Source organism: Cryptomeria japonica, chromosome 11, assembly GCF_030272615.1.
Source record: "Cryptomeria japonica chromosome 11, Sugi_1.0, whole genome shotgun sequence".
NCBI classification, from domain to species: Eukaryota; Viridiplantae; Streptophyta; class Pinopsida; order Cupressales; family Cupressaceae; genus Cryptomeria; species Cryptomeria japonica.
In genome coordinates this window covers 606,601,144-606,745,322 of record NC_081415.1, presented here as the reverse complement: position 1 = coordinate 606,745,322, position 144,179 = coordinate 606,601,144, and the positions used below count along the sequence as shown (strand labels likewise).

At 37.6% G+C, this 144,179-nt stretch overlaps 1 protein-coding gene across 1 annotated transcript; it reads right to left on the bottom strand.

Moving 5' to 3' along the window:
* Positions 1–27,596: 27,596 nt before the first annotated feature.
* On the bottom strand, positions 27,597–138,907 carry LOC131068844 (uncharacterized). The gene is made up of 10 exons (XM_059214760.1): positions 138,752–138,907; positions 127,168–127,249; positions 126,938–127,034; positions 126,680–126,800; positions 94,784–95,122; positions 94,548–94,621; positions 80,730–80,832; positions 61,931–61,973; positions 28,249–28,311; positions 27,597–27,971 (listed from the first exon to the last, which is right to left on the bottom strand). Exons 3-10 carry the CDS (start codon positions 126,999–127,001, stop codon positions 27,597–27,599), a joined length of 1,182 nt encoding a protein of 393 aa, XP_059070743.1. The 5' UTR covers positions 127,002–127,034; positions 127,168–127,249; positions 138,752–138,907.
* Positions 138,908–144,179: the final 5,272 nt, after the last annotated feature.

Here is a 144,179-nt window from a genome sequence, read left to right as displayed (position 1 = left end):
TGTGCCATCCCTGATAAATTAGGTACATTGAATCTGGACATGCTGAGGTAGACCAATCCGACTAGAGGGAAAGTGACAGGGATGCCACCTTGTCTGACGCTTGTATCTTGGTTGATCCTCCTCTGTCCTTGATGTGATAAATGATGCACTCCTTGATTCTCTATGTGCTTGATGAGGCTTCTTCACTGTCAAGTTCTTCTTTCTCCGGTAGCATACCTCGCCTTGAAGTGTTGGTAAGGTCATTCTTCTCTGTCATCATGTGGGTCTTTTGTGTGGTAGAATGGAGTCTTTTGAGGATAGCCTGGAACTCCTCAAACACTTGTATCCTTCCAACGCTTTAGAAGCATCTTGAGCCCTCCTCCATGCCTTTGGAACGTCCTTGATGATGATGGGCTTAGAATAGGTCGTCCTTGTCCTGGCCTGATTTTCTTCCATCTGCAAAACAAACCAAAAGATGATTAAGCACACATGATATATTTATCCTGGTCATAGCACTTTTACCTTAAATCATTAACAAAAAGGGATCAAAATGGAATTTGCTTTAGGATCCTCCCCTAGGACAGGCCCTATAAGAATTTCGCTCAAGACCCTTTGGAAGGGTTAGGAGCAAAATTTGCTATTTTGCTCAATTTAGACCTCATTTCATCATTTCATAATCTTAGGCCAAGCCTTCAAACCTCTTCTCATTATAATCTCACAACTAGCCCTTTGCCTAGCTCAAACAAGGTGAAAAATAGGAGTTTCAAAGGATTTCGCCCTGGACCCTCTGGAAGGGTCAGGAGTGAAATTTGCATTTTAGGACAAAATCTTCACATTTTGTGACCATAACTTGCTCAAATGCATGCCTAAGGATGTTTATAATCTCAATCAATAATAGGCTTGATGCAAAATTGGGAGCAAAATAGAGGTTTTAAGAATTTCTCTTTGGACCCTTTGGAAGGGTCAGGAGCAAAATTCTTCCTTAGGCTCAAATTCTATCATTTCTCTACTCCAAAATGCCTCCCAAGGCAAGCATACACTAGTCTTCTCTCCACCAAGGCCTCAGAATCCATGTCTTGATCTCAATCATGAGCAAACTAGGAGATTTTGAGAATTTCGCTTTGAACCCTTTGGAAGGGTCAAGAGCGAAATTCAAGATTTGCTTGTTTTCCTTCACCTAGATTCATTCTTCATACCTTGCTTTCCTTTGACTTTCAACTTTTGATCCCTCTCTCATGAAAGCAACATTTGTTTGACCCCTAAGAAGGCCTGAAAGGAGAAATTCGCTCCAAATCATGGCCAAGGACAGGACCTTTAGAGAATTTCGCTCTGGAAGGGTCGAGCGAAATTCAAGTTTTAGCTCAATTCCTTCATATTTGATGGTCACAAGCTATTCAAAGGTATGCTTAAGGACATCTTCAATCTTAATTCACCCTGATCCACTCTTGGCTTGACACAAAATTGAGAGAAAAAGGAGATTTTGGGAATTTCGCTCTAGACCCTTTGGAAGGGTTAGGAGCGAAATTCATGTCTTGAGCTCATTTCTTCATTTTTTCAACTCCAATCCACCTCAAAAGGCAAGGGGACATCACTTCACTTCCATCCACATCATAAGAACCAAGGTCTTGACCTCATCTAAGGGGGAAATAGGTGTTTTCAAGAATTTCACTCTAGACCCTTTGGAAGGGTCAAGAGCGAACTTCATGATTTAGGACAAAATCCCTCACTCCTCCACTTCTAATCACTTCCTAAGGCAAAAACATGTCAATCCACTTCCAAATATGCCCAAAGAACTAAAATATTGGCCTAAACAAGGAAGAAAATGAGGTTTATGGAGAATTTTTCTCTAGACCCTTTGGAAGGGTCAGGAGCGAAATTCCCAATCTTGGACAAAATCCTCACTTTTCAATGCTTTCATTCTCTTCCTAAGGCAAGAACATGTCCATTTACCCCTACTATGTCCAAGGAACAAGGCTTTTAGTCTAAACAAGGAAGAAAATGAGGTTTATGGAGAATTTCGCTATAGACCCTTTGGAAGGGTCAGCAGCGAAATTTCCATTCTAGGTTGATTTTCACCATTTCATCGCCTCAAACCTCTTTTCAAAGGATAGAACACCTCAAGGTCACTCCAACCATGCCTTAAAAGTCCAAAACTTGGCAATGACAAGGAAGGAAATGAAGGTTATGTGAATTTCGCTCTAGACCCTTTGGAAGGGTCAGGAGCAAAATTCTTACTTTGGCTCATTTCTCACCTTTTTCCTCCCTTCTTTGGCTTGAATATAACTTCATAGGCCCCCTTCCATCATGATAGAGTGAATTTTCTCTTCAAGTTGGCATTTAGTTCAAGGTTTTGTGAAGAAAGAGGGTCATACAAGAATTTCACTCTGGACCCTTTGGAAGGATCAAGAGCGAAATTCACCCTTTGGCTCAAATCCTGACTTCATTTTCACATTTCTTCATCCAAACAAGTGAATTGCCTTCAATAATACCTGGGACATGGATTAGTTCATAGTTTTGATCAATGTAGAGTGTCCTATAGAGGAATTCGCTCTAGACCCTTTGGAAGGGTCAGGAGCGAAATTCCTATTCTAGACTCAATTCACCTTGGATTCGACTTGACTTTGCTTTAGACTCAACCCTTTGATGCATTTCCTTTCATAACTTTCCAAATTTGCTCAACCACTCACTGACTTTTCCTTATATCTTTCTTCTTTCTTATACTTTAAGTTATATTCCACATATATTGTCAGGATGTTTGAGAGTGGTTTTGGATCTCCAGGAGTTATAATGCAAAATCTAGTTTTTGGAGGATTCTTCAATTTTCCAGACAATCAAATTTCAGGATCTAGATGACATTCCAGACAGCCAAATTTCAAGACATTTGAAGATCAGGATGACATTCCAGACTTTTCAAGGCGAATTCGCTTTGTCCTTGATGTAAGGGATGGGACCTAGGAGGACATTGTGCATTCAACCAAGGTTTGATTTAGCAACTTGAAGTGCAACCGGATAGTACACAAAAAACACCTTAGGAATGATCTAAATAACCCCTAATAACTCAATTGACTTGACCTCTTGAGGAGATCCACCTACCTCAAGCAGAACCTGCTATCCTAATGAGCCCCCTGGCGACCCTTCAATGCAAAGACTAATAGCCAAGACCAGGCAACCAAGCAAACTAAACTAACCCTAGAAAGCAAAAAGTAGGGGTCCCCATTTGCAATGGGGCGATGTGTGAATATGTCACAACAGGTACCCAAAAAGAACAACCATCAAATGTAGAAACTACAACCTTCTTCTCTGCTTGATCTAATTGTGAGGATGAAGAATCCAAAGCCCTTTTGTTGGACATCATAGAAGCACTATTGCATTGAACCATGCATGCATCCATCTTAAACAAGGTGCCAATTTGAACATCCTTAGCAAGTACCATAGAGCCTCTTGTCAAATTCCATCCATTACTCGACAAAACAACCTCCACATTGTTGTGACCTATTTCACACATCACCCCATTGCAAATGGGGAACCCCTGTTGTTTGCTTTTTTGGGTTTTGTCTTAGCTCGGCAAGTTTCATAAGTCAATATTTTCAAGAGTTTAGAGTAGGAATTTTTTTTTGAGAAGTCACCCCGAGCCAAATTGATAATTCTTGCTCAAATCAGTGTCTAGACATTGTCAAAGTGCTTAGAAGGCCTGAAGGGCGAGGATCACAATTGCTTTGAGTCATTTCTGACAACATTCTATTTTTAGGAATTTTGCTTTTTTGCTTTTTTCTAAATTTAGAAAGTTTTGTTTTTGGCACTTTGGGCCCAATCTGGGGAGCAACTTTTTTTGGCTTTCTTTTTGCTTTTTGCTTTTTCTGCTTTTTTGAAAGTAGAATTAGGGTTTTGTTCCTCAAGTCATATGATCAATGCCCATGTTCTCAGAATAAAAAAAATTTGCCTCAAGTGTAAAAAGCAAGGTGAAACCCCTAATCTAGGGTTTTGTTCCAAATGATCTAGGTATGAACACAGCAAGTCAGAGATGGACACGACAAGTTGAATGAAGATGTTTGGAAGAGAAGTGGCATGAAGATGAAAATTTGTCCAAAGGAAGATCAAAGTCCGACCAGCCAAGCACATGGAAGAATGGAAGATAGAAGATCAAGTCCGCCCTATCTAGAAGTTTGTGAACATGGCATAAAGCATGAGCCAAGTTCACCCTTGGCTAATGGTCTTCAAAGTCCGCCATGGCATAAGAAAGGCCAAGTCCGCCTTGGAGCATTGAAAGATAGCAAGGAAGATGTAAGGTTGGAATGTCTAGACCAAAGTAAACTCCGCCCTTGCACATGCCAAACAAAGATCAAGTCCGCCCTTTGGAAAGTAGTTCCAAGCAATCTTAAACTCCGCCTAGCATGTGTTAGAATATGGCAAGCATAACTTGAAGTCTGCCCATGGTCAAGATAGAGAAGATGGCGCATGGAAGGTAAAGTCCGCCATGTCCTGTCCAAACATATGTGAACTCCGCCCTTCTCTTAACATGGCCAAACATAAGCAAAGTTCGCATGGCATAAAGCAAGGATAGCATAAAGCAAGGATGGCATAAAGCAAGGATGGCATAAAGTTCGCATGGCATAAAGCACTTGAAGTTCGCTAGGCACAAGGAGAAGGATAAAAGCAAGTAAAGCACAAAACAAAACACGTTCAATGACCTTCCAAGTCCGCCCATGCACAAACACAAGTTGGCAAACGAATGTCAAACTCTGATCTGCAGTTAAGAGGAATATCCTGAAGTTAAGCAAACTCCTACTTGTAGTTAAAGAAGAAATCCAAACATGAAGAGCAAAATCCTCTTAGGATGTGTTGGACGATGGCAAGGACAAAGCCAAGTCCGCCTTGGCATAAAGAAGAACGTCCAAAAGTTCATGAACTCCGCCATGCAAATAAAGCTCCAAGTCCGCCCTGCCTAGGAAAGGTTTGCCAAGACAAAATAATGTCCAAAACCCCTTGAAGTCTGCCTAGCTAAGAAAAGCATAAAGACATGCAATGAAAGAATAAGAAACACTTGGAAAAATAAAGATTAAAGCAAAGTTTGCCAAGACAAAGATGGAAAGCAAAGCACATTAAGATGTGACAAGCATACTTCCAACTCCACCTTACATTAGGAAAAGCATGGCAATAAACATTGTTTGAAGTCCGCCAAGACACATGTGAAGATGGCTAGACATTCCTAAAGTCCGCCTTGGCAAGGAAAATTACACAAGATTTGGAAGTTGGTCAATTATCTTTCGAATCCACCTAGGAAGTATGTGAAGATGGCAAGGGGAAAGAAAAGTTTGCTAGCCGGCTTAAGACATGAAAATAATAAAATTTGCCAACATAGATGGCACAAACAAACACAAGTTAGCAAGACACTAAGTAAGTTTGCCTAGGCATAAATGAAATATGTGAAGATGCCTAAACAAGATGAAAAATTCGACCAGGATTTGAAGATTAGACATGAAGATGATCAACTTGCCATGAAAAGGAAAGAAAAATGACGAGGAATAACAATTTTGACAAAATAGCACATGAGATCAAGGGTCAATCAAACGAACGGGTTGGAAAAATTAAACTTGACACAAAATATTTTAAAATATTGTCCAGCACTTAGAATTATTTTCGAAAGGAAAATGTTTTCAACACTTGGAATTATTTTTGAAAATTCAAGAAAATGGAATTTGAGAGAAAGATCAAGAAGATTCTTTGGCCACGAAAGAATCCTTGAAAGAAAAAAAAAGCTTTCCATTTTGGATAGATTTAAAACATTAAAACACACAAAAAAAAAAACACTTAAAGCTTCTAAAATCGAACCTCTCAAGCTCTATATATTTTCAACCAGTCACTTTCAAATTCATTATCAGGTTGGAAGATTGGAGTGCAATTACGAAGCAGTTCTCTCTCTCAGGTTTTGTGGAAAATTGATTTTCAAGAAAGAATTTTGAAGAATTAAAATTTTTCTAAGTGTTGGAAGGAAGAAAATAAGTGCTTTTTCTGAGTTTTAGACAGAATTTTCAGAATTTAAGGCAAATTTTCATCAAAATCAGTCAGAGAAAACTCCAAAGGTTCAAGAAATTCATATTCTTGACTGATTTCTTTTGTCCAAACCATTTATTTCTCAGAATTTACTAATTACTTGACCAATTTCATCCACTTTCAGTCTGTTTTTTCACAGATAATTATCTTTTTACCAAGCTTAAAGTGAAATTTTAAAGTAAAAAGGTCTAAAATCAGAGTTAAAATCTTCAAATTTTCTCCAAAATAAAATTAGGTTTTCATGTGTTTTGCAGGTTAAAGACCACCAAAGGAGTTCCTTCCAAGAAAACTCAAGAAGAAGTTCACCAACAAAGGATTGCAGTCGGAATCAAAGATCAAATCCAAGTGGAAGAATGTCACAGTTACTAACCTTGGGCATGTTGATTTCGAAGACTTCAAAAAGAGAATGTATGGCCATGATGGATACCTGCCAACACCTATGCTCGCCGGATGATGAGGAATGGCATCGTCCAAGTAGTTGGATTTCCACCAGCTAAAGAATGTGCTGAGCTGATGGTTGAATGTGCTATACAATATGATGCACAAGAAAGAGCGATCATTATACCTGATGGAAGGGTATTAGCTAATCTTTCAGAGTTAGCCATTCAGGAAGCATTCGGAATACCAAACTACAATAACACCTCATATAAAACTAAAGAAGATACCCAAAAGATCTATGATGACCAATCTGAACTCTGTGCGGCAAATATCAACAAGTCATGGTTGGAAAAGACAAGACCTTCCCAAAAGAAAATGCCAAAGAAGCTGATACGCCAATACTTCAAAGAGGAATATGGTGACATTATCCTACTGCTGAATAGAGTAATGGGCAACCCTCAAGGTGCGCCATTTGAAACATGGATGTACTACTTCATTGATGAATCACCTCGGGAGTCAAGATGTTCAATTGGTCCCACATAATCAGTAACAATCTTCATGAACAATTGACAAATTTAGAAAGGACAAAGTCATTTTACATGAGCTCTTACATTGTCTACCCGTTGGCCAAAAATTATAGATACTCCGGACTGATTTGTAGAGGCATAGTTGGGAATGGTGATAATGAATTCAAGTCTTATGACTATTACCCACAGTTGCAACTTAGTGAGAAGAGCTTGTTGTGAGGTATTCACACATCGCCCCATTGCAAATGAGGACCCCCACTTCTTCGCTTTCTAGGTTAGTTGTCTTAACTTAGTTGTTGGTAGTTGTCGAGTCTTTGCCATTAGCCTTTCATTTGTAAGACATGTAGTTGCTCAGAAGCTGGCCAAGTCTCTCTCTTTGAGATGAAGTGAGGTTCAACACTCCCTTTGCCCAGCCAAGGCATAATCCCTTCCACTTCCCCTAGTCCTGTCAGTGGGCACCCAAACCCGATCACTCCTATTTCCATTCCTCAAAGTCGCCACCACCATTTTCACTTCTCCTCGCTGCCTTCCATTTCACTCAATATCCTCTACCCACCTACCTTTCTATACTCCATCTATCCTTCCTTCCACCCATCCCCATATCCTAACCTACTTCACCTGCATGACCTACCTTATATTTCCTAATTTCCATCCGACATCCTTAACCTACACCTACCACTACCCCTTCCCCTTAAGCTTTACCTCCATCACCCCTTCCATCTCATTCACCTCCCTACCCTTCACCTACATTCACACCTACATCCTCTATCCTCCATCTCACACCCCCTTACCATTCTACTTCCCTTAGCCTACCCTTTCCCTTACCTACCACTTGACCTCCTACCTCTATCCTATCCTAACCCACCTTCCATTTAAAACAATGCGAGACACGCAATGGATTTCAAAGAATTGATGTATTAACAAAATGAGCAAGACGCTCATAAATAATGCAAGGATATTTACAAGAATAGCAAGTTTCTAATAAGAAACTGCTGAGAAGATCGAAGACGATCTAACTAAAATAGAATGTACACTATTGAGCATTAATATTAAAATAACATTATTTTAATATTCTATTACCCTCCCTTAATGCTCAATCTATTAACTACACCTATAGACCCCCTGAATTTTACAAATTTATCAGGACCAAGGGGCTTGGTGAAGATGTCTGTTGGCTGCTCCGAGGTAGGAACATATAGCAACTGGATGGATCCGTCTTCAACCAGCTGTCGAATATAGTGACAATGAGTTTCCACATGCTTGGTTCTTTCATGGAAGACTGGATTTTTGGCGAGTTTGAGCACTCCCTGATTATCACAGAACAAGGGAGTAGGACCTGCCTGGGAGACATGCATATCCACAAGCATTCGTCGAAGCCAAACCGCCTCACAAGATGCCTTAACTGCTCCCCGATACTCTACTTCTGTAGAGGAGAGAGCCACTGCCTGCTGCTTCTTACTAGTCCATGTGACAGCACCAGATCCCAAACTAAACACATACCCTGCTGTAGACTTACAGTCATCAACCGAACTTGCCCAGTCAGAATCTGTGTAACCACTGAGTATAGGATCAGAACTCCGAGTGTACAGAAGTCCATAATCAGGAGTGCCACTCACATAACGCAGCACACGCTTCGCTGCTATCCAATGATCAGCCTTGGGAGCTGTCATGAAGCGTGAAATGTAGCTCACTGCAAAACTGATGTCAGGTCTAGTGGCAGTAAGATAGATGAGGCTGCCCACTAGTTGCCTGAACAGAGATTCATCCAAAACTGGTGAAGATGACTGAGCTGAAAGTTTGAGCCCAGGTTCCATAGGAGTAGAGGCAGGTTTGCAATCCTGCATTCTGAACCTGTCCACAAGACTTCTGGCATACTTGGACTGGGAGAGAAAGATACTGTTCTCAGTCTGCCAGACTTCAAATCCTAAGCAGTAACATAGAAGTCCCAAATCTGTCATATCAAAGGTGCGGCACAAATCCTGTTTGATCCCAGTGATCAAATGTGCTAAACTGCCAGTGATGATTAAGTCATCCACATAGACAACCACAAACAGAATATCATTACTAGTATGCTTGATATACAGGTTTGCATCAGATGGACTCCGCTGAAAATCATGATCTGTCAGGTACTTATCATTTTCATGTACCAAGCCCGAGGAGCTTATTTCAGACCATAGAGTGCTTTGACTAGTCTACAGACCTTTTGTTCTTGACCAGCAACCTTGAATCCTGGGGGTTGCGTCATGTAGACTTCTTCCTGTAAGTCACCATTCAAAAAAGCACTCTTGACGTCCATCTGATGGACTTTCCAACTGAACTGGGCTGCCAAGGCAAGAACGAGCCGTATGGTACTCATTTTGGCTGTAGGAGCAAAAGTCTCCTCGTAGTCAATGCCTTCTTTCTGTGAGAACCCACGAGCAACAAGACGAGCCTTATACTTGTCCAGGGTTCCATCAGCTTTGTATTTTACTTTGTACACCCATTTGCAGCTAATGGGCTTCTTCCCTGAAGGAAGATCAGAAAGGGCCCAACTGTGATTCTTCTGAAGACTCTGAAACTCAACTTCCATAGCCTGTTCCCACTCAGGTATACCTTTAGCCTCTGAGTATGTCTGAGGCTCAAAAACACTGTGTATGTTAGCCATGAGAGCAAAATTGACTGTATGCTGCTGTTTGCTCTTATTACGGGAGGTTCTACCATCAATGAGCTCAGTATCCTTGAGATCACCAATGGTCTTGGCCCACCATTTAGGCCGGAGAGTAGAAGTGCGAACATCTGGAGGAGCTGGAAGAGGCTCAGGATCAAGAGCAGGAGGAGGATTGTTCTCCGGAAGAAACTCAGGTAGTGCATCATCGAAAATAGATTCTGCATCATCCCTCCCATCAGGCGAACCTAATGGAATAAGAACACTGTGAGGTTGATCCTCAGAACTCTGCTCAGAAGAAGGGGACTGAAAGAATCCTTTGTCTTCATCAAATACAACATCACGACTGAAGATAAGACGTTCAGTGTCTATATCGATAAGTCTGTAGGCCTTATGGTGATCACTATATCCTGTCATCATGAGTTTCTGACTTTTGGGATCCAACTTGGAGCGCTTAGCATCTGGAATCCAAACATAGGCAACAGAGCCAAAAACCTTCAGGTGGCTGATCGTAGGCTTCCGACCAGACCAAATCTCTTCTGGAGTCTTCCCCTTAACAGCCTGAGTAGGAGAACGGTTAAGTAGGTAGACAGCAGTAAACACTGCTCCAGCCCAATACTTATTCGGAACACTCCTGTGTTGTAACATAGAGCGAGTCATCTCAACAACCGTACGATTGCGACGCTCGACAACACTGTTTTGTTGAGGAGTGTAGGGTGTAGTCAATTGGCGTTTGATGCCATGGGTATCACAGAAGTTGGAGAATGCAAAAGAACAAAATTCCCCCTCGTTATCTGTCTTAAGAGTAATGATACTATGTCCAGACTCTTTTTCAACAAAGGACTTAAACTTCTGAAAGATACTAAATACATCTGATTTATGTTTAAGAAAGTACACCCACATCTTTCTACTAAAATCATCTACAATAAGCAAAAAGTATTTGCAACCAGTAACAGAAGATGTATTCATAGGACCAAAAATATCAGCATGAAGTAATTGAAGTACCTTAGATGCGCGCCAAGACTTTCCATGTGTGAATGAAGTCCGATGCTGTTTGCCAGCTTGACAGGCGCCACAAACTCCAAGATGTTGAGTCTGAATATCAGGTAACCCTTAAACAAGTCCCTACCAAGATAGCTGAGAGAGATATTGAATGTTGAGATGTCCATATCTCTGATGCCACAAAGTGCTGAGAGGAGAAACACGAGCTACCAGAGCCACTTCAGAAGAATCACCAGTGTCAAGAAGCCTATATAGGCCATGATCCTCTAGACCAACAGCAATAGTAAGATGAGTCTCCCGATCAATAATGGAACACTTGCGAGCACTGAACACCACATCTAGCTGAGGAGAATTCCTCATAATCTGACTGACAGAGAGCAGATTAAGTTCCATTCCAGGAACATAGTACACATTCAGAAAAAAAAGAGTCCTGCCACCAGACTGAATCTGAACAGTGCCTCTGCCAACAACTGTATACTCTTCACCTCCGCCAAATACAACAGAATCACTGAAAGGTGAGAAGTCTGTAAACCAGTCACGCCGATGAGAAAAGTGACGTGATGCACCAAAGTCGATGTACCAAGTAGAAGACCTGGCATGATCTGAAGACCTCTTAGCCATAAAGGCATAAAAGGCAGACTCCTTCTGCTCGGAATGTTCAGCAACATGCGCCTTCTGGTGTGACCCTCCCTGCTTCTTTTGTTCAGAAGCGAGCCTCTGACGGCAATCTTTCTTCATATGGCCGTACTTGTGACAGTAATTGCATTGCACATTCTTCTTCTTAGCTCCATCCTGTGTCTGAGAAGAGCCTTTCTGCTGAGAAGACTGAGAGGACTGAAATTTGCCTTTATCCTTGTGAAAGGATTGGGCTGTGAAGGCATTTTCCGAGGAGGCTGATGTAGTACCACTACCAAACTGTTGTTTCCAGCGATCTTGCTGTAGAAGTTTGGTGCACAATTCTGAAAACTTCAGATCAACATTAGTGGAGGTAATATTGAGGGTCTCAATGAAGTGTTCATACGATTTCGGAAGACTTTTCAGAGTGATTACTACCATGTCTTCTTCCTCCATAGTCTGACCAATAGCTTCGAGCTGATCTCGGATGTCCTTAATCCGTGTGAGGTGTTCTTGTAAGGACATACGTTCGTCCATCATAATGGAGAACAGTTGATTCTTTAGAAAGAATGCTCGGCTCTTGTCGGATGTCTCATGCAATTCCTTCAGATGCTTCCAGATGTCAGAAGCTGTCTTGCCGGAAGGAATCTGTGGTAACTGATCATCAGTCACTGAGAGTTTGAGAAGCATAACTGCCTCCCGATTGCGTTCATCAAACTTATCTTGATCTGCACCCGGTGTACCAGGACTAAGCTCTTTTCCCAAAACAAGTTGGTCAAGACGCCTATATTCAAAAATGGTCAACATACGTTGTTTCCAGATGTTGTAATTGTTGCCATTAAAGCGTTGACTGCCTTCTAACATCAGATTGGTGAGAGAAGCCATTTGCACGTTTCCCAAAAAACAATTCCCGGCTGACCCAAAAAAATCCAAAGACAACCCACAAATTCGTGCGAAAAACCCAGAAGGAATCTGCTGTCAAAATCTGGATCTGCGGGCTCGAAAATCGAGGCACCCAGAAAAAAACAGACAACTACCCAGATTAGGGTTCGAAAAACCCACCACGAATCTGCAAGCATAATTGATTTTCGATAAAAACTGAAAGGTTAACACCTTAATCGAAAAATGCAGAAGGTCGTGGGAGCCATGGATTTTCTCAAAAAAAATGGCGTCACCGAAGGTGCAGGTCGCGGGTTGCAGGTCGCGCGTTGCAGAGGATTGCAAGTCGCGACGCTTGGAGGTTGCAGGAGAATGGCGTCGCCGAAGGATGCAGGCGCACGGAGGTCGCGGACAGGCGGAGCACCACGACGACGCTGCAGATCGCGCACCAGCACGAACAACGCCTAACACAGGTTGCGACGGCTCTGCAGGTCGCGTACCACCATGATCACGGCCGAACACAAGTCGCAAAAAACGCGACTGTACAAACTTGAGATATTTCACAGGAGCTAGGCAACTGAAAAATCCTAGAAGGATTTTTAAACACCAAAAAAAATTTCGAAAATTTCCACTAATTGGAAATTAGACTTAAAAAATTTTCGAAAAAATTTCTCCTATAGCTCTGATACCATAAAACAATGTGAGACACGCAATGGATTTCAAAGAATTGATGTATTAACAGAATGAGCAAGACGCTCATAAATAATGCAAGTATATTTACAAGAATAGCAAGTTTCTAATAAGAAACTGCTGAGAAGATCGAAGACGATCTAACTAAAATAGAATGTACACTATTGAGCATTAATATTAAAATAACATTATTTTAATATTCTATTACCATTTCCTACCTTTTCCCTTAACTACCGTCATTTAGTCCATACCACTAGCCTCTTGTTGATTGTAAGTGTGCCTTGTGTGGTCAACTGGAATGATATGAGCTTAACTTCGAATCGTTCTATTTTCCATTGCTTATGCATTAACTTGAATGGTGATCAATGTTTGATGGTATTGATTCGAATATCTTTGAAATGTCCTTAGAAGATTGCACTGATCTTGTGTCAAATTGTTCAAATTGATGGTGAGACCTTGCCCAGTAGGATTCCGCCTAATCATTCATCCATCTTCTCACATTCTAGGCCTTATAATAGACTTTCTCAACCCTTCATCTTTTGTCATTTTTTCCAATTCGAGCTAGTCTAGGACAAAAAGCATCACCAAATTGAAATATCAGATAATCAAGTTCCAGCGATTCAAGCATTTGACAATTCAATGTAAGTCCCCTTGTGATACCAGCAATCACATCAACCAACTGTGCTTATCTACAAGTCGTGACCCGACATTTATAAACCTTGGAGTTGTCTCAAGTGATCCTTAAGCCAATCTTCAGCATTTGAGTAACTTTGTTCAAGAGAGGATAATATACTTTTGGATATTTTATTCTATGTTCGCATGTGCATAAAAAACAAATCAACATAGCCATTTCAAGCGAGTAAATGATGCATTCCTGATGTATATCACAAGGGCACTACAACGGGGAACTCATCAAAGGTTGTCTCCTGAAGCTAAGAGTTTAATCAACAAGTATGCATCCTAGTTTATCCAGTTTCCGAAATTCACATACAGAAGAGTTCAAGGTTTTACTAGTTGCCATTACCGACTTCCAATTTATCCTACCAACAAAATGCTCCTTCTAGAAGTCCTTAAACAGTTGGAGACATATCAAGGCTTCAAAAGAATAAGGCAGAAGGTGGCTATTTCCTTCCCAATCTTTATTGGAAATATGATGGAGTCTTGTCCAACAGCAAAAGCAGCTAAAAGTGTCAGGCTAGAAATGCAATGGTATCCCTTTACATTCTACCGATCTAGAGCTAACTATGATCCTCATGGCAATATTGGGACAGTAAATGTAGAGAGATACAAGCATAGAGTGAACTTAGAAGACTTTTGGGCAGATGCTGCAGATGAATTTGACATCAGGAAGAGACTATGGTCCAGACTACCCATAAGCTTGATCAAACTAACTGAACTTTTATGTGTGCCTGATCAGTTGGAAGATAATGCAAAATGCACTCAGCCACGCTTTGATGAGAATGCACCTCTTCCTCCTAAAAGATGGTCTAAACCGAAACATGCAGACTTGGCTACTTTGATGCGGCCAGTTGTGAAGTATTCTCGTTGGTGGATCGATGAGCAAATTCATGGACTAAGACGAAAGAATATAACCTGGACTTATGACCTGATGGGTGAAAGAAAAGAATGTTCTTCGAATGCAAAAGCATCTCAAAGCGCCAGACCGATTGAAAGTGCTAAAAAGAAAGGAGAAGTAGGAAGCTCTTCAAGAACAAAAGGGAAGACAGTTATAAATGAAGAACCTGCTCAGAAGAAGCAAAGAATAAAACCATCTTGTTCTGCCACATAAGGAAACATGATTGATACATTGGCTATTGATGAGTCATTGGCAGATATGGAGATTCCTTCCACAATTCATGGAGGAAATGTAGAGTCGGTCCATCAAGAAGTTGAAGTGCCCACGTCTCCTACAGGCACAAAAATATTGGAGTTAGATAATGAATTGGATATTTTGGGTGATGAATTTTAGGACCGTTGATCTTAGATTGATCTAGACCATTCATTCATTTTTAGAACTCTTTATAAACTCTCATTCTCTCGTTTCATTGTGTTGTGGAGAGATTTATGAAATTGTTGCTTAGAGCTACTTGAATAATAAAAGTTCATTTGCAAGTGTTTGGTTTGAAATCTTATTGTTATTAAGTGGTTGCATGGTTACATATATTTCTTCAACAATAGAATAGTTTTGCTTAGAGTAAAGTTGCTTTCAAAGTTTGTTAGATGAATGAAGGATTTGATAGTATAGATTGGTGAAATCTCACTCATACTTTCTTTGGATGGATGGTTTTCGTTCAATGTGTAAAGTTACCCTGAGCTTATAATGCGGATGCTTAACTTTTGCTTCGAGTAAATATCGTTTGATTGATGGTATGAAAATCTTGAGCACACTCTTGGAAGATTGCACTTGCTTTGCATAGTTATCCTAGTGTGGCAAAACAAAGTATTGTTATTGGTTTCACCTAGTCTTTAACATCTCTTGAGTTCATAGGAATAGCTTAGAAGTAGCATAGAACTTCTAAACCCTTATCCTTTTTATCCTTTTTTGAAGAAGTCCGAAATTCAAAAATCCAAAAACAAAAAAAAGAGAGTTGTCATTGATAAATCCATCTAAGTCCTAGCTTGTGAATGATTCTAGCTTGAGCATAAGTCCCCCTTGTATTTCAATACATCACCAAGGAAGCTATCCAACATAAAGTCGCTTGTTCGCACATATAGACCTTGGAGTCGCCTTGTGGTCTTTCTCGCAATCTTGGCACAAGTAGTGATTTTGTTTAGGAGAGGATAGAGTATCCTTGGATATTTTATTCTAATGTTCGGTATATGATAAAATGTACACCAACACACACCCATAGCACTTATCTCGCTAACTAAAAGTAGACTATAAGCCAAACCAAAGATATGCAAGACGCCATCAATCCCCTTCACTCTACCATCAGGGAATTGAATCTTTATTCTTTGATGGCCAACAACCTTCAAGTGAGAGTCATCACCCAAACACACCTTCCCACCATCAAACTCTTCGCACTTCAAAAACCAACCTCAATGAGAGGTCATGTGGAAAGAGGCACTTGAATCTATCAACCACACATCTTCTGATGCATATGTTGCCAATGTTGCAACAAAAGCAGGTACTTCATCTTGAGAGGATTTTTCACAATCAGTATTCGAGAAATCCATTTTACCTTTGTTTTTCTTCTCCTCCTTGCACTCTTTACAAAAATGACCAAATTTGCCAAAGTTCCAACATTTTGCCTTGGACTTTTTACCAGGAAACCTAAATCTCCCCAAAGATTTTGATTTACCCTTCTTGTCCTTTTCCTTGCCTTTCTCCATCATTCTACCACAAGCAACCAAGGCCTCCTTAGCCATCTTAGAAGATTTCCTCTGCATCTCTTTAGAATACAATAAAGTAACCACATCCTCCATATTGAAAGTGGTGGTTCTGCTTCCAATGGCCATAACAAGGAGATGCCACGATTTCGGCAAAGAACATAACAGAAGCATGCATTTCTCCTGTTCATCTATCTTGATAGTGATAGAACCCAGTTGGGCACCCAACATGTTTAATGCGTTCATATGATTTGCAACGAACCCTCCATCCTCCATCCTCAAAGAATGCAGCTTCTTTCTCAGAAAAAACTTATTTACCAAGAATGCAGTTTCTTTCTGAGGAAAAACATATATCTCGTGTTGTAGTTTGGGGTTTTGTCGAAGAAACTGCAGACCATAGATCTCTATCTACAAGCATGTCCTCCATTTTGAGTTTCCACAACTCAAAATTCCCACCATTATATGTCTCCATCTCTATCATACTCAAAATTGCAACAAAATTATGAAATCTTCCTTTGCAAACTCCCATCTCAAAATTACAACAAAATTATGAAATCTTCCTTTGCAAAATTCCCACTGAAACTAGATCAATACAAAAAACCCTTCTACCAAACAACAATAACAAAACAAGCCAGGCTCTAATACCAATTGAAACGAAGCAAAGTGTTGAACAACGCTTCCAAAAGCTAAATCTAATAGGAGAGTGAATGCAAAAATTTCTTACAAACCCTTTAACTATTACAGATTAGATAAACACATACAAATTCAAATTTTAAAAAACCAAAAAACATAACACCAAATTTACGTGGGGAAACCCTTTAGGAAAGAAACCCACACTCCAAAAGCCAAAGCTAAATTGTATTATCAGCAACAAGAGTTAAAATGCAATGCACAAAGCCAATGCTCTTAAAGAGTAATTAGAGCAACAAGGAACCCTAGAGAACTCCTGACAAATGACAGCTTCTTAGAAAATATTCAACCTCATCATACAAAATACACTAAGATGCCACACATTTATAGAGCTCAGCACATGATTGGAAAGTGCCCATTGTTTCCAAAACCAACTCATACGCTCAAAAGGTAAGTGCTGTCAAAAACAACAAGTTGGCATTTCCATGACACGTTGCACATAGCAACTTTCCAAAGCAGTAACTCATGACTCACCCATAATAGCCATCTTGCCTTATGCACTACACCTACAATGTAGAAACTGCCAAATGCATTTTAGGCACACTCCTTACCTCAGTTCACTTGTCAAAAGTGAACGCCACCATAAATACAAGGTACCAAAAAATAACAGTCCATAACTCTTCCACAGAACTAGTGACCGTCATGGTAAATAAAAGAAACTTCATAGTCCCAACATAGAAACCTATGACACCAGCCCCCTAAATTTTAGGACTTCCAAAGTGGGTGCAATAAACAATTAATAATCAACATGTTAGAACTCTGAGCTTGAGAAACCTTAATCCCAACAGCCCACTCTTAAGATGTGCTTGTTTGGTCTTCTGATCTAATGCTATTCTACATTTTATCCACCCTTTGGTGATTACCTATAATCATCTTGATCCTTTATAATTATTTTCTTGGGCTGATTATACTATAGTTTGCTTGGGCTCTTTTCTCTTTGGAAGTTTCTTGTGCTTGGGCAGCATTAGAGCATTCTCTAACCTCCATATTTCTACCAACAAAACCTAGGCCTGCATATTGTGGTATCTCCTCAACCTCAATAGGGCTTAAAATCCATTACCCATCCTTGCCAAGACTTTTGACATATTATCCCACATTCAACAATAACGTAGAACCAAATCCTTTATTATATTTATCAAGACTCACTTTGCAGCTCATTTGAAGAATCAACAATGGGTGCGATGGTTAACTTGCTTTCCTTCTCCATCAATGGAGGAATATACACAGATGTAGGCTGCTTTGGAATAGTGCATCCCTCTTTTCTTTGTCTGTTTTGGTACTTATTTAATCCGTTTTGCAACCAAATCTTGCTGATATTTCTTCACTTGTTGAAAATCCCTTGTCTCCATTTTTCCTTTCTCTTCAAAAATAGATTTTCCATATGCAAATAACTGGGTACAACACTTAATCGTCTCCATAATACCAATAAGAAAATGTGTGAAAATGCAATAACCTTGGAATTCTTATTTCCCCTCTCTGAAGTGTTCAACTTTCCTCTTAGTTCTTAGTTCTCAGTTCCTATCTTGTATTTGCAGATTGTAAGCTTCAAGTTTTTCTAGTCAGACACTTAAAAGTTAAAACACTTCTCCATTTCTAGTCTATGCAACCTTCTATAGTTCTGCAGTATTTTGTCAAAACAATTGGCATGTAACTGTTCTACTAAAAAAAAACCCAGTGTGCAAGTAAAACATTCTACAGACCACAAGGAACTATCTTCTCTAATTCCAAAATGATCTAAATGGTTGTGAGGACTTTGTTATACGAATTCAAATGAGAATCCATGTTAAATCAATAATTACTACTAAAATTTAACTTGAAGCTGAAATCAATACTAAATGATTAGCTTCCCCATACATCCAATGTGCATATCTAGATTGTCCGAACATGCAAACAGCTTCAACATACCTAATCAATTACATCACAGCCATTACTTCTAGTACAAAAGCTTAAGTTCTGTCTGATTCCAAGAAGCCATTCATTCCATGGCAATCACCATGATAACATAAGAATACTCACGATAGAAGAATTTACCCTGAAGAAATTCATTATAGGAATACTCCAGCATAGAAAAAGTTGCTTCATTGGCTTAATATTGTGCTCAATACAAATGCAAAGTAGATATGGCTCTAAAGGAGGCAAATATAAATGCAATACCGCTATAGAATCAAACCCTTCCTCTCCTACTTATGGAATGCAATTTTATCCTTGGATAATACTTTTATCCAGTACTTCCTCTCAGCTCTCATAAGCCTTGCCTTTATTCCTTCAACTTGATGACTGGGTATTCGAGTTCAACAAATTCCTGTTTCACTTCTTTTTGGTAGCCAAAGAGTCCCCCTTTAAAATTTAATGATGCTGTCCCCTTTTTCCTTTATATCTGTTATGTCCATTTGTGTTTTTCCAAACTATCCAAGATATTTTCCTGCTCAAAGTGCAAACAAAAAAAGGCATCTAGTTAGATGAGATTTGGAGCCAATGATTGATCAGAATCATTGAACATCATAAACCACATGGAGATGAACAAAATGATCAGATTGACTTAGTATATGTGTATTTGACTAAATAACCTGTTTTTTTTCGATAAGACATGGAAATACTCTTTCCTTGTCAAGCAATCTTGCAGTCAACAAAGTTTGCATGATCAACATCCATGTCTTGAGGAGTCTCATCATCTATTTCCATGCATGAGCCTTTTGACTTCCTGAATGCAACATCTTCCTCAAATGTGACGTCCCTACTAACATCTATTTGCTTCTGTCCAAGAATGTAAATACGGTGGGCTTTGGAGGTTTCACTATAGCCTACAAATATTCCTCTTTTGCCAGAGGGTTCCAACTTGGTTCTCTTGTCCTTGGGAATATGCACATATACAAGACAACCAAATATTCTCAAGTGGCTGATATCAGGCTTGATACCCAAGAAGGCTTCTTCAGGAGTCATATTTTGTAATATCCGATGGGGACATCTATTTTGAATATACATTGCTGTTCTAGAGGCTTCTGCCCATAGAAGAATCTAAAGGTCTTGATCATGAATCATAGCTTTTGCAGCTTCAATAATAGATATGTTCTTCCTTTCAGCAATCCCATTTTGTTGAGGGTTGTAAGGAACACAGAACTCCCTCTTGATCCCTGCCTCAATACAGAAATCACGAAAGCTACCCGAGGTGCATTCACCTCCATTATCAGCCCTTAAAATTTTAATTTTCTTTCAAGAGATATTTTCCACAAGAGCTTTAAACTCTTTAAACCTACCTAGGACTTCATCAGACTCTTTAGACCTTAAGAAATAAAAGTCTTCCTAGAGTAGTCATCTATCAAAATTACATAATACAAACATCCACTTAGGGATGGAATTGACATTGGACCACATAAATCTGAAAGTACAAGATCTAGTATTTCTTCAGACCTACTTTCACTGCTACGGAAAGGACTTTTAATATTTTTACCAATAGCACAACCTTTACAAGTACCATCATTTACATGAATGAGTTTAGGAATACCTTTTACCATCTTCTCCAAAGATGGAAGAGCCCTGAAGTGAAGATGTCCAAGTCTTTTGTGCCAGAGTTCGCTAGAACTTGCAGAATCATGAATAAGTGCTTGAACTGGGAGAGTGGAGAGTTTGTATAAACTCTCATGTCGATTTCCGATCACACGAGCAATCTTGATGCTAGAGTTCTTAGGCCAAGCAAGAACTCTTCCTTCAGAAAATGCAATTTGATATCCCTTATCCTCCAAGGCTGAAATGGATACTAGGTTCCTCTTCATCCCTGGTATGAACAATACATCACATAGGTGTAGAGAACCTCCTGATTGAAGCTTTAGAGATGTAGCACCAACTCCTCTTACAGGATAGCGTCCATCATCCCCAATGATGACTTGGAGATGTGACTCTTTCTCTACTAAATCAGGAAGGTGCTCCCGATGACCAGTGATATGTCGAGAGGCTCCACTATCAATTAACCATGTATCACTGTCCGTAGGAACATTGCTTGATAATGCTGATATGAAAAGAAAACCATTGGAGTTATCTTCAACCTCCTTCGGAGATGAGACTTCATTGATGTTTGCTCCTTGATGATTAGGTCTTGTTAAACAATCCTTTGCAAAGTGACCAAACTTATCACATCTGAAACACTGGATGCGAGAGAGATCTTTCTTCCTCTTCCTAGAATCAGGGGCAGAATCTGATTTGAAATCTCTATTCCTTTTGATGTTGCCCTTCTTCCAATACTTCTATTTCTTGGTAGATTGAGTGGCAAGAACATGTGTATCTTCATTTTGAGAACTCTTGACGATTCCTCTGGCAGTCAATCTTGATTCTTCTTGAATACAATCTGCACGAAGTCGATCAAACTTAGGTAATTTTGACCTTCCACTTATGCTTTGAATAAATGGCTCCCATGAATGAGGCAGACCATTCAAGGCTAGCATAACAAGGTCTTTATCTATCACTTGATCCCCAATTGCGCATAGTTGATCTCTCAATTATGAAATTTTCATGAAGTAGGTGATGACTAAATCTCCTTTTGCCATCTTCATCTGGTGCAGTTGTTGTCTCAAGGCAAAAGCCCTACTTACGTTGTTAATCTCGTATAAACCCTCCAAGGTCTTGAACATATCTCTTGCAGTTGTCATCTTGGAGATGAGAGGCACCAAGTGATCGCTTACAAAGTTGATTAATATCTTCTTTGCCTTGATTGCATTCTTCTTGAATTGCAGTTTCTCCTCATGCTCTTCAAGTTCGGATAAATCCTTCTCCTCTATGAATTGAAGAAGATCGTTTTCTTCAAGTGCAATAAGCACTCTGAACTTCCATGAGGTGAAGTTAGATGCACCTTCAAGCCTATCTTCGACTTTAAGACCATTCACCATTTTCGAGACTTAGAGGCACTGCTCGATGGAGAGAGAGGAGAGAATACTTAGAAGTTGTAGAGAATCTGATCCCGATCTTCTTTCACCGTGGCTCTGATACCATGTTAAGTTTTATGATCAGATTAGGTGACACAATAATGTACAGATATTACCCTGGGAAAACCTTCCTCTTAAAGGTGAAAAACCCAGCAATTAAATATGACTTTAATATTCCAAATGTGTCGAGATTTTACAAAGGATTTAATACAAATGCAAAAGCATATGGATTTCAAAGAATCGATGTTGTTCAATTAATCAAGGAGACAAAGCTTCTTTAAATAGAATTACAAAGACGATGTTTCTAAAAGAAACAATCGTTAACTAGAGGTGAAATTAGAAACAACTTAAATGACCATTAATAACACAAAGAGAAAGATATTATTCGAGTACCCTCCCTTAATGGTCATCGTTCTAATTATCAAGAGAAATAACAGAGAAGGTTGCCCCCTTCTTCTCAGAACACGCTGCAATAGAAGACAAGAGCCTGCCACTAACTCTACCAATTGAGATGAGTCTGCCACCAACCCTCCCAGAAACTGCAGAACTTCTGGAGATACCCAAAACAACACCAACCGTTCAACCTGATGTTGGAAAACTGTCCCTCCTTGTAACTAGAGACATACCAAGAACAGCTGTCATGATTTTGAGGAAAAAATCGGCAAACCCTCCAAACTATTGCAGATGAGCAAGATGCTCGAAAATAGACTGCAAATAAGAGACTAGTGCAGATGTTCGCACAACAACTCCAAGTGCGACGAAAAATAGACTACAGCAAAGTACAATTTTTGAGGAAAAAATCACAAACCCTCATGATTTTTTCTTTTTTTTTTACAAGGACAAAATATTTAAAAACCCACAGATAATTTTTTAGGACAATTATTAAAACCCACAAATTTTTTTCAAGGGGAAAAAAATATTAAAACCCATCAAAAATTTTTTAGGTAAAAAAATATTAAAAACCGAAACAAACATCGATGCCCATAAGCCATCTTCACGCTTTTCGAGGCACGAAAAACGAGGTACTGAGAAGATGCTAAGTGCACAAAACCTGACTGCCTTCCAACATCAAGTTGGTCAATGACGCCATCTTGCATGTTTCCCAATGCATGGAAAACAAAAAAATTGAGAAGAGGCACTGGCACAAAATTCAAAAATTTTGAATCCCACTGCAGAAACAGAGGCAGATGCAGTTACAGACTTCAAAAAATTAAGTACAGTTGGCACGAATTTCAAGAAAAAATTTCCGACTGACTCAGAAATCCTTGCGAAAAACCCAGAAGGAATCTGCTGTCGGAATCAAGATCCACTGACTCGAAAATTGAGGCACGAAAATCGTGGCACCCAAAAAATTCTAACGACCCAATTGAGATCTCGAAAAACCCACCACGAATCTGTGCTCAAAAAAAAATTTCGACTGAATCTGAAGGGTCAAAACCCTAGCCAAAAATGCAGATTTCCGTCCAAAAATGGCAGAAAAAAAATCTGCAGGTGGGAAAAAAACGCGTCGCGTGGTTGCGCGAAATGTAGGAGAGACAAGTCGCAGGAGAGGGCAGAAAATAGCAAGAAAACCCTAGTAGCTGCAGCCAAAACGAACTGCCAAAGTAGCAATTTCGAATAAACAAATAAATTTTTCAAAAAAAACTGAAAAAATTATTTTTGAAAATAACTTGGCTCTGATACCATAATACAAATGCAAAAGCATATGGATTTCAAAGAATTGATGTTGTTCAATTAATCAAGGAGACAAAGCTCCTTTAAATAGAGTTACAAAGACAATGTTTCTAAAAGAAACAATCATTAACTAGAGGTGAAATTAGAAACAACTTAAATGGCCATTAATAACACAAAGAGAAAGATATTATTCTAATAGGATTTGGCTTCACTCTTGAAGCTATATATATTAATAATATAATATGGGAAATATCTGATCTACAATAAGGAATAGGTATTCCTTTGTTGATCCTCAACTTGCTATAGATTGTCTTCTTCAATCATACACTATCAACGAACTATTATATATGTCTTCAATCTGCTATGCAATCTCCACGAGATGTATACTAAGTGATATACAATTTCCACGAACTATCTACTGCGAATAATTTGATAATCACCGACTATCTGCTTTCTATGCATTGGATAAGAATATGAACCTTCATAAATATACCAAATTAAGAGAGTCTTCAACCATCGCAACTCTTCAAATGTCAGTTTCCAATCACACGTTTTGCATTGGTTAAGTTTAATAACACGTCGGTTTATTAATCATGACTCCTGAAGGTTGACGGGATTTATGTGACTCGATATATTTAATGAATATGCAAATCGTGTTTTACTTTAATCATTTTATATTCAACTATTTAATTTGTCTAAGGCCGATAGGCCAATTAGGCAAATTAGTTATGTCATTTAGTTAAGAAGGATATCAACCGAAGCTATTTCATCAACAGCTCTCAGCTCTGAAAGAATTGTATTGCCTTGACATATTGTATTAAAAAAATCAATATATTACTTAGCAAAAGAAATAATGATATTAGGACCTCATATCATGCCCAAAGCTATCCCAACCCCAAAAAGACCATGGGTAAGAGGATACACCTAAAACAACCTTAAGAACTCTCACAAGATTCTATGAATTCTTGGAGATGCTGTTTGGCCCCACAAAACTCCTAAATTATAGGTTCTCGTATTCAAACCATTTCTAAGAACACTCATACTGATGTCCTTTGATACATCATCGTCTGTGACAAAAAATTAGGAAGAATGTCAAGTTTTGCAGGCTCTGGAAGATAACCAAATTTATGGTAGGAAATCTAAATACAATATTACAGCATACAAAGTATGATACATGGATTAATCATTAGATGATGTCCTAAGGAGTTAAAATGGACTTATAAACCCAAATAGTATATAAAAAATAATCAATCAGCTTGACCCAAAGAACATCAAGGGTCTTTTATTTTTCCTTTGGTTGATTTGTTATCACAGTCACTTTCCACAACAATGCCCACATTGCGGCACCTCTGACAATCTCTTGTTTGAAGAACCTCTAATGACCTTCTTTATGATCACATTTGCATGGTCCAATGTCACAACACAAAAGATGCAACAAATCAAAGGAGCTCTCCCATCTGCTGTAATCTGGGCCACATTAGATTTTCTTTAAAAATTTAATCTACAATGTGACTACTTGGTACAAGGGTGTTGGAGCTGTACTGATTGAAAAAGGTTGCCAACTAGCCTTTGAAAAAATTGAAAGGGACCAACCAATTTATAAAACAGAGATGTTGGCTATTCTTGATGTAGTCAAACAACATCGCCAATTTCATGGATCAGCACTTCAAGATGAAGAAAGAGAATGAAAACATCAAATATTTTCTAGTGCAGCCATTATCTGTGAAGGAACAAGAATTGGCTTTACAACAATGTCAAGGTCAAATTTTGAGATCATCTATAGAAAGTGAAAGGAGAATGTTCAAGCTGATGCACTTTTGAGGAGAGAGGAAGACACGGCCCCTTCTATAGGTAATTTCTAGCTTAAAGTCTGATTGGGGTGGAATGGCACTTCCTAAACATTAACAAGAACCTACCAGCCACCCACACATCCAGGACTTATAGGACCGAAGTGCTTCAAATAAGTTTGATTAATACATGACTTACCGTAATCTATTGACTGATTGTACATGTGTCGGATGTCACTACTAAAGAATTATTCTAATTGGAAATCCATGCTTCTCTGGTAGGAGGCCACCTAGGATTCCTCAAACCTTATCAGAAGCTAAAAAAAGATATTTTCAAAGAAGGATTGAAGAAAGACATACTCATGGTTGGATGAATAGTTTACTAATGGAATAGTGGAGAGATAAGTCTCTCAACCTGAGCTGGCCAATTCCTACAAGTGTTGGAAGTATCTACGAATTACATTTATTGTATCTGGAGGCAATCCCCTCAAAGTGGCTCTATCTTCTTACTCCAGTAATCCAGCATCCCAAAATTGTGTGTTTCAATCATCATTTCAGATATGTGCTAATCTAGTCTGTTTAACTATTTCTTGTGGATCATCTACTACCATGTTAAAGCCCTGTTCTTTCTCCTCTAAATTATTGAAACATCATATGATTCTTCTGATAAATATTAAACAAAGACACACCTAAAAGATTAATTTCATTAAAATATTCCCAAAAGGATTTAGAAAATGTTTCACATATCATTTTAGATGTAATTCATTAGTAAAAAGTAATACATCTGTAAAAAGTATAGGGTGCATTCCATTTAACAATAATAATTGCCCAATATGCACCTAAAAGCTTCATTTCAAAGACTTGTTCTTCCAAATGATGTTGAACACATTTCCCATCCCACTTTAAAAGTATATCGATATTGAGTAATAACTAATATCTAGTTGCATCTGTAATGTCCCCTTCTTAGGCAGTTCTATTTTTAGCAGGGTTGGCCAACAATCAGGTTTCCCGTAGGTCAGCACAGTGGATAGGGGACCCAACCGGGGTTTGTGGAGCCTTGCAGGGGGTTTATAAGCCATTTCAGATGTTCAAAGACATGCTCCTATTTTTTAAGAGGGTTCCTATTTTTTAGGGGGAGATTAGGAGTGGCCTGCTATTTATAGACTTCACCAGGAGACTACGTGCATTATCAATTTCAGTTAGAGAGGTGAGGTGGATGATTTCAGGAATAAAAAAATTAAAATATTAAATTATTAAAGTTAATGTTTTAATTAAATGAAATAAACTAAATTATTATAAAGTTACTTTATAATAATTTAATAAAGTAACTTAATAAAAGAGGGCCACCAAGGGGTACCCCCACCTAGTTGGCTTAATGTTGTTTTAAAAGCCAACAAAATGAAATACAAGGCCCATGAGGTTAATGCCAGCCTAAGAGAGAATAAATTAAAAGTTATTAAATTATGACAACCCTAATTTGGGTGTTAGGGTTTGAGGACAATAAAATAACTTTTGGGCTATTAATTGGGCATCTTTGGAATCAATTTTTACAGGTGAAAATTGGAATTTTCACAGCTCTAACATAAAGGGTGAGTTTGCAGGTTGTAAAGACGAAAACCTTTGCAATTCAAAGGGCCTACATGAGTGAAAGATCTCCCAAGGGTCTGAATTATTACTTCATTCAGAGAGATCAGCAAGAGGAATTCATTTCCAGGTTGCATCAGCATTATTGGCAGGGTATCATTGACCAAGGAGCAGATCTGAGTCATTTTAGACACCATTTATCAGCATCCTTCACATCTACAGCCAGTCATACACCTCCTGGGGCAAAATGCTGCAAATCAGATTGAGGGCATGAGGGTTTCAGGAGTTGCAAAGGGGCAGACCAGACCTGGTTCAGATCTGAAAAGGCAGATCAGACCCAAGAGTAGTCAGATCAAACCAAGAAGAATCAGATCAGACCAAGGGAAATCCATGGTGAAAAATCAGGTTTAATGTGTCAATTTTGGCATGTGACAAGCATAATTAGACCTATACCTGATTAGATCTGGTATGTAACTAGCAATTGGCTAAATAAAGTCCAAAAATTCGTCCACTATTGCATGTACTAGCTGTACTGTTCATTTCCAGCATCTATTTACTGTTATTTCCATTCAAATTGCATAAACCAAGCATAAACACAAAAAATCAGAAAACTAAAAAAACAAAAATAAACAAAAATTCCAAAACACAAAAAGCATCATTCCGGGGTGGAGCATTACAGCATCATTAACATGCATTGCTATGGAAAGCTGTAACTCGATCTTCAAGGTTAAACCTAATGCATCTAAATATGTTGCTTCAAATGCATCTAGTTGGAAAAAAGTTAAAACAAATAAAAATATATACAGTTTTCATGTAAAAACTTAAAATTAGTGCAAATATGACACAAATTACTTCAATTTGCTACATCTTTTAAAGCCTTTCCAATAAAATGCATTTCTTTACTCACATCTATTTTCATGGAAATTATGCAATGAAGCAAATCAGCATATAGGCCTTCCGCTAACAAGATGATAATAGATAGGATCATAGAAATATACCTGCTAGCAGACAAAAATTGAAGAAAACCATGAAAATAGGTGAGATCATTGTTTATCAGAACCCGTGAAGATGTCATTGAGAAGAAATTAATCCTGTTCATTAAACCGCCCTCCCCATTCAGAGTAGCACAAATTTCAGATAAATCAGCTGATGTGATTCTGCAATGAAAAAGTTCCACAGCTTCAAGTGTTTCCCTATTTTGTTTTAGAATTTGGTATGTGCCCTCAATCTGTAGAGGATAACACGATGAGAAAAAGGAAAAAACATAAATGAAGAGCAAATAACTAAGATTTGCAATGCAATCAGTCAAGGATAACTTGGTTAAAATGGAAAAACATTTAGGTGAAGAACAAGTAACTGCAATCAGCAATGCAATTTGTGCCACAAGAACCTAAATGCTTTTAAAATTACACAATACAAAACAGCAATTGCAATTTAAAACATTTAAGAACATGGATCTGCAGGTCTACATGTTTGCTTTTATTGCAGAAAACTATAGCACTCACATGTTTCTTACTCTTGATGCCATCTAACACAATACCTTTCAGTCTGCAACTCTTCAACACATCCTGATATTAATAAGGCACAAAATCAGTAGAAGACAATGTTCAAAAGAAAGAATCTATCCTATGACTAAAATTCACATCCTTACTTTTCAAAAATACTTCTTTATGTAAATATTGACAAGCTTATTGCATGAAATGAAATAAACAAGCAAATGCACATCTTATTCTAAATTTTTCATAGATAAAACCCTGCAGTCAAAAATTTCTATAGATATTGTCAATCTGGCTAGAATAATAAACAAACTCCAAATGCCTAGGCTTGACTATTTGTAAGCCATATGTGTAATATCCATCCATCGGTTTTTCAATGTACACGTAGAATGTGCTCCCTTTGTTGCTTTATGTTTATTTTTATCTGATCTGCAATGGATCAGGTTAAGTTAGTTGAGTTGGCTAACAACACTAATCAGTAGGCTTGAAGACTTGCCGGCTAAAAGACACTCCTCAGAATCAATGTTGAAATAAAACATATGAAACAGCATTACAAGACATACTGAAAGCGAAATGGAAATAGAAGTCTTCTTAATGGTTTGAACACTCTAGAGGCTCACGTCAGCATAAAGAACAGGCATCAGTGACAGTTTTGTACCCAGACAAAATAGTCATACCAGTTCAACAAGGGCCAAAATAGTCATTGTGCAGTTGGAGTTCTGAAGAGATTTCTGTCTGCAGATGAAACTTTGGATCTCATGTTCTATAGCTCTACTTTGTGGCAAGTCCTTAGAATCTTGAAAGAGCTCTCAAAACTGTTGTATCATCTGATCCATGGCCTTTTGTTCCTTGTTTGTATGCAGCCTATGGACTGATTTTGTTCAAGCGACCTTGTTTTCTTGTTTCCAGTGCAATAAAATTAGCCCAAAATTGCCACTAGCATTGATTATTCACTTACCTTGTGAAGCACTTACCATAGGAATTTTGGACTTGCCTACATATTAGTTGAGAACACATTTGGCACCATTTTTAACAAATACGTACATGTTTCTCTCTTCTATAATAACTAGCATCCCAGATATAAGGTATGCATTTCCCAAAGATGAGCCCACAAACATCCAACAGAAGATCATCTACAAACACCTCACCAACGAATTCCACACTAAGCCCATCTGAATTTACATACCGTCATGATTGAGATTTCCAATCCTTGTTTCAGTCATCACAATCAGTATGGATTTGGGTGATTCTCCAGCTTCAATCCAAGTTCATTCACTAGCTTTTTGGAAATACGATTTGCTGGAAAATATGTATCAAATATGAAATAAGCCATTTATCTTGCATCCTTTGAGTTGAAACTTAATATGGAAAAGCTAGGTCAATTTACCTTCCTCTCAACACCCACTACTATCAAAACATGTACCTTTTCTCACTATGATAAAATACAACCAATCATCTATGTCAGATCTGCAATAAATCTTCTTACCTTTTCTCACATACCAAGCATTTTTCGTCTTCTTATTGAAGGAGCCAACTCTAGATGAAGTTTCCAACAAATCCCTCCCATATGCCTATCCTTATCACAATGGTTGCAAAGGCACTTGACTTTGCCCTTTGAATTGACCATTGTTGTATTATTTTTTCTCCTTTCACTTTCCTTTCCCCTGCCCTTTGTCACCACCTTGCTGATGCATGTTACCTTGTTTCTTTTAACAAAACATTCATTTTTCTTCATGTCCATCTTCAAGTAATGAACCTATGAAGCCAAGTTCAGCAGACATGCCCTACAAATTGATTAGGTTCTATTCAAATCCACGTACAGGACCAAGATGAACCTAGGTTGACCCAAGCTCCAACCCAAGCACCCAGGGTTTTGTGATGTCCCCAAACAAAGACTTTGTCCAGTATGGTTAGCATTGACTCAGTTCTTTGGAGGACATATTATCGATGCACAATTAGGAGATAGAGAAGATCGATCATTAAGTGATCATTATATCTCGCCCAGCCTAGAATCAACATCATCAGAACTGTTGTCATTTTATGACACCCTTGGTCTATCAGTGAGAACCGATCAGAGATATGTTCCATGGACCAGCACGGCCCCAGATGATCAAGGAGGGAAGAATCATGGTTTGAAGTGTTGCCTTGTCCGAAGGAAGTTCCTCCCTTGGCCTTTTCTTCTTCCCCGAAGGTTCTGAAGTTCTTTGCCTTAGCCGCTTTCTTTCCTTCTCTGCAACCCCGAGGTTCCGAAGTTCCCTTCCTTCCCTTAGCTTTTCTCTAGTTCCCAGGAACTCTGGAACCTCGAGGTTCCGAAGTTCCTTCCCCTTTTTGCCTTCTCTCTCTAGTTCCTCCGGAACTTCGGAACCCCGAGGTTCCGGAGTTCTTCCCTTGTCTTCCTCACTTCGAGAGTCCGGGCTTCCCAAGTCTCTGAGCTTCCTCGACTGGCGACACTTCCAAATGGCATGATCGACACTCAAGGCTTTTAATGCTCCAACAGCTTGGTGACTTGTGCACTTTCTTTTGTGGAGCCACAAGGGTGCATTAAGTGTTTTTGGCAGGATTTCCATCAAGGAAGGTATGGGACCATGCTTGGTGACTTATGTCATGTCTGACTTGGAAGGTTAGTCAATCCATCTTCTCAAGATTGCCTTTTGGTGGTATGGCTAGGTTGTTTGCATGTACAAGTCAAGTGCATGCACTTCCCTACACTCCCAGACTGACATGCAGGGGTCATGACCAGCATTGTAACCCATTTTTCTATATAAGGTTGTTAAGCCTCATTGTAAAGGGTTCTCTCCTTGCTGGCTTGAGCTTTCTTATGCTCTTCTCTTCTCTTTAAGACTTGTAATTATTTTTTGCATTTTTGCAACTGTAAGATTGGCTTTTGGCCTTATGATTAATTGAAAATCACCATTATTGCCTCCTTCTAACCTATGTATGTTGTGTATGCTTTCTTACCTTCATTATAGGTGTATGTCTTGTGGCTTTTCTCTCCATCTATGTTGTGTTAACTTGTTTTCTGAGCGTGACTTGTGGGAATATCACCTATACACACATCAAAAATATCAAAATAATATATTTATATCTTACTATAATTCTATTATATATAAAATCATTTATATATAATATATTATTTTATATATTTTTAATATATATATATATATATGCATATTGGTGTTGACCCCGCTAGTGTTCTCCATACTCTACTGAACTTCTCTAGTTGCGCTGACTCTATAGGTAATCCGACTTGCAGCTATTGATCCGATCTACCGAAAATGGTGAACATCCATCCCATAGAGGATGGTATAGCCACGGATCCAATCCACACAGACGCATCATCCAGTCCTCCATGTGCGGATCAAAAGACAAATGATGAGCGTTCCTCACTGTATAGTCGTGATAAAACGCTCCTACCTCAATCAATGGCTTATCACTAAACACAATTTGCCTACTGATTGCAAATGAATCATACTCACCCCGCTCTACCCTTATGTTATCATCGTGGACATCCTCAAGTGATAGTGGAATTACTGGCATCACTGGATAATGTATCATCACTCTCAGATTCATTGGTCACAATATAATATGGTTCATCTTGTTCATCACATGAAAAGGCATTATCTATGACAGGAAATAACATTGAGATATTTATTTTAACCCTTCCTAATGCATGTCTGATGGACTCTAAGCTAGTTATCAAAACTCCATCCTGAGACCAGAGTTGTATAAGATACTCAATGAATGTGCCAATCCTATCAACTTGGCCCACGACTTGTGCTACCGCCTCCACTTCTGGGTACACATTTTCAAAAACTACAACAAGAGGTTCAATCTATTGAAGCTGATTTGCATTTCCTGTTAAAGTCTTAACCTCAATGCTGCAAGTTGTATCATTATGTGGTTTCTTCTCTCCCACAACTAATTTACCCTCAACACCATGCTCATCTATAACAACCTCATTACTGCTAACTGAATCTTAATGTATTGACTCACCCACCCGAAGTTCATCAACACTGAATCTTAATGTACTGACTCACCCACCCGAAGTTCATCAACTCCGGTTACCTGTTGGTCCACCTCACTTGTCAAATCTGAATGTTAAGCTGAAGAAGAATGTGACAAAGTTATTTTTTGCCAAAGCTCAAACACCTGATTTTCAGCTTCATAAAGTACCACTAAGGTAGCCTTCTAGGGTGTCCTTGGTATTCCCGAGCTCAAACGTAAGTGTGTCTACTTCTTCTTCCTTCTTCCTCAATGCCACTGAATAAATTTCTGCAAGATTTCGGACATGATCATGATCTGAGAGGAGATGTAGGTAATCTGATTTCATTGTTTTCAGCCCTTCTTGGATCAATAGCAAATGTGAGAATTCCTCTTTCAGGCCCTGTTGACCCTCCAATTGTTTCTTACAAAGGTGTTTTTCCATCATTCCACAGATTTCATGAAGACATGATAGAGCTGCAACAATTTTATCTTCAGCCACTTTCATTTGACTCTCCAAATTAGGTGAACTAGCAAGTGTATGATAGAAATCAGATACACATGAATTAGCAGAGTGCCCTTCATCACCCATATCAATGCTATGAATGACATCTTTCATGTCCAACGGTGTATAGGAAGTGAGAACATTACTAGTTCCAAGAAGAACTCGCACCAAAAGTAGAGACCAATTCATCTGATCCAACATAAGCTTCAAAACTAGCATATGTTGTGGAGTCATCATCATCATTGGCTGATTGGAAGACATTTTCATATGGCTTGTCAAACATAATCTCAACGTCGCCGACCAAGAGACTAGTATAACCTCTACTTGTTGCAGCATTGAATTCTTGGTCACGATCTCTAATTGTGTCATGTTGTTGTATTGACACAACATTTGATCCATCATCCTTGTTGTAGGCCAAAACATTCATAGAATCAATCTATGTAGTCAGCTGCACATTATGGTGTAGACTGCTAGTAGACTTCTCATCTAGGGATGCAGGTGCTTGACCTGTAATGTCCCCATTTTTCTAGTGATATCTCAAGAATCCTAGTTTTGCCAGTTAGCCACCTCCACAGGCAAATTAATTGGTTAGGAGGTGATATTTTCCATCTTTGGTGGCTTATACTCAGTCATTCATTTGACTTGGATGGATAAATACATGTACTTTATAATATTTTATTATAAAGTAATGATATAGTTACTTTTTCTTAAATTAGAAAAAATAAATTTATAAAGTAACTTTATAAAAGCACTTTATATTAAGTGTTTGCTTAAGTGAGCACTTGGTCCCACCTTGCACGACCCTCAAGAGGCATATAACATTTTAAAATGTTTTAAGAGTTCATAAAGTGCATATCCAAGGTTGGGCATGGCTTTTGGAAGAAGGGAAGATTCCTTTGGAATCATTAAAGATGCCTCCAAGTGGTACGATTAGGGCTTCGAATGATTAAAAAGATTTTGGGAAAGCAATTTGGCATTATTGTTATTGATTGTTTAAAGAAAAGAGCTGTTTCAGGTCTGCAACAATTTGCAGGTGTTTTGGAAGGAGAATTTGGGACGGAAACCTCAGAATTCTTCAAGATAGAACGAAATCCCTATCAAATTCTACCTACCGATTTGCTAGAATTGCTTATATCTTGCCAAAAAGAGTCAAATTCATTGTCTCTTCAGCTACAGCAGTCTGGATAGGGTCTGATATACAGATCTAGGCGGTTTATTTGGCAGAAAACAGTGATTTATTGCTTTTGGTGGCTGGTCGTACCTTCCCTAGCTGGGTCGTACCATTCCCCATGCTTGTGTGAGCAAATAAAATAAATGTGAGGGTTTGGCATTGAAGTTTATGCTCAGATTTCATTGTTAAGGATTAATAAAGGCAGATTTGTGGTTAATCCAGAGATTTCATAATGTGTGTGAGCTACACCAACATTTATATGAAGAAAATTGACCAATTTTAGAGGATTTGCCTGGCAACATTTGGAATTTCTATCTGGGTCTTCTTATTTCTGCTCTATTTGATTTTGGTAATTTATTTTAGAGTCAAATAAGACGTGTGGAGCTTCTACCTCAGTTATTGAGCATTACCACTAGCATTCTTCTAAATATAGTCAAATAAAGGAGGCGTCCTAGGCAAGCTTTGGACCCCTGCCTGGTAGGCCAATTTTGTCTTTGGATGTTATTTATAGTTATTTCTATTGATTTGTTGGTTGCTGATAATAAAATCTAGATGCTGGTTATTTATTTCAGTCAATTACTATATTTGCTTGCATTAGTTTTCTTCCATCATAGCAAAAATCTCAAGCAAAAACCATATTAAACATCAAAAACTGCAAAACATCTCTTCAAAACTTAAAACTTCAATCGCTGGCCAAAGAAAACAGACTTAGAAAACATATCAGTTGTGGGAAAATTTGGTTGGCATCTTTCATGACCATTAACAACAACTAGTTCCTCACACAACTGTGTCTCATGAGGAGCAACACAACCATCCTGAACAACTTCTTGAACCTATGCCTCTTCATTGTCCACCTTCTTATCCTTCATGGGCTCCTCAATCAAATAAGGTTTCCGCTTGTCTTCACACTGTTCAAAAACACTACACACCAAAACGTAAGCAGCTGGAGAAGTTAATTTCTCAGGCCTGTGTACTGCTAGAAGAAGTGTCATAATGGGCTGAGATATGCTATCAATGTTATCCACGATGGAGATCATGATATATCTCTTCTAGTCCTGTATACACCTGTCATGCCTTGAACAAATGGACTCTACAAAAAGCCTGAATATCTGCAACACAAGATCATGTTCATCATAATCAAGCATAGCGACACATGATCTAACTTGTGACAAGAGCTCCAAGACCTTAACCCTTCATGCATAGTTAGGACACCCAATGTCTCCAATCCCAGGCATACAATCAATGATTAGCTGAAAAACCTCTCTCATGGTGTTATCAGAATAAGGAACTAGAGGAACCATGATCCTCATGAACTGACTGTAGCATAGGGCACCAGCAAGCTTGATCTCACTATCATTATGCCGCTAGTACCTATGCTCACCCAACACTGTCACTGCAGGACCCATTACTATCTGAAGTATATCAACTCCTACTGATCCTACTAACTACCACTGATAATCAGCAAGGACTGCTACTCCTTTTCAATCTTATATTACTTTACATTGAATGAAAGTGAATCAAGGATGGGGGATATTACAAAAGTCGACCATATGCATTGGTTTCATAAAGTTGACTAATCTGCTATTGACTGTTTGCATATATTTCCTTAGGAATATCGCACCATTTACCAAGAAAGGAAGATCGCCTCCATAGAAGATCTTCTCCTAAATTATGCAGTGCTGCCTTTGTTTGCACTTACTTATATGTTCTTTGTAATCACTGACTTTTATGCTTTGATTGCTTTCTTGTAAAATGTGTATCAAAAACCTTAATAATTACTGCCTCTTATTTAATAGTCATTGTCTATTATAAAATTGTTGCACATTGATTGAACATAAATCTCCCCATTGATAACTGTTCATATATGATAGGACCAGTTGCCTTAGACTTGTTTAATCTTTATCTTTTATCTCTGCTCCATTCATATAAATAACTGCTTATAGATGGCTATTCTATTTCTTTTATATATCTCTGTCTTCACGCCAAACATAGCACTCGGCCAGCTACTAAAAAATCGTTGTTATACCTGAGATAATGTATCATGTTTTCTATCGTATTTCATCTTCTTCACCAATGAGAGGCTTGTCCAAGTCTGGCAAATTCACCATAATCTTCATTCTGTGAAGCACTATAACTGACTGTCATCCTTTGACATTAATGACCAAAACTACTTTATATATTTGACATCAATGACGGATCTTGTCCATACAAGAATGAATCCCTTTGACATCAATGACAATGCTTCCAACATTGGGTGCTTGGATAGAAAGTAGAGGAGGAAGTAGTTTCCTATAGGAAGATATTTCGTTAATTGCATACTTCATTCACCACAATTTTACCTTCTTTTATCCACCACACATGCACTTTTTCACCAAAGAGGGGTGACTATCACAAGGAGGTCAACCATATCTTTGAATACAACTAATTCCCAAACATGGCAAAAAATAAGACCAAGGCAAGGCAGGTTGAGCACTAGGCTGGGTCGCTGGGATACCCCTGAGTTAACAAAAAAAAAGCAATTGATTCCCAAAATCGCAAATACATACGCAAGGTCGACCTTTTATCATATAAACTCAACTTCTTTTACCTTCCTCAAGTTGGCAAAAACACTAGAAGGGTCGGCAATACAGAGTGATAATATATTGCCTTTAAACCAGCGGTGTCTTATTGGGGTCAGCCCCATAAAATGCTCATTATTTTATTAATTTTAAGTGCCTTGACGGGGTCAGCCTTACCGAGTGATAATTATTTAATTTCCCATTGATAATTACATATCAAGTCATATATTTTCTTCTTTGACAGCAACAATATGTTTATCTCTCCTTTACCATAAATTAGATTATAAATAGAGTGATGCCATAAATGAAGTTAGCCATCCTTTGCCATCCTTTGATGATCTTAATGCAGCGATTTGTGGCCTTTGGCCTTTGAGGATTTCCTTCTTCCTTTCTTCGACATCCATAACTTTCCTTTCACATCAATGACTCCTTTGACTTCAATCGTGACGGTAGTCTTCCTTTGACATCAATGATAACAATATTCCCAACACAAATTTCTTGAATACTTCAAAACAGCTAAAGATAGTGATATCCTGTTCACTAAATCTCAACTGCCAAGAGAGACGAGTTTGTGAAAGAGTTTGTTGCTATATTCAATTGTCTAGTCCTCAAAATCAATAGCACTCTAGATTTTTCTCCTAAGATTCTTTTAAGTTGCTTAATGTTGCACCCAATCCAAAACTCAGCGATTGTAGCATATGAAACCCATTTTTCATCATCAATTTATTGATCAATGGTGTGTTAAATCTAAATTAGTATTAAGTCATTCCCAATAAGTGATAATTGTATTGTGTCTTAGTCTAGTTTTTCAGACTAACAAGCTTTTGCATGTTGCTCATGGTTGCATATGTATTCAGATCGAGATGAATTAGATTTAGACAGTGGTTATTGTGATTTGGATCTGCAAGAGAACATATTGTAAGTAAAAGAAAAGAAAACAAGTCTAAGAACATCCTTTTTTAAGTGATAACAGCTCCAACAAGCATAAATTTAAGCTCATATTGTGGTAAGAGGGTAAATAGATGGCAATCCAATCAACATAAAGAATGATCCAAAAGAGAAGTGACGATTTCAAAAACTCTTGTGAATGACTGGCACTCCAATAGAAAGATATATGTACCTTGGAAATGAAAATCCAAGCAAAGGTGACAAGGAACTGAAGTTGTGATTTCATTGAGACAAATGGTGCGAATGAAAAAGAGTGAATAAAACAGCACTCGAGTTGTTTGTCATGATACGAGTTAAATGCCTGCATTCGGCAACAAAAAGACAAAGTAAACCAGCCAAGTCATCTAATCAAGTCGCAACCTAGTAAACTTAAGTGCACCCAAGAGAAAGGCTAGGGAAACATCTTTTTGTCATCTTCTTCTCTTAGTCAGCTGAAGGGCATAACCTGTTAATGCATTAGTAGCTTCTGCAAGATAAGATTTTCCTAACTCGTTAATCTCCTCCATTCTGTTTTGGTTTACTCATCTATGCTATTAGATTATCTGATTTATGCTTTCCAAACTGAATATGTTTATCAGACTGTAACTTTGATCTTGATTATGATATTGATATTGGATAAAGATGGTTTAGATCGATGACCTGCTTAACATAGTTAAGCATCGATCTAAATGCTATTAGTTATCGGGCTTGTTTGCTTTGACACCGATTCATTATCGGGTGTGTTTATATCGATCTGTTATCATTTGCTTTGACACCAATTCATTATCAGGTGTGTTTATATCGATCTGTTATCATTTACAACGGCACCGATTAAGTTATCATAAACATCGAGTGAATCGGTAGACAGTCACTACCAAGTGACATCTTGGTCGGACATGTCTAAAAGACATGTCTGATCAAGGTGCCACTTGATCGTGACTGCTTTACTATACATACATCATTCAAAAGAAAAGGAATGACGTTGAAATCGATACATGTTCATCCTCCTTACCTGCAGAAAAGAAGACGATAATATTATTGTCATAGCAATAATACCAAAATCTTAAATACACCATCTAGCATATAACTTGTTCATTAAATTGGAAATTGTAATAACATTTACATGGTATTAGAGCCAGGTTGATCGAATTTGAGGCTATTCAATTTTGTGAATAATTTAAGAACAAGGTTATATACTACATCACATTTCTCCAATGGCCAGCACTATCAGATTCGAAGATAGACTCGGAGGTGGCAATGATTTTTCAACCTAGAAGTTCAGAATCCAAATGATCTTAAAAGAGAACAAAGTAGATTCATTTGTTCAAACTAAAAATGACCAACCTGAAAATGAACCTGACAAAACAGCATGGATTGAGGGAAATGAAAAGGCCATAAAAATAATAGTTGATGGGGTGAGAAACAACATAATGCCCATCATAAGAAAACATCAGACAGCCTATAAAATGTTCAAAGCACTTGAAAGCACATTTGAGATATCAAATGCAAGTCGAACTCTGGCATTAAAACGAGAAATAAATCATATCACCATGAACAAGGGGGAGACAATCAACGCCTACTTTATGCGGATATCAATTCTAAGAGACGAACTAGCAACTCTGGATTACGAGATCCAAAGCAAAGAGTTAACACTCATTTCTCTAGATGGGTTGCCTAGTGGATGGAGTACATTCGTCCAAGGCATCAGTGCAAGGTCCAAGTATCCTAAATTTGAAAGATTAAGGGACGATTGTCTCCAAGAAGAATCAAGATTGAACAAGATGGGAATAAAACAAAAGAACATAGACGAAGACCTTCAAGTTCTAAACACTAACACAAATAAGACAACCAAGAAGAAGCAATTTAGGAAGAGGAAGGGTCATCAAGGCAAGAACACTTCAAAGAGAGACCTATCACATATTCAATGCTATAGGTGCGATAAGTTCGAACACTTTGTTGCAAAATGTCTAGAGAGAGCCAAACAAGCGACATTTGCCAGAGCAGGAAAATCTAAAAGAGAAGATGACTCCCAGAACTATGTCCTCTACTCAGCACTTACAAGCCATGCATCAAATAAATCTAACTCCTGGGTGATCGACAGTGGCTCATCCAGACACATTACAGGGTTTAGAGAAGTGCTAGACTCCGTGACAGAGGATAATGATGAGGAAGTAACCATCGGAAATGATTCCTTACATCCAGTTAGAGGAATTGGTTCCTGCACCATCAAACTGAAGACAGGCATATCATTGCAACTCGAAAGAGTACTATATGTCCTTGGCATCAAGAGAAATCTAGTCTCCATATCAGCCCTAGAAGATAACGGATACAAAGTAACCTTCATGGAGAACAAGGTGTTGGCTTGGCCAAGAAATTCTTCCATCAAGAAAGCTAAAGTCATTGGTCAAAGACAAGGCTATTTGTATGAGTTGTGCACAGAGCCCAACCTAGCCCTAATTCATGAAGCAACAAATGCAAATGAGGTCTGGCATAGAAGACTAGGCCACTTGAATTATAGAACTTTATCATCTATGGGAAGCCTTGTCACAGGTATACCTAAGTTGCAGCAATATCATTCAGAGGCATGCAAGGGATGTGCCCTAGGTAAAAATATGAAGGGTGCCTTCCATAATAGTACTCGGAAGACAAGCAAAGTTTTAGAGTTAGTTCATTCTAATGTATGTGGACCAATGTCTGTTCCCCCTCTAGGAGGATGTTTGTATTATGTAATATTTGTTGATGACTACTCTAGGAAAACTTGGATCTACTTTCTGAAGTGTAAAGAATCAAATGAAATCCTTAGTAGGTTTAAAGAGTTTAAATCACTGATGGAGAACCACTCAGGAAATAAAATTAAAATCCTAAGGACTAATAATGGGGGGGAATACACATCAGAATTATTTAAAGATTTTTGTAAAAACTCAGGGATTAAGAGGGAGCTAACAATATCTTATAATCCTCAACAAAATGGAGTAGCTGAGAGGAAAAATAGCACAATTGTAGAAGCTGCCAAAGCCATGATTCTTGATCAGAATCTAAATATCAATCTTTGGGCAGAAGCAACTAACACTACTGTGTATATACAAAACAGATGTCCTCACTCACATCTTGAAGATAAAACTCCTAAAGAAGTATTTACCAAACTAAAGCCGGATATCAACCACCTTAGGATATTTGGGTGTCCTATCTATATACATGTACCTAAAGAGAAAAGACTAAAACTAGAACCTTCTGGAAAAAGAGGAATACTTGTAGGATATAGTGAAACATCCAAGGCCTACAGAATATATATACATGGTCAGAGAAATATTGAACTTAGTAGGCATGTAATCTTTGAAGAAGATTTAGCTTTCAAAAGAGCCCTAAGTACAATAGAGCCTGAAAACTATATCCCCACTCCTAACATAGAAGAAGATCCTACTCCTGAGCTTCAAAGGGAGAATCTTGAGGAAACTATAGGTGAAACTCCAATCCTACCTAGAGAAAACCTCAAGAAAAGACCTTTATGGGCCACCAAGACTGTAGCAGAAGCTCAGATGTTTGTTGCTCCTTCAGGAACCTTCAGGGAAAGCAAAAGACCTAACAAATTCACTAGCTATGTTGCTCTTATGAATGATCTCTCTAAAGCTGAACCAAACAATGTATCAGATGCACTTAAACATCAAGTATGGAAGGATGCTATGTCTGAAGAGTATCAGTCCATTATGAAGAATGATGTTTGGGAGATCGTTCCTAGGCCTCCTAAGAAATCAGTTGTTTCATCAAAATGGTTGTTTAAAATCAAACATGTTGCAGATGGCAGTATTGAAAAGCACAAGGCCAGATTTGTAGCTAGAGGGTTCTCTCAAAGGGAAGGAATAGACTATGAAGAAACCTTTGCACCTATGGCCAGATATACCTCAGTAAGAACAGTACTAGCCATTGCAGCAGCAAAAGGGTGGAAGGTGCACCAGATGGATGTTAAAACAGCATTTCTTAATGGTGAGATCTCAAAAGAAGTCTACCTAGAGCAACCTGAAGGATTTGAAATTCAGGGTGCAAAGTCTCATGTGTGCAGACTCAAGAAAGCTCTATATGGGCTTAAACAGGCTCCCAGGGCCTGGTATGAAAGAATTGACACCTATCTCTCTAAACTAGGCTTCTCTAAAAATGATGCAGATCCAAATCTCTACTACAAACAAAATAAAGGTGATATGTTAATATTGATTCTATATGTTGATAAATTACTAATCACAGGAGAAGATCACCTCATAAATCAATGTAAGAAAGATTTATCTAAAGAATTTGATATGAAGGACTTGGGACTCCTTCATTACTTCCTAGGTTTGGAAATATGGCAAAATTCTAAAAATATTATACTAAACCAGGGAAAGTATACCTTGGACATTTTGAAGAGATTCGGAATGCATAACTGCAAACCTATGACCTCTCCCATGGAAACAAATTTACATAAACTTAAGAAAGCATCAGCAGAGTCACAATCCACTAACCCTACTCTCTACAAACAGATGATTGGGTCTCTCATGTATCTAGTGAATACAAGGCCAGATATCTGTTATGCAGTCAATGCCTTAAGTCATTTTATGTGTGAGCTTAAGGAAATCCACTTGATTGCCGTGAAACACATTATGAGATACTTACAAGGTACTCTAAACCTTGGTCTCAAATATGAGAAAGTCGATCTAGACCTACACGGATTTACAGACTCAGATTGGGCTAGGAGTGTGACTGACAGGAAAAGCACTTCAGGGTGTTGCTTCAATTTAGGATCAGCTATGATTTCTTGGATCAGCAAAAAACAGTCTTCTATAGCACAGAGTTCCACCGAGGCTGAGTACATTGCAGCTTCCATGGCTGCTCGAGAGGCAGTATGGCTTAGGAAGTTGCTTGTGGGACTATTTGGTGAACCCATGAAACCCACTGTCATTCACTCTGACAACCAAAGCTGCATAAAGATTTCTATAAATCCAGTATTTCATGACAGATCTAAGCATATTGAGATTCCATACCATTATGTACGAGACATGGTAGACAAAAATGTGATCAAATTGGAATATGTTAGTACAAGAGATCAGACTGCAGATATTCTGACCAAACCACTTTCCACAATGAAGGTTGATCACTTCAGAAAAGGTTTAGGTATGATAGAAAGGTAATCTGCTTTGTAAATAAGATGTTTAATGTGTAAACTTCTTTTGTCATGTTGAGACATTCTGAGTTTCACCCCCTGTGTTCATATCTAAGAGGTGACGATCTCTCAGATTATGAACACTTGTATGTAGACATCATAAGGTGACGATCTTATGATTCTCTAAACCAATTATCATGTTGGATCTCTGGTATGTCATGGATGTGCCATGATGGTGTTGTGATAAAACATTTGTATAAAATGTTTGTGCACATATCACAACCTGGATAAGATGAGAATCTAACCATCCTCATATGTTTATCCTTAGTATTGCGTGTTTAGGCAATACCGATATCACGTGTTTAGGTGATATCTTGTCATAATGAAATGATGAATCTTTTATATCACATGGTTAGGTGATACTCTATGTCACATGCTTAGAGTGATGTTTTATATTTGTATATTATGTCCTGATGATACTTCATATCATATGTATAGATGATATATATTCTTGGAGACTAACATTATGGAAAAAGAAATGTGATGCAAGTTACTTTATCTATCTTCCAAAGCTAAGAGGGAGTGTTAATGCATTAGTAGCTTCTGCAAGATAAGATTTTCCTAACTCGTTAATCTCCTCCATTCTGTTTTGGTTTACTCATCTATGCTATTAGATTATCTGATTTATGCTTTCCGAACTGAATATGTTTATCAGACTGTAACTTTGATCTTGATTATGATATTGATATTGGATAAAGAAGGTTTAGATCGACGACCTGCTTAACATAGTTAAGTGTCAATCTAAATGCTATTAGTTATCGGGATCTAAATGCTATTAGTTATCGGGCTTGTTTTCTTTGACACCGATTCATTATCGGGTGTGTTTATATCGATCTGTTATCATTTGCTTTGACACCGATTCATTATCAGGTGTGTTTATATCGATCTGTTATCATTTACAATGGCACCGATTAAGTTATCATGAACACAGAGTGAATCGGTAGACAGTCACGACCAAGTGACATCTTGGTCGGACATGTCTAAAAGACATGTCTGATCAAGGTGCCACTTGATCGTGACTGCTTTACTATATATACATCATTCAAAAGAAAAGGAATGACATTGAAATCAATACATGTTCATCCTCCTTACCTGCAGAAAAGAAAGACGATAATATTATTGTCATAGTAATAATACCAAAATCTTAAATACACCATCTAGCATATAACTTGTTCATTAAATTGGAAATTGCAATAACATTTACATAACCAACATTAATGAATCACTAGAAAGAATTAAGGAATTCATGTGCGATTATGAAATGTTTTGTCTTTCCTTTCTATTCCTAATGACAGGGAAATTTTTTATTAAGTATATCAGACCACAGTAAGGGACAAGAGATGTCCTAATCAACATCAATGAGTTAGCACACTTTTTAGCATGTTCGGTCATCTTCAAGAACATAAGTGATTCATGCCTAAGGAGAAGTTAGAAAGTCACCACACTTACTCAAATATTTAGTCATTTCCAAAGATTGAACAATGACCAATGGAAATCAAATCTAAAAGAAGGAAGAAACCTGGCACACTGAAATTGTCTTTTCCTAAGTGATGCCTACATTTGAATTTTCAGTCAAAATATAGAAGCCTTGGCCACCAACTTCAAAATATGGTGTTGACTATTCTCATGCAAATTTTGACACCTATTCTTAGTGTTTGAAAAGATAAAAAATAATGTGAGGGTAGTGCAATTTCAGGCTATTTGGCCAATTTGGAAGAAGTTTTAGCATTTTAATTTGCACCTTTCAATGTGACACAAAACGGAACAATGTGCAGTAAATTTGCTCTTCAAATTAAAAGGGATGCTCCCTATAAATTAAAAACTAACCCAAAACTAAACAATATGTACTTACAATTAACAATCTTACAATGATTTTTGTGGTAGTTAAAGTTTGTATCAAATAAAATGTAAGTACATATCTTTTTGGTTTTGCCTACAGTAAAATAATAAAATGCTCTTTAAACATTAGGCAAAGGATTTTATACATTTTGACTAAAAAGTAAAACCTACAACTAAACATTTACATAGTTTAATGGAAAATAGAGAATGAGTAGGGTAAGTACAAACAGAACTGAATAAGCTAACATATAAACACAAATGCTATAATAATTTTAAATGTAGGATTCAATACAAAGCCATGAGCTACACCATTGATCTAACAATCGAGAACACGAGATGCACCCAAGATTAACGTGGAAACCCTTGCCAGTGAAAACAAAATATTTTCTTATATTTGAATCTTCTTACAACTTCATAGGCACCAACCGGCAGGAGACACCAATCCCCTCCACTAAGCACCAACTCAGGAAAAGACACCAATCTCTTTGAATGAGAGGCACCCACTTCCAGATCTCGCAAATATAAGGCACGAACCTTTGTAATGCAAAATAATAATATATTTGGATCTGCTCTAGATCACCTTCAACAAAATCTGCCTCAAAACTTTGCTCTCAAATCTGCAATACATCTCCACTCACATCAGCAATATGATCTTCAATTATTGCTCTCAAATCTGAAATATATCTTGATGAAGATATGCACTATATCTGCTCCAAATCTTCACAACGTACACTTACAGATCTTGCATAATTTCACCACAGAATCTTCACAAACATGAGACTAATTTAGTCTCATAAATCTGCTCACATAAATAATATAGATATGCTGTAGTAGTCTCTTAACTCTGCCCTTCATACATCTGAAAATAGCTTAAATAATATTGTGTTTTGTCCACCAAAAGACTCTTCTGTTTATACCTCATATTATGCCTCTTCATCCAAAAGTCATGTCCTTCCAAAGACATCGGCAAGTAGCAAGATATTACTTAAATATTTTTAATATATAGAACTTCCTTGCCTAAGGATGGGTACTTCTCCCTAAGAGATTGTCCCTTTTGTACGAGGCACCAATAAATTAGTAAAGATTAATTTAAATGCAATTAAATGTGCATCGCTCCAAGGGGCTCATTCAAATTATTGTTGCCATGTTATTTAATTAATTTCACATTATCTAATCCTTCCTCATTGGCACTTTGGACGTTGGGTCAGCCCATGTAAATGGTCACTAATTTTTCTTTACCATTGGGATCGCAATAAAGGTGCCATAAATTTGGCACAAATCGAACCCTTCATACTTTATTTGGCATGGCCACTGACTGACCATTTGAGATCAATGACAATTAATCCAACCAAAACTCTCCATTCAACTTATTCTATGGTAACAAAAGACAATTTAATTGAATATTAGCTCTTGTTTAAACTATAGTATAGTGTGTGCGTGTTTGTGTGTGTGTGTTTGTGTATGCGTGTGCATGTGTGCGAGCGTGTGTGTCTATATATATATCTATATATATATAAGGCCTCATACATGAATTTGACAGGAAGGACTAAGATATGTCACTCTAATTGCAACCCACTTTTTTAGTCATTATATAAAGTTTAATGTTAGATTATTTTATTTGTTCTTTTTCTTTACCATAGCACCAAAATGGTTTTATCGTAGGTCTATGAGAGCATTCCAATATATATATATTAGGCCTCATACGTGAACTTCACAGGAAGGAATAAGATATGTCACTCTAATTGGAACCCACTTTTTTAATCATTATATAAAGTTTAAGGTCAGATTATATTATTTGTTCTTTTTCTTTACTGTTACCACAAAACCTTGCACCCTTGTTGAGCTATCAACTTAGCAACCTCATGAAACATGGAAACAACCCCGAAGTGTGGGACCTTGCGCAAGGGGGTTGAATCATCATAGAAGGTCGGCTTCCTTCTCAATCCAGGTGCAGGTGTTGAACCAACTCAACACTCCAAAAGTTACTCCTAAGCCTATCCTAACAAATTGCAAAGGTAAAGGGAAGAGAAAAATGCTTGAAATAAAAGGAGGTGATGCACCAAGAAGAGATTGTTCCTCTCCCTACCTGAAATGACATAAAAAAATCAACTGAAACACCCAGGAGATGCACAAACATCAGTTGTATGAGTGACCCCAATGCATGTATGAAGGTTAGAATTCATTGAATACCAAGAGGGGAGAAGGTTTCCCACAAGTCACACTCAGAAATAAATTTAACACAGCATATATGAGAGAAGAACCACAAAACATACATCTATGATGAAGGTAAGGAAACATACACAGCATACATAAGTTGAAAGTAGGCAAGAATGGTGATTTCAATTAATTATAAGGTCAATGGCCAAACTTCCAGTTGCACGAATGCAAGATAAATACAAGAGAAGTGGGAGAGCATGAAATAGCTCAAGCCAGAAGGGAGAGAACCCTTTACAATGAGACATAACAGTCTTTATATAGAAAATTGGTTACAAGAGTGATCATGACCCTTGTATGTCAGTTTGGGAGTGTAGGGAAGTGCATGCACTTGACTTCTGTACATGCAAGCAACCTAGCCATACCCTGAAAATGCAACCCTGAGAAAGGTGGATTGACTGACCTTCCAAAGTCAGAGCATGCAGACATGACATAAGTCACCACAACAAGCATGGCCCCGTACCTCCCTTGATGGAAATCTTACCAAAAACCTTAAATGCACCCATGTGGCTCCACAAAAGGTGATAAGTCACAAAAGTTGTCAGAGCATTTAAAGCCTTGACTGTCGATCACGCCATCCGGAAATGTTGCCAGCCGGAAAGAACTTTGGAAAATTTCAGAGACCTGTGTCACCGAAGTTGGGGAAACTTCGGAAACCTGGCTCACCGAAGTTGGGAAAACTTGGGAACCCGAGAACTTCGGGGTTCCAGAGTTCCGGGGTTGAGGAAGAGAAGACCAAGGAACTTCGGAGACCTAGGTCACCGTAGTTGGGGAAACTTTGCAGACCAAGGTCACCGTAGTTGGGGGAACTTCGAATACCTGGGTCACTAAAGTTGGGGAAACTTCAGAGACCTGGGTCACCGAAGTTGGGGAAACTTCAGAGACCTGGGTCACCGTAGTGTTGGTGTCTGTCTTATCATATACCAAACATTAGGATAGGATACCTGAAGGCATTCTATCCTCTCCTGAAAAATCACTACTGATTCCAAGGTCTATATGTGCGAACAAGCGACTTTAGTGGAATAGCTTCTTGGGTAGTGTATGCTGAAATTTCAAGGGGGACTTACGTTTGACAAGTATCTTGAACTGCTGGACTTAGATGGATTTAGCAATTTTAGGCTCTTCTTTTTTTTTTGTGGGGGGATTTTCTGGGATTTAGACTTTCAAAAGAAAGGGAAAAAGGGATAGGGTTTAGGAAGGCTAATCTAATCCTACGAACTCTGGAGACAGTATCAACTAGGTGCTCTCGAGAAACCAAACCTTGCTTCGCCACACTAGGGGCAACTACACAAGGCCGGTGCAATCTTCAATGGGTTGTGCTTATGATCGAGATGTTGGGATGCACAGGGGATGGGCTCAGACTAACTTTGCACGGTAAAATGGAAATCATCCATTTACCAAAAGTATGAGCGGAGATACACCGTCAATTGATACTTATCAAATCCTTCATTCAAATTAACAACAATGAAAGCAAATCTAGATTAATATTAACTAAGTGTTGAGGCAATTGAAACCATGCAAATCATTCAAATAATAGAGATTACAAAGCAGCGCACATGCAATATATTATCTGGAAATGACCTTAAGCAACAATACATCAAAAACCTCACACTCTCCAAATCAGAGGAGGTAGCCTTATATAGTTTTCAAGAATAAATGAACGGCCGAGATCAAACAGTGATCAAGGGCCCAGATTGAAAGCTATAAACCCTAATTAGAGTTTCCCAAAACTAACTACCCTCGACCAATTACATTTGGGACACTTGTCCTTCTTGCTAAATATGAACCATCAATGAAAATAGAAGGTTGTTGCATTGTGAAGTGTGCCCTTCTAGAAACTTCTCGATAAGTCATGTTCATCGAACCTGGACATGCTGACTTGGAGCGATCTGATTGGTTGGAAAATGACGAGGCGCCACCTCAACGAGTTCGATGTCTTCCTTGAATTCTCCAATTTGTGTCAAGAAATCATCTAAGTATGGAAATTTGATTCCTTCTTGTCACCATTTGATTCTGCTTGGGAGCTTGTCTTTTTAATTCCTTCAGGAGATGAAATCCTTCAAGAAGTTGGAAGTTTATTTAACTTTCCCATATTTTCACCAAGCCTGAGAACTTTTCTTTCTTGATGCCTTGAGATTCTTTCAAGTGCCTCAAATTTGGAGAAGAAATCTCTTCGTGAAGTATTTCTCATAGTTAGCCAAATTTTGTCCCTCTCTATGCTCGGACGAACCTTGCTCGTGGTCCCGTTTTCAATTCTGAAATTGGCTCGAAACTCCATTTGTGTTTTCTGTGATTATCCTGCCTTCAGTTGCCAATTTATGTTGCGTGGGAGGAGGGTTAAAAAGCTCTGGGTAACCCCTTGCAAATATGAAATGATGGGATCAAGCTATTCAGGCATTCACTGTGATCATGTCCTTCTTCTCGATACCCTGACATGCCTTCAACATTTCCCATACTTGGACAAATTTTGGCTATCCTCACGCCCAGATGAACCTTGCCTGTGAACTCCAACTGCGATCTCTATGATGATCTCGCTTCTATTTCCTCCCGTGACCCATAAAACCAAAGGAAAATAAGTTAGAAATCTATCTTGGATTAAAGAAAATCGAGGCTGCGAACGGCTAAGTGTTTGGAAAATTTCACTTCATTTTCATACTTAGCCATGAGAATGGGATTTTCACATGTAAATTCTCCAACCTTCAAGATAACTATGATCACAATCCAACACCAAGTGTTATAACTCCGAAAATTTCTTACACTTAGCCAAAAAAATTGATTTTCCTCCCTTAGAAATTCAAACAAATTTACTAAAAATCATTTCTCAAACTCTAGAAAAACTCAGAAAATACATAAATCTGCATCATGAATTTAATTTCACCTTCAAAAATACTCAAAAATTCAGGAGAGATTCAATAATTCGTCCTTATACTAGTTGTCTTTCTCCAAAAATTTGTGAAACTTTTGTCAAAAAAGTTTATCCATCTTCCAGCAATATCCAAAACTTTCTCTAGATGAACTCCAAACTGAAAGTATTTTACTATGCTCTCCTTAATATTTTCGAACTTCTTGGTGTAGAAATGTAGTTTACAACGAAGTATTTGTAAATAAAGTTAAATCCTCAATCAGAAACCTTAAAATCTTCCAAATCATGTTTCCAATTTTAACTTCATTCTTTTGGAAAGTGTTGTCATGTTTCCAAATTCAAAGAAAATATCTTCCAAAAGTTTCCAATTTGGCTATAAGTTCGAAATATTTATTAATCTTCCAATATTCTCTTTAAAAAAAAAAATTCCATTTTGGATTTAAGTTCGAAATCCTTATCAATCTTCCAATATTCTCCTTTTGAAAACTTTTTATTTTGGATTTAAGTTCGAAATCTTGAAGGATTTTCATGACATCACTTTGTATTTTCGTTGATTCTGTTTGACTTTTATGTGTAGGCGGACTTTTGGAGGCTTACCTTCATCTTCCTCAAACTTTGGCGGGCTTTCCTTACCTCTCGAAGGCATGGCGGGGTTTGAGAAGGCTCTTCAACATCATACTTAGCATCTACTTCCTTGGGCGGAGTTTTGAAGGGTCCCTTCAACATGGAGGGCGGACTTTGAGCAAAGCTCAATCAAGGCGAATTTTAGCTAAGGCATAGGGCGGACTTTGGAACACACCCCTTAGGCGGACTTCTAAGACATCTCCAACATGGGCGGACTTCTAGACCTTTGCATCATTTTGCTAGGGTAGGGCGAAGTTTTGATGGATCTCCAACATAGGGCGGACTTTGGACTTCACCCCTTGGGCACCCCACACACATGGTGGACTTTAGAGTGTTGGCCATCATGGCCTCTTCCAAACCATGGCGGACTTTGAAGGGTTGGCCACCAACATGGTAGGATAGGGCAGAGTTTCAAGGCCATTCACTCAGCAACACCTTGGGTAGAGTTTTGGTGAGTCCCCTTAGGCATGGCAAACTTTGGTGGCACCTCCTACATGGCTCTCGAACCTTTGGTGGACTTTAGACTTGGCTCCATCAAGGCGAAATTTTGGCTAAGGCATGGGGTGGACTTTGAAGGCCTCTCCTCATGGCTCTCTTTACCCTTGGCGGACTTTGGAGGTCTCTCCTATATGGCCTTGAAGACCTTGGGCGGACTTTAGCCTTTGCTCCTTCATTGCGAAATTTTGGCTAAGGCATGGGGCGAACTTTAGACATTGCTCCTTCATGGCCTCCATCAAGGTGTAAATTTGACTAAGGCATGGGGCGGACTTTGAAGTTAGCTCCCACATGACCTCTCTTCTTGGGTGGACTTTGGTGAGTGTTCCTTCATGGCCTCCATCAAGGTGTAAATTTAACTAAGGCATGGGGCGAACTTTGAAGGTCCCTCCTCATGACACGCCTAAGGCATGGTGGACTTTGAAGTTAGCTCCCACATGACCTCTCCTCTTGGGCGGACTTTGGACAAGGCTTCTCCATCACTTGGCATGCTTGGGCGGACTTTAAAGAGTGCTCCCACATGCTTCGGCGGACTTTGAGGCGCTTTCCACATGCTTGGGTGGACTTTGAAGAGTGCTCCCACATGCTTGGGCGGACTTCGAGGCGCTCTCCACCTTGGGCGGACTTTGAGGCGCTTTCCACCTTGGGCGGACTTTGAGGCGCTCTCCACATGCTTGGCCGGACTTTGAAGAGTGCTCCCACATGATCTCCCAATCCATGGCGGACTTTGAAGGTCTCTCAAGAAGGCGGACTATATATGAAATATAACATTTAAGTATAAGATAAACTTTAAGTTATATTTCATATATATTGTCAGGATGTTTGAGAGTGGTTTCGAGCCTCTAGGACTAATAATGCAAAATCTAGTTTTTGGAGGATTCTCCAATTTTCCAGACTTAGTCAAATTTCAGGATTAGGATGAAATTCCAGACTTAGCCAAATTTCAGGGCATTTGAGGATCAGGATGATTTTTCGAGCTGATTATCCTTTGAAGGTGCCATGACCCCCTAAAATATAGGAACTTAGCTTTTTGGGTCAAAACTTGAAAATTTTAAATCGCAGTCGAAGCAGGTCAATGGTACAAGTGTAAACCCTAGGTTTGCATCCCGAAAAAGCAAAAAGCCTAAAATCTAGGGATTTAGCTTTTTTAGGTCAAAACTTGGAATTTTCAAGTTTCGGTCGAAGCTGGTCAGTGGTGCAAGTGTAAACCCTAGGTTTGCATCCCGAAAAAGCAAAAAAGCCTAAAATCTAGGGATTTAGCTTTTTTAGATCAAAACTTGGAATTTTCGAGTTCAGGTCAAAGCAGGTCAGTGGTGCAAGTGTAAACCCTAGGTTCTCATTCCGAAAAAGCAAAAAGCAAACATCCCTAAAAATTAGGGAAAACTTTCTAAAAATAGCCATACCGAGGATTGGGCTAAAAAGGCCAAAAACGAAACTTCCTAAAAAATACCTCTCTAAGCACTCTGGTGGTGTTCGCATTTCGGAATCACATAACTTGCAAAAACTAACTTTCAATCGTCAGGCCTGAAATGCTCTGAACTGGACAAGGCTTTGTGAAACTGCAACAAAAGGTCATAGGACACTTAAAAAAAACCCTAGAAAGCAGGAAAAGAGAGGGTCCCCATTTGCAATGGGGCGATGTGTGAAAAAGGTCACAACACGTAGTTGGGGAAACTTCGAAGACCTAGGTCACCGAAGTTGGGGGAACTTCAGAGACCGGGGTCACCGTAGTTGGGGGACCTTCGAAAACCTGGGCACCGTAGTTGGGCGAACTTCGAAGACCTGGGTCACCGAAGTTGGGGAGACTTCGGAGACCTAGGTCACCGTAGTTGGGAGAACTTCAAAGACCTAGGTCGCCGAAGTTTGGAAAACTTGAGAACCTGGGAACTTCGGGGTTCCGGAGTTCCGGGGTTGAGGAAGAGAAGACCTAGGAACTTCAAAGACCTGGGTCACCGAAGTTGGGGAAACTTCAATGACCTGGGTCACCGAAGTTGGGGAAACTTCAATGACCTAGGTCACCGTAGTTGGGGGAACTTCTGAGACCTGGGTCACCGAAGTTGGGAAGACTTGGGAACCAGGGAACTTCGGGATTCCGGAGTTTCGGGGTTGAGGAAGAGAAGACCTAGGAACTTCGGAGACTTGGGTCACCGAAGTTGGGGAAACTTCGGAGACCTGGGTCACCGTAGTTGGGGAAACTTCGGAGACCTGGGTCACCATAGTTGGGAGACTTGCGAACCTGGCAACTTCGGGGTTCCAGAGTTTCGGGGCAAGAGAACAAGAGACCAAGGAAGGGAACTTTGGAACCTCAGGGTTTCGGAGTTCCAGGAAAGAGAGGAAGAGAAGACTTCGGAAAGGAACTTCCGACAAGACAATAATTCATACTTTATGATTCCATCGTCTTCTCTTGGATCAAACTGGGGCAGCACTGGTCCATGGAACATATCTCTAATTGGTTCTCACTAATGGACCAAGGGTGTCATAAAATGACAACATTTTTGGTGGCCTCTGCGGGATGCTTTCCTGCTAAGCATATAGATCAGTAGCCCATGTAATCCATCGGGCATTGAGTCGTAACTGCAAGAAAGAAGAAAACTCTCTCCTCTGTAACATGCAAAGGATCAAGATCAGCCATTCTGAAGGGGAACAGGCTGTGCTTGTGCATTTCTTGGAAAACAAGAAACCTAAGTAATATTTACATTGTTACAATAAGATGCAACTGATGTTTTTGCCTCTGTCAAAGAGGAACCTTTTAAAGGAGCTGGTCCCCCTCATACCATTGTTACATTCACCATCTAGCTGTAATGGTTGAAATTTCTTGTATGCATGCATTAGACACTTCACCGTTTACCTTGCCATCATATGGAAGCCATAGAAAATAGCCACCTAAGACATCTTGGGATGCATGAAGCATACACATAGTAGTATACCCAAGCTTCAAAGTTTCCAATTTGATGTGTCTAAAGAGCCCCCTTGTGCAGGCCAAGACAGAGATATGGTATACCTTTCATCACCATGTGAGTTTGGAGCCTTTTCCTTTGGTTTCAACTCACGACAAGAAGAGGTCGGCTATTGTTGCTCAACGTCATCAAACTTGGTATGTTGGTCCCAAGTGAAACATTCAAGCTCAACCACGTCATCCCTAATGCCAAAAGAAACATCTTCGCTTTGAATGAAGACCTCATATTCAACATCATCATTTTCAGGGACAGGGGAGAACCAACATACAGCATAATCACATGTGCTGATATCCAACTCATCAGCAGAAATCTCAAGTTTATGAGACACCTCAAAAGAAGAACTAAAACGTTTAGATTGTCTCTTTGTTTTTGTTTCCTCCTCCTGGCAACAGAATGCAACAACCTCAAGTTCATGGCATGATCCATCCGCCATGCAATCTGTAGTAAAAACATTACCCCTTGTGCCCTCCTCAAGACTAGCATGCTGCTCCAGAGCTACCACGGGGGGAGGTGTAGACATATCCTTCTCATGATCAATAAAGAAAGGAAGATTGTCAAATGAGAGGACAGTGTCCTCTTTACCTTCACACTCCTCATGTTCAATGACCTGTTGTTGCAACTGATTGTTCTCAATATCCTTCTGCAGCATTGTTGATTCCTCTTCCTTTAGAGCATATGAAGACTCCCCAATGGCTGATTGAACCCCTTCATCATGATGAGGATGGGAATCATCCATCCTCCATACAACAGGTCCGCCCTAAAAAAGGGAGATAGCATTAGGAAAGGGCCTAGGTGGTGGGTTGTTTTGCAAAAGGCACTAAGGAGAAGGCTCTTGTATAACAACAGCTAGAGCTCCCTTGAAACTTGGAATTTTAAAACTAGGGAAGTTAGTTGAAGGCTTGGGAGGTCTCCCCTGCCTAAAGCTTGGGATTTCAAACTTAGGAACCCTAGGAGCAGAAACCTCCTCCTATATGAGCCGCATCTCTGCCGCATCTTTATGGTTGCTAGGTGCTCAATTTCTTTCTTCCTAGTAGAGGCAAGCTGCCTCGCAAGGAACTCCCTATGTTGTCTTTGGGCTTCCATCTGTTGTTGTTGACGCTGAGCCTAATAAGCAAGCTGATCCTGCTATAAATCCCACTCATGTTGTCTCTTCAACTCCTCCAGTTGCTTGGTGAAATCAAGCAGCACACTTTTGATTTCTGCAATTTGCCTTTTTTCGTCATCTTGGGACTGGTTGGGCTACCAAGAAGGTTGAGCAGGGGTGGGTGGGTGGCAAACTTTAGGAAAGTACCCACCTACTGCTGAAGTAAAGTTATTTGGCATGAAACTACGAGCAGACCTAGTTCGGCCCTGTTGATAAGGAGGGGAAAAATGGTTGGCATTCTCATAGAATGGGGGTGAATAGAAGTTACACCCATGATATGAACTCATTTTAAAGCATTTGAAAGAGATGGAGCTTTTTTAACAAAATGCTTAAAAGAGCAGACGGACCCTCTCAACTAGAGACCGATAACATACCACAGATCCACCAAATGATTGCAGAGTTACCAGGTGCTTGAAAGATGTTGCCTCCAAACGCTTGATGAACTGAAGAACACACTGAATCTGCAGTTGGCTTGGGCTTACGACTCCATGACTTCGAAACCTCGGGGTTCAGGAATTGAGGACTTAGGCACCTTGGAACCTGGGGTTTCCGGGGTTCCGGACTTGTCCAGAGGTAGTGACTTGGGAACCTGGGGGTTCCAAGGTCCCAGAGTTAGGAACTTCGTATGAACAAGAACTGGACTTTGAGCAGAGTGGCCAAGTGCTTGAAAGGTGATTGCCTCTAAAGGCTGAGACACTAAGAACAACACAGAATCCTTAGCATGAATGTCGAAATTGAGTCCCACCGGACATGCCAAAAACTGTTATCACAAAAGCTTGCACAGTTGTTGAGCTATCAACTCAGAAACCTCGTGAAACATGGAAACAACCCCGAAGTGTGGGACCTTGCGCAAGGGGGTTGAATCTCTTGAGAAGGCCACCTTCCTTCTCAATCCAGGTGCAGGTGTTGAACCAACTCAACACTTCAAAACTTACTCCTAAGCCTATCCTAACAACTTACAAACGTAAAGGGAAGAGAGAAATGCTTGAAATAAAAGGAGGTAATGCACCAAGAAGAGATTGTTCCTCTCCCTACCCGAAATGACACAAAAAATCAACTGAAACACCCAGGAGATGCACAAACTTCAGTTGTATGAGTGACCCCAATACATGTATAAAGGTTAGAATTCACTGAATGCCAAGAGGGGAGAAGGTTTCCGAAAAGTCACACTCAGAAATAAATTTAACACAGCATATATGAGAGAAGAACCACAAAACATACACAGCATACATAAGTAGAAAGTAGGCAAGAATGGTGATTTCAATTAATTATAAGGCCAATGGCCAAACTTACAATTGCACAAATGGAAGATAAATACAAGAGAAGTGGGAGAGCATGGAATAGCTCAAGCCAGCAAGGAGAGAACCCTTTATAATGGGCATAACAGCCTTTGTATAGAAAATTGGTTACAAGAGTGATCATGACCCCTGTATGTCAGTCTGGGAGTGTAGGAAAGTGCATGCACTTGACTTCTGTACATGCAAGCAACCTAGCCATACCCTGAAAAGGCAACCCTCAGAAGGGTGGATTGACTGACCTTCCAAAGTCGGATCATGCAGACATGACATAAGTCACCACAACAAGCATGGCCTCGTACCTCCTCTGATGGAAATATTGCCAAAAACATTAAATGCACCCCTGTGGCTCCACAAAAGAAGGTGCATAAGTCACAAAAGTTGTCGGAGCATTTAAAGCCTTGAGTGTGGATCAAGCCATCCGGAAGTGTTGCCAGCTGGAAAGAAGTTTGGAAAACTTCGGGGACCTGGGTCACAGAAGTTGGGGAAACTTTGGAGACCTGGGTCAACAAAGTTGGGAAAACTTGGGAACCTGGGAACTTCGGGGTTCCGAAGTTCTGGGGTTGAGGAAGAGAAGACCAAGGAACTTCGGAGACCTGGGTCACCGTAGTTGGGGGAACTTCAGAGACTTGGGTCACCGTAGTTGGGGAAACTTTGAAGACCTGGGTCACCGAAGTTTGGGAATTTCGAAGACCTGGATCACCATAGTTGGGGGAACTTCGAAGACCTAGGTCACCATAGTTGGGGAAACTTCGAAGACCTGGGTCACCGTAATTGGGGGAACTTCAGAGACTTGGGTCATCGAAGTTGGGAAAACTTGGGAACCTGGGAACTTCAAGGTTTCGGAGTTCCGGGGTTGAGGAAGAGAAGACCTAGGAACTTCGGAGACCTGGGTCACCGAAGTTGGGAAGACTTGCAAACCTGGGAACTTCGGGATTCCGGAGTTCCGGGGTTGAGGAAGAGAAGACCTAGGAACTTCGGAGACCTGGGTCACTGTAGTTGGTGAAACTTCGGACACCTGGGTCACCGTAGTTGGGAGACTTGGGAACCTGAGAACTTCAGGGTTCCAAAGTTCCGGGGCAAGAGAACAAGAGAGCACGGAAAGGAACTTCGGACAAGACAACACTTCATTCTTTATGATTCCATCATCTTCTCTTGGATCAAGTTGGGGTAGCACTGGTCCATGGAACATATCTCTGATCGTTTATCACTGATGGACCAAGGGTGTCATAAAATGACAACATTTACTATAGCACCAAAATGGTTTTATCGTAGGTCTACGAGGCCATTCCAATAGTTTTTATAAGGCAAAACAAATGCTTGTGGGTGATTTGCAGCCTCCTATGACTTAGCATCAATCAAGTTTAAAGAAGCAAGTGATTTCTCAATGAAATCTTCAATAGAAGTTCCCTCGAGTTTCTACAAGAAACTTTAACTACTAAACTTGTGCCCTACATGATTTGGAGCCCATTTGAGTGACCAAACACAAAAAAAAAATTACAATGCCCTAAGACTTATAAATTTGTTTCCCGGATACATATTTCAATAATTGTTTCCACTCGTTTGCTAATTGCTACCTTTATCAAGGCTTAACCACTCATGGTAATTCATTCAATCTTACAGTTAATTTCATAGTGAATTCCTCAAGAAAAAAGCTGTTTGCATAAGCTATGATTAAAGGTTTAGATGATTTGATAACTACTTCAAAAAAAAAAAAATCTAGAATTTATAAATGATAAATTTAATATCGATAGCACAATAATTACAAAATGCAAAGAGATTAATTATGTGTTTAGTACTTTATATTTTATATATTGTAGAATCTTTTTCATGGTCGAAAATACGATGTTTGCTTATTGGACCTCTCAAACCTCTTTTCCTCAATTGCAAAAACAAATCTTTATTTTGCTCAACCTTTGAAACTTCAATTCAACCTATACGTATACAGTTTACAAGAGATAATGATATATGATTTCTATATTTCTAAAACAAAGCCTATATGCCAATGCAACTATATTATATTTCAAAATACCAAATTGTTAAGAATAGTTGTTGTTCCTATTAAGACTCCTAGGGGTTTGGAGGAACAATGCGAGATAGAGACTATGCATGTTCCAAAATGTAGGTACTCCAAGCTTGCAGACAACTTACACCTTTGATGTGGCTATTGGAAGTTTTAGGAAGGATGAATGCCCTAGGGATTCTGTTGAGGTTGAGGAGGGGCAAAATCAAATTAAAATCCCCGATTCAATCAATGCTAAATCAACTGCTTGGTATAAGAATTCGCTTATTGGAATATTTTGTAGCAATTGTCCCAACATTGGTACTATCAAGAGGGTGCTTCAAAATTGGAAATTAAGAGGCCAAGTTGAGATAGCTGCTATTTTGAATATTTTTTCTTTTTCATTTTCCAATCTGGATGATTGTTGAAGGACTCTTCTAGAAGGTCCTTGGTTTTGGGAGAAGAATGGCCTTTGTCTTAAAAATTGGTCTCCAAGCTTTGACCAAATGAATGATGTCATCATTAAGTTTCCTATCAAGGTTAAACTATCAAGGTGGTTGTTGTAGCATCAAGGTGAAGAGATTTTTATAACTATTGCCAATACTTTTGGGCAATACTATGCTAATGATTCAATCACCAAATTAAATAAGTGATTGTTGTTTGCTAGATTATGTTTGTCTGTGGAGAAAAAAAAGGTGCTCCCCTCTCATATTACCTTATCTTCCAAATATGGTGATTGGGTGTAGCAAATTGGATTTAAAGACTCCTCAATTATTTGCCATTGTTGCTATAAAGTGGGTCATGCTATTGCTCCTTGCTCGAGTATCAAGAAATACCATTATGTTTGGAGGAAAAGGGAACAAACACCTACTACTATTGAGGAATCCACTAAAACCATCGAGGAGGCATAAAAGGAATATAATAGGGAGAAATCTTCTAAAGACTGTACAATGATGGATACCTCTTTTAAGGCTTCGAGGATGGATGAGCAATCCACCTATGGTCTTATGAATTTTCCTCGTTCCAAAAGAAGAAGTTTAGGGAAAAAGTCTTTGCATTGTGGTTAAGCAAAAATCATTGGAACAATTTTTCAAACCACCCTAACTTTGGGTTGCTAGTTTGTATGGTTTTGTACTGTCCTAACTTTTGTAGTGTTGTCATTGTTCCTCTTGGTTATCGTTTGTTTTCTTGTTGTGCTTAATGCTTTATCTTTCTTTCGTACAAGGGTTTGGGCCCTTTCAAAATCCCTACTTACCTTAATCAAAAACAATAGTAGCATCCAAGAATCTTTTGTTCAGGATTACAATGTTCCAAATCAATAACAAGAAAATAAGAACACCACAAATCTCAATTGCTTACTTAAAGATTAATGGAACAATCCCTACTTACCTTAATCAAAAACAATAGTAGCATCCAAGAATCTTTTGTTCAGGATTACAATGTTCCAAATCAATAACAAGAAAATAAGAACACCACAAATCTCAATTGCTTACTTAAAGATTAATGGAACAATTTAGACTTCCTACCAAAATTGCCCTTTCTCTCAAAAATACCCACCAAATCCTCCTCCATCAATCTCCCTTTGTCTATTTCTTCCTCTTTTCCTTTTCCGTTTACTACCTTCCCTTGTTTTTACTACCATAGAATGCCCATGCATAACCCTTCTTATCCCAAACTCACACAACAAACTCCATTATAGTGCTTGACTTGGAACATGGATATTGCATCGATTGTCCATTTTTTTGATAACCATCAATAAATTTATACCTTTTTCCATTTGATTTTCTAAGCGCTAATATTTTCTAGACTAAATATTTGCATTTACAATTCTCAAACTTTTCTACCCAAACAAATTTACATTCCCTAAATAGTTCTTGTTGGTGATGGAAATAAGCCACACCCAGACCGATGATGGACTGGTCCAAGAGGGGCCAGTAGCTCAGTAGTAGAGCACTCCAGCAGTGTATGGAAGGTCCTAGGTTCAAGTCCTACCTGGTCAATGTCTCAACATGGTATCAGAGTCAGGTACAGGCTAGGAGCCCCAAGCACACGAGAGGTGTGGCTTAAGGGAGGGTGTTGGTGTTGGAAATAAGCCACACCCGGACCGACGATGGACTAGTCCAAGAGGGGCCAGTAGCTCAGTGGTAGAGCACCCTAGTAGCGTATGGAAGGTCCTAGGTTCGAGTCCTAGCTGGTCCATGTCTCAACAGTTCGAATTTTGCATGCTAATACTTTTTAAAAAAATGCGAGTGTGTAAGTCAATGAGAAACATAAACAAATGATTAAAACCTCAAAATCTAGACCATATTTCACACCTAAACAATCCATAGATATACCATATGATCGAATACCTCCTTTCAATACATATTTTGTGATCCATGTCCAATTGTCAAAGATGGTCATATACATATATTGAACTACATTTAATAATCTATCACGATCAAGTAATTTCATTACATCAAAGTATTCTAGTTTTTCATATCTTATAACTAATCAATGTCTTAGTTTATCTAGATACTTGTTATCACAAATAGGAGAGGAATTACAAAATTAATTTATTAAACCAATCAATCTAATTACTTGATTAATGTAATTAATTACTTCAATCAAGAGAGAATACAATCCATCAAATTCAAATAAACTATTAAATTAAAATACCATATTAATTAAATTTCATATCTAATCAATTTAACTACTAGCATTTATATAATTAAATTATTACTTGTAATCAATTAATTATGTTATCATAATTATAACATTGCTACATAATTAGTTAAAACTGCCCTAAATGATAACACATGAACTGGAGAGGCATTACTCAAAGACCAAATAGGAGGGATTCAACCTGGCAGTCAAAATGATGATTCAGAATTTGGTTACATGGGAATCCAAGTAACACCCCGACTGGAAATTAATTGAAGCCTCGAATATTTCAAGATTAAACTGGTGAATTAATCTTAATGCCAAATGGTATTAAGATTCTATACTCGCCTTTAATTTAATTATTAAAACAAGTAAAAATTAGTGCGGTTTTTGGTATAATGTTAGGGTGTTCCAAGTTCCTAACAGTGGTTGATTCCAGCTACAGCCTCTGCTTGTCAGAAAATTAATAATTGTTAGTTTGCATTGGGCCATGTTCTGGATCCCACCCAGTGCTCTATTGCTAGATCATAATGAGCATATCATACTGATCCTTTTTACAGATATACATACATCATATGTTGATAATGAAAGACTCTATTGCTCTACTAAGCTCCAATATGTGATGCAATTGCTCCCTGTGGAGTGTGATTCATTACATAGATATTTATATGCTGTTATCTTCTTCCTTTCACTAAATTGTCAGAAATGGATACATTTTTATAATGAGGTGCAAAGCAAACAGTCAGAGGAATGCAATTAGTTGAAATGCCCAAGAGCATGGAAATTAATCATGACACATGCTGGTCGCATGGACTCTCAGCTGATAAATGAGGAACATACTTCTGTAGGAATAATTTAAAAGGACACGTGTTAGCAATATTCATCAAAGATAATATATGGAAAGTTTTATTCAAACTCAAAGATCAAAAGTGGATCAATTCTCAATTAATGGGGAAAAAAACTTCTCAAGCCTTCTTGATGACGATACCATATTTTCACTAATCATAATAACAATACTAAGGGAGGATAAAAATAAATTATGAAAATTTGAAGGATACTAAAGGGTAACCAAAGGAAAATATCATTTAGTTAAGTAACAAAGAAGAATTTTGTTGTTATTCATTGTGCGGACCAGCTAACAAAACCTTGCTGTGGCAAGTGTGACTAGTAAGACAATTAGAATGAAAATAGTTTCAATGAGAGCAAAAGAACTTTGATTTGTCTCAAGCATGCTTGTGATAACCTTCTAATTGCTAGAGAGCCAAAAAGAATAAGAAGTACTTACAGACAATTCTTCAACACATAAAACATTTCGTAGTCGTAGATGCCTGGAAAGAAGTAAAAGTTATCTTGTAATTGTTGTATACAAAAATGAAAATGCACACACAAGATGTATTCAAAAGAGCTAAAAGTTATCTTGTAATTGTTGTATACAAAAATGAAAATGCACACACAAGATGTATTCAAAAGAGCATATTTCATATAAATTTTCCTTAAGAATGGAGTCTAGATGAGAATGATTGTGGTGATCTATACTTACAATCTATAATGGTCATTTCATTAAAAAAAAATTATTATGCACTTAGGCTTGGACCATGGGCCACATGGACCTAGTACTTCAGAGCTTCCAAGACAAAGAACCTATGCAAGACCCATTAACAATTCTTACATGTTGAAGTTATAGCTATGGTAGGATCCTTCCCTTGGCCGACATAGCAAACATGATTGTCTAATTGGCCTATCGGACTTAGACAATCATGAACCTATGTATACTCTAGAGAAAGCGGGTAATATACATTATGAAGTGGTTTTGTTTTAAGTCCTTAACTAAGCATCGGATAAGACAGACACCCGTCACCCATGGTTAGACATGTCTCCTCATTGATATTGTCCGCCACCCCTTGATGAAGGATCACGTTGCCCTTGAAGAAGCAGACTACCATGGCATGTATAAGAGGGATGTTACCTCTTTCATTTGGTGAATTCAAAAAAAAAAAGATACTCCAATCGTGTGGAAGATTTCCTATATGCAGTCCATGTTTATCATCAGCAGATCGACTTCCATAGCAGATCGACTTTCATATATCTCAGATCGAAAAAAATTATCATCAATGAAATCATTCCTTGGGAGAGCGAATACACTACTTGGCAGATCGTATTATTCCTTGGCTGATCGAACACATTCTTCATAGGTTGGATACATTAATGCAGTGCGGACTACATACACAGCTGTGCATTGTAAATTGATCTGAGCATATAGCTTCAAGGAGTGAAGCGATTCACATTGGACTTTGTACTTGATCATTGTAAAAAGCATCTTGCTGTTCATATTTGATATATATAGAGAGAGATAATTCCGTGCTTGGGGGAGACGATAGCCTTATATCGTCTATGGTTGGGAGGGCAACAATGATCTAAATCATTGCCCATGGTTAATCGAGCGCACCCTATGATTATTGTGCATGGTCATCTTCTTGTGATCCTAGTATTGTAATGAAATTCAACATTGTACCAGAGCAGGTTCTTGAAGAGCCATTGCCACAATTAGTGCATCCCCTCTGTCTTGAGAAGGAGATTGAGCTTAAGAGTGGAAAGATCTGTCAGGGATAGAGATCATCTTTAGATTGAGTAGAGAGAGATTCTTGGATACAAGTTATAATTAAGGATGGTGCCAAGAATAATGAGAAGGAAGTTGGGGCCACTTCTTTCCAGCTAGACTTTGATGATTCTCTTCATAGAAGTGACATTTCTATTTTCAGCCTTGGAAACTTTGCAGATTTGCATTTATCAATGGCATCTGAAATACGAGATCAGAACCTTCATTGGATGATAGGACCAAACTGATCAGATAAGTCTTCTCCCTACTACCACATTTATCTAATAGTATATGGTGTATTGCTTATGCTCATGTTATTTGTCTATTGTATGCATTGGACTAATGGTTGCCTTCCTATTCATGAGACTAGAACTGCCCATGTGTAAGGTTGAGTCCAGTAGCCCTTAGCTATGATTACATACAATTTAAGACATCTAATTTATCATTATCATTTTTTTCTTATGAGCTATGTTTAACAGCAAATTATTACAAGTGTATGTGTGATTGCAGAAGACGCTTGAAGACCTTAGTAGTTATGGCTGGCCTGCTGTTATGCTACTTGCAAGGGTTGCAAGTTTATCTGAAGCCACATGGAGATTGGATAATGAGATAAGTATCTATCTTGGTCATTATCTCTTGAGTTTTTTGCTTGTCGTAGTCAACCTCTTATTTGTATTCCTATATGTACTATAAGAGTTATTTGCCTCGTTATGCTCTTGTTCTTTTCCTTGGCCCTCGAAATGGGTTTTGCAAGAAAAGAAGTACGATGCATTAGGAATCCTATCGAGGCATTTGTGCAGGGCTCGATCTGATGAGATTGATGATTCGAGAGGGAGGCCTGTACAACTTGTCGGGACGCTCAACCCAAGCGTTGATATCTGCTTATGACAGCCATGACATCGAAAACTTGTCGCCTTGCCTGTCTTGAGAAAGATGGCTATAGATCTTTCTAAGAGCATGAGTGCACTTACAGAAGTTGTGACGGGACTGTCAAGAATTCCTTGCCGAGTTGTGACAGTAGGTCCAAGGTGGTCTTGAATCCAGCACATTCACCCATGTGTGGATCATGCCAGATGATGTTATGAGTTGAGATATTCAGAGACATGGGAGTCTCTTGGAACAATATGTCTTCCATAATTGGGAGCGTGTGAGCAGGGTATGCTTCTGTGACAGAGGGAGCAGCTAGAGGATCTACTTCAGTTGACTTCCGAGGATCTTGGTCATATTTGTTCAAAGGGAGTGGACCATGTCAAGATGGTTTCTCTAGTGATCAGATGGATACTTGGTGATCATGAGATTCACCAAGAATGATGGTGTATACATAAAGGTTGTTGATGGTGAGGCATTGATTTTGGTCCTTCATGTTGATGACTTATTTCTCTCTGGGGTAGAGAAGCTCATCATTCAGTGTCAAAGGGAGTTAGCCTCTGAATTTGAGATGAAGGATCTTGGCCTTATGTACTACTTCCTTGGGTTAGAAGTTTGGCAGAAATCTGATGGGATCATTCTGAGTCAAGGGAAGTACACTATTGACATTCTAAAGAGATTTGGTATGATGGATTGTAAATCCATGTCCACACCTTTGGAGACCAACTTGCATAAGTTAAGAGAAGCTGCAGCTGATTTGGATCTAGTAGATTTTACACTATACAGACAGATGATTGGGTCCTTGATGTATCTAGTCAATACTAGACCAGATATTTGCTATGTAGTGAGTGCACTTAGCCAGTTCATGTGTGAACCAAAGCAAAAACATCTAGTTGCAGCAAAACATATTCTGAGATACTTGCGCGGTACAGTTGGATATGGCCTGAGATATTCTTCTGATATAAACTTGAAGCTGCATGGATATACTAATTTTGATTAGGCAGGATGTGTCACTGACCAGAAGAGCACCTTTGGTTGTTATTTCAGTTTGGGTTCTGCTATGATTTCTTGGTGCAGCAGGAAACAGTCTTCAGTAGCACTGAGCTCCACAGAAGCCGAGTATATTGCAGCATGTGTGGGAGTAGGAGAAGCAATGTGGCTTCGGAAGCTTCTTGCAGGATTGTTTGGACAATCCTTAGAGCCTACAATTATCCATTGTGATAATCAAAGTTGTGTAAAGCTTTCTGTCAATCCTGTGTTTCATGACAGAACGAAGCATGTGGAGATCAAGTATCACTATGTTAGAGACATGGTGCAAAGGAATTATATTCACTTGAGATACATTAGTACCAATGAGCAAACAGTAGACATTCTCACCAAGCCTCTCTCCAGAATAAAGTTTGTGTACTTTGGAGGTAAGCTTGGTATGGTGGAGAATGAAGCCCTAGCTGAGACTGAGTCTCTGCTTCATTGATTTGTTTATATTTGTTTATATATATACTAATGTATTCTTCTCTTCAAAAGATGTTTAAAGTGTAAACTCTTGTTAATGCATTTCTCTTTGAGAGAGACTTGAGGTGTAAGCCCTTATCTCCACCCGCTGATATGGTTCATGGTGGATGTCATGTGTGTGACGCCATGACAACACCACGTGAGATAGTCCGTGGTGATTTTCTTGTACTTGTGTGTTTACCCTCTGGATGAGCCATGGTGAATACCATTGTGAGGTGGCGATCTCACAATGATGAACACTTGTGCATCTTACCATCATTGTTAGGGGACGGTATCACAATAATGGTTGATATCTCGTGAGGTAATATCTATGGATAAGCCATAACGGTGGATATCACATGAGGTGATATTTATGGATAAGCCATAATGGTGGATATTACATGAGCAGATATCTATATATAAGCCATAATGGTGGATATCACATGAGGTGATATCCATGGATAAGCCATAATGGTTGATATCAGGGTGAGGCGATATCTATTCTTACATCATCCATGGATGCAGCCATGATGATTGATATCACAATGAGGTGATATCTATTCTTCACCATCCATGGGAGAAGCCATGATGGTTGATATTACGGTGAGCTGATATCTATTCTTCACCATCCATGGGAGAAGCCATGATGGTTGATATCACAGTGAGCTGATATCTTTCCTTTCCACATATGGGAGTAGAAATTGTGGTCAAACATCATGATGAGGTGATATGCTATCACAATGAGATGATAACTTTCTTTCATACACATGAGTGTAGTCATTGTGTTAGTCATCAGATTGAGGTGATGTGACTTATAGACATCTAGAAGGATTCCTCCCTAGCTAAGAGGGAGTGTTGAAGTTATAGCTATGGTCAGATCCTTCCCTTGGCCGACATAGCAAACATGATTGTCTAATTGGCCAATCGGCCTTAGATAATCATGAACCCATGTATACTCTAGAGAAAGCGGGTAATATACATTATGAAGCGGTTTTGTTTTAAGTCCTTAACTAAGCATCGATTAAGACACACACCCGTCACCCATGGTTAGACACGTCTCCTCATTGATATGGTCCGCCACCCCTTGATGAAGGATCATGTTGATCTTGAAGAAGTCGACTCTTCATGAAGAGTCACCATGGCGTGTATAAGAGGGATGCTACCTCTTTCATTTGGTGAATTCAAAAAAAAAAAGATACTCCAATCATGTGGAAGATTTCCTATATGCAGTCCGTGTTTATCATCAGCAGATCAACTTCCATAGCAAATCGACTTTCATATATCTCAGATCGAATTAAATTATCATCAGCGAAATCATTCCTTGAGAGAGCTAATACACTACTTGGCAGATCGTAATCTTCCTTGGCTGATTGAACACATTCTTCATAGGTTGGATACATTAATGCAGTGCGGACTGCATACACAGTTGTGCATTGTAAATTGATCTGAGCATATAGCTTCAAGGAGTGAAGCGATTCACATTGGACTTTGTACTTGATCATTGTAAAAAGTATCTTGCTGTTCATATTTGATATATATATAGAGAGAGATAATTTCGTGCTCGGGGAAGACGATAGCCTTATATTGTCTATGGTTGGGAGGGCAACAATGATCTGAATCATTGCCCATGGTTAATTGAGGACACCCTATGATTACTGTGCATGGTCATCTTCTTGTGATCCTAGTATTGTAATGAAATTCAACATTATATAACTCGAGGGGCTATTTAAAAAAATATTCAAGTACTTAAATATTCAATAGAAATTATAAAATTAATGGGTTGATAGGGTGTCAATAGGATTAAAGGGACATGCTGAGAGGGGATGCGTCCGTACAAGAAACTTATATTTGCTAATGAGGTTTCTGTTGATAACAATATTGTTATTGCTTACTCTCTTGTATACTTGAAAGCTTGCACGTGTGTGTGTGTGTGCGCGCGTGTGTGTGTAGAGAGAGAGAGAGAGTAGCAGAAAAAATTAGAATGATCAGAATACATGATAGAAAACAACCAACCTCCAAGATGGTATTATAATGAATTTCTCTTTATTTTAGCTGTCTTTCACCATGCAAGTTTATTGTTGGTGCCATAGATATCACTCTGGAAGGCTGAATCAACTCAAACTATAGACATTTTAATTTTATCAAACATTTGCAGCGCAAAAAAATCACTTATTGTGTTCACAATTTAATTTATTTCTTTCGAGAAAACTCAAATTGGAACACTGTGTGAGATAAAAAACTCTTTTCAAATTATAAAGAGAAGCTCCCTGGGATCTAAAACCACCCTCGACATTAAGCTATAGACAAAATATAGTCATTCATAATACGCAATACTTTTAAGGAGGTTCTGCATAAAATAAAATAGCTACTTACCCCCATCTTTTAACCTCAAAAATGAGCACAAGTCTGGTAACCTCTCTTGTGTCACAAGTGAGATCCTCAGATTTACGAATGAAAGCAACTAATCTAAACACAACCAACAACACCACCTTGCTAACAAAAAGAGACACTCACAATCTGATGCAAACAAGATTCAAAGAGAAACCAACTAAGACAGCAGCATACAATTTCAAGATCTAAATAGCTAGTTTGCATACAAAGTTACAACCTAGGTAGACAAGTGTTGCCAATACAAAGACTGACATTATATCTGCTTTCAGTTCAATCCATAAAATTATGAACATGTTAAAACCGACACAAATAACACATGGAACTATATTTCAACAGCACAAGCATAGCATCAACTAAGAGTTTATGTGCTCCAAGCACTTACGTATAGTTAAAAGATGCCAAATTTTTAGGGATTTTGACCATTATTTATATCCTGAATATTATTTTTTAGTGCAAAACACTAAAAAGCTCTTGAAAGTACATGAAAGAAAGAAACTTTAAAAAAAAGACTACTCCTAAAGAAATAATAAATAAAAGATATTTCAAATGACCTAAATAGGCCCTCAACTCTCTTCTTAGAAATAGAAACCCTGAAAATAACAACTGCCATATATAGAATTGCTTAAAAAAGCAACTTGATGTATGAACACCCATATTGATTTGGAAACGAATTTTCACTCTTAAATTAGTGAATCCTTTGAAGAACTTAAAATCCTAAGCACCATGACTCCATTGACAACTTCACCAAACCAACATTGATAATTTGAATTTGGTGTCATCAGTGGACGAAAGGAAAATTTAGAGTCCTAACAAAACTCCCAAATGTGATCATAAAACTCCCAAATGTGATCACAATCTTCTCATCATAATCTACTATAAATCTCTTATAATCTTCATTTGTTCACTCTATCATTGCTGCACTTATAAGTCTGCTATTTGGTCTGCTCCAAGTCTCCTATAGCTCTTCACAAATATGTTCAAACCTTTGTCATCAAATCTGCTCAAGAATTCTTCAAAATTTGCTTCATAAGGTCTTCAATAGATCTGCTCAAGCCTTTGTCATGTATCTGCTGTGTATGCATAATGATGACCCTTCACACCACTTCAAAACATTTCACAAATCTATTTTTAAAGATTCACCAAGGAAGGTGACTTGATGAAAAGACACATCTATTAATTAAGACTTGTTACTTTTGTTGTTTGCTTGTACCCATTCATAACTGATTCAAATGTAATCTCTGCATGTTATCCTTCTTCAATCCAAATAATATCTCACATATATTTTGTTACATTGAGGAATACATACTTCACACTTCTCTATCTCCGATCATTGTCATGCATTTATACCTTCCACGATATGCCTTTTATTTAAAAGACATGCCTCTTCATAAATGAAGAGTCTTCCCCAAACACACTTCTTCAAAATACGATTGTTGGAATACTTGTCATTGATGTCAAAAGTAAGATGTAAAGTATATGGTTGAAATATTGTCATTGATGTCAAGAAATAAGTTGCAGATCTGATCCATATTGGAGAAGCCCTCATCCACTTTGAAGACCTGATTATTGTTGCTATGAACCAATATGATTAAAGATGTTGCTACAGAATACAGTAATCCATAAATACAAAGACATGTCCTTGCAGAGTCAAGTTAGAAGTCTTGGTGACAGCGAGCAATAGAGATAGCATAGTCATGTAGTGACAGCGAACAATCGTCAAAGTTGACAGACCAAAGACATAAAACTGTGGTGATGAAGGATCAACTTGCTGAAGAAGCGATTAATAATTATGAACATATATTACAAATGCAAAGATTGTATGAAGAGGAAAGCTTTCATGACAAACAAACTAGACAACTTGTCAACTTCATCAATCGAATTTATGTGATCATCAATCAAATGGGAGCATGTACCTGATCATATAATGATCAAACAAACTAATACAGCAGTAAATTATACTACATCAGTTGTATCCAGAGAATAGTTTGTAAACAGCAGTAAAGGATATGCAAATGATATCGACCATGACTCAAATGACAACACGAGCTTTGTGTTGTGATGTATTCACACATCGCCCCATTGCAAATGGGGACCCCTACTTTTTTTTTGCTTTCCAGGGTTTGTTTTCTGGGTTTTTTAGGGTTTTGTCTGTTAGCCTTTGCATTTTGAGTGTCGCCAGGGGGATCACTAGGATGGCAGGCTCTTCTTGAGCCAAGGTGAGTCCACGAGGCCTCAGAATTAGGGTTTCTTTAAAAAGGACAAGGTTTTGCTCTTGTTGCTAATAGTGTCTTGTTTGAGTTTCAAGAGGTCGATGAAGCTTGGTGAGTGAATATCATCCTTGAAGGTCTGAGTTAGGTCAAATTGGTGAGTGATGAAGTCTGGAATGTCATACTGATCTTCAAATGTCCTGAAATTTGGCTGTCTGGAATGTCATCCTGATCTTCAAATGTCCTGAAATTTGGCTGTCTGGAATGTCATCCCGATCTTCAAATGTCCTGAAATTTGATGCTGTCTGGAATGTCATCCTGATCCTGAAATTTGACTAAGTCTGGAAAATTGAAGAATCCTCCAAAAACTAGATTTTGCATTATAACTCCTGGAGGTCCGAAACCACTCTCAAACATCCTGATAGTATATATGGAATATCTCTTATACTTAGATGTTATATTCCATATATGAATCCTGACGGAGAGATCAAAATGTCAAATTTCGCTCCTGACCCTTCCAAAGGGTCCAAAGCGAATTTCAATTTCGCTATTGACCCAAACTTAGAACTAACTCATTCCCAAGCATTATTGAGGGCAAAACACTTGTTTGGATGAAGAAATGTGAGAAATGAAGTCAAGATTTGAGCCTAAACTTGAATTTTGCTCCTGACACTTCCAAAGGGTCCAGAGCAAAATTCTTGAATGACCTTATTTTCTCACTTAGACCTTGAAATAAATGCCACTTTGAGAGCAATTTTACTTGATGATGGTAGGAGGAGGCCTAAGAAGTCATATTCAAGCCAAGAAACGGAGGAAAAAGGTGAGAAATGAGCCCAAGTAGGAATTTCGCTTTTGACCCTTCCAAAGGGTCCAGAGCGAAATTCACATAACCTTCATTATCTTCCTTGATATGGCCAAGTTTTGGACTTCTAAGGCATGGTTGGAGTGACCTTGAGGTGTTCTAGCCTTTGAAAGAAGGTGAATTGAGGCAATGGAGTGTGAAATCAACCTAATTTATGAATTTCGCTCCTGACCCTTCCAAAGGGTCCAGAGCGAAACTCTTAGAAGACACCCTTTCCTCCTTTCCTTCCTGGATTAGACCAAGGTCTTAGTTTCCAAGGCATGTTGTGAAGGTTTTGATATGTTCTTGCCTAAGGAAGTGATTGGAAGTATTGAAAAGTGAGGGTTTTGTCCAAGAATGGAAATTTCGCTCCTGACCCTTCCAAAGGGTCCAGAGCGAAATTCCCCATAAACCTCATTTTCTTCCTTGTTTAGACCAACATTCTAGTTCCTTGGACATATTTGGAAGTGGATTAGCATGTCTTTGCCTTTTGAATTGATGAATACTAAGAGAGGGGGGTGAATTAGTATGCCAAAAATCTCTGCACTAAAACACTCACACAGTCTAAAGATAAACCAGTAAAGCAATCTAACAGTCAAACTGGTTACCACACATGCAAACCAAAATGCGAATAAAGCATTCACCCACAAAAGCAATACAACCATAACACAAGATATTTGACGTGGAAACCCAACTGGGAAAAACCACGGTGAGATGGAACTCACAAGTCACTATCTGCAGAATAGAAACCAGACCGGTTAAGGTATTACAATGTTCTTCACCAGAACAGATCCTGTTAGGAATCTCAATCTCTGTTAGGAGATAAGTCCGATTAAAGACTACCTTGTTAGAGGATTTTAGATTCACATGTGTGAACCACCTTGTTAGAGGATTTTACAAAGGCTTTGAGGCCTACCCAGTTAAGGGCTACAGACTTGTCAAAGATGTGAGTAATCAACAAGTGTATGATCTATCTAATAGCACAAACTGCTTGGTTAGATCCAATATTGCTCACAGCTAATGCATTCCAGCATTACTTCAGTCTTCTCTCTCTCTCACACAGTTACAACTTGATCTTCTCGAATAAGATCGTTCTCAGCTTCCACCTTAAACCCTAGCATGGCATTAACCCTTTCAGCAACAACTTAAAACCCTAGACATGATGTCCTTTTAAAGGAATCTGATTTCATGTCGGTCCAATAGGATTACATTACAATTTCCTAGGTTCAATGCATCTAGACATACTCAGTAACACGACACAAAAAGCACCATCAATGTGTCGGCACCATCAAACAATTGGTGGATTGGTAACTCATCACAAAATGCTGGTTGGTAACTCATCATAGAGTATTGCCGGTTCATACAAAATACCGGTTGCCGGTTTGACAAAAATGAAGACTGGTAAGAATGTGTTGTGCCGCTTTGCTCCCTCGTACCACTTGGGATCTACGAACCGCTTGGGGTCGACATGCCACTTCAGACCAGGAAACACATTTTGCAAAATCACCACTAGTCTAAAGACTCGTATACAACATACCAGTTGGAACAAATACCGGTTGAGCTTGAGCTCATACATATAAAGGGGATCTCAATACAAGTGTGTGTCCATCAATGACAATCACAAAATAAACAACAAAAATGCCAACAGTTTTGGACTTCTAAGGCATGGTTGGAGTGACCTTGAGGTGTTCTAGCCTTTGAAAGAAGGTGAATTGAGGCAATGGAGTGTGAACTCAACCTAATTTATGAATTTCGCTCTTGACCCTTCCAAAGGGTCCAGAGCGAAACTCTTAGAAGACACCCTTTCCTTCTTGGATTAGACCAAGGTCTTAGTTTCCAAGGCATGTTGTGAAGGTTTTGATATGTTCTTGCCTAAGGAAGTGATTGGAAGTATTGAAAAGTGAGGGTTTTGTCCAAGAATGGAAATTTCGCTCCTGACCCTTCCAAAGGGTCTAGAGCGAAATTCCCCATAAACCTCATTTTCTTCCTTGTTTAGACCAACATTCTAGTTCCTTGGACAGATTTGGAAGTGGATTAGCATGTCTTTGCCTTTTGAAGTGATGGGATGTAAAAATGTGAAAGATTTTGTCCTAAAACTAGAATTTCGCTCTTGACCCTTCCAAAGGGTCCAGAGTGAAATTCTTGGAAACTCATATTTTCTTCTTGGAGATGGTCAAATTCTTGAGTTTTGTGGCATGGTTGGAAAGACTTTGATGTGTTCTTGCCTAGAACAAGAATTTCGCTCTTGACCCTTCCAAAGCGAAATTCTTGATAAACCTCTTTTGCTTCCATGTTTAGGCCCCAAACCTTGTTCCTTGGGCGAAGAGTGGTGTATTTTACCTTGCAAAGAAGATTGGAGTTGAAAAAATGAAGAGTCAAGCCTAGAGTTGAAATTTCGCTCCTAACCCTTCCAAAGGGTCCAGAGCGAAATTCTTATAGGGCATGTCCCTGGGGAGGATCTTGAGCGAACTTCATTTTAATGTCTTCTTGTTGATGATTTAAGGTAGAAAATGCTATGTTAGAATGAATATATTATGTGTCCTTAATCATCTTATGGTTCGTTTTGCAAATGAAAGAAGACTAGGCCGGGACAAGGACGACCTCTTCCAGTCCATCATCATCAAGGACGTTCCACATGCAAAAAGGGAGGATTCAAGGTGCTTTGAAGCATTGGAAGATCAGGGGTGTTCAAGGAGTTCAAGTTAGCCTCAAGACCTCATTCTACCACAAGATGACAAAGAAAGGCTTCGCCAGCACTTCAAGGCAAGGTATGCCACCGGAGAAGGAAGACTTGACGATAAGAAAGCCTCATCAAGCACTTGGGAGTAAAAGAGGTACACCATTCATCAAATTGAGACAGAAAAGAGATCAACCAAGACACAGACGTCAAACAAGATAGCATCCCAGTCACTCCTCCAATCGGATTGGTCCACCTCAGCGTGTCCAAATTCAATGTACCTGACTCATCGGGGACGACACAAACTTCGATGTACCTACCCTTGCTTCCTATTAGTCTTCACCCTTGGAATGCAATTTTCTAATTGGCTAAGGAAGTTTGTTGTAACAAACCCTAATTAGGGTTTCTATCTTGCAATCCTAGCCATTGGTTCTAAGTCAATCAGAGCTGTCAATTTGTAAAGGGCTCTCTATATAAAGTCCTGGCTCCTCATTTGTAAAGGTTAATAGTCAGTTAATGGTTAATAGTTAGCTAATAGTGAATAGTCAGAGAGTAGGAAATAGTTAGAGTAGAGTAGAAAGAGAAGGCAAAGATTGTTGCCAAGATATTGTTGCAAAAGACTTGTAAACTTCATTGAAAAAATGGTGAATTCTATGGGTCGATTCAACAATTTGCATGGTCTCTATACTTCTCAAATTTGATTTCATGTTATTAGGTGAATGGAAGAAATTTGTATGATCAACGGTGAAATTCGTATATCCATACTACTAGTGGTTTGTTGATTGTAGACTTGCCTTACGTAGTCAACTGGAATCATTCAGCTTAAGCTTAACTTCAATTATCGCTTCTTCATTGATATGCATCAACCTGACGGTGTCCATGCTTGTAGCGGTGATCTAAACATCATAAAGCTTTCCTCAGAAGATCGCACTAATCTTGTGGAGATGATCCTAGGATGTCAAAGCAAGAATTAGTTAGAATTTCATCAAAGGTCGTTCATTGCTCTTACGTTCTTAGTGTTAGAAATAGATCACGTTCCAACCCTTATCCTTTTTCCTTTTTTTCCAAAATCAAGGGCCAGTGAAATTCCACGTTCCAGTAATATCCAAAGCGAATCAGACATTTAGATCGTCGAAAGTAAGTCCCCTTGTGATTCCAGCAAAATCACATCGCACCGCAAAGAGCTTATCCACACCTAGAGAACCTACATATCAGAACCTTGGAGTTACTCCGACTGATCCTTCGGCAAGATCTTCAATAGTCGGGAAACTTTGTTCAAGAGAGGATAAGATACCTTGGTATTTTATTATGTGTTCGCATGTGCATGAAAAACACATCAACACTTTGAAGACCTGATTGAAGGCCTGGATAATGTTAGAAGGCAGCAGTAATAATTGGCAAACACAGAGATCACACAGCAAATAGAATACTCACTTAATACAAATTAAAGAATATGAGAAGGCAGCGCTTCAATTCAAAGTATTAGAAAAGTCATTATAGACCACAACTTTGACAAGTCATAAACAGAATTAATAATAAGTGACTCCATTAAAAAGTGAATTAATATGGAGCGGCTGGGATAAGGTATGGCAGCGATTTTATTATGGAAGAGAGCGACTATGGTTTAAATAATAAATAAACAAAGTGTGAATAAACTAGCAGACTGTGCAATTCAGAAAATGGCAACTTCATCATCAATAAGTCTGTCACTTCAACATTGTAGAGGAAGACATGAAAGGTCTCTGCGATAAATGAAGCAATCAACAAGTCACTAAATTGTTAATGATAAGTGCAATTCAGCGGAGATTCTATTAAAAAAACGATTCAATCAAAGGTCGACTCTCAACAAGGAATATGAACTGCGATTAGTAAATGGGAAGCATAAAGTCGCGAATGGCAAATTTCTAATTGGTTTAAAGCAAAGGCAAAGTCAATGGAGGGTGTGATTATTCATAAACATTGGTTAAGTTATAAACAAAGTAAACATAAATTATAACTGGCGGGTTGTTTAAAGAATTTAGCTTATGTACAAATGAATAAGAAGCAATTCATATTAAGGAGCAAGCCCAATAGAACAATGGAGGAATGATTTGATAAGTTTGTCTTATCCTTAAGATAAGTCAGTTTGAAGACAAGATAAAGCATTGATAGAAATCAGCAGTTCATCATATTCACAAAGTTGATTTTATTGATAGTTAAAAAGGATATAAGCTTAAATAATGTGATCTGTATTGAAGACAATTGATATACTGATCAATATAATCGACAATATTATAAAGAATGATTTGTTAAAAGTGTAACTTGTTAAGAATGAGTTATTTGTTAAAGAAGACGTGATCTGACTATGTTAGAAGCAATGATAAAAGAAAAGGTTTGAGTTAAAGGATAGGGTTCATACATGGTTTATCATGAGAAGGTGCGATCTCTATAAGAGAAGAGATACATCCAATTTAGTTAATGAAAAAGCTAATACAAAAGTTGTGACTATCTATGAAGAGACATGTTTTTAATAGAAAGAAGATATAAATAGAGGTTGTAATGAAGATAGAAAGTGTGCGAGTTGTTGGACATTTTTGTCATTGATGTCAAGTGTTTGCTGAGCTGATTACTTATGTGTATGCTTCAGCAGAGCGTGCCTATATCAGCTGTGTGTGACTATATCAGATGCTAGTCAGATTGCAATGTCATGTTTTTTATCCTGACGGGTGTGCTGGGAGTTTACAGAAATGGGAAACGTTTTGTTCAAGCAGACTGCATTTTCTGAAAGGAGGATTCTGAATGCTTTGTTCTTAAAACAAAGCTTGTCAACTTCATTCTTGAGCAGAGCCGTTTTCTTTGTTTGCAGTGAATCTTCTTGTACCGTAATGATAGCTGATGCCTTTTTTTTAAGAAGTCTTATTAATAAAAAATTATGATAATCTTCAACTATGGGATGTTTGTGTTCTTGGACGTATTGAATTTCTGATATTATTTTTTCGGGCAAAAAACAAAAAGTCTGAATCGTCAATGTTGGATGCGTTAAAGATGGGGTCATTTTTTTTAAAAACGAAGTATGGCTGTGCGTTTTCCTTTGAAGTGGGAGTGTATCAATCTTCATTGTCAAATTATTCTGTGCTTTTGAGGCGACACGTGAAATTGAAGAGTGTCTGTTTTTTAGAAAAGTTTGCATTGTGTTTAAGGTATTTAGGAAAACGTATTTGAAAATATTGGGTGGTTATATATTTGTTTTGTTAAAAAATCGGGCTGAATAGTCAGTGAGTTTTTTTTAAATCTGGGAGTATATGTTAATCTATGTGAACAATTTGAAGGTTGAAGAAGATATGAGGACCATTGTATACCGATAAGTGTGTAGTGTGCTATATTTTTTATGTGGCCGTAACCTGTTTCTGGCTTGTGTAGCAGATGGCTGGGTATGCTGTTCATCTCTACGAATATAAAGCCTGATATTTATCAATATGGTTGATGTCTTCTGATCAATTTTTATTAAAAAAGGATGCTGCTGTAATATGTCTTTGATATTTGAAGTAAGTTTTCGGAAAGGATGGGGTTGTGATGGAGTTGTACTTGACCTGGGTTATTCACAATATAATGTTCAAACTCTTACACATGTACTGAAGTCTGCATTTAGAGAAATACTTGATTATGTTGCATGAGTTGTTAATCAAAACTCTATTGAGTTTGTGTTTAGTCTGAGGTTGGTGCCTTAGCTGATTGGAGTTGGTGCTTCAGACATACAGAGTTGGTGCTCTGTTTTGTAATTCAGGTTGATGCCCATTGGGTTGGTGCCCATCAGTTTTAATGAAAGCATTTGATGCCGTGGTTTTTTACCCAAGAGGGTTCTCCATGAGATAAATTATGTGTCTCCTTTGTATTAATTCATTCAGCTCTTTTCAATTGGCTCAACTTGTTTAAAAGTTTTTGAAATACTGATTCACCCCCCTCCCTTCCCCTCAATATTTCTGAATTGATTTTCATGAGTTGTGTGCAATAAGGAAGAATGTGAGGGAATTGATTTTCATGAGTTGTGTGCAATAAGGAAGAATGTGAGGGAATCAAAGGATATATATAGGACAGATAATTATGAAGAGTGTTTCAGATTTGTATTGATGAATATATGCAGTCCATATATGAGAAATAAGTGCTGAATATGTGTGAAAAAATTATATGCAGATTTGTCAGGAAGGTATGTGATCGAGGCAGATTTGTGAGAAGATCATAATCCATTGAAGGAGTAAAATACAAGAAGGAAGTTGAAGAAATTGTAATGTCCATCATCCGTTGAAGAAGCAACATATTGAAGGTGGAATCATATTTTGGAAGTTGGTGTTTCCTAAAGAAGAGATTGGTGTCTCTCGCTAAGTTGGTGCCTACAAAATGTGGGAGTTGGTGCTTCCAGTGGGTTGGTGCCTCTAGTAGGTTTGTGCCTACAAACATTGTAAAAGAACAACTATATAAAAGCATTAATTTGCCATGGTTTTCTCCCATTGGGTTTCCACATAAAACATTGTGTTCTTACTATGTGCATGATTGTTGGAATCTAGTGAATAACATTGTCATTGTTGATAAAAGTTTAAATTGGTAAGATTCATTGTTATATTGTTACGATGAAGTCTGCCAAGATGAAGTCGATGTCGTTAAGGAAGAAGTCAGCAATCTAGTTTGTTACAAATTTTCCATGGCAGTCAACATTTTCTCATCTTCTATTTCTTATTATCAATTATACCATGTTTACATACTCTTCTGATCACTAATTGCATCCACTGCACCAGATTCACAAAATGTCAAGTGTGGACCTTTGAATTAGATCCTGCCAATTATCCTATAATGCTTTTAAGCATTTCTTTACATATTCCATGGAGTAAATCAAATGTGATCAGCTTAATAGGTGAAATAAAAGTGCCCTTGCCACTTGAAGCAAAATATTCCTGAAGCAAATCCACTTCTTTTCTCAAATCAAAATCCAAAGTACATTCCCCTGAACATTACCAACTTTGCGACTGTTTTTCCAAAATGGACCCTTTTTATGCCATCTACCCATGCCTTGACCAAAGGACCTTGTCATGAGTTTTCTTGATAGATTCTTTCTTCTCCTTGTCTCACCTTCACTCTTATTGTCACTGTCATGTTGCAAACTCTTAACATATTCAACGATCTTATCCATACTCTTTTGACATCAATAACGATATCTTTGCTAACAATCTCCACTCAGAGCTTTGACATCAATGACAATATTCTAACAAACATTTGGCTTTTGGTGCCACTTTGAGGAATAAATTTCAAATTAAATATATTATTTCAAAAGGGGCCAACCTCCCTTGGTGTGGGCACCCACTTTGGGATGCAAACAAACATTAAATAAAATAATAATAATGCTGTCCTTGGCTGACCTGTTTTAGAGGGATGTAACCATTGGTCAAGTGGTGCACTTGGATATATAAAAGGGAGTTCATTTGGGATTCCAATCATCAAGCCATTTGCTGAATATTCTTCCCATTAAAGGCAGATTTTAAGCAGATCTAAGGAGCGGATATGAGCAGTTATTATTGAAGGTTAATGCAGATTTTACAGGAGATTACTGCATATCCATGAGCAGACTATTTCAGACCTTATGAGCAGAAATTGTTGTAGAGTATAAACAGACCTTGAAGGTGAATTATTGCAGACATTAAGGACAATTATTGCAGATCTATGCCCAGAGATTTTTGAAGATCATAAGCAGATTTAAGAAGCAATTTATGAGTAGATTTGTGGAGAAGGATCAGATCTGATTCAAGAAGAAGATCAAGCACTTTTGACTTTATTCTTTTAGAGGTGGGCGCCTTGTTTTCAAAGAGATTGGTGTCTCTTGCTAGTTGGTGCTCAGTTTTGGGTATCAGTGTCTCCAATGGGTTGGTGCCTACAAATCATCTAAAGGGGATTGGTGTCTACTGTGGGTTGGTGCCTATGAAATTTGTAAGAAGTTTCTAGTATAAGAAATATTTTAACGTGTTTTTCTCCCACATGGGTTTCTAAATAAATCTTGTATTTTCTTGTGTTTCTACTTGATAAATCTTGAAATTGTAAGTTTTGAAGTATTGCTATTGTGACTAATCAAGTTTTGAAAAGTAAAAGTTTGTTATTATACTGATTCACTCCCCTCCCCCACCTATCAATATAATTGTGTGCTCTTCATTATGCTGTACTGGTCCACTTGCAAGATTTCTTTCTTTGACAACTCTATAGACCCAACTAGCTCAATTTTTTGTTTATGCCACCATTGAAGTAACTAATGCAAGATTTTGATGCCTGGGTTGTCTTTAAACCTGCCTATCACACAAAAATAAAACAATTAACCAACAATCATATGACTAATGTCAACATCCCATGCCCTAGCCATGTGAGTGGTTAGTACAAATCGAGTAACTAATTTCCTAATTTCACTAACAAATACTAAGTTACTAAGTACTTGACAAGTATGCCAACTATGGCTAAGGCAATTACAAAAAAAAACTTCACAAGCACTATACTTTGTTAGACCTTGGTTTGGGGCTAGACACTCAATAAAGGAAAAATAAGAATTTCTATCTTTGTAATCCTTATAAACATTAACCATCAGAGAATACAAATATTCAAAACCCAACATTATCACAAGACTTCCCCGTTAGAAGATCTTATTAATCACAAAGAGTGCAAATGAACTATGAGGAAAAGATAAGTTCCCATACTTATCTATACAGGTAAACAGGGTAAGAGTAATTGGATAAAAAGGAAACTCAATTTTTGCAGCTATATGAAGATCTTACATTAAACCTTTGATGGTATTGGAATTTATTTCAAGCTTTATTCTTGGACTGTTTTTGCTTTCTCATGTTTTTGGTCTAAGAAAAAAATACACTTCAAATTTAACTTTTGTGCTCTCACATATAATGAGTCTCTAAACAATATGTCAGTTGGAAGGCCCCTTCCTACAACATATCTATCAATCAAGCATTTGGAATGAACGACTTATTGCCATGAGGAAATAGAAGTACATACCGAGCATAGTGCCCAAAACTTTTGCCTTGATGCCTTAGTGTTAAGAGCTCTTTCCTTGTGGAGGTGGAATCATGTTTAATTCCAATATGCCCATGAATAGTATCTAAACAAAAAAGGCCAAGAGAAAATAAGATCCTACATAATTAATAAGCAAATAAAAATTAGACTTTCTGCTGTCCCCAGATATCGAGGTACAATGCAGACTCTAGTGTGAATAACAAAGTTGGTGTTCTCATTTATCCATACCCATAACAAACCACTAGTTCTACAAAGAAATTTATCTCTAAAAAATCAATTAAATAATAACTACAAAATCAAAAACTATAAATTATTTGCACATTTAATGCATTGAAGCAATAGATCTTAAATTATAACGACAGATGAGGAAGTGTGCTCCTGCATTAATCATTTGGTTCCACAAATCATCTTAAAAGTGACTTATTGGAAACTTTGAATCAGACTGGTGCTATTAATATTGTATTTAGAAAAAGAGATTTGTAAGTAACAAAGTGATAATGTAAGGATTGCAATCACAAAAGACTTATAGAAAATGGATATTAACCAATACAATGAATGACTGACAATCTCAAGATGACTTATTGACCCTACGTAGGACATGGCCCTGAAACTATAGCTGCTTGTCATGCTTGGGTGTTCTTGTTTGATACTACTCACAGCCACAAATAGCCCTCCTAGGCATGCACCACTTCTAAATTTTAGGTTCTTTCTAGGAGACTTGCTCTTACAATAAAAGAACGCATTGCCCCCATGAGAAAAAAAGAAATTATAGTGCTGTCAAAATGAACTGAGTAGAAAAATGAGCAAAATCATTGAACTCGATTGGCAGCTTTTCAAATTGATCTTAGATCCACATAATACAGAAAAACGGGAGATTGGATAACAATCACCACACAGTTCTCTCTTACACAATTCACATTGTTTTAATTTGCAATAATTGTTTCAATTTTAGCTAGTAGAAGTAAACCAACCAAAATGGGAGCTTCATATAGTCTTTATATCCAAAGTAGAAAGTGATCTTCTGGAAATGCAATTATGTTAGACATTTTTGGACCCGAATTGGACATAGATTCAATTGTGCTTTTTATAGATTCAATCATTAGAGAGCAGATATTTTTTTGGACTCTTGGTTCTTTTAGAAAGTTGTTGGTTGAAAATTTTGTACACTTGGGGAAATATACAAAATTGTGGTTTCAACCACAGTGTGTGAGTAAACCTCTCCTAATTAAGGGAAGGCTCCCCCTATCTATATCTAATCTAAAACTAAATGGGATGAGACAGCAGTCTTTCTTCTTTCTTCAAGAAAGCCAATATCATTTTCTCTTCACAGAAAAGTGATAGCAAGTTAATTTAAAACAGCAATGACAACCTTTTGAAATAAGATGAGAGAAAGGAAATAAAGTTTCCTGAAAGCTCAAAGACTTCCGTCACTTCCTTCGGGACGGGACAGTAATATCAAGCTCAAAGACTTGCATATATGAAGTCCTATCTACCATTTTCTATGCTAATGATATCAAGAACAAATTATACCAGCACAAAGTCTGAAATATCTTATTCTCTTCTACACAAAACAGTAATAACTAGTATGAGCTCAAAGACTCACAACTATTTCTTATCATAAAATCTATTTCTAATCTCTCTCTCAAGAATAAGTATGAGCACAAAGACATACAACTCTTCCCAAGAAAATATTTACTCTAATTGATATTAACCTCCAACACTTGCAGCACAAAGACTGCAAACCAAATTCGATTAATCTCTCTAAGAAACACTTACAAGAAAGATAATATGGAACACAAACTCAAGAATGTAGCACAAAGACTCATCACTTGAGTAATCTTCTTCTATTTCTTTCAATTCTTCAATTTACACATAAAAGCTCAAAGACTTCCTTGCTGCAAACTTAGCAGAGTTTTCGCTTACTTTCTAAAAGATAAAAAAAATACAATAGACCCCCTCAAGTATTTATAGGAGAGGAGTCTTGAGAAAAAGGTGGGAGGATCCTAACTAACTTGAGAAATTCTCTCAAACCACCAAGACTTATTCAATAACCAACTATGACTTATTCAAAGTTACAAGTCCTATTATAAATTGACTTGTAACTCGTCTACTTGTAATTACCAAAGTGCAAGTAATGACTTAACTTGCAATTTACAAAATGTTTTTACAAGTAAACATGTCAAAAGAGAAACTACAACTAAGAAATTACAATTCTGAAAATGCAACTAAGTGTTGAAAAACACTTATGTTGCAGCATGTGTAGACATGAATCCTTCAAACTTTTGCATAATCATTTGCAGCTCATCAAGATTCAGTTCACGGGTATTCTTTGCCACGATCATGGTCTTCACAATAACATCACTGCAATGAAGGATTATGGCATTATTCTTCTCAAAGGAAGACTGAATTCCCTCTAAGAAGACTTGGTATGTAACCAAAGCTTGAATAGATAGAGCTGAAAATGGTTCAATCTTCCACTCATGATGAATCTTCAACTGTAAATCTGAGAGAACCCTTTCTTCTGATAATAATTCCCCATTCTAATCCATGATATTACAAGAAGCTTTCTCACAACGCGAAACAACATCCTAAAATATTTCCACTCACAATCTCATGGAATCATCAATGTCTTCAACAAGTGACTTCAGAACAAGGGTTTTGTTTTCCAAGAGCTCTTCGTATTCTAGATACACAACCCTAGAAGGAATAACCTGATGTTGTAGAAGAACACTTAACTTTTGTTGAGGAATCTTGAGCCAAGTTGACAAGCTATCTTCCACCTTTCCCAAGTTCTGATTGAAACTGTCAGAAACCTGTTTCAATTGCTCCTCAATGGTCTTCAATTTGGCCATCATTTGAAAACCCTCCTTCAAGACCTATGGACACAAATCATGAAGCTGATCTACCCAAGATTCCAATGCTTGTACCTTTTGAGCAGCTCTCTCAACTCCTTGAATTGATTCTTGTGAATAGGAAGAACTTGAAGGATTGCTCCCTTCACTAACGGATTTAGTGATCTTTTGAACAACTGCAACAAGTTGCCTAATCTCCTCTTCTAGCTTGTCCTTCTTCGCTAGAAGTTCATCATATCGTTGTACTAGTGTAGCTACGGACTATTGGGCATCATACTTAACTACTTCATGTGTTTGCTTACCCAACTCTACCCTTGTGACCTTGTAATCAACAGCTTGCATCTCCTCATGTGGCTTGTCTACAAGAGGCTCAACAATTTCAGCCACCTTCATTTTGTTGCTGTCAACTATTATCCTTGAGATTGTCTTGGCTCTTTTAGCAACCTTGGGCCTAGATTGCTTAAGCTGCTTATAATCAAAGACATCGGGAGAAATTTCTTGCTTCTTTCTCTTGGGAGTGAAAGAACTGAGCCATGGAGGTAAACCCATTAGCTCTCCTTCAATAGCAGCTGAAAGCAAAGGAGAAACAGTTTCTGTTTGAACAACCGTGGTCACCCTAGGGAAAATATCTATCTGGCAACCATGGCTTGCTCGGTAACCGGAAGTAGATTGTCTCATAAACTCCTCAAAGTCGACAGTAGAGGTATCAATTTCTAACAAATGAATACATGCAGGAGTATCCTCGAAGATTTCCAGCAAACTCTCTTGTTGATGATCAAGAGGTGGCTCAACTGCTGAAATGGGAATGGCATTCTGTGGGGACTCATCCACTACTATAGAAACATCATGAATAGTGGAAGAGGCATCCACATCTGTGTCAGGAGGAGATAAAGGTAGCTCCATGGGGATTGAGGAAGGAACCTCATGAGGTGACTCTGAAACTGGTGACTTAGGAGCATCATCTGACTGTTGTTCTTCCTCTGGATTTTCAGGATCAATCACATGAATATGAAGCTGGGATTTCTCCTTCCCAGGAATTGTCACCTCTTCAGGAGGAAGTACCATTGCCTAACTCACCCGCAACTTAATTCTAGTGCCTGAAGATGATACACCTTCCTTGTTATCTATCTGAATCTCGGACCTACGACCAAGGAGTCCTGTAGAGTCATCTTCCTTACCAATTTTGATCTTGATAAGTTTAACACCATCACCTTTGAGCCAAGTGTTGGTGTTAGCTAGGATAGGTTGAAATCTCTCAAGAATGGAAGTGCATTATTTGTGTGACCACTGAATTAATGGAAGTGGGGCTTCATCAACTCTTTGTGAAACATACTCTGGATCAAACACATTCTCATCATCAATTATTCCTTATGGAATATCCACCAGGTTCAAATCAATAATCTGCTCAAGGGTGAGCCTGCAATAATCCATCTTACGAACCTCCTTTTTTGTACGAAGATCCGCCCAAATGTCTTGTATCCGACGCACATGTATAAAGGATTTTTTGATCCTTTCTTTCATGCCTCGATAGTCAAAATCTACCCTTGACTTGAACCTTTTAAGTGTAATCTCCTGCAACTTGGTCTCCATGGCCTTGGCTTTGGTAGACGTGATGAGGGAATATCAACCAATCTTCAATGGGTTAGCTGAAGAGATTACCATTCCAACCTTATGCTTTACCGATTGATATGCATGAACAGCCATGATCTGTCTTCCCAACTCCATAAGAATAATCTTATCGATTGGGTATCTAGGAAGCATGTATGGCTGCCCACTGTAACATCCAACTCTCATGTATGTGAAAGTCGAGAACTAAAGAAACAAACAGCCATACTCATTCACGTTCTCCCATGCTTCGTCTGACACTCTTTTGTTTCTCAATGTCTTGTCAAACTGACACATGTAGTGACCCAAGAAAGCATCTAGAACCCTTCTGTAATGCAATCTGTTGGACCTCAAGGGCAGCTGATCATAGTACTCCCACACGGGTATAAGGGAGCAATCACCCTTGGTAGAAAGACCAGGGAAATGTCTCAGTGATGCTGATATACGCGAGATATGAGTTCATATAGAACTTCATAGTGGTAGGAACTGTTGCAAGTTGTTCACACAAAGCGTCACTGATTACTTCTCCCCAAGAGATGTGATGGGACTGCCTTATGAACATGATAAATTGATACATCCAGGGTTCGAAAACATTAGAATGTTCCAAACCCAACATCCTGTTAAGGAGAGTGATGGTGTCTCTGATTTCCCACTTGAAATCACAACGATGAAATTTGGCCCATCTTGTGAGGGCTACCCGTGGTTCATGAATCCACCTGTTAATGCGGCCTTGCAATCCTTTTCCCTTTTGGCATAGTAATCAGCTGCACTACTTTTGGAAATCTCCATGTATAGGGCAGCAGATGGGATTCTGAAAACTTTCTCAATGGTGTCCGCATCAAGACGGATTATGGCTTCTCCATCATCATTCTTGATGGTTCTTGTCTCCTTGTCAAAATGGTGAACACAAGCAAGAACGAACTGGGATTCTAGGGCAGCCACCGGAAAAGAAGAAGCATGGTGAATGTGGCTGTCCAACAATCGCTGCATATTGCTATCCTTTGGATCTTCCACCCTTTTGATGAAATCTAACATGTCAACATGCCCTATTTCCATATCCTTGATATGATCCATAGGAGAGGAAACTTGTGAAGGGGAGACCTCATTCTGGTACTTATCAAATTTGTATTTCATCTTTTTTGGAGGGAAAGATGATGGCAAATCTGACATTGAAAAACAACCTGGTATGCTGCGATGAAGACTTAAAAGTGTCAAAGCAACATCAAGATCAGCTGCAACTATCATCTTTCCTCTTCAAATGGAAAAAATTCTAACTCTTGCCACTTCACAACTTTGTGAGAGGAAGATGGGAAATAAATAGGGATGCTTGGAACTTGGCTTTTGACCAATTTTGGATCTTGGGGAATGTTTTACAAGTATACCAGTGGGGAAGAACAAATGTGCAATCGGGCTTTTGAAACCCGAATGCAAGTATACTTGTAAAAAGGAAAATGAAGTAGTGAGTGAAAAATGAGATTTTGACATGTAGGAAATGGTGGGAATGGTATGTACAGATGATGGCAATGAATATGAGTGAAAATGAAAAGATTTTGGGAAGATCATCTTTATGAAAATGGGAAGAACTTTCAACTTGTAATCAAGTTTTTAAAAACTCGATTTTGAAAGGATGAGCATTTCTCCAACTTTGAAACTTGGAATTTCAACAAAAGATGGTTCAGATTTTTCAACCAAAGGTATAGATCAACTATTTTCATCTCACTTGCAATCGGGTTTTTAAATCCCGAATGCAAGCAAAGAGGGATAATGGGGAAAGACAATGCAATTTGCAAATTGCTTTGCAAACTTGGAACAAAGGGGAAAATCTCTCACAAAACCGATTTTAAGCAAGAGCAAATCAAAACTAACATATGTACAACTTGATCAAAGAAACTAAAACAAACTAAACAAGAGAAAGGAAAGCAAGAACAAGAGAAGAAAACATACCTTGATCAACAAAAACAACCTCCCAAGAACAAGAAGCAATCCTTGAAAGAAGAGAATGAATCTCTTAAATAGACAAAAGAAGAAGATTCAAACCCTAGCCACATTTTTCAAAAACGCCATATGCAGCAAAACGCCTAACAAATGCATGAAGAATTGGTCAAATGAAGCTTCCAATCTCCACGCCTAGGTAAGAGAAGCCAAAATGACTTAGGAGAAGGAGGATTCGTGGCACTTTCATGAGATAAATCATGGCATTTGAAGAACGCATATTTGCTGTTTTAACACCTTTGAACCAGCAAAAACGATTACCATGTGGCACAAAAAGAGTTTCAAAATGCATGAAAATCGCTTAGGATTCAAACCGCCTTCCTCCTCCTAAAATCTCTCCACAAAAATCGATTGAATCCTTCAACAAATTCAACTTCAAAAGCTGGTCGGGTTCTTGGAGAAGGGCAACAAGTTTAAAATTTGCAAAGAACATATGAAATCGGATTTTTAAAACCCATTTGCAAGTTTTAATATGTTCACTTTTCATGCATTAAGGCAAAATCGGGTTTGTGAGAGAAAACTAAAAGTTTAAAATACATGTAAGAGGGAAATAAAACTCCCTTTACAAGTTTTAAACAACTCAACAAAAGACTAGTAAAAGGAAAATAAAATTCCTTTAACAAGTCACAAAAAAAACTTAACTTAAAAATAAAACTTGTAATAGGGAAATAAAATCCCTATTACAACTTAAAGTGACTTTATAAAACTTGTTAATGGAGGAGAAAACCCCTGCCATAACTTAAAATCACTTAAGTGAAACTTTTTTAAATAAATTACAAGTTTTATTTTAACTTTATAATTTAAAGTTCACTTGTAATAGGTTCAAAAAGTTCCTACAATGACTGAAAACAAAAAAAGAACAAGGGGAAAAATAAAAAGTAAGTTACAAGTTTAAAAATTACATAAAGTGCACTTGTAATTGACTTAAAATTTCCCTACAACACTAAAACAAGAGAAAATTAAAACTTGCAACTTAAGGAAAATTTCCCACCTGCAGTCAGGGAGAAAAAACTCGAAATTGAAGGAAAAACAAAGCAAGCGAACTCGAAACACGATGAAATTCGAAACATGGTTTGAGGATGGACTGAGGATTAATCCAGTCCAGGGGTAGAGCAAAATTCTACCTCATGAAGCATGCCATAGAGTAAAATTTTCATTTTTTGACTAAAATTTCTATGTAATAGTCCATATTTTTTAAAACAAAAATGAGGACAACAAAAGTTACCCTGCAATTTTTGGCATGCCCTTTGACTTGAGACTTGACTACCTTATTTTTCCTTTCTAAGGTACGATAAAATATTAAAATCTTACTCTCAAGGGTTCTAAGAGAGTTTGGCATAATTGATTTTCATTTCTTGAATATTCTAATTTGTGCTATTCCCCCTCACTTAGAAAATATATTGTGCCATGTAATATTTTTTATATTCCGTTTTGTAAGTTGTTATTTTTAAACCCTAGTGTTTGACCTTGTATCAGTCTTTTGCTTTGCGTTAAATCTCTCTTTCGTTATTAGGTATAACTATAGAGATCATGTCACGTTTTCGACAAGCTATTATTTGTATACATATATATGTTATAAGTGTAAATACATTTATACATATATGTATATGCATAAAGGAATATGTGTATAGATATATATATAAATGAATGTGACTTTATATTACGAAGTAATATATATAAATACATATATACATACGTAAGAGAAATACCTAAACGTATGTATGTATGTATGTATGTATTTGTATATTTGTGTAAGTATATAATAATAAAAATTATTGCTTTTCAAATGTATCAAATTTGTTATTTAAAATACATGCATATGTGTGTGTGTGTGTGTACATAGATATATGTATGTATGTATGTATATACATAGATAGATATATGTACATATATGTATGTATATATATAGATATATGTATGTATATGTATGTATACGTATGTATGTATGTATGTATATGTATGTGTGTGTGTGTATCAAAGCATTTATGAATCGGTTTCATATGGCTTAATAAAATACCACGTAGAGGGGTAGTTAAAGGTTGGCAAGTATGAACAACAGGTAGTGGTGTATCATGGAAGACATGAAGTGGTAGTTGGAGAGAGGGGCACCCACCATGAAAGGTGCGCACCCTTCTCCTAAGGGAATTTGGGGTGATAAAAAGTTTTTAAACCACCCTCCCCCCTCCCCTCACCTTAATAGCACCATGAGGTCAGTTTTAGGGAGTAGGCATTTAAAATCAATTTGATACGCATATTTAATAGTACCTGCATATATTATTCTGAGAGATTTATAGAACATAAGAGTTGTTCTCCTCTTTAGAAAAGAATTTATTGTTTTATTGATGAACATTGAATGCATATTTAATAGTACTTGCATATATTATTCTGAGAGAGTTATAGAACATAAGAGTTGTTCTCCTCTTTAGAAAAGAATTTATTGATTTATATATGAACACTGGATAAGTAACATGCTAGTATATTTGAGATACATATATACTCAAGAAATTATGGTCTATTACTAGTTACAAGATAATGTGGAAAGTTACTCGTTTAGTCCAATGAAGAATATTTGGTCAAATGGATTCTAGACAAAGAGGGAGTCTGTTTTAGATAACTGTATTTTAATGAAATTTCATGTTTGGTTTAAGACTATTTTTGTGTCTTGAATAGAGAGTCGAAACTCTCTAAACCCTAGGATGAGAGTAGTCTCGAGCTCAAGTAAGAGGTGAGTGAACTTATGACTTTTGAAAATTAAAACTTTGGCCAAATTGTCATATTTGTCACTACATGCGACTAGTCAGTTCACAAGAGTCGCCAAAACATAGATCTTCCAGATTGGTCATACTTAGTTAGAAGATAGTCTCAAATAGTATGGTCGGAATGAGATATGGGGCACACGACACTAGTACTCAAATGGCTCGAGATAGGTTCCCTTGTCTATACTCTTTGTGAAGGGTACGGCCAATTCTAGTAGGAAGGTGTGCAGGAGACCATTGGTTTGTAGTTGGAGGAATAGCACTAGGATGATGCTATTCCTCCTACAGTTGACTAGCCAAGGCTTGCAAGACAGATATAGAATTCCTAAGAAGGTAACTTTGGTAATCTTTGTTTATGCTATGTAATGTATTAAATTTTCAACGTAATGAAAAGAAATTATTACCTTTCCAAAAAGTTCCATGTGAACATATTTATGCATCCAATTAAATGATTGTTTGAAATAAAAGAGAGAAAAAATTCATGAAATACTACCTTTTGGTTTTTAACTTGTGAAAAGTAAAATGAGTTTATTTCTTTAATGTTTAGTTCAGTGGTCGCTACATTATTATTTGAATTGTTGTTTCTTTTTGCAGGGTCCAACAACAGCATTATTTTAAAGTAATGACCAGTTACAATGTCCCTGTTTTGACTGATCCGCAGCCTTGAAGTCGTCAACTGCTAGGCAGACTGAGTTGACTTAGTCTTGATCAGCCTTTAACAGACAATAACTTTGTCAATAAGTTAGTCAACCAGTAATCAAGTCAATAAATAATGCCTATAAATTAGGTAGCTGCATGGGAATAAATCAGTTTTCTGCTAGAAATCCATGGAAGCAGTGGAAGATCAGTTGAGTTGGTCCCCTCTATTTAGGGAGTTGTCTGCCATGACTTCAAGACATAAATTCAGGATTCTGGGGAAGTAACTCTCTAGTAGCCACTACTAATTAAGTTTGCAGCAGCAGGAGCCAGCAGGACACAGAAAAGAAAGTTTCAGGTATTATATGTAGTTTATCGAGACGGGCAGGAACCCTCACCAGCAGTTATTAGCACAGCATCCAACAGGACCAAATCTGAGTATCCAGAATTCCAACCACATCCTGTCTCATTCCAGGGTTCATTCTAGACACTCGGACATCTAGCAAGTTATGTTCAATATCAAAAGTGTTACTAAATTTCCTGTTACCAGTTTCTCCTGCATTACTTTTTATGTCTTTCTAGTTAGTATATTTCACCAGTTATTGATGATGTTTTAAGACTTAATTCCATGTAGTTTTTCCAATACAGCTATTTGGACTTTTTATTTCTTTAAACTTTTGAATTTAATATTTATCAGCAGTCTGGAAAACTTATTAGCCAGCAATGTACATTTGATATAATAGTAATATAATGTTTATGTTTTTGTCGCATTGCTACGACTCTATCCAGCCAACGCAAAATAGAATGATCTCGCCGAGTATCCTATCCTCTCTTGTATAAGGAAGCCCTAATGCTGTTTTAGTTGATCAAAGGGGACAACCTCAAGGTTCCAAATGTCAGTTCTTGATTGTGGGATAGCTCAACGGTCGATGTGTTTTGTTGGGAGCACAAGGGGGCTTACGTTTTGCAACAAGCTGGTCTGCTGCGATTTTCGGACTGGGAAATAAAAGCAAAAGGGAAGAAGGGTTAAGAGACCTAAGATTAGCCAGGCTGGTATGCGGGTAGACAGTTTCAACATAACCAATCCCTGCTTGGCCAGAATGGCTCACACCCTCGCAGGAACGTGCAATCTTCAAAGGGACTTGGAAGATTTTCAGACTGCAAATGCATGGCTAAGCACCCAATTCTAGCACAAGCTCAGACGGACACCTGCAATTGAACTAAACGCAATTAAAGGCTCAGACTAACCATACACAAGAACATACAATCAATATATCCTCAATGGTATGAGCCTGAATCCATCAGATACCTGCACACCTAAAATAGAAAGATCTATCTAAAATGCTAAAAGAAACCATGCAAACAGACTAAAACCAAGAGGATAAACACCATTCTTCAATGTTTATATTGATTCCAGCTGCCTATTACAACAATTTCTGCAGCATCTCTATGCTACTACTAAAATTTAACCTTCTACAATCTAACCTATTCTAACTGAAATCTAACAGCCTAACTAGAGTCTAACTATCTAACCCTTTACAAAAGAAAGGCCTCTGCCTTTTATAGAATTTACAATTCGAACTGGTGGCCAGGATCAACTACGTCCAAGGGCTGCAACCTGCCTTCTAGAAGATGGCAGCTTTAACCCATCCCCACTCAATTTTTAGTCACCCCTTCAACCACAATCCCAACTACCTACAACTTTTTGGCTTCAGTTTGGGTATATCCGGTAGTTGAACATAACTCACATGTGTTCCACTTTGTTTCAAAATATCTTGAGTGGGGCCCATAGGTAGTTTACATTAAACAATTTCAGTTTTTAAAAGTAAATTTTTGGAATTAAATCCAACTGTGTATTTCTTGAGAATGCATACTTGTTGCATTCTGTGTTCTTTGTCTTTTGGTATCGATGGTGGACTTCAACTCGTTGTCCACGTGGTTCGGCAGCACACCTCCCAATGCTTGGTTTCGATCTCGCGCTCTGCATCCTCTTCTCCAGCTTTAATCACGATCAAGGCTCCTTGATGTTTCAAGCTTTCTCCTGGTTCTTCCGAACAATGCCTTCGATCTGCAAACAATCAATTTCACCCTTAAATCAATCAATTTGAAAAACTAATTAAATTAATTTAACAAACATTAAATTTTATGCGATGTCGGGCTACGACCCGGTGGAGTTTGGGCTTGAAAAGCTCTTTGTGAGATGTATCTGATTTTGGCAAATTTAGTCAAATTGCACGACTTAGGCGTTGTTGTGACCTTTTCTCTTTCCTAAGTTTTTCGGCCTAAATGAAGTGTTTGTGCGATTTTTATTTTCCTTCATTATTTTCGGCTTGATTGGAGCTTTCGCAATTTTTAACTCCTCCTTAATGAAACTTGGCCTTTGTGATGACTTCGCAGGATTTTGCAAACTTCGGGTGAAATGATTAAAATGCGCGATTTTAAGATTTTCATTTCATCTTCCTTTTCCGCGACTTCGGGCTTCTAAGGAGAAATGAGAGATTTTGAGAGATTGATCTTTGGAGCAAACGGTGTATTTTGTGCGATTTTCCTCTCAGTTAAAATCCCCTTTTGTGAAATTCGGGCTACTAAGCCGAAATGTGCGAATTTTGTCCAGTTGAAGATTTTCAGCTTGTTAAGCCGATTTGTGAACTTTCTAATATTTCAGCCTTTTAGACCGATTGCCTTTTAGACCGATTTTAGGGTCTTTTATGACTTTATCATTTTGGGTACGAAGGCCGGATTTTTGAGTTCGCAATTTAGCCTTAGAGGCCGAATTTGGCTTTAGTGGCGTTTTGACTTGGACTAGGCGAATGGTGTATTTAGAGTTTTCGGCCTGCACAGCAACTTGGGAGATTTAGCCGAATTAGACTCCTTGTGGCCTTTGAAGGCTTAATAGCGCGATTTTGAGATTTGACCATGCAAACGAAATTCGGGGATTTCTCCTCTCCTATCGGGCAGACTTAGACCAAAAATGGGGGTCCCTGTTTGAGGAAAATGGGGCGAGGTGTGCATAATGCACAACAGATAATAGGTCAGTAAACACAATCTACCACTACTTTAGTAACTCTAATATACCAAGACATGTATAACTGAATTATTTCATTCATTACTCTAAATCGAACATCTAAGTTATACCTGTGTTTAATCTTAGCCTATAATTATCTTAGTAAAGCTTATATATCACATTTCCCCAAAAAAGAACAAAAGAAAAAGAAAAACAGAAAGTTTGCCATTGAGGTTTGAATGAGCAGCCTACTTTTCACTGAACCAACAGATTTGCATCACACTATCATTCTCCCGATTGAGAATCATCTAATAAAAGAAATTACAATTTATTTGTCTATTCCTTTTTCAGCAACCACGCCTCAGTTAAAGTAGATATAATAAATATAATTTCCTTTAGTTTCTCTAAGCCAATTGTTTTCAATGACAGTACCTGCTCCGACACTAATTACTAAAAGCACAAACGGGAAAGATCAAATCAGTTAGCACATTTGTTTTCAGATATTATACAATATAAAAAAATGATGCTTCAATGAATTTGGAATATCCTAGATTTCATACAAAATATGGCATCAAATCCACTGCACTCGAAGAGAAACATCAAAACAACTCAAAGATTATGCATCTGAGAAAATATCCAAATTGTAAATTAACTGAAATTTATGAAATGAAAAATTTAAGGAGTTGCCAAACAGTTTATGACTGAGCACTAATCATTTAGTGCTAAATGATAAAAGTTACAGCCAATTTTTTGAGGTGATGATTTTTTTATGGTTGAGTGCAAGAAATTATTGTAAATCATTTTCTTAAGAAGATTAGATATTCTATTTCAAAAGCACAGAAGTAAGAACAGATGTAATACAATATGAAAGAAGACACCAGATTATGCATATGAACAAATACAAAAATAGAAAAGGAAAAAGAAGGTGGTGGTTCATAGAAAATGATTGTATTACCTGATAAATATATCTGCCCAATTGAACCTTTGTATGACGGAAGTAAGGCTTGAGCAGCTGCCTCACGTAAGCAGCTATGCCAAATTCAGAATAAAACCAACAAAACCAATTAGTAAATAAATAAATATAAAGCTTTAGAATATATAATTTGAAGACTCTGTTAATTAAATCTATAGAAAACAGATCATTTCAGTAAATATGTGTTTTTTTATCTAATTAAATAAGTTGCCACTTACTCTTGCAGGTGTGCCTCCCAATAAGTTTGTTGCCAATCTTTTCTATAAATGGCATGTTCACATTCATCATCGATATCTTCTGCAAATGATAAGAGATATCCAGATTTTTTGACACCTTCAGGCCACCGTGTTTGAAATTTGTCTTTCCAAGCTTTGTTGAAGCAAGTTTGCAAATTTGTTTGTGTCCCCTCCCCATATGATGTTTTTTCTTCATTCAGTTGTCTTGTGTTTTCATTGCTCTGAAAAAGCGATATTCTTTTAGGATTGGAACCTTCATTTCCAGTAGCCCTCGCCCTTTTTCTACTTTTTGTTTTGGTATGATCCACAGAAGCATAATCACTGCAAGATTCAATCAATCTGTTCAAAGAAAAGAATAAATTTCCCCAAAAAAGAATGGATAATGAGTTTAACTGGAAAAAAAGAGCTTAAAACCACCAGTAACAGGATGCAGGGCATAAACCTATCAAATACTGTTTTTTCATCATTTACACTACTTGCTACAACCAATCTTCTTGTATAACAATAACCCGAGTGACAAAAACAGAGAGGTTGATGCCCATCTACAGGGCAGTCATCCTTTGCAATATTTATACTTGTGATCCACATGCTATTCTCTAATTAAGAAAGATATATAAAGAACATTTTCTCGCTTAAGGTGTCAAAAGTCACTCCATTTTTGCTCCAAAGAACAACTTTTTTAAAGGCCAGATTATTTGCATTTCTTTCAACCTTTATTAGTATCATAAGGGCTTTATAAACTGGACTATTTAGTTATTAGAAATCCGAGTTCCCATATTGTCTAGTCATCAAAGCATTGCTCTCTTAGCAAGAATATTTGCAGAACCAAAGAAGGGCCAGTTGACAAACAAGATTGGAATACCATCAAATGGAATGAGCTCAGGTGCTAATAGTATTGGGGATTCCAAAACAGAACCCCGAATTCAAATCTCTAGGAGAAAAGATATGATGTTAAAACTGGGTAAAAATACCACATCTAACTTGATGGGTTTGATGCACCCCAAGAGAGGAGGCCATTTGCAATTCCCACACATAGTAGCATTCCATCTGCACTGCATCATAGAAGTATAAATGGAATTCATTTACCCAATTTTAAAATGGGAAAAACTCAGGAAATAAATAACAATGTAGTGGTTGGAATAATAGAGAAGAAAAAGGACTTTATTACTTGAATTTCATGTAAAATATAGTGCATGTAAACTAAAAGAAAAATCCTAGTTTAAAATCTAACTTCTAAAATTTATTCAAAATAAACCTTACAGAAAATTTAAAAAAACTCTTACCCTAACCCTACACTAAAAATGTTCAGTTTTCCATTGCTCTGGAATTTCTTGTCTCGAAGTGTTAAAATGAGCCAAAAAAACATAATTTATAAAAAAGAGAAAAACAACTGAGGAGAAACTCAGTAAACAGCAAGGCAAATGGGCAAGTCATGATTACTCATCACAAGCTTTTGAATGTAATGCTACTGTGGTCCCAGGTGAATTTTATTGTAAAGATACCTATCAGACATAGCATCAAAACCAAAGGTAATCTCACAAGGGACTTTCACCAAACCAAAAGGAACAATGTTAGAATTCTAAATCAAATCACTTGCATATTTTTTATATATTTGGGGATTATTGTAAAGTTTTACCAGCTGGAAGTCGTCAAAAGGGTAACTTTGATTAATATTTTAATTGACAGCTTATATTTAATTATTTTAAAAGGATATTTTAAGTGAGCAGATAAAGTGTTGCTAGGCTCAAGGTGCTAAAAAGTGGTCATAAGGTGTAACGTCCCCAAATTGGGATTAATATGTTCCTACCCAAAATTGACAATTCGAACAAATACTATTACTAGCTAACTACCTGTTGTGACCTTTTCACACATCACCCCATTGAGAACTGGGGCCCTCCCTTTTTCCTGCTTTCTAGGGTTTTTGTTAGTAGCCTTGTGACGACCTTGCATCGGTACTGCCCAGTTTTGTCAGTTTTGAATGGTCTGAATTTTGAAAGTCATGAGTCAGTTTGTGCAAGCCATGGTCAGAATAGAGTCTAGACACCGTCAAAGTGGCTAGAAAGGCTAAAGGACAAAGATTGCAATTGATTTCGCTCAATTTGGACAACTTTCTATTTTTGGAAAGTTTTGTTTTTTCCTATTTTTTAGGAAGTTTCGCTTTTGGCATTTTGAGCACGATCCTTGAAGTAGCTTTTTTTTCCTATTTTTTAGGGAACCTTGCTTTTTCTATTTTTGGAAAAGGGACCTAGGGTTTGCACTACACTGGAAATGATCGACAAATTCCTTCAAAATTCAAGTTTTGTTTGAAAAAGCCAATCTCCTAAATTTTAGGAATCCTGATGAATTCAGTGGATGATTGGAGTAGTGTTTTCAAATTTCAAGGCATTCCGAGGAGTATTGTTCAAGTAATGAAGATTCGAAGTTTTGATCTCATGATGCGTAGATTTCTTGAAGTCCGTCCTCCTTGGTTCTTGAAATTCATGAAGTCCGCCTTGAAGGTGATAACAAGTGGTGCACATTCTTCACAAAGTCCGCCCAAGGACATGAAGACGGTTCCTAAGTCAACGCAAGTCCACCTAGCAAGCAAGCAATATGGCATGAAGTTATGAAGCCCGCTCTCCATGGTTCCTAAGGTTCACCAAGTCCGCCCTTGATTGAGAATAAGGTGCATGAAGTTAAGAACGTCCGCCAAAGGGTGAAGGAAGTAGCATGTGGGAGAAGTGCAAAGGTTTGAGCAAGTCTGCCCTACTTGGTCACATGAAGAACAAAGTCCGCCATGAGTTGTGGTGCACAAAGTTGGTGAAGTCCGCCCACTATGCATTAAGTGGTGCATGAAAAGAGCAAAGTCTGCCCTCATGGTATGAAAGCATGGTCATGACCTTCTCAAAGTCCGCCCTAGGGAAGTGATTACAAGGTACATGAAACAAGTAAAGTCCGCCTTGGAGGTGTCAAGAAAAGAATCAAGTGAAGTTTACCTCGAGGATGAAGAAATATGGCTAAGTCAAGGGGCATGAACTCAGCAAAGTCCGCCCAAAGACATGAATTTTGGTGCCTAAGTCTCTCTAAGTCTGCCCAATCTGCAAGGTGATGGTGCATGGACCAAGCAAAATCCGCCCTAGAGAGACAACAAGTGGTGCACATTCTTCACCAAGTCTGCCCTATGGATGATAAAGAAGTTCCTAAGTGTGGAGAAGTCCGTTCTACATCAGCATACACTTGGTGCATAACATCAACAAAGTCCGCCCTACCTTGCATCCAGCAGTTCCTAAATGTGATGAAGTCCGCCCTCGCTTTGATTGCAATTGGAAACAAGTTAAGATGAATCCGCCCAAGTCAAACATACTTGCTAAGTGTTGAAAAAGAGAATATTCTTGGATGATGTCAGCAAGATCTTCATGAAGTTCGAACTAACACCAAATTAGAAGGTTTTTTTTAAAGAGAATATTGAAGATCAAGTTCAAATTACAAACTGAAAATGGATTTAGAAACTTTCATCTTGAACTGAAAATTTAAAGTTCAAACTTGCCAAAAAAATGACAGTTCAATAAATTCTGATTTGGAAACTTTCTTTGAAAGATTAAAGACTGAATGTCCAAGTTCGATGAATGAAGAGCGAATTAGAAACAAATTTTGAAGATCCTCTGTGTTTCCAAATATGAAATTCGAACTTTTATACAAATACCTTATTCATTCTCTCATTTTCACACATGAAGTCCAAACTTTCTGAGCAAGTTGAGAGTGAATTTGAAAGGTTTTCTGCAGGTTGAGAGTAAATTTTGAAGGAATTTTTGCAGGTTGGAAGTGTTCTGAAGAAGAAGCATATTTCTGAGTGATCAACCATTTTTCAACAAGTTTCAACTCAGATTGTTGAAGAGCTGTGACTATTTGGAGAATAAACCCATTGATTTTCTGTGATTAACTTTTGATTTTCCCATTCTTCTTCATTCTTTGAAGGTGAAAGTTGATTTCATAGGCAGTGAGGTTTCAACCTGATTTTTCTTCAAAGTTCTAAAGAGATGGAATAAAAAGAAACAGATTTCCCTTCTTCTCTTTCTTATTTTCTGCCTTTTCAAAAAGAGTGTGAATGGATTTAATGAAATATTCTTGGACTTAAATTTTTCCCAAGTTCTGATTTTGAAGTCATCAGACCTTAAAGTTTCCTAAGTATCATGATTTTCAAGGGATTTTCTCAAAAGTTTCAGTAAAATCATAAATTACTTAGCTATCAAACCCCAAAATTACACCTAAAATACAGACCTTAACTTAAGTTTATTTGTTTCTTTTGCAGATTTGGATGACCTCCGAGGTTGGAAAATCAAGCAAAATGAAGTTTCAAGTTGACAAAGATTCCCCTCCAAAATCAAAAATGAATTCTAAGTGGAAACAAGTAGGAGACATAAACTTGGGACACATCAACCTCCAAGAGTTTAAGAGGCGGATGCACAGCACAGACACTCAGCTACCCACAGCGATAGCAAGATAAATGATGCGGAATGGTATGGTACAGGTTGTTGGTTTCCTTCCAGCAATGCAATGTACTGAGTTGATTGTGGAGTGCTCCAAGCAGTACACCCCAAAGAACAGAGAGATAGTAGCTCTTGATGGCAGAATTCTTGCAAATATTGGAGAAGTGGCAATTAGGGAAGCCTTTCACATACCTGAGTATCATAACACTGTCTACATGACTAGAGATGAAGCAACCCGGTTATACAATGACCACATAGAAGAATATGAGGCTAATATCAACCATTCGTGGTTGGAAAAGCCGAGGAAAGGAATCTCCAAGATACCTAAACTCCTTGTGAAGGCATATTTTAAAGAAGATTACGGAGACCTCATAGTCCTGTTGAACAAGGTCATGGGCAGCCAGCAGGGTGCTCCTTTCGATCCATGGATGTACTATTTTATCCATGAAGTGACTGTTGGAGTTAAGATGATAAACTGGGCCAAAATCATCAGTGATAATCTAGATGATCAGTTGAGAAACTTGGAAAAGAACAGGACATTCTATATGAGTTCTTATTTGGTCTATTCTTTGGCCAAGACATACAGATATAGAGGCCTTGTATGCAAAGGAGCTGTGGGAAATTAGGAGAACCAATTTGCTGTTTATGATTGTTATCCGCAACTGCACCTGGAGGAGAAATTCCATCTGAAAAGAGTTAATGATGCATTCTTGATGCATATCACAAGAACCCTTCAGGGAGGTATCCATCAATGACTCTCCCAAGAGTCGAAAGATTTTATCAGCAGGTTTGGATATTGGTATATCCAATATCCCAGATTTACCTACTTGAGGATCCAGGGATTCTCAAGACAACCATACAAGTTACCCATGTTTCCTACAAACAGGATGGTACTACTTGAGGTAGTACGTCAATTAGAGAATTTTATGAGTCTAAAGAGAAAGAAACAAAAGATAGGAGCATCTTCTCTCACTATCGGAAATGGACTGGAAACATGTCCATCTGCCCAGGCTGCTACACATGCTAACAGAAAAATTCAATGGCACCCATTCTTCCAGTATCAAGCAACAAGTCATTTCGACCCTTTTCATCAAATGGGAAAGGTGAATGAAGTAAAATTTGAACACAGGCCGGATCTCGAGGATTATTGGGCTAATGTTGCTTATAGCTTCGATGTGAGGAGGAGGCTATGGTCCAGAATTCCATTGAGTTTGATCAAAGTTTCTGAAGTATTCTGAGTAGCAGACCAGCTTGAGGAAGACAAAGAATATGAGCAGCCACATTATGCCGCCTTGAAGAATGAGCCCCTTGCCTTCGTTGATTGGTTGAATACTGAAAGATCCAACCTAGGTGATCTTATGAGGCCTATAATTGACTATTCCAAGTGGTGGGCAGCTCAGAAAACTAAGGAGCTCAAGGCAAAAAGCGTTGCCTTCACATGTGATCTCATGGGAACTGATGAGTCTATGTCTTCAAATCGTGGTGTAACATCCAGTGGTCCTAGGAATCCAGAAAGTGTTGGATCGAGGAAGAGAAAGGAACCCACTGAGAATTCACTAAGAGCAAAAGGAAAGGTCACTGGAGAAGTAGAGGCGAGCAGACAACAGAAGTCAGGAGAAAGTCATTCGACCATAAGTGCTTCATCTACCACACCAATGAGAATTATGATTGATGAACAAAAACAAGACAGTGAAATGGAAGATGAGGAAATGAGAGTTCCTTCTCCTATCATTGAGGAGATCGTAGAGGAACCAGTTCAGGCCCCATTTCAGGAACCAACACGGGAGCCCAATGTCGCTAAGGTTGTAGAAGTTGAGAATGCGGAACCTCAAAGAGAATTCCTGGATGGCATAATCACTTAGCCAAAGGATATTGAAGATAATTTTGATGAAGGTAGAATGGAACAATCAACCATTCCCGATTGGTTGAGGAGAGAATGGAAGCAACGGTTCCTGAGAAAGTGCACCAAGTAGATAGATGGAAAGAAGATTGTTTGTCAAGTGGGGTACACACAACACGTCATTGAAGGAGTTATCCCCAATGGCAATAGATCCTTTCCCAATCACATCCATGTATGTATGATTGCCCATCAAAATTTGTGGCATGGTGCAAGGCTCAAATGAAGAGAACATAGACTGCGAAGATGCCATATGATGAGAAGCGCCTAAATCTAGAAGCCATCTCCCTGAATCATGACTTGTAGTAGCACAAAGAGCTTGTCCCTTTCCTTTATCTGTCCCAAAAGAGTGATCCTTTCCTTTATCCTTTGAAGAAGAAGCCGTTGTAGAAATTATAGAAGGTAGGTTAATTTTGTTCTTCTCAAGAAGATTCTTCAACTCATCAATATCCTTCTTGTAACAATGATGTTCATCATGTCCTGACTTCTTGCAATATCCACAAAAAAGATTGTCCTTATATGATTTCCTCTTAGGTGAGAATGGTGAATCACCTTGTTGTAGAGAGGATAATTGAGCTCCATCGTGTTGTGATTTTGACTTAGGTTGCTTTTGATTCTTGCCTTTCCCTTGATTGCTTTGATTCCCTTCGTTAGCCACCAAAGCTTGTGACTTTGAAGATTTGAGAATCCCCATCTTGGTCAACTTAGATTGCTCAAGTATCAACATCTCTGTGAATGAATCAAATGAGGGAGAAGTGTATGAGGAACCTTGAGCTAACCTATGGGTGTGAAAGCTAGATACAAAGGCTGCATACTCTGAAAGAAGCTTGTCCAACAAGTTATAAACCAATTGAGAATCCTTTTTGTCAATGCCACAATCCTTTAGCTTTGCTCTTAGCTCAATTGCTTTTGTGACATAATCCTGGATTGTATCAAAATCCTTGGGATCCAAAGTTGTGAGTTCGCTATCAAGTTTGTAGCCCTTAATCTCATCAACTTGTCCATACAATTTCTCATAAATATCCCAAGCCTCTTTGATTGTAGTACACTTCTCAATGTGAGAATGAGGTCATCTGATACATACTTTCTCAAAGTTCCAAGTGCCATAGCATTCTTAGTGAGCCATTCAATCTGAGCATTAGGATCAGCCTTAAGATCGGGTGGTACTATTATAGTTCCATTTACAAAATGAATAAGTAATTTTTCCATTAGTTTACTCCAAGACTTAATCTTCCATGAAGCATAATTATGAGGAGTTAAAAGTGGAAATTTAGGAGAACCCATAGCACCAAAATGAAAAAACACAAGATAGAGAGAGGATCAATCACACAAGACCCCCCCCCCCAAAATGGTGATTTGGCACTTTATACTTAGTGCGTATACAATGAGCCACTTGCAAAACAAGGCAAGGTGGACTTCTAATTTCAATTTTACAACTGCCTGAAATAGGCTAAAAGAGACTTTAAAAAAATATTACAAGTGATCTAAACTGAGATCCAAGCAAAATACAAGTACCAAATAGGCCAAAAATGACCAAATACTGAAAGTACAATTTCTACTCAAAATCACTGCAAACAAATGGCAAATTATGAAAGTAGACAAAAAATTATGCACTTTAAAAAAAAACAGCGCCTGAAAAGGAGGTCGTATGACCCCAAACGAACCCTCTGAAGTTGCAAAATCGGGGATTCTCAACTACAATGATGAAGATCTGCAAATTCTAAAAAATCCGTCCATCAAAATCAAAAAAATTCTCCACCACTGCGAAGAGCACGAAATTCTAGCCCATTTCAAAAAAAAATTACACCAAAAAAGGAGCAAAAATGAGCAAGATATGGCCTTCCAAAGTTGAACTACAAAACTGAAAAGCTCACTGAGAGGGGGGTGAAAAAATTTCAAAATACTGTTGACACAGTGCTGACGTCAATAAATGGCAGACTTAAATTTGACGCCCGCCTAGCCATCAAAAAAACGTCACCTCCCCTTGCATGGTTGTCTGTACCGTATGGACTTGATGACGTGGCAAAAAATGTGTGGTTCCGTACAAATGATGTGTCGTACGACTGGCTGACGTGTCGCTGATGTGGATCACTGACGCAGTGTACAAATATTGACGTGTCAACCAATTGTGCAACTGATGGGCACTGCGTGGGCAAATGTCGGGCCGCCGCGTGGCAGTACGGAGGAGGTCTATGGCTCAACGAGAAGCAGGACAAGGCGACCGGAGGTGCAAGGGTCGCAAGGAGATGCAGGGGTCGCAAATGGCAGGGCCGGCAGGAAGTCGTTGGCAGGAGATACTCGCGGCAGGTGGTGCCGGGGAGAGGGCACCACCGGGAAGTCAACGCCAACAACCGAAGGACCTGCAACGGATGGAATCTACACCAGAGCAGGGTGGCCCGACTGGGAGGTACACGTCAGGAGTTCACGGGTTACAGAGATCGGCAACAGTACGCACCTGCAACTCTGCGGGGTACAAAGTCTTCATAAAAACTTTTTTTTTGCAAAATTCGTACCGTCCAGCCTAATAGGCTAATTTTTTCCTCCAAAACCGATTTTCTCCAAAATAGGCAGAGTTTATACTCAATTTTTATGGAAACAGCCTCTCGGACTCAACCGTGATGTCCAAATCGTTGTACAACGCACCAAAAAATAGCACCTCCCCATATCCAAAAATTGAAGCCTCAAAAATGACAAATCAAAGACGCTCTAATGGCTCTGATACCATGTGAGATTTTGCCAAGATCAAGAGCTCAATGAAAAGTACAATAGGGAGACAAAATATTGATAGGAATAAACTGTATTCTATCAAGAAAAAAATACTGATCAATTGGATCATCAATCAATTAATTACATACAATGAATATGAGTTTGCTTATATAGGCAAGGCTATATGGATATGTGAGCACACAAATATGACATGTGGCTCAATAAGAAACAAGGGTAGGTAGGAAATAGGTGTGGTAGGTAGGAGAAACAATAAAATATTTCACATGAGGTGGATCACCCACCGAAAGTGGAATGTAACAACTAGATAAGACCACAAAAGGTGGAAATTCTCCTACACACACTATCCCAAGGTGGCACAAACACCCAGGTGTCTCATACCCAAACTACTATGATATGCATGACCTAAGTAAACTTAATTAAGATGTAATAATATCCAACATGAATAAATAATTATACCAACAATTCTTCCTTCCAAAGATTGTTTCATCTCTTGAAGAGGCATCTTGGTTAAGCAAGGTAAGATTTCTTTTGGTTTTGCTTTCATTTTTCTTTCTTGCTTTGTTTAGTTTCTCTTCTTGTTTGATCTTTCTAGTTGTATATATGTTTATTTTGATAGTTCTTGCCTAAAACGATTTTGTGAGAGAGATTTTCCTCTTACCAAAGCAATTTGTGAATTGCATTGTTCTTCCCCATTTTCCCTCTTTACTTGCATTCGGGATTTTAAATCCCGATTGCAAGTAGGATGAAAATAATTGATCTTCCCCTATGGTTGGAACATTTTAATCGTCTTTTGGTGGAATTCCAAGTTTCTAAGTTAAAAAATACCCATTCTTTCAAAATCAAGATTTTAAAACCGGATTACACGTTGAAAGTTCTTCCCATTTTCTTGAAAGTGATCTTCCCAAAATCCTTCCATTTTTGTTCATACTCATTGCCTTTATCCGTACATATCATTCTCGTTATTTCCTGCATGTCAAAATCTCATTTTCCACCCATTTCTCCATTTTCCTTTTTACAAGTATACTTGCATTCGGGTTTCAAAAATCTGATTGCATGTTTGTCCTTCCCCACTTGTATACTTGTAAAACGTTCCCCAAGATCCGAAATTGGTCAAAGTCAAGTTTCAAATATCCCTTTTTATTTCCCATCTTCCTCTCACAAAATTGTGAAGTGCAAGGGTTAGAGTTTTTCTCAAAGATGATAGTTGCAACTGATCTTGATGTTGCTTTGAAACTTTTAAGTCTTCATTGCAACATACCAGATTGTTCTTCAATGTCAGATTTACCATCATCTTCCGTTCCAAAGAAGATGAAATATAAATATGACATATATCAAAATGAGGTTTCTCCTACACAGGTTTCCTCTCCTATGGATCATATCAAGGATACACAAATTGGGCATGTTGACATGTCAGAATTCATCAAAAGGGTGGAAGATCCGCAGGATAGTAATATGCAGCGTTTGTTGGACAGCCACATTCATCATGCATCTTCTTTTTCGGTGGCTGCCCTAGAACATGTATTTGTTCTTGCTTGCGCTCACCATTTCGACAAGGAGACGAGAACCATCAAAAATGATGATGGGGAGGCAATGATCCGCCTTGATGCGGATACTATTGAGAAGTCTTCATAATACTGTCAGCACCTGTGTATATGGAGATTTCCAAGGATAGTGCAGCTAAGTACTATGTTGAGAGGGAAAAGGACAGCAAACATCACATTAACAGATGGATCCATGAGCCATGAGCCGCTTTTACAGGGTGGGCTAAGTTATACCGTTGTGACTTCAAGTGGGAAATTGGAGACATCATTACTCTCCTCAGCAGAATGTTAGGTCTTGAGCATTCTAATGTTTTTGATCCTTGGATGTATCAGTTTATCATGTTCATAAGGCAGTCCCATCACATCTCATGGGGAGAGATTATTAGTGATACTTTGTGTGAACAACTTGCAGCAGTCCCTACCACTATGACATTTTACATGAACTCATACTTAGTGTATTTGGTAGTGTCACTTAGACATTTCCCTAGTCTTTCTACCAAGGGTGATCGTTCGCTTATACCAGTGTGGGAGTACTATGATCAGCTACTCTTGAGACCCAACAGATTACATTTCAGAAGGGTTCAAGATGCATTCTTTGGTTATTTCATGTGTCAGTTTGACAAGACTCTAAAGAATAGAAGAATATCTGATGAGGCATGGGAAAGGGTGAATGAGTATGGTTGTTTGTTCCTTCAATTCCCAACTTTCACTTATATGAGAGTTGGATGTTACAATGGGCAGCCATACATGCTCCCTAGATGCTCAACTGATAAGATTATTCTTATGGAGTTGGGAAGGCAAATCATAGCGATTCATGCACATCAATCTGTCAAGCATAAGGTTGGAATGCGGATTTCTACAACTAACCCATTGAAGATTGGCCGGTACTACCTCACCAAAGCCAAAGCTATGGAGACCAAGATGTAGCAAATAAAACTCAAAAGGTTTAAGTCAAGGGCAGATTTTGACTACCGAGGTATGAAGAAGAGAATCAAAAAGTCCTTCATACATGTGCATCTCATAGACGATATCTGGGTGGATCTCCCTATAGAAAAGGAGGTTCTAAAGATGGACTATTGTCGGCTCACCCTTGAGCAGATTATTGATTTGAACCTGGTGGACATTCTGCAAGGGATGATTGATGATGGGAATGTGCTTGATCGAGAGTATGTCTCACGGAGGGTTGAAGAAGCTCCACTTCGTTTAATCCAATGGTCACACAAAGAATGCACTTCCATTCTTGAGAGATTTCAGCCCATCTTAACTAACACCAACACTTGGCTCAAAGGTAATAGTGTTAGACTCATCAAAATAAAGGTTGGAAAAGAAGATGATTCTACAGGACCCCTTGGAAGCAAGTCTGAAATCCAGATAGATAACAAGGAAGGTGCATCATCTTCAGGCACGAGGATCAAATTGCGGGTTAGTCGAGCAATGGTGCTTTCTCCTGATGAGACGACAATTCATGAGAAAGAAAAGTCCCAGATTCACATTCATGTGATTGATCCCGATGATCCGAAGGAAGGACAACAATCAAATGATGCTCCTAAGTCACTGGCTCCGGAGTCACCTCATGAGATTCCCCCCTCAGTTTCCATGGAGCTGCCTCTATCTCCTCTTGACACAGTAATGGATGAGTCTCCTCAGAATGTCATTCCCATTTCAACAGTTGAGCCACCTCTTGATTATCAACAAGAGAGTTTGTTGGAAATCTTTATGGATACTCTTGCATGTATTCATTTGTCAGAAATTGATACCTCTACTTCCATCTTTGAGGAGTTTATGAAACAATCTTCATGCCCTTTGGTTACTGAACAAGCCATGGTTGCTGAGCTGAAGGAGAACTAGTCGTTTTACCTCCATGGCTTAGTTCTTTCACTCCCAAGAGGAAGGAGGAAATTTCTCCTGATGTCTTTGATTATCAGCAACTTAAGCAATCTAGGCCCAAGGTTGCTAAAGGAGCCAAGACGATCTCAAGGGTAACAATTGAAAGCAATAAGATGAAAGTGGCAGAAATTGTTGAGCCCCTTGTAGCTAAGCCACGCGTGGAAATGCAAGTTGCTGATTACAGGGTCACAAGGATAGAATTGGGTAAACAAACGCATAAAGTGGTCAAGCATGATGCCCAACAATCTGTAGCTTAACTAGTACAGCGGTATGATGAACTTCTAGCGAAGAAAGACAAGCTAGAAGAGGAGAATAGGCAACTTGTTGCACTTGTTCATAAAATTGCAAAACCTGCTAATGAAGGGTGTAATCCTTCAAGTTCTTCCGATTCACAAGAATCAATTCGGGGAGTTGAAAGAGCTACTCAGAAGGTACAAGCATTGGACTCTTGGGTGGATCAGCTTCATGATCTGTGTGCGCAAGTGCTGAAAGACATATTCCAAATGATGGTTAAGTTGGAGACCACTGAAGAAAAATTGAATCATACCTCTGAGACTTTCAAACAGATCATGGAAAGGGTTGAAGGTAGCTTGACGGTTTGGTGCAAGATGCCTCAACAACAGTTGAGTGTTCTTCAGGAGCATGACATTATTCCTTCCAAGGTCATGTATCTAGAATTTGAAGAGCTTCTAGAGAACAAAGCCCTCGTTCTCAAATCCCTCATTGAAGAGATTGATGACACAATGAAATTGCAAGTTGAAGTATTCCAAGGTGTTGTTTCTCACTGTGAGAAGGCCTCTTGCAATATCATGGGTCAGAATGGGGAGTTGATACCATTTGAAGAAGTTCTCGCAGATCTACAAATGAAGATTCATACTGAGCGGAGGAGTGAGCAATTTTCAGATGCCTCAATTCAAGTTTTGATGAAACATCAAATCTTCTTGCAGGAAATCCAATCTACTTTGGAGAAGTACAACTCTATGCTTCTTCAATGTCATGATACCATTGTGAAGACCATGATTGTTTCCATGAACACCCACGAGTTGAATCCTGCTGAGCTACGAACGATCATCTAGAAGTTCGAAGGATTCATGTCTTCACATGTTGCAACTTAAGTGTTTTTCAACACTTAGTTGCATTTTTCAGAATTGTAATCTCTTAGTTGTAGTTTTTCTTTTGACAAGTTTACTTGTAAAAACATTTTGTAAATTGCAAGTCAAGTCATTACTTGCACTTTTGTAATTACAAGTAAACGAGTAACAAGTCAATTTAGAATAGGACTTGTAACTTTGAATAAGTCATAGTTAGTTATTGAATAAGTCTTAGTGGTTGAGAGAATTTCTCCAGTTAGTTAGGATCCTCCCACCTTTTTCTCAAGACTCCTCTCCTATAAATACTTGAGGGGGTCTATTGTAATCTTTATCTTTTGGAAAGCAAGCAAAAACTCTGCCAAATTTGCAGCAAAGAAGACTTTGAGCTTTTATGTGTAAATTGAAGAATTGAAAGGAATAGAAGAAAATTACTCAAGTGTTGCGACTTTGTGCTACATTCTTGAGTTTGTGTTCCATATTATTTTTCTTCCAAGTGTTTCATAAAGAGCTTAATCGAATTTGATTTGCAGTCTTTGTGCTGCAAATATTGGAAATTAATTAAGTTAAAATAGAAGTTCTATTGAGAAAAGTTGTAAGACTTTGTGCTTACACTCGTTCTTGACAGAGATTAGAAGTAGATTTTATAGTAGGAAATAGCTGTGAAACTTTGAGCTCACACTAGTTCTTGTTGTCTTGTGTAGAAAGAAATAAGTTATTTCAGACTTTGTCCTATCATAATTTGTTCTTGACATCATTAGAATAGAAAAGGGTAGATAGGACTTCACATAGTCAAGACTTTGAGCTTGATATTGCTGTCTCGTCCCTAAGGAAGTGACGGAAGTCTTTGAGCTTTCAAGAAACTTCGTTTCCTTTCTCTCATTTCATTTCAAAAAGTTGTTATTGTTGTTTTATGTTAAATTGCTATCACTTTTCTGTGAAGAGAAAAGGATATTGGCTTTCTTGAAAAAAGAAGAAAGAATGTTGTTCCATCCTATTTTAGTTTTAGTATTAGATAGATAGGGGGAGTCTTCCCTTAATTAGGAGAGTTTTACTCACACACTGTGATTGAAGCCACAATTTTGTATATTTTCCCAAGTGTACAAAATTTTCAACAAAACTTTGACAAGATAATTTCAAAGAATTGATATCACATTAGGCATAAATCAGTTCTGAGTACACTTATTATCAGGGCTGATACAAATGTTATCAGACTGAATCATCATATGAAAAGTGCATTACATAGCCAATACAAATTCTGATTCAATTCCTTAACATACCTGATTTCTTTGCTTACTTGTGTGGACTCCAAATGATGCCAAATGCAACTTGTTGTGGTTGGAAATGGATCTGCAGCTCTGCTGATGACGTCTGACGCAATTCTGATCAAAACTGAAGGTGATGGCAGCCTCTACACACCCTTAATGCATGCAAATGTTTCCCTCCAATGTAACTGCCTAGGGCAAAGATGGTAGCAATGAAATCCTACGCTGATATAAAGCCAATATGATGCCAAATGAGCCACAAAACCTTTACAACTGGAATCTGATATGAACTTGACGAAATCTGATTACAAACTGCAAACTATCTCAAACCCTAGCCGTCCCAAATGAAGAAAAATTCATATAAATTTGTAGACAGCTCCAAAAATTCTAAAACTACTTGCCATCATTTCCAATAAGCCTTAGATGAGGTCGCCCAAGCTGAAAAATTCATATAAAGTTCATGTGACCTTCAATCTGCAATATGATTCCATTATCATGTCCAAACCCTAGCTGGAACTTCCTAAAATCTGCTCAAAATTCTGCAAATCAGCTCAATGATGAACCCTAAGTGAGTCCACCTCATAGGTAGAGTTGGGTATTCATCCAAACTACAAATTTCCAAGGGTTTCCGTCCTCAGAAATGACTGTCACTGTCAAACCAGCAACTATGGAGAAATATCAAATACCATAAATCACAAAACATATCCCTTGGAGAAAGACAAGGCTCCTTTATAAACGCTTCCCAAACTGTTGGTGAGCCTCCACTCTCAATGCGGGATTAAAACTCACTTTTATTCTATTTTCTCTCGAAAAGCAACTTTATGTTATAATTTAAAGTTGACATTATAATAAAGTAACTTTATTAATTTAAACTCCCCCATTGCTCCAAAACTGAACTTTTCATTAATATAATGGTAATTTGACACAAAAGGTCCCTGTTTCATGTGCCCAAGATTTAAACTTCTCATCCTGGTTCCAACGAGCCATAACACTAAGGTGCTCATTAAACAATTTTCATTAAAATAGCAAGTGCTCACTAAACAATTTTCATTAAAATAGCAACCTTGTTAATTTTAAGTACTCAGATGTTAAACAAACCAATTGACTATAATCAGACTGTAAATAAACAGTAATAGTAATAAAACACAAGACACAAGACACCAATACCCTAGAAAAACCTCCCTCTTGGAGGTCAAAAACCCAGCCTTAAATTATGATATGTATTATCTCAATGATAGGCAATTACAACATAGCAGACTTATCTCTGATTGCTGTCCAAACAGCAAGTTGGCAAGATGATAAAGGATGCAGCCCTAATCAGCAGTAGATGACCAAAGGAGCAGATCAGCAGGAGATGACTACAATAGGCTAGAGCAGAATCGCAGAAGATCTTGACAACTTCGCACCTCAATGTCCTTGACTGAGCTTGCACAAGTGAAGAGTTCGCTGTGTAGAGTTCGCTAAAGAGCAGATCGCATTGCTAGTAAGTATGATTGTGTGAATGACTTCATCTTGAAGTTGATTATATACCATCCTTTTAGCAGTAGACATCCTTAAGTCGGCTTGCAACATTATTTAATTAATCATACATTCTTCTCACATTAGGTATTTGGGTCCAGCCCAATAGCCTTTCACGTTACATTTAAGCCTAGCTCAAATCATAGTTAATTGTTTCCCCACGTTACATTTGGGTCCAGCCCAATAACAAATAAATTGAGCATTGATTGAGATAATACATATAACTTTTGATTGTCATTTGACAACATCAAAAATTCGATAATAAGATATCCAAACTTAGCTAACATTTTCAACAAACCTTAGCAAATTTAATTAAATTATAGCCAATAGTACACCCAACTTGCGGAAATAACTGAAAAGCATTGGAATCAAAATCTAACAGCACGGGAATGATCCCGATGATGAAAGATGATAAATAAGCTTGATTGGGTGACTTACTAAAAATAGATGCTCCCTCCAAGAATCTTGGAGCCCAAACCGAAAGTCAAAAATAACATTTGAAAGCGTTATTTCACTCCTCTAAACCATCCGAGCTCATTGGAAATATCAAAACACCCCTTGAATCATGTTGACACAAACTCAAAATGTCAGTAACAATTGCATTGCTAGAGAACCCGGAAATGGGGACATTACATAGTTTAGTTCAGTAGGAAAACTCGAAAGGGCACCTGTAAACTGCCTAACCCAACCAAGCCCGAGAGCACGCAACAATAGACAAGATACATCTAAAACCATACACTTCTTAAAATATTCTAGGAATTATCCACAATCATAGCAGAGAAACAAGAATTTTCTTCCTTTCATTACACCAAATTAAAGCATTAAAAAAGAGGTAAACAACAATTACCATACTCATCTACCAAACAGGACAAGAGAACATGCCATCATAATCAATTTCTTTTACCAATTCATCCTTTTCACAAAACTTTATCGCATAGAACTAGCTTCAAATATCAATTTCTACAACCAAGTTAACTTTCAATAAATAAGAGCAACGTAAATAACTCAATTGTTTACACTTTCTAGGCATATAAGAACCTTTCCAATGACTATGTCCCATAACATAGTGACAAGTTAACACCATTTAATCCATGATTACACATAATATCCATCCACATAACTAGAATGCACAACTCAAAAGGCCACATGTGAGCATGTCTAATGCTCGGTCAAAGATAACATGCACGACCAGCATCTCTATGCCTAATCTCAGAACCAATAACATGATCATAAATATCTAACATCTCACTCAAGGGCTTGATGGTGCTAGGGCACACTATAGCAGTGCTACCTTCCATACAAGACCCTCGTGAACATCCCTTGTTGCGTAAGGTGTTTAGCCTCCAAGATATAGTCACCACACATAGGTAGGTAGTGGATCCTAGCTGTCTCACAACCTCACATACCCCCATCCTCAAGGTTCCCTACGTCTACTTCCTCGTATACACTCAACCAAGACCGTCTCCTACGTTCTTGGAGAGGAATTCACATTTCAACACAAGACCAGCATACGAAAACAACAAGGATAAACCAGTTTAGCCACCAAAGTACAGAAGAATAAAGATAATAACCGTCAATTCCAACAGTAAGGCAAGAAAATAATTCCGGAATTGCAACATCAAATCAAGTAAGCAAAAAATCGCAAGATAGTGGCTAAACCTTCAAGGTCAAAATAAAATAAATTGTTGGCCCACAATGAAATAAATAAATAAAAATAAAAAATATCATAAGTGCACATAACATCACTATGTGACTAGCATCTAGCCACCAACGAGGAAGGAAGGAACAATCGTCTAGCTATCGCAGTAGCTCATCATGTGGTGTGGCCTAGTCACACATCCGCATGGCATGGCAATGTGCACCTCGACATCACCCCGCATCATGTCGTCACACGGCATGGCTCTACCCTAAACCGGTCGGTAGGCCGCATGGCAATGTCTACTACATCCCGCATCGTGTCTCAACACGACATGGCAATACTCCAAGCGGAAAAGGCACGCAATGGACGTATCCCGCATGGCAGTATACCTCACGGAAAAGGGCACGCGCAGGTCACACCCCGCATAGCGACGTACCTCTCGGGATACTCGCCATACGCCAGAGGTATACATGGCTAAGGTCCACCCACATGTCTACCAACGCTGGACAATTGGCAGCATCATGTGAAAAATAACATACCTTTCATGAAGACAAGGCAAAATACCCTCCAATAAAACCATCATTCTGCTCAAGAACTGACATCAATATGCTCAAATAAAGGATAGGAATAGGCTGGCACACATGAACCTTATAAATCGGTCCATCACAAGGGAAAGTATTGAGTACACCTATAATACAACTTCATTACAAAACTATATTTTTCCTCGAAATAGAGAAGCTCAAGTCGCTTTGCGTCGACATTACTCGTACGTCGTTCCGTACTATTCAAGGAATGGTGACTTCTACTACTACCCCTTCACATACTGACTTATCAACAACCCGTGGGTTGGCACTCAGTAAGGAAACAAATAGCAATCATCACATAAACAGTATGGTTTCCCATACTCATAAGTAAACATATCCTCCATGGTTGATTACTTCACCATCCCATGGGCACACATAGCATGCACGAGTTTCTTACAATACACAAGGAATAGCACCATTACTGGTTTAGTCACATTTACGGGGAGTACTTTTTCAATACGCTATCATTTACTCAAGAAAGGTTTTACCTATGCTTTCCACATGAATCACTGAGTAAAGTTTACTCTAGATACCAATACTAAAATTCTTAACAATTCACCATTACATAAGGAAATAACATCATTCCGATATCTTTTCTAAATCCATTAAGCATTCACAACCACATTACTAACTATGCAAATTTCGTTATGAAGCTCAAGACTTTCATCTTTCCATAAAAAGCCAAAAATGCAAAAAGTACAATTTCACATGTTTTATAAACACTCTTTTTAAATCAATGCACTCTTTAGTAGCATTACTAAAATCTAATAATCTAGGCAAAGAGGAGGAAAAAGGAGAGTTTGATAACCAATCTATTTCCCACAAAGACACAAGATCAACAAGATCACACTACAAGCTAAAATTTCTAACTATAAGTCTTATCATTTTAGTTGCACGGTTTTCATTTCGCTACAGTTTTAGTGTAATATCCCCACTTTGCAATAGAATTTAATAATAAATGATAATAATATCCCCTTTGAAATAGAATTTAATAATAAATGATAATAATATCCCCCCTTTGAAATAGAATCTAATAATAAATTATAATAATATTCCCACTTTGAAATAGAATCTAATAATAAATTATAATAATATCCCCACTTTGAAATAGAATCTAATAATAAATGATAATAATAAAATTAAAATATAAAATGATATAATTAAATATGATTAATTAAAAATTAATTAAGTTAATGAAAAGTCAAAAGACATGAAAGGAAAAGTTGTGACTCCCTCAACAATGATATATAAAAGGGAGAAGAAAACCTCATTTGAGGGGGGGCATAATTGGGTAATGAGAAGTGCAGATCTGATTTAAATAATAAGTGCAGATTTGATTATGAAAGGTTGTGTCCCTTTCAAATGGTAGAAATAATGAAGAGTTGCACTCTTTCAAAGGGTGATAATGGTGAAAGGGTGTGTCTCTTGCCAAAGGGCATACATGATGAAGAGGTGTGACCTCTCCCTCAAATTGAGAGATATAAAGGGAAGGAATCAAAAGCATCTAGTGAGGGCAGCATTGATAAGATCAGATCAGAATTGTTATCAAGTTACAAGAAGTAACATTTGTGTTCTTTGTGGTATGCCTCCCAATCTGCAGGCGACATCTACAGTGCGAACTCCAACCGCAGGCTACAATCTGCGTACAAGTAAGAGGGGTTAAGAAGTCTTAAGGTATATATGTGTGTGGACATGTGTGTCACACACACACATATATATTAATGCATTTTTATGAATACATATATCTCTAATGATTACTTATATGAATGTAGCAATAAAGATAGGAATCTATGTAGAATATGCATGTATATTTAGGATCATTAGAAAGATTAAAGAATATGTAAATGAAGATGTAAATTATGGAATGGAAAACAGTAATGAATTATAAAATGTAATATTAATGTGATTATATGATAGAGGCTATATGGAAGAAATTCCTTTAGCCTAATTGAGGGATTATGATAATCCCTGGTAGACAGTATATACTGAATATCTATATGCATATATATGGCTTGGTTGACTAAGTTCATCCAAGAAGAGACGGATCTGGCCGGTCCCCTCTGATGGACTTGGATGATGAGATGCATCATCCAAGGCAAGGAATTGACATATGGTCTTCCTTGAATGGCTTGGATGTAAAAAATTACACCCAAGACAGGAATCGAATTAACCTTCGATTTCATGGATGGCTTGGGTGTAAGAAGTTACATCCAAGACAGGAATCGAATTAACCTTCGATTTCCTGGATGGCTTGGGTGTAAGAAGTTACATCCAAGACAGGAATCGAATTAACCTTCGATTTCCTGGATGGCTTGGAACCAAGATGGGTTCCAAGAAGGTGAGCTTCACAGCTGCCTAAGGACATATCTTCGTATGGCATTCGTATCCTTTTTATTTTAAAGAATTGAAAGTAGTGTTAATTAAGTAATTGAACTTTACTTGCAAATTAGATTAGTTATGTATATATATTTTTGTTGTGTTCTAACAATCTGTTTTGCAGGACAATGATCTCTAACTAGTAGGGACATTACATTTATGAGGATGCCAAACAGCCTAACAAGACATTTCCAATTATTATGGTTGCAACAGAATGTTCTAGTTTTCCAAACAACAAAAATCAAACAAGTAATCTTATCGATAGTGCAAGACCTCTTGAGAACACTCACTACCTTAATACAATACAACCGCATATCATAATTTGCAACCTATCATTGAAAATTCAAGGTACGGTAAAAAGATGAGCAAGGAGCTATCAACTAAATAATACACATTAATGCATACGCATCAAACAAGTCTTTCATTCGCACTTTCTAAACATAATAAGGTAATTACATATATCCAAAGGCAAGTTAAATGGAGCATTGCTAAAATAGATCCTCAATCAAATTGTTTTAAAGAAACACATAAAACAACCTTTCGTGGAACACATTAATACACTCTCGAAGCTACTATAACATGTTCCCTTTTAGTACTTCTTTTACAAACAAAGCAATTTCACATAATTCAACTATTCGCATATTAATGCGCCTTACTTAAGATAGAATATAATTATGTTACTCCTACAAAACACATGGAGAATTCTTTAATGTAAACATACAATTCTTTTTTTTTCTCAATAACAAATATGAACTTTCAAACCAAAGCCCTTTTATAATCTAAAACACATAAGCGTTATAAGGCTCACACAAGGCTCAAGAAGTCGCAACCTTCTCTCACAAAAGAAAACTCAAATAAGAGATAATTACACATATCAAAACATTTTAATTTCTAGAGAGAGAGAGGAGGAAGAGTGATAATTATTCAGTTTGCTACATAATAAGCATTCAATATCTATCACACTAGTCCTTCAAGCGAACAACAATAAGCTAGATCACAACCTTAAACAAGCACATTTCGTACTTTTAGATTCAAGACAACATTAACCAACCCAAAAGGATTAGTCAAAGGAGTACAACAATCAATAAGGAAGGTACATACGACTCTCTTTCAGAATAAGAGAAATCGTAGACAAAGACCTCAATAAGTAGACAAAGCACATATAATCATTCCAAAGCACATATAATCATTCCAAAGCACCCACATCAAGAAGGTGAAAACAAGGTGTGAACACACACGTTACACACAAGTTAAGGTCTGCTCAATCACACTCATACAACAAGGAGGACAAGAATACAACATAAGGTCGATACACCTAACACCAACTAAGGGCACAAGCGAAACCAAAGATCCCAGTGGTGCAACATGGGCTCTGATACCAAATGTAATGCCCCGCCAGGAAACCTCGAAGGGATTAAGCTAAAATACACAAACCAAGAAAGCCAAACAAACAGACGACCTACATCCCCAACCAAAAGAATTATGACAAACGACTAACGACGCTCGCTAGGGCACGACTAGGGTCACATGAGGGTCTCCCGACCACCTAATCCAATTTCTAAGGGCCAAAGAGGAACACTCAAACCTGTGAATCCAGGTGAAGACAAACCTCGCACCTAGGCGGTACTGTACCTACAATCTCCTGCAACCATGAGTCACACAAGCATATATATATATATATATATTTTAATGAAAGTGTTAGCTCGAGATTAATAACAAGAATCAAGAGAACAATTAAACTTACATAAGAATCGATGCGAAAGCACATTAACAAGTACGCCCAATAATCACAATATCTGACTACAACATTACATAATGGTAAATCAGCCATCCAAGAATGCCACATAAAAAAAGTCAACCAAGGTCAAACCGGTTTTACAAAGCTGGCTAGGGTAGGGGCACTACAAGGAAGAAGAGATTAAATTTGTCTAAGTAAAGTTTTACCCCCCTTTGGCATGCATAAATTGATGTAAGTGAGGTCCTCAATCCCACCATGCATGCAAGGAGTGTCTAATGTGCTCAAGGTCTTCAATGCAAGCATCATCACTAAATGAGCTCCATGACTATAACAATTTTGTCTAAGTGAGGGATTAGCTCCTTGTGGCATGGGCAATGTTGTGCAAGGTAAGGTGCTAAATGCGCCCAACCTTTAGCTTAATGCAAACACCACCTTCAAATGCGCTCTACCTTGTTAGGAGAGCATACCTTCCAAATGCACACATGGATGGGTTTTACGCTAGCATCCATGCGCTCATTGAGGGGGTTATAACCTAGGGAATCAGACCTGCAAACAACAATTCAGACTTTAAACAATGAAGATCAGTCCTTGGAGGAGGAGTAACATGGTGATCAGCACCTTTGTAGAATAAAATCAGAACTAAGGGGCATAGCACTAGATCTAACCCTTACAAATTTGACTAAGTGGTATAGAAATCAAGCCTTGAAAGGTGAAGACAGCCCCAAATGTGCTTAACATCACAGTTTGTATACTTGACCTCTTTTTATGTGCTCATCTCACCTTAGTCCTGCAGCCCATGCTATGAAACCCACCCTGTGCGCTGGAGGTTGATTTGTGCCATAAGTGTGGGATGAATGAGTATCAAATTGCTTAAGTAAAAGGTCAAACCCGGTCCAGGTTTCAGAGTTGTGCAAGGGCAACATCTTAACTCCACCAAGGGTGATGGTATGCAAGCTAACAAGTCATATGCGCTCAAGCACCTTGCTATGCAAGGTTACCCCTTAATCCCACTCAGCCAAAAGGGTAGTATTGTGGAATTCAGATCCTAGAATAAACTCATCAAGTGTAGTTATGTTAGGCTTCACCTCAATCCCACCATGCAAACAGGAGGTCTGAATGCGCTCTGCAAGAAGGGGGTTCATATTCGCTCAGACCTGAGAAACATGAGCAATCAGTCAAAGGTATGAAAACTCAGAATCAGACCTGTGAAATTGAAAAGATTAAACTCTAGAAGATACATCAAACTCAGGCCTGAGTAACATGCAAATCAGACTTAAATCATCTCTTAGTTCGGACCTTAAACCACATCAAAATCAGATCTTCAAAGCATAATAATCAAAATGATAAACACAAAACTCAGACATCAAATCTTAGGTCAGACCTAATTCACTGATGGCAAGGCAGATATCATTGAATTTAACGGTGGAGTTGATTGATGGTTGCGTTTGGGGGAAGTGGCAACTTGACATTCATTTATATGCACTCATGTTGTGACATAATCACACATTGCCCCATTGCAAATGGGGACCCCCACTTTTTTGTCTGCTTTCTAGGATAGTTGTGGAGTCATTTAGATATTAGCTTTTTTGGAAGAAGTGCAAAATTGAAAAATCAAGCAAATTGACTAAGGCATGGAAATACTCTTGTCATTGCTAGCAATCACCCTATCATTGCCTAGTACACCCACTGTCATTGCTAGCAATCACCGCTGTCTATGCTAGCAATTACTTTGCCAATGCTCTCAATCACCTAAGTCATTGCTGGTAATCACCTTGCCTTTGCTTTTAAATAATTTTGTCATTGCTATCGATGCCTCATGTTATTGCTTCCATCGATTATGAGAGAAGAAAGGGTTATACCTTGAAAGATACACATCATTTAATCAATGCAATCGACAAGGAAGGATGATTCGTGCTAAATGACTACATCCAAACACTAGAACTCTCAACGATGCAAGTCATTCAAAATGGAGAGGCAAATGGCAATCTTGATAAAGTGAAGTGTATTACATTCAATGCCAGATTTTAAAATTCGAGAGAGATTGCAAGTATCAAATGCAATTTGTTAAATGAAAATCACGAGACATTTAATTTCATAGTTTTGAGCTCAAGGTTGAGCTATCAATAATCGCTGCCAACTATAATGATATTGTATTCAATGAAAAATCGCTGAGCAGAATGATGCATTCGATATATGACAAAGAGTTGGTTTGGTTAATGCAACTTGTTGAAATCAATGGAGCCTAGCAATGTTCATTTAACGGTTCGAATTACAAAACTAAGAGTTTTTTAGGTATATCAATTGCAATAATTTAATGCATGTCACCTTGTGTTGACCAATGATCAAAGGTGGCAATTCACGGGGGCTTCTATTTTCATTATATGCAGTTTTGATTTATGATTTTTTAATTGCAAAACATCAAATAAAAGATCGCTAGCTGCCTGTGATGAAGTATCGAACCCCAAGAATAAGCCCCAAATCGATCATTTCATATGATCAATTTGCAATCGATATCTCTCTTGCTTGTGCAATTTGACTTTCAGTCTGATCACTGGTGACTTATTTTATCTAAAATTGCTTAATAGGGAGAGCGATCTGGTCTTGATTCTCATCTCCACACAGCGCTTCATGAGGTGACAATTATAACCGAGGCAGTGAACAGAAGCATATCAACATCTTAAGAGAGAATTACTTTCATAAGCACAGCAAACTTACTTCATTCATGACTGCGACCTTGATTATCAATCAGTGCCATTAATACACACCATTCTGATTGTATATGCACAGATTTCATTTGTAGAGTGGTAAATTCAAGCCAGCGAATTCATCTCCAAGCAAATCGACTTCATTCCATGGCAATGAGACTTAAGGTGTGGAGAACTCACCATTACACTACGATCTCATTGGATTGACAGAGATCAGTGAACTCAATCTCAATCAATGAATTTGCCTAAGCGAACCCCCTTTGATCAGCAATTTTGTTTATTTTGGAAGGGGATTTCGACACAGCAGCAACAGCGAAGGCAATGCTGTAAATATCAACTTACAGGGAGGTCATCTAATCTACATCTGGGATTTGATAAGACCTAGAGGCTGGTATATTTCGTCAATTTCAGTCATAAGTGATTCTCTCAATGAATTTTGGTCATCTTTAATCATTTGCAAGGATTCATTATTAGTAAGGACGATCATTTTCATGGTAGGGATTGGAGATGCACCCTAATGTTGAGAGACTTAGCCTACATTATTAAGTTTTATTTGTAAATCAAATATCATTCTACAAAACTACTTTATACATTTTTCACAGGTGAAAGATGGCTGGAGAAAGGCGAGCTCTCATCCAGAAGGACATTGTACTTCAGGGCATCCAAGGAAATGACACAATCCGTCCTAAGCAAAGACAAGAACCAAGAACGTAATCAGCATAAGGAGTAATAGCAATCAACATCAGGCATTCAAAGAGACTTTTCACAATCTTGAATTTCCTTCGGAAATCCAAGAATCATTGCCAGTATAGCCAGGTGAAAGCTCCAAGTTAGAAGTGATCAAGACAAGAGACAATTTCGAAAGAGTTAATCAAAGTTAGAAGATCATCTTGAGCAAAGTCATCATCACAGCAAAAGCTTGTACGTGTTGAGTATCAAGAGATATGCTTCATTCATCTACACTTGTGATGAGTTGCCAAAATCAAGCTTGCTGAGGTGGCGCCTAGTCATCATTCATCCAATCACATTATTTCATGAGAAGGCATCCAGATTCAATGAACCTAACTCATCCATCAGAAGGAGATAACTACTACATGGGCACAAAGTTCAATGTACCTACCATCACCATCTATTGATTGAATTTTCACAGGACATTTGTCCCATGACATGTGAATATATCATTGGTCAAGCATTAAATGCTTTGTAATGGGTTCAACAAGCCCTAATTAGGGTTTCTATCTTTCAATCTTGGCCATTGATCTCAAATTGATCTGAGCCATTGAATTGTAAGGAGAGCACTATATAAGGCCTCACTTCTTCATTTGTAAAGTTAATAGTCAATAGTCAATAGTTAGTAGTCAATAGTACCAGTTCAAGAGTAGAAAATAATTAGAGTAGAGTAGGAAGAGAAGGCAAAGATTGTTGCCAAGACATTCTCGCAAGAAGCATGTAAACTTCACTGAAGATATGGTGAAATTGATATGTTGATTCAACAATTTGCATGGCCTCTACTTCTCCTTTAATTTTCATGTTGTTTAGATGAATGGAAGACTTTGTGTATGATCAATGGTGAAATTCTTATGTCCATACTACTGACACCTTGCCGATGGTAAAGTGTCGTGCGTAGTCAACTGGAATCATTCAGCTTAAGCTTAACTTCAATTATCGCTCCTTCATTGATATGCATCAACTTGATGGTGTCTATGCTTGTGGAGATGATTTGAAAATCATAAAGTTATCCTTAGAAGATCGCACTAGCCTTGTAAAGATGTTCATAGCATGTCAAAGCAAGACTTACTTAGAGTTTCATCAAAGATCGTCCATTACATTCCTAGAGTTAGAATAGCCTCCTAAACCTTATCCTTTTTCCTTTTTTTTCAAATCAAGTGAATCCCACATTCCAACATCATTCGAGCATTCAAGCATTCAACGTAAGTCCACCTTGCGATACCAGCAAAATCACATCATACACCACTGAAGCTATCCAACAAGTCAAGACCTGACATAAAAGAACCTTGAAGTCATCTCAAGTGATCCTAATGCAAATCTTCAGCATTTGAGAGTCTTTACTCAAGAGAGGATAGAGTATTCAATACTTTAGTCTGTGTTCGAAAGTGCATCAAAACACCATCAACAGCTCAGTCATGTGATTTTTAGGCAGCTGACCTAAGGGAAGAGGCACTAAAGGGCAACTTGCATTGTGCAAGCATAATGAGGATCTACACTCAAGGGTAAATCAATATTCAAGAATGGATGAGCAGCTGAATCAATGCAAGGAGGGCTTAAAGGATGAAATTCATCGAGATGGAGTCTAGCAATCAAATACCTAAGACATGCAACATGAACACTTGGATTTCTAAGGCAAGGAGGAGGTCAACACATACAACTCCCATAGTCCACATTGCAACACAAAGGGGTGGCATGTTCAAGAACTTCAAGACCAGGGTTTAATAAGGAAAGAAACATAAGATCATCTTGAATTTCCTGTGGAAATCCAAGATTAAGTATCAGAGCAATGAGGATGAGAAACATTGTGACATGGAGGTACCCTACATCAATGCAAGACATTCAGGACTCAATACTACATAACTTGCACATGATGATGAGGTGTAGGCATAATGAAGATCAAAAGTAAGTGTGGACATCACAAGGTTCTACATCACACATCATCAACATGAAGTGCAACCCAAAGTCAATATTCCCAAGCTAGAGGAAGGAAAATGCATATATGATCAAGAAGAGATAGTTTCAGAAGAGTTAAGAAAAGTTAGAAGATCAACTTGATCACAATGATGATACAATTTGAGAACATGCCCCATCATCATCGCATTGAGCTATGGATAATACCGAGTATCAAGAGATATGCCTCAATCACAAACACGTTGTGATGGTCCACATGATGCAAGGTGAGGTGGCATCCAGTCATCATCAAATCAATCAAGTCATGCCACATCAGCACGTCCAAATTCATTGAACCTGATTCATCTAAAGAGGGAGCAAGCGACACATGGCATTGCATTGGAGATTGTTCCATGTACCTAACATCAATCCCTATTTGTGCACATTCAAAGAAGGACATGTGTCCATCACGATGTAATTATATCATTGGCCAAAATGAAGTTAGTTGTAACTAACACTACTTAGGGTTTTATTGTTAAATCTTGGCCATTGATTCCAAAGCAATCCGGACCATTCATTTGTAATAGGGATATCTATAAAAGGCCTAGCCTTTCATTTGTAAAGGTTAATAGTTAGCAGTTAGAAGTAGAAGTAGAGTAGGAGGACGAAGCTAGAGATTGTTGCCAAGACTTGTTGAATGTAATACATGATTTTCATTGAAGCATGGTGGATCTCTATGTGTAATTTCTACATGTTGCATGATTTCTTGTTACTTCTCCAATTTAGTTGAAGTTCATTGATCTTAATAGAGAAATGCAATGATATGTGATGAATCCCTTGGTTCATACTATTTGTGGTTTGTTGATTGTAAGCTACAATGTAAAGTTAGCCTTAGCCTAATCATTGTACTAAGTTCGATTGTGGATAATTGTTCAAGTTGCGCTAGCATTGAGTATTTAGATGATGTATTCGCAATGTGAAAATCTTCCATTTCCTTAAAAGATTGCATCAGTTTTGTGTAGTTGTTGTTATCATGACAAAACAAGGCTTGATTTGAAGGAATATGTCTATCAAAGCATCACCCATTATCATCATTGTTCTTAGGAGTGGATTAGATTTCCTATCCCTTATCTCCTTTGCCTTTATCTTCCAAGAGAGTAGAGTATAGACTCCACGCTCCAGCAGTGTTCATAAACGTAAGTTCCCTTGTGATTCCAACAATATCACATCATACATCACTGAGTCTATTCAAAGCATAAAGTCAATTGTTTGCATTGTAAACCTTGGAGTCATCTCATTTGATCATATTCTTTAGCATATGAGATTTCTTTGTTCAAGAGAGGACAGAATACTTGGTATTTTATTCTGTGTTCGAGATGTCCTAAAAAACACGTCAACAATACATACTATCCTTAATCCAAATTAAAGCTGTGGTTTTCTGTATATATTTCAGAACTGATTCTTTTATCTTCTTTCATTTTTCCTCCACCCTTCTCCTTGGAGTATCGATCTGCATTATATACTTCTCAATCAGCCTTGGAAGTTCATGTCTCTTCATTGCTACGTGAGGGGACGTCTCTTCATGATCTCTTTTATACTTCCTTGGTAAAAGGGTCACCACCCTTTATTAGAATTGGGTCACAACCCTTCATTGCTACCTTATAAAATAATATATTTTTTCCCAATTGTTCTCACTTCTTCCCCAACTCCAATGAGACCTTCTTCCCTTTATATCTTCCATTATGAGGGAGAAATCACACCCCTTCAACATGCCTGCCCTTTTGAAAGGGTCACAACCTTTCACAGTCACCACCTTTCAAAAGGGTCACAACCTTTCATAATTTATGCCCTGTGTTGGAACTTGTTGAAAGTGACTGCTGACCTGTGTTGAGTCTCTTCCCTGCCTTTTCAGAGGTGATTGGTTAAGTTGGAAGCAATTTTTTTTGTTGGTGACCCTTGGTGAGTGCCCAAAAGGAGTTTCAGGACTGGTGACAAGCAATTTACTGCTATTGCAGACTGTGTTAGACCATGTTGCAGACCTGTCCACAATCAGTTTGTTGTTTCGGAACCTTGTGATTCACCATTGGCTCCTATTTTTGAGGTGTTTTCATACTTATGATTATGAATCTGTCAATGTTATGTAATAAACTGTATGTTTGAATTTGTATTCATCAAGAAATTGGTGTTAGCAGCAAATTGCATGTTATAAAAGACATATTAGACTTATAACAGCTGCAAAACTATCAAATATATGATCATGCTGTTAAGTTCAATTGCCAAATTTTCAAAAAAAAATCAGGGGGTGTCTTTACACTATATTATAATACTAGTTATCATCTTTTTGTTGTTCACGATTCTTATTTATCGCTGGTTACTGTTGATAACTTTGTGAGAAATATATTGCTGCATTGTAATTTCTGCAATTTAAAATAAGTGATTAGATTTCTCATTAATTGCTGCCACCTCCTTTCCAGTATATTATGTGTTGAAGTTTATATTTACTCCTGCACTTGATATATTTGCAATTGACAATGTTTGGCTGGGTTTGGATACCTGTGATCTGAAATAGGCAATCACATGTAAAGTTAATTTCATTACTTATGCTGATCATGCAAGGACAATGTAGTAGGGCAATATTATACATGATTGCATTGCTGATCTGTTAGTAGAAATTGCGATCTGAAATTATGCATTAGTTCTAACTATTATTATTATCGTTGGCTATGCAGTCTGAAGCTAACCCAAGTTACCGTTGTTCGAATGTTTTAAAATATTATTTATGCTGACAAATGCAATTACGTTGTTTACATTTCAGCTACTATCTCGGGTTGCTTAGGGTTTCCCATACTTTCATTTCCAGTAATAATTCTAAAAACTTTGATTCATACATTACCTTCAGGATTATTTAGTATTTTACATTCACTCATAGCTAACATTCAGTCTAAAAATTACATGTTATTTTTCAGCATTTGCAAAGGGTTTGAATTTCAAAGAATAATTTTCATTTGTGAGTTTTCTATAAATCAGAAAATACGAAAAAATTACATATTTTTCAAAAATCCTGAAAGGGGGCATTACACATTACCCATTACCCATTTCTGAACAATGAAAAGGATTCTCTGTTCCTACATGAAGATGATTGCGTATCTTGAATCTTTGTGCTTTTCTCTATCTTGTACAGTGGTACATGTATTTTGAATGCTCGCTCATTCTATCCTTGACCTTATTTTTGTTTTTTTAAGAAATGAAGTACACCATGCAGTGTAAAGCAATCATTGTCCACAAATTCATATTGTGTAATGCCCATTATCTGATTGGAATGCTCTGTAGAATTAAGTACACCATGCAGCATAATGCAATCATTGTCCACAAATTTATATCATGTAATGTCCATTATCTGATTGGAATGCTCTGTAGAACAGAAGAATTGGTAATATAACCTTGAAATTTTGCAAATTAAACAGAAAATATCCAGCTAACCTCATTTCATAAAGAAAAAGTTTCATGTTCTCGTTTGTGCTCTCACAAAACTGTCTGGTATTTTGAAGGATATGTCAAATCCATAGCCTCTACTTTCACAATACAAAACAACAAATGTTTTATTGCTTAAGATCTTGTCATAGATATAATACTCCACCACAATATCACACCATTGCTTAGAACAGACAAGAAGACAACAAAACCAGGACACAAGAAAGCAAAGTGAACAAAAAAATACCATAAAACTAAGAGGGGCCCATCACATACGATATAGTAAACAAGAACAAGACTTAAAAATATACGAAAGCAGAAATAAGTAAAAATAAATTAAAGATTGATAATACCAACCATGAACTTCCAAGCATGCATTGTTGGATCTCTTGCAGAGCAAGTGGGGATACATTCATCAGCACATCACTGACTAGATCCACAGGAAGTTGATCCAGACATTCTTTCCATTGATATACATCTGTATCAAAAATAAGAATGAATAGAAAAAATAATATTAATTTATTTGTACACAAGTGGTTTCAATATATAAAATTTAAAAACTCAAAATATTAGAAAAAACTCAGGCAAAAACAAAAGGAAGAATTATCAACTTACTTTTATCAATTAATGATGTCAACACCTTATGGCAAAGGCATAAAAGAGATGGCACGTGTTCCATCAAATCCACCAATACTTGATTTATGCTGTCCTTCTATGTCAATGTACAGCAAATACTAGAGAATTTAGAAATAACAAGAATAATGGGTGTATCACTATAATCTTAACATGTATTGAATACTATAATATAAGTAATAATTTACAACATAAAAGAAAAACAAATATACCAGAATATGTTGCTTTGATTGTGTTTGTTTCCATCCCCGGGCCAAGAAATGTGTATTATTTATTCAGTGGATGCTTGTTTCTCTGCATAAGCAAGAGTTTAATTATCAAAACCCTTGTCCCACTATAGGCTACACTAAAGACCCTAACATGAAGGAACATCAAAATTAACCACAATAAACTAGAGCATTATGAGTTTCATTAAGGCTCAAGGATATAGTCATGAAGCCCAAATAGATGTTTGGGATCCTCCATCACATAAGAAGAACAAGTGAGCACAAGAACTTGCCAACATAGCGGATGGATACACAGAATGCAACAACTTTTATGTCATGGGAGAGTTCGGCATAATATTGGGCAGGCCAAGGATAATACTATGGGAGATTTCATTATCAAGTTGAAATCCAAAGGAGAGGAGGTACAATTTCAAAACATTGAAGTAGGCGATCCAAGAGCCACAATGGTCATGTGGATGGAAGATCATTGGGTGACAATGATATCTTTTTCAATTTTTTCCAAAGATGAGATGCTTGATGAAAACGATGTTTGATCTAACTTGGATATGTTCAAAATTACACTCCTAAGAAGGCCACCAAAAAGAATAATTGTAAGATGGAACTCTCTTGTTGAGAATCAACACCTCGACATAAAAAGGATATGTATTTACTATTGGTTACAATAAAGACATGCCAAGAGCCACCTTGAGTATGGTTCCTGATGATAGATCTGCTGCCCTCAACAGTTCCAGTATTGCCCACACTTTCCTTGCAGCCAAAGTGGAATCTTCAGTCACATGGTGGAGGATTTTCCAGCCTATTATCATCATTGAGATGTTTGCAACTGGTACAAGGTGGGTTTCCACCATGACATTTCTGATTCCGAGCAAAGGAACACGGTGTTACAGCCATTATATGATGTTATCTTCCATGAGAAGCTATATACATGCAGGTTTTGGAATAACTCCTTGGTTAATGTAGTGTGTAGGAGGTCTCAGTTATTGAGGTCACTAAGCACCATCATTCCAGCTTATATAGTGCTATTTTGGCAGAAATTTCAAATAACATATGACTGTTGCAGCCACTTTACAGCTCCCATACAATCTGATCCATGCCATTTTCTGAAAAGTGGAGCTGGTGGTATCACCATCAGATTCATTGGAACATGTGGTAATTATTATGTAATGCATTGGTTATTTGTATTTAAGAAGCTTGTTATAGAGATGAAATCTATGGGGAAGGAGGTTGTGTTTCAAAGCATCATGGATGGACTTCCAAAAACTGTCAAGGCTAAGTGGCATGTACATCAAGGGGTGACAATCAGATTTCATCTTTAGAGGGATAATCAATTAAGGGAGCTCACCAAGAAATGGAGAGAAGAGACATAAAGGAGGTATCTTTCATATGGAGAAATCTACTAGAACAATACAAAGATACGTCAAGGATGCTTGTAAGTTTAATGGAAGAAGCCTAAATTCCAATTTGATTGCACAAAACTACAAACCAGGTATAAGGGGAGGAAGTGACGCACACTTATTGCAACCAAATTGTGAAGGAAAAATAGCAAAAACTGATGTCCACGTGATTTTCACTTTTGGGATTGCTATTATCATCATTACATGGCATCATTTGCAGCCACATGGATGTTCTCATTTGTAGAACTGAGTAATTTTAGTTTGGCATGATTATTGTATTGTTATCAATTTTTGTAGGGGTGCTTCAAGCCTCTATATTTCTAATCTTTATAGGGTATGGTAACTGCTGTACCATTCTTCTATTGCTAATTGTAATTTCTGCCCATGGTACAGTGATAAGAGGCAAAGTCAACCTAAAAACTAGGGTAGTACCACATGAGGAATGGGATATTTCAATTTGTGCAAAATATCACCAACAAACTAGGAGAGGGATGAGTGGTGATGAAGGATTGTCATTGTATGACAGTAGAAGCACTCCCGACACAGCTATGGACCTACTTTCTGCCCTAATTCTACTGTCATCAAAAGGTTCGAGTTCAAGTTCGAGTTCGGCAACAATAAAATTCGGATGAAATTCGATGAGGGTAAAAAATTCGAAAAAAAAAAAATCGAGTTTAAATCCGCCTTATAAATTTATTTATTTTTTAAATATAAGTAATATAATTGTAAATGTACAAAATTATCAAAATAGTTTAACATTGTTAATAGAATTTGAAATCATTATACAAAGATGACATATTTATAAAATACAAACCATAAGAAACAAGTGAAATCAACAAAATAAAAACATTAAACTTTACTTTTAAAAATATAAAATGAAAAAATATTATTTTTTATTTGTAACTTTAAAAACAAAATAAAAAACTCTAAATTTTATTTAAAAATCAAAATCAACATCATTACTATATTTTATTTAAATAATAATTTTTTATTCTTAACATTAATAAAATTCATTTCAAAAGAAATAAAATAAAACAATCATCAAATTTTAGTTTACAAAACATTAAAATAACTATATAGGCTTTTATTTTCAACTCTAAAACTAAAAATAAAAAATACTAAATTCTTTTTTAAAAAACATTTATATTTTTAATTCTAAAAGAAAAATAAAAACACTAGACTTTATTTTTAAAAGCATAAAGTAATTTCTATTTATTTATTTCAAGTTTAAAAACAAAATAAAAAATACTAAATATCACTCTATTTATAAAACATGATTATTAAGTAAATTACAATAGTAGTAAATTTAAATATATTAATTATTAATTTTTTAATGTAAATTTTATATAAATAAGATAATAAAATGTAAACATATTGTTTGAAACTTAATAAAATATAAAAACTTTAAGGGAAACCTAAACTTAAACTACACATGTCGCGGATGGCAGCTTAGCTTGGCAATGAAAATTTAGCAATGCAGATCGCGACGCAAGGCAATGTAAATTCGTGGAAATTTACTAATTAAAGGCAGTGCTGCATACAATTATTCATGCTCTCTTCAATAAATTTTCCAGCCTTCCCATCACGAAACACAAATTCATCCCTTCAAACCTCAGTCCTCTATCACGCATACAGAAAGAAATTCCCTATGCCCCAGCTGTCAGCAACAGAAAATATTCGAGAAAAAACTATCCAAAAACCCTAAAAAACACTTTATCAAAATATTTTTTAATAAAAACGAAGTCGCCCTTCTTCGGTACGAATTTCAAACAAATTTTAATGAATATCATGTAATTTTTATAAGTTAGCTGAATTCCGAACTTGAAGCCAAAAATTCAGCAAAACCTGTGACACAAATTATCAGACGCTCCATTACTTCAGTAGCACTCACACAAGTTTTACAAGGATTCCCAGCCATGAAAAGGAGTATTTTCCGGTTGGTGATGGCTAACAAACAGTTTTCAATTCTTATATAGCTACCCATTGCTTCTACATTGATCACACTACTAAATTTTGCAGGGGTTTGTCATAATTGTAGTTGTTAGATCATTTCTATATTCTCGGCCTTAAAGTTTTCAGCCAGAAACAGTTGTACTTTTGTGGAAATTGGGATTCCTTTCATGCCTACTTGCAAGCTTATTCGCATCACACTTTGGAGGGACCAGCCCACAGTGTGAGATTAATTTGTAATGTCCCCTTCTTAGCCAGTGTCAGCGGATCAAGGTTAGTCTATGACCAATTCCTAGTAGACTAACAAGATGGACAGAGAAACCATTTAGGGTTGGTTTTCTAAGGTTTCAGACAGCATATCTAAGTGGTTCAGGAGATATCAAGGCATTATTTTGTGATATTACAAAAGGTTGCTAAGTTAAACCAATATTTAGCTTATTTAAGACTCCTCGAAAGTACGTATTATGATATGATTCTAGAGAGAGAATATGGTGTCTCAGGAGAGAGAAAGTGGAGCTCACTGCGTTTTGTGGTTATTTGTAATATTACAAATGATGTTAAAGGTGACATTGAAAGAATTATTAAATTATGAAAATGACTTTATAATAAAGCCATTAGAAATAATAAAAAATGAGTTTGATACAATGTGGATGCCACCTTATTTGAGACTATTATGTCATAAAGTGGGAGAAAATAAAAGTAAATTGTAATACCCCTTGTAAAGTTTTATCACAATTTGCTGTTATGAAGCTTAAGAAATATTATCAAACACTTGGCATACAATGTCTGAAGCTGCTGTTATGAATTTTCTGATTGTTTTCCTTGAGTTCATAGGCTGCAAATGAGGTTATTGAATGCTTTTGACAATGCAAGGTTGTTATAGAAATGATATACTAGCTGTTTCAGATCTTTGGCATACATGTAAATGACTGAAATAACCAGTACAGCTAGTTGGAATAAAGACAAACACTTATCATGCTTCCCAATACACGTCTACAGCCATTAGGCATTTTAGCAAATAGTTGGCATACAAGCCTTATGCTGATAATAAATCTACTTCAATGCCTAAAACTGATTGCAAGGATGATGCAGACTACCTCCATTTACAATGCTAATGATGCTGATTAAGACAGCAGACAATACCAACATGAAATCATGAAGCTATTTCAACATAATAATCAAATATGAAAACCTGGAAATGACGGCAGCCCACATAGGTGGATCTATTCCTCTAAATGACCTTGCTCTTGTCTTCAATGATGAGGCGCCTAGCCTCCCAACCTCCCAGCAACACTTCTCTAATTTATTCAGAATTTTTGGTGGTCTCTAATGCTGAAATCAAACTAACCCTAGGGCACATATCTCACATGAGGTACGGCTGGGATATACAACAGTTGTACGGCTTGTTAAGGAATGTCAACACCTTGCAAAGGCCTGTGCAAATCTTGCTCTCCAATCTGATTATTAAACTTCTTCAATCTGCTGATAAAAATTCTCTGTATTACCCTCCAATTTGCCCAAATAGAACCTCTGTATGAAGCTCTCATGTATGCCAAATTCAATGGATATTTCACCACCTCAAATGGCTGGTATACTGAAGAATTCTCTCTCTCCAATGGCTGATTGCAGACAGAAACCCTTGGCTTCTCCTCACAATTCATGAAATGAAGAAAATAGCTCAATAGAATGAATAGCTCGATTCCCAAGGCAAGGTATAAATAACTCCAAAGAGGAGGTCGATTTCCTCAAAAAGCACATTAATAACAATTAAATGTTATAACATTTGCATCTTTTAATAATTCACCCTTTAAACACCTTGGAATAGACACCCAATATTAAATATTCATTTGGCCCCCTTTTAATGATGAACATGACCCTTTCTTTATGAAATAATAATAGCTTATGATATAACATTAAATGGCCTCATAATAAAAATTATTAATAAAGTTATCACTTTATTAATAATCAAATAAGCATAACTCCATGATTAATCAATATTTTTACATTTTGTCTGCACTGGGGAGTTGACCATTTTATGCTCTGTCCAACCCACTGACTTACTAAAAATAGAAAGGGTCCCTCTCGATCATCCTCTGACTTACTCTAAATAGTAAGTGTGGCAAACAGAGCCCTGAAAACACCAAACGAAAGCCAAAACTAGAAACCACTAAACTCTGGAGACGAAACAAGCCTCGGGAGACCCTCTATCCATACTCATTAGCCTACGAGGGTCAGAATAATAGGCTAATCATCCAAAATCCATATCTGCTGAAATGGGGACATTACATAAATAAAGTTATAAGTTGGGCACTAGAGGAAACCCTAATTAGGGCATACCTTTTGGGAGACTATTTAAAAGCAACTTGGAGTTCATTTTGAACATGTCTTGGTGAAATATTTTCTTACTTTGGCCTCCTAAGAGGAGCTTGTTTGAACCCTAGAGTTTAGAGCTGCTTATGGGGACAAAAACCTCCATAGGTAAACACACTTGCTGTTGTGAGAGATCAACGAAGAGTGTGCAAAGAGATCCTATTTGCAGGAATTTCATTTGGGCTTCAAAGAAATTAGTTTTGAAGTGATTTTCTGGTTGTGTCTGAGTGAGGTGTCTTCTTGCTAGAACGACCCCTTGTTGGGCACATTCGGAGAAAAGCAAAGCCATTACCCTTGCTATTTGGTATTGGTTGTTTAATTTTTTCACCATCGATAAAGATAGAGGCAATTTTGTTGAGAGTTTCCAAGCTTTTTGAGATTTTGAATCAGATTTCTGAGTGAGGTGCTTGCTTGTGAGGCCAACCCCTCTTGGACAGCTTTGGAGCCTAAGGAAAGCACTACAACTACTATTTAGTGTTGTTACCAGTCAGTTTCATCTTCTGCAGTGGAAAGGGCAGTTTTGATTGTTGGATTCAAGGGATTTCAGGGGTTTGTGGACTAATTTTTTTGAGTCAACTGCCTACTTGTTTAGCCGACCCCTTTCTAGGCCATATTTGGAGCTAGAGACTATTTTAATACTGTCCAACCTTTGGTTTGCAAGGCTCTAACATTGACAGCAGTTTATATAAGTATTTCACCATATTTCAAGGTGTTGGGGTGATTACAAAAGCAAAAATCAGAAGTAGATCAGTCTGAACCAGCTCTTAAAGAGGAGGGTTTCCTAAGGACAAACACTCACCTATTGAAAGCAAACTTCTACATCTAGAGCGCCGTGAGAAGACTTAACACTTGGAAATAGTTTGGGAGTGGAAAGGAAAGATTTGCAGCTACTGCAACCCATTTTCTGAGTGACCTATGTGGCTGCCACCTTCAAAATCAGATCTTGTAAAGGGGTAATGCTTCATACCCTAACTTAGAAATATCAACGGGTATGTCCCCTTCTAGTTGTACTTTCGAACTCTAAGTAGTTAAGATTAAATCGTCAGTAGTTTCAGGTCTGATAGTTTCAGTCTGACTTCTATATCAGACCTGAAACTTTTGTAATCAGATCTATGATAGTAATAAATTAGTTTATCTAAGGTTGAGTTATCATATCTCTTGATTGCAAAATAGAAGTACTTGTTACTATTGTTGTTTATACATTGAAAAAACTCTCAAAACATCATACAATCACACAAAATCAGTGTGTCAGTTCCAAACCAGAATTCAAAGGCAGTTCATGGTGCCCAACACCAAGGTGGTACATTACATTATTGGAGCGCAGAGATATAGTCACAGATCAAATGTCTGGGATACTCCATCATATGAGATGACCCCATGGGTACAACAAGGAGAAAGGGGTAAGTTCCTAGGGCAGTTCTTGGCCTTAAAGGAAGAAGATTTGCATGATTTGGGTAGGAGGCATCATAGAGGGAAATTTGCAAGTGTGAGAGTTCGATGGAGTAGATTCCGTGTAGATTATTGGCAAGGTTTGATCCACTCGACAAATGTGGGGTTTGGATGTTCTGAGCAAGGTGGCAAAACTCCTCTTGGTGATTCAATGGTATTGATGCATCCATGCATGCATGACTTTCTTTGGCGGAAGTTGTTTCCAGAAAATAGGTATAGGGAAGCTAATGGAACACATGATGTTGACATGAAGAAAAAGGATCTCCCTAATTTATCATTGCTCGAGGGCAAGCAATTTGGGGAAAGGAGAATTGTCATGTCCCTTCTTATGTAGCCAACCCTAGTGCCCTAAATAAAAAACAAAAATAGAAATAAAAGAAATGCCTTTAAACACTATACATATATATAATACCAAACATTTAAATATAAAATATATAAACATAAAATCAATGTATATTCGAATTGGGTGCCAAAATAGGTCCTATGGAACCAAATCCCAAGAAGGTATAAAAATAAGTTTCCATTCTTCGCTTGAGTAATGGATTTTCCCAAATTTAACATTGTTGGTTCAAATCCAATCTTCTGCAATTGAAGATGAAACCCTTTAACTGCAACATCTTAAGGTTAAGATGCCAAACCCTATCCTTGGCAATTCTATATAGGAATCGCAATGTGTTAATCAATGTATTATTTCAGGTTATTTTGTATCAAGTTGCTGCCAAGTGGCACACCAAATTAAGAAAAGGGTTTAGTGATTCATCTTCAACCCTGCACCTAAAGGTGGATACCCCAGCGATGCTAGGTTGATGACCTAGAAAAAATATTGTGCAAGTAAGGTGTTTCCAGCTTTGTGGAGTCAACACTATAGAAGAAGCAATAATCAGATCATTTCCTGTCAATTCCTTCATGACCAGACTGGGCTATTTATACAAATATCCAGGTTGCCAGATCTAGACCACCACATTGACAAGGTGCCAATCATCCAGTGGTGTAAGGGCAATCTTGCATCTGTTGATTGTAATTAGGGAAATGACGGATTCCAATTGCCTTGGGCAACATTGGAATCCGCCCAAGGGGGCCAGCCCCCTTCTCCAACGTATAGGGCTGGGCCCTATACCTCATGGCACCTCTTAAAGAACCCCACGCTACTCCACGCCACATGCAAAGGTCCAACCCTATCTAATGCATTTCGGATTAAAGGGAAAACAATAAATTAAAGGTCAAGCCGACATAAATGGATCTTAGTATAAGCCGACATAAATGGATATTGCATCATATAAATAAAGATACTTTTCACCTGAATAAAACACATTCATTTCTTTCATTATTCCATGCGAAATACACGCATCTGCCTAATGCGAGTTAAAGGAGCAATGTTACAACTGCTATTACAGCGAATTACCTCTGCTATATCAGCGAACTACATCTACCAGTAAAAGTGCGAAATTCATCCATGAGCAAAGTGAACTGATGTTGCAGTCCATCAAAGTGCAGAGTTCATATGCAAATATTGCAGACCTAGGGTTTGGACCTGATTGTTGTTGGAAGTATTAAAGGGGGCAGATGTGACAACTTGATGCTTGTGAAAGTGCAGTCTTGTGGAAGACATTATCAGTCCTAAGTGCAATCACCTTCAAGTACTTGAGATAAGTGTTGTAACCTTCATATGAATATAATCCATAATCAGATCTGAGGATCTTTTCTGGCTGGGTTTTTCCTCCTAGGAGGTTTTCCCAGGGTAACCGTGTCTTGTTCTTATTTTGTTTCTTTCTTTGTTATGCTTAAATCTGGAAATCTACATACCCTTCATTTAATCAATTTAGTTAGTAATTAAATTCTGATTTTCTGAGTTTACATTAATCTGAAAGTGTTAAAATCAACAGCATCACCCAAAAATATTGTATTTTTCCTTCTTTTTTTGTAGTAAGCTTTAATTGTTTTTGAGCCCATGGTGAAATGGTCAAAAATATTCACCTGCTATTTTTAATAAATTGGCCTATTCGAGTTTGTATGGACATGAAAACTGATCCCAAGGAGTGAGATTGAAAAATAAAATGATTGGTGAAATAATCATCTCAATATCCTGCATTATGTGGAAGATATTAAAATTTCCATTCCAAGAAATTTCTCCAATGAAGTTTCAAACTCAAAATTAAGGACATTAGAAGCCCTGGAAAAGTTTGAAATTTGGACAAATAGATCTTCAGATGTATTTGACTTTATAAATCTCTTCACAAGCTTTCCAACAATATGCTATAATACTAAATCGGACGCCGGAGTCAAAAGTTATGGCTCTCAAAAGTTGTACCACCGAAGCTCAAGTTTCAATGAAAAATCTACCTGGGCGGGAAAATGAACCACTGGATTGTTGGGTACTAAAATGAAGAAAATTACACTTTCTAGAACATTCGAAGGCAGTTATTGCTGCTAAATAAAGAGGTGAACTGAGGATTGTAGGGGGACAGCTCCATCAACACAGATTGTGACTCCAAATTGTAGAGTTTTCTTACAAAGTTGATTTTCTTTGTAAGGATTTGAGCCCATGTGGCTGTAGCATGTAATTTTTTCAATGTTGATTTTCATTGGGATAATAGAAAGCAAGTGTTTATTTCTTTCATTTTAAGTTTGTTCCTTTGTTGTTGTGTGTTTGGGTTTGTAAGGGGAATACCCTTCATCACATTGTATTGACAAGTTGCACGTTAGCAAACACCTAGAAACACTGATGCAAACTCAAATCACCATAATAAGGATGCAGATAAACAATACTCAGACCTCCAAAACAACAAGAGCACTATAGCATAATCAGAACAACCCATAACAGGGCACAGATCAGCAATTCTCAGTTGCCATTGTCAAAACTCACAACATACCCTAGAGAGCTCAACAAGGGGCAAAGTCGATGCTTGCAATCTGTCCTACATTGACAGGACGTAGATCACACTCAGGATGCCACATTGGCAAGGCAAACACTCAGATTGCACGCAGGAATATCTGATCTGTGAGTAATTATTGTCATTTTGATTTTTACCAAATTTGTGTGATATTTATAAACCCCAGATGATTATTCAGATAATTACATCAGTTTGAAGGGAATTATCACTGCAAGGTCACTGTATCTCAGACCTGAGTGTATATCAGAGAGTTCTATTGCAAAATTAAAGCTACAGCAATTTCAATGTATAAAATTTCCAACTCTGACCGTTTGGATCAGAATTGTAGATCAGTAGTTTGATGTTTAATCTTTGTTTGACCGTCTATCCTCTCTTAATGAAGAAATCTGGGTAGTCAAAATTGCATGACAGACTGTAACCAGGCATCAAAACATAATTGAGTCTCTATCACAGCCTAGGGCTATCGCAACTGCTAAGCCTATGTATTCTGTATTGATGATAACCGAACATCAATTAATTTACCAGCAGCTAGTTTCTTTGCAATTCTTTACAAACTTTCAAAAATATAAAAATCATTACCATTCAAAAGAAGGAGCAGTAGAGAGATTAACTTCAGAACAGTTCGGTATTCCCCCAGAATTGCACATTTAAGCACTTTCTATATCATGAAGAAGAAAGAAAAACCAAGATACCATAAATAACTAATAATAATAATTGTACTTAGAAAAAAAACGGAGAATCGATTTGATTCGTAACCTTGTGCCATTAATACTTTAAAAAATCTGAAATTACATTTAACTTATTTAGAGCTAGAGGACCAACATCCTAAGAGTTCAATGGCGAGGATGATCAGCAATCTGAAAAGCATTTGAACATTAGCGTAAGGAATGATTCTTTGACAACCACCTGATGGTCAGATAACCATAAAGCCTCGTCAATGACAACGAACTTTATTACCGCCATGAAACTGTGCCGAGTGGTTGATGTTTCTTTAAAATTTACCCAAAAATAGAGAGAATTTAGAAAGTGTATCCTTACGGGTCTATTATATATAGTTTCTTAGAAGTCTGCAATCTTGCCCCATTGCAAGACTTCAACAACTAGGCTAAGAATCAGACAGCCAATAACCTTGCGGTGGCGTGTGTTCGAATCCTGAGCCTCGGCCGTTAGAAATCAAAACATATAGAAGAAGAATGTGGGCTTCAAATATAACACTTGCATAGCTCCGTTTGGACTCATCTAAAACAATGCCGATAAAATAACTGAAACGTCTATACATCCACAGATCTCGTTAGCGGGGAATTGGAAGGATGGAAAGGTAAAGTGTCGTGTAAAAGCGACAAATAGTTCCAACCACTTAACTGAGCGTTTGCCTTGTTTGCCCCAAGAAAACTGCTACATGTTCCATTTGTTTGCAAATACCGAAGGGACAAATTTAACACAGGTTTTGCCGATAAATTTTCCTTAAATTAATGAAAGATTTCAGGCTGAAAGCTAAAAATGTTTAATGTCTACCTCTGATTTCGCTTATTCGGCTGGATCATGTTGAAATGGAAACATTCGAGGTTCAGATCACAGTCGAAGTATATTTGGAGGGAGCGGCATGACAAGCAGGGAGAAGCAGACCGGTTCAATCAAATCGTAAATAAATTAAAAAACAAAATGATATTAAGCCAAGCAAACTCTACGGTCAATAAGTTACTACTAACTACTAGCCATGAATTTTTGAGTTGTTTTTTAACGAATAAGGTTTTTACTATTTTCAAGAATTAAAAGAATAAAATATATCATTTAAATATTAAGAAGGTATAGGATCAAATTAAAAATAAATAGCAATTGCACCTTGGTGTGCAATGGGTATATCGAAGAGGTATGAAGTTCAATTAAAAAAATAATTTGGTTAATTTTTACATACAATAATTGTGGAGTACATGAGGTCAATTGGTAGGCAATTAGTTTTGGAACTAGGATCCAAACATGATTGAAACAAAACGTTGGAATCGTGAAGATGGTCAAGCTCCATTAAGAATAGGATCACGTTATGTTTGCAATAAGGAGAGTGGGAGAGTGATGGAGAGATGGGCATATAAAGAGGGATAGATAGAGGGGGGAAGAGTGAGAAAGACAAAGAGAGGGAAAATAGTGAGAGAGATAGGGGATATAGATAAAGATAGAGATGGATATGGATATGGAGAGAGAGAGAGAGAGAGAGAGAGAGAGAGAGAGAGAGAGAGATGTAGGGAGAGATAGAAACATAAAGATAGAGAGACAAATAGATATATAGAGGTCTAGGAAAAGGGAGAGGGAGGGGGGAGAGAGAAGGAGATAGAGGAAAATATACCTATAGCGATGAATATCAAGGGAGAGAAGAAGAGGGAGATAAATAGATAGAGGTAGAGGGAGAGATATATACAAAGATACATAGGGAGATAGAGATGGAGATAGAGAGATGTAGAGGGAGAGGGAGAGGTAGAGGTAGAGATAAAGCTAGAGAGAGATAAGGAAGAAATAAATAAAAATATATACATTGAATATACCTTTATGAATTTAATGTTTCAAATTCAGATTTTTTTATTAAATGTCTTTAAAAAATGCTAAAAACCTGGTCACATTTATAAATTCTAAAAATATTCCTACTATAACATAATTTTTTTTAAATTAATCATATTGTAGATAAATATTTCTACAATTTATTAAGTTAGAAAATATACATCTTAACTTTGTAAAAAACATTCATTTTTATGAAAAAAATAATGTTAAATTGTTATAACCTTAACGTGGCATTCACGGCATTCAATCACACATTCTTTAAACTTGTTATAACCTTTTTAGAAAACCAATTGCATGTGGCTTTTTAAATGGCTTTGCACGATGAACCATAATACTGCTTAATACAAGATATTAATTGTCAAATGTGGGACATTTATGAGCGTGAGAAGAGGTATGAAGGTAGTTGCATGAGAAGACGTTTCTCTAATGTCGAGGAGTAGAAAGCGATGACAAAAAGAAGCCAAAAGTGAGACAAAAATGGTGGAACAAAAAGAGGACAAAAAACAAGAAAAGCAATGGACGGTTGAAGGCTTCCCAATCGTCTTGCATCATTTCAGATGGCTTGACAGTCATATATAGGCTCAGTGGGGTCAATGGACTTCAAATAAAGGATACGCCTTTGGTGTAAAAAATTTAAACAATTTAAAAAGTGTAGGTCTTAACATTAATAAACATGAAAAATCATTCGGTGAAGTAATAAAATTGTAAGAGGGAGATCACAATCATTTAGTTTACTCCAAACATTAGCAAGGATGGAATAGTCATAAATAGACACCCAACCAATAAGAACACCTTCTTCTTTGTCTCCATCTACAAGTTGGAAAGCATGAATAGATGAACACATCTTCCATTCTCATAGAACATATACATAAAAAGAATGAGATGGGAAACACAACATGACAAAGGCTATATGTGAACAAATATGTTCAAGTTTGGAGTCAATGTGAGAACAAATTTTACACCCTGATTCTTTGCATCGTCTCAAAAGACATGAAGATAAATTGCAAAGAATGTAAATAACACATAATAGATTGCATATAAATATACACATATAAAAGAAAATGGAACATATAGCTCAATTCCTAATATTTCTATCAACATGAAACATATATGAAAATATATGCCTTGAATCATCCCTGATAATGTATTGTTGCACGGGTTGTATAACACATAATATTAAACATTATTCCCAACCATGTATTAGCGTATATGCAAAGGTGGCATACCTTATCCAACATAGCAAGGAGAAAACAAGCACAAGTGTATATAACATTAGCAGTTGCACCTTGGTGTGTAATGGGTGTGTCATACAGATGTGGAAGGTCAATTATGAAAAAATTTGGTTTATTTTTTGCATACATTTGTGTAGTAGATGAGTTCAAATGGTAGGCCATTTAGCAAATAATGTTATTTAGGCAGTAGAGATCTCAATAGAGAAGTGATAGCTTTGAAACAACTATTCATCCACTCATAGGTATCCAAACATGACTGAAACAAAACCTTTGAATCGGGAAGATAATCAAGCTTCATTACCAATGGGCTCATGTTACATGTGCAATAGAGAGAGAGGGAGAGAGGAATGTATAAAGATATAAATAGAGAGAGATAGAGGGGGAAGAGTGGGAGGGGGAGGGCAAGGAGATGGAGATGGAGAGAGATAGAGAGAGAGAGGGGGGGGGGGAGATGGATAGATAGATATGGAAGATATAAATATATGGAGAGGAAGATAGGGAAAGATGGAAAGATAAAGATAGAGATATGAAGTGATATAGAGAGAGAGGAAGAGAGAGGGAGAGAGATAGAGGAAAAGAGAGATGGAGAGAAAGAGAGTGTGTGCGAGAGAGAGAGTTAGGGGTGAAGGAATAAATGTGTAGAGATGGATATATAGAGAAAAAATATATAAATACATAGGTCTACGAAGAGGTATATGGAGAGAGATGGATGGATAGAGGGGAGGATACATATCTAGATATGGAGGGGGAAAGGAAGATAGAGGCGGGGATGAAGATATAGTGAGATAGAGAGAGGTGGAGGGAGGGATAAAGATTGAGAGAGATAAGAATACGAAGAGGGAGAGATATAGAGGAGCAAACAAGGAGATATAGAGGGACATGGAGAGGGAGAGGGGGAAATAGAAAGAGATATATATGGTTAGATCGAGTGATGGAGATATAGAGATATAAGGAGATATATAAAGGGGGAGAGGGGGAGGGAGATAAAGAGATGGACAAATAGAGATAAAAAAGGGGAAGATAGATATATCAGAAGAGAAAGAGACGGAGATAGAAATATATGAGAAGAGAAAGGGGAAAGAAGTGGAGATATAGAGATAGACAAGAAATATGCAGGGAGAAAGAGTGGGAGAGATGGGGAGAGATGGGGAGAGATAAAGACATGGAGGGAGGGAGAGGGATAAAGATAGATAGACGATGATAGCTAGAGAGAGAGGGGGGGGCAATATAGAATGATACAGAGGGATAGGGAAATATATTGAGAGATAAGGATAGAGACAGAGAGATAGGGAGATAGAGGTAGAGAGTGAAATATATATTACATATAAGATGACATAGAGAAATAGAGAGGGCAGAGAAAGAGACGGGGAGTTAAGGAGAGAGATAAATCTCGATTGGGAGAGAGAGGAAGAGAAGCATATAGATAGAAATATATCAAGAGAGGAGTTAGAGAGAACTTGAGAAAAGTAGAGGTGGCGAGAGAGACAAATATATAGAGATGGAGAGATGAAAGGAGAGGGGAAGCGAACAAGGGATAAATGAAGATAAAAAGAGGGAGCCAATGAGAGAGGGGGAGATGGAGATATAGGAAGATAAAGATTCAAGAAGTGATAAATAGAGAGATAGGCAGAGAGAGGAAAATACACACGCACACACACACATATGTATATGTATATGTATATGTATATGTATATGTATATGTATATGTATATGTATATGTATATGTATATGTGTATGTATATGTATATGCATATATACATGTATATGTAAATGCATATGCATAAGTATACATATACATATATGTATATGTACACATGTATATATGTATATGCATGCATGTATATATGTATATGCATGCATGTGTGTGTGTGTGTATGTGCATATCCATACACATATACATGTGCTTATACATATACACATGCATATACATATGTATGACAATATGCATATGCATATACTTATACATTTACATATACATACATGTATGTATGCTACCTAACTCTCTCTACACACACATATACATGTGTGTGTACACACACACACACACACACACACACACACACACACACACACACACACACACACACACACACATATATATATGTATATATATGTGTGTGTGTATATATATATATATACATATTTATATGTGTGTGTGTATATACACACACACACATATAAATATGTATATATATATACACACACACATATATATACATATATATATGTGTGTGTGTGTATATGTACATGTATGTATGTATGTATGTATGCATACATATATATATATATATGTATACACATATATATATATATGTATGCATACATACATACATACATACATACATGTATATATATGTGTGTGTGTGTGTGTGTGTGTGTGTGTACACACACACACACACACACACACGGATATATATATATATATATATATATATATATATATATATATATATATATATATATATATTGTTGCCCCCATATTTGACATACCTAAAATTTGAACTTCAAATTGGTCCTAATGTTGAATGAAGGCCCAAATATGTGTCGATGTGTAATAAGTGAGCATAATCCAATGTCCTTGTCAGTCAGAATACGCAAAATGCATGTGTTTTTAAAATTACCAATAATTGAGGGATATAATTTGATAGACATGTCCTAGGCATCATTTTGTGTCATGTGGCTAATTTTCGCCTGAACCCAGTTCATAGTCTATCATATATTAAACTTTCAAATTTTGATGTCCCTCACCCAAAAATTATTAAAATCTCTCATTTTAGGATTCGTCATGAGGAGTAAATAATGTTGTTGGCCCGTTTCCCTACCATCAACGTGTGTTTCAAATTTCAGGACCTGACTCCCTACCGTTTGAAAGATATGGTCATTTTTCTCTAACCTGAGCATTAAATTTAAAATATTTGAATTATTTTTCAAATTATAATTTAATATTTTAAATTATTTTAATATTTGAGGTCATTTAAGGAGATATAAGTCGTCTAAAAATGTTTTTTTTATTTCTCCTCTATTTCGCCTCCATGGTTGATGGTTTTTGAAGTCGAGGTCATTGTATTTTTAAGAAGAGGTTAGAGATGCGCCATTTTCGAGCATTTTTAACTCATATTCATAACCTCAAAAAGAAAAAGGTTAAGAATGCTCCAAAATGA

Coding starts and splice junctions, on each gene's coding strand:
- LOC131068844 (XM_059214760.1), bottom strand. CDS start 127,001: ATGGAACACGTGCCATCTCTTTTATGCCTTTGCCATAAGGTGTTGACA. Junction 94,622..94,783: donor TGGGAGGCACACCTGCAAGA/GTAAGTGGCAAC, acceptor AATTTGGCATAG/CTGCTTACGTGAGGCAGCTG. Junction 28,312..61,930: donor TATGTGTTGAAGAATTGTCT/GTAAGTACTTCT, acceptor TATTAATATCAG/GATGTGTTGAAGAGTTGCAG.